This window comes from Scyliorhinus canicula, chromosome 3 (genome assembly GCF_902713615.1).
Source record: "Scyliorhinus canicula chromosome 3, sScyCan1.1, whole genome shotgun sequence".
NCBI lineage: Eukaryota > Metazoa > Chordata > Chondrichthyes > Carcharhiniformes > Scyliorhinidae > Scyliorhinus > Scyliorhinus canicula.
This window is the reverse complement of record NC_052148.1, coordinates 201,614,794-201,758,972: the sequence shown is the minus strand read 5'-3', so window position 1 is coordinate 201,758,972 and position 144,179 is coordinate 201,614,794. Positions and strand designations below refer to the sequence as shown.

The 144,179-nt window shown below is 48.5% G+C and overlaps 2 protein-coding genes across 2 annotated transcripts; one reads left to right on the top strand and one right to left on the bottom strand.

The window, feature by feature from the left end:
- Window positions 1-29,809: 29,809 nt before the first annotated feature.
- On the top strand, window positions 29,810-135,493 carry LOC119963224. The gene is made up of 6 exons (XM_038792000.1): window positions 29,810-29,930; window positions 60,352-60,888; window positions 107,972-108,008; window positions 114,146-114,231; window positions 115,970-116,027; window positions 133,444-135,493. Exons 1-6 carry the CDS (start codon window positions 29,837-29,839, stop codon window positions 133,457-133,459), a joined length of 828 nt encoding a protein of 275 aa, XP_038647928.1. The 5' UTR covers window positions 29,810-29,836; the 3' UTR covers window positions 133,460-135,493.
- Window positions 88,745-91,148, bottom strand: LOC119963223. Its single transcript, XM_038791999.1, has 2 exons — window positions 90,729-91,148; window positions 88,745-90,626 (listed from the first exon to the last, which is right to left on the bottom strand). The coding sequence occupies exons 1-2, from the start codon at window positions 91,098-91,100 to the stop codon at window positions 89,877-89,879; spliced, it is 1,122 nt and encodes a 373-aa protein (XP_038647927.1). The 5' UTR covers window positions 91,101-91,148; the 3' UTR covers window positions 88,745-89,876.
- Window positions 135,494-144,179: the final 8,686 nt, after the last annotated feature.

Here is a 144,179-nt window from a genome sequence, read left to right as displayed (position 1 = left end):
CTTTCAGAAAGAAAAAACGCTGAAATCTGTGATAAAATGGCGTCGGAGCACATTTTACAGTCTCTGGGGCACAAAGAACTAAAATCTGCATCTGCGCATGCGCAGGAAACGGAAGCCACGCATGCGTAGTTACAATCACCCGTTTATCGTTTTAAAAAGTTTGTGTTGCTGATCATCATGCGCATGCGCAAGCTACGCATGCGCAGTCTCAAAACGTTTTGGTCGCGGATCGTTATGCGCATGCGCAAGCCGCGCATGCGCAGTGGACACAAAACTGCACAGTAAAGGAAGGCCGATTTGCGCATGCGCAATTGATTCCTACGCATGACGTCACGAGCGTCATGACGTCTGAGCATCCGGACCACGCCTACTTAAAAGGGAAATGCCCGAAAATTGAAAACAAGATACTTAAAGCTGTAAAACCAAACTTTCTTGCCTCAGAAGACAAAAAAAAACACCTGAACTTAAACCAGCAGTTAAAAACAACTCGCACAACACCCTGAAAAAAGCAGTCTGCACCACCCAAAGTGAAGAGAACAAAAAGAAATCCGAAACAAAAAAAGATGATTTGTTTTTCGAAGAATACTACTCAGACATGGCTGAGTTATTCGGACATGCTGATCACAGCATCAGCGACACGGTCGCAAAGCTCAACACGAATCTACTCGTGGTAGATGAATCCAACACCATGGTGCCATGGCAGATCGTCGATACATTGGATGACAGCAATACCCAAGAAGAAGACGACGCCACACAGAGAGCACAGAAAGACTCCACAGAGAGAGCAATGAGAGGCTCCACAGTGAGAGTGATGAAAGACTCCAAAAGGGAAGCAAGCAAACACTCCCTCGCGAACACCATGCATGAACAAGACCATGAAGGTCAACCCGCCGTATCTGAGCAACCCCAAGCAGACTATGAAAGTCTACCAAGCTCACATAATCAAGAAGAAGACAATGTACATCTACCCACTGCATGCAAAAACAGTGACAAGGTGATCACACTCGACATACAGGAGGTACAGGATCACAGCGAGACTGACAGTTCTCAGCTTGTCTGTACAGAAGCACAGAGTAGGGCCACCCAAGAGTCCAGAGAGACCACATCAATAGAAACCATGCAGATTTTGACTCCAGAAGAGGAGCACCAAGAGTTCAGAGAGACCACGCCAATAGAAACCATGCAGATTTTAACTCCAGCAGAGGAGCACCAAGAGTCCAGTGAGATCACATCAACAGAAACCATGCAGATTTTGACTCCAGCAGAGGAGCGCCAAGAGTCCAGAGAGACCACGTCAATTGTAATCATGAAGATTTTGACTCCAGAAGAGGAGCACCAAGAGTCCAGAGAGACCGCGTCAAATGAAATCGCGAAGAATTTGACTCCAGAAGAGGAGCACCAAGAAAGCAAAGACGAGAAATCAAATCCACCACAAATGACTGATGTCACCAGCATCAATGCAACATCAGGTCATTCTCACCATTCTCGAGACGAAACGTTCAATGCAACAGATTCCACAAAGGACACTCGCACCAATAACTGTGACAATGACTCAAATTATCCACACGGGACACTCATTGAGCATAACAAGAAAAACAAAAGCCAAAAGAAGCACAGCAGAAACGAGAACAACAACAGCAAGAACAAAAGCAACATGAAGCGCGACAAGAACAACAAAAATCGCAAGAAGCACTGCAGAAACAAGAGCAACAACAGCACCAACAAAAACTACAAGCACAACGACAAAAGCTACAAGAAGAACAACAAAACCAACAAGAAGCATAACAAAGATAGCGACAACAACAAAGACAGAAACGACAAAAACAGCAACAAGAGCGGCAACGAAAACAACAAAGACAGGAACGACAGAAACAACAGCAATGAAACAACGACTTGTACAAAATGGTACAACTCTGCACATGAAGGACAACGCCACAGCACACTGCAAAGCAATGACAAGACTACAAACATGCCATGGGATGACAACGAATCGCACAAACTCACGTCTGCTCCAGAACAAGCAAGCACACCAGCTTTCAAGGCGATGACATACTAAATCGATATCACAAGCGCAGAAAAAAGTCCATGTCAGTCAACATCAGTGGTTCGACCATGCAAACATGGGATGACGTATTGGCTACTTAAAATAACAAGAACACTGACAACATTCACAACGGAGTTGCAATATCAATATCACCACGTCAACAACAACAAAAGAAACAACTCAGTGAACAAATTCATCAAGTTTGGACTCATAAATATTTTTATTAAGATTGGACTCATAAATATAAATTGGCTTTGTAAAATATGCAATAGCACCATCACTTGTATAGATACACATATCATAAGTAACTGTTTTGTACAATTTTCTTTAACGATGTACAGAAAATATGTAAAGAAAAAAGGGGGGATGTGGTGATTGTAGATCTGACTAGATGCAATACAACTGAGCAAGCACTAGAGGGAGCACGGGAGAGCTATAAATACACAGGGACAGGAAGTGAGGACACACTTCACAGAAGGCAGAACTGGTAGCAGGACGCAGACACACAGGCAGACAACATTTGAGGTAGCCATAAGTTAAGCTCTGAAGAGAGAACAAATTCACAATAAAGCATCTCCTCCACCTTTGAGACTACGAGCTTTATTAAGACACGAGGAACAACACAGGTAGCCCACCATGTTGTGGGAACTGCATTTACGTGCATTTGAATATCATGAATACTCATTAAATACTCAGCTCGGCGGAATCACATCCCCCTTCCAGGTCAAACAACCATGCTGGCAGCAAATTAGACCAGTGTGAATCACGACCGGATATGTGACATTGATAGAGTCTAGGGTCCAGTTGAATGCATATAACCAATCAGCAAAATATTAAGAGTAGCCCTGAATGTGGGAACTCAATCATTTCTCACATAATGATTTAACCATTGCATTCCATTGTACTCAATACTGAGAACAGAGTGTTTATTGTGTAATCAACTAATCAATTTTTAGTTAGACCTCCACCAAGCTATGAAATATGGCAAAGCGTGAGAAATGCATTAATAGTAACTCAGTACTTTCCTAAGGCTGAGCACGCAAATATTAAACTAGTTTTGATAGGCACCAATCAATCTCAAGTAATGTCCAATGTTTAATTAACAAATCATCTTCGAAGTAACAGACATTAATTTGAACAAACCAGGAGGGGTCCCAGCTAAAAATGAGAAGCCAATGAATACAAAGGAGGGATTAAGCCAGAGATAACAATTCTCTTAAAAATAGGACCTTGTGGTTCAGGTTTTTGTCTCTGAATTCTTGAATCATTCATCCTATTGTTTATGTTTAGTGACTTATTTTGTGCTTATGTTTTTACCACGTACTTGACATTTTTATGTATTGTTTGATATTTCATTTCAAAGTTTGTACTCGCCCGTTGGCCAAGTTTTATTCAGTTCTGCAGTTTTTATTCAAGTGTATACAAGTGAAGTGCCTGACAATAAAGTCATATATTTGAACCTCACCAACTGGACTACCCGTTCTTATTAGAAGAGAAAAATAAGAGTCCCATCAGACACGTACCTGGTGAATGGCACTTCACTCGTGACCTTGAGGTTTGCGAGCGTAGCGCTCACCAACCTTTCATAGTGCTGTGCTCACCCCTGCTCCAATGCAGTACCAAGACTGCTCAGGCAAGACCAGCTGAAAGGCAAAGGCTTGATTGGGGGGTGGAGGGGGATGAGAGATGAGACAAGGCGGAGGCAAAGGAAGGAACTCGAAGGAAAAGGCTTGCTGGGCGTGTGTGTGTTGATGTACCGTCAATTACCACGAGACGAGAATGGTGAAACAATCGAGGCTTTATTGCACAAGATGTTGTGCCTCCTGCAGCTGGAACCAGAATGGGAGCAGCGCAGGAGAGCATACACTTTTATACACCGCCTGCAGGGAGGAGCCAGCAGGCTGGGATTTACTGTTGTACCTGTAATACAGTAGCATTACCGTAATACATGCAATGTGTTACTTGTGGTGTTTACCACATAAAAGGCTTGCTGGACGTGTGTGTGTGTCGGGGGGGTGGGGTGGGGGAGGGGGGTTGCTGCTGGGGGGCTATGACTGGACCCTTGGGTGGAAAGGTGAACAGAGACAAATGACTGGAGGGCATGACTGCCCTATAGAAAAAAAATGGTTTGGACCAATGTTCCTATTTCCCAGTTAATACTGTTTTTTTTTCCTTTTGGGTGGGGAAAGGTAGACAGAGACGCTTGACTGGTAAAGATGATTGGGGAAGGATGCACAGAGACACAGGTATCATATATAATCCCTACAGTCCGGAAGGAGGCCATTCGGCCCGTTGAGTCCACACCAGCCTTCAGAAAGACCACCCCACCTAAGCCCATGTCCCCCGCCCTATCCCCATAACCTCACCTAACGTTTTGGACAATAAGGGGCAACTTATCATGGCCAAACTATCTAACCTGCACACCTTTGGACTGTGGGAGGAAACTGGAACACCCAAAGGAAATCCATGCAGTCATGGGGAGAACGTGCAGACTCCATAATTACAGTCACCCAAGGCTGGGATTGAACCCGGCTCCTTGGCGCTGTAAGGCAGCAATGCTAACCATTGTGCCACCATGTTGTCCCCTTTTTTTGGGTGTATCTTCACTCACACGTTTTTGCATTGAGGGGATGGGGCTTCAATGTCCAAACAGAACACTGTTACGCTGTCGTCCCCCCGACCCCAGGTCTGTCTCTAGGAGGCTGTCCCCATCTCATAGCCATCTACTGCATTGGGGCCGCCACAGAAAATTCCAGTCTGATTGGGAGAGAGGCCTTATTATATCCCATCATTGTTACAATTGTCCAATCACCATTGACCCCATTTCCTTAAAAATGGCCTGGAGGTGAGAGGATGCCAGCAAACTGGCATGCTGCTCTCCTATGGTGAATTTTATCCCAGGCAACCCGGGACCAAGATGCCCAACAAATGCAATCATTTAACAAAACCAAAACAGCTGAATATGAGTCAGAGGGAGTTATGATCAAACTCTATGTGCCTTGTTCAGATCACATGTTGACTTCAGCCACTGCTTGAAGTTCAAGGTGCTGAGAGACAATGGAGATGTTCAAGCATTGGAATCATGCAGGGAAGAACCATGAAGTTGAACTCCAGCACCAAGTGCTGGAACTATGAGGAAATCTAGGATTAACTGGGTTTACCCGACCCCATCCACTTAATGTACAAACGTTTGGTTCTGACAGAGGAGGGTTAGAGGGCAGCCCATTAACCTGTTGTCTTGGAGGCAGGGGTAGGGTAGTGCAGTACCTAATTTAAAAATGTTAGTGAGGCAGCATACCAATAATTTTAGCTGGATTTCTGACTTCTCCAGGCAAATCCCACCCAGATATGTCCCCCCCGATCCAGGTTTTTCCTTCCTCCTCTCCACATCTTGGCTGTGACCTGTGCCACAGACTTTTCCACGCTCCTGACAGCTTGCCAGTGTCTCAAGCTGGCTGGATGTGTTCAGCAAACAGACTTCAACAATTTAAATCAGGTCCAACCACTAAATTCTAGGAAATCCTTTCTTCTGTTGCTGGATTTGTTACGGACACCTGGTCAGGTCCCAACAGTGGTAAAGGTACTGCAGCTTTTTTATTTATTGTGCAGAAAGATCGATTCGCTCCAGGAGTGGTTGCGTAAGAAATAGGGCTTGGTTATTGTTATAAACAAAACTTTATTAAAATAAAAGAAAAACAATATTTAAACTTTTAAGCTTCAAACCTATCAAGAACACTTTGCATGTATCTTTAAACCCTAAGACAAGATTTCCTATTACCAACAAGTAAAATTAACATCCAGCTCTCAGCTCCACTAAGGCAGGTAGGCAACAATGATACTTGCATTTATAGAATATATTCTTACTGATAGAGTAGCTCCTTCAGACCCCTTTTTAAAAGCCAGTCTCTGCGGCAGCTTTTCATGGTCTCTCTCGGTGGCTTTCCAAATCCTTCTGCCCCCACCTGTTCGAATATGATTCTTTTCTCTCTCTGAACTTTGACCAGCCTTTCAAACAATGGTTCTGTTCCGGGGTGTCCAGACTTAAACTCATTATTGCTCAAATAACAGCAAATTACTGCAGATGCTGGAATCTCAAACCAAAAGAGAAAATGCTGGAAAATCTCAGCAGGTCTGGCAGCATCTGTAAGGAGAGAAGAGGGCTAATGTTTTGAGTCCAGGTGACCCTTTGTCAAAGCTAAAAGGCATAGAAAGTGGGAGATATTTATACTGTGGGGTGAGGGAATGTAAGATGAGTCATAGCCACAGAAACCAAGGGATAAGAGTGCCAATGGCTGTCACCAAAGAGAATAAAAGGTGCGAAAGGTCAAACAGCAGAGAAACTAAAATCAGAGGGTAAACTGCGACAGATGTAGATGTGGGGGAAGGGGGGACATGGGTGGGAGAGAGGTAAACAGAGAAGAAGGGGGAAGCAAAGAGGAAAGGGGGGATAAGATAGGGGAAAGAGAGGGGGAAAAGATATTTTAAAAAAGAAAGGCAAGAAAGAAATAAAATGTTGAAGACAGTTAAAATGAAATGGAATGAAAATGAAGGGGTCGAGGTGGGGTGGAGCTAATCATCTGAAGTTGTTGAATTTGATGTTCAGACCGGAAGGCTGTAGCGTGCCTAACTGGAAGATGAGATGTTGTTCCTCCAGTTTGCGTTGAGCTTCACTGGAACATTTGCAACAGGCCAAGGACAGACATGTGGCCATGGGAGCAGGGTCTTTTGTTAAAATGGCAAGCAACAGGAAGGTCAGGGTCCTGAATGCGCATAGACCAAAGGTGCTCAGCAAAGCGATCACCCAGTCTGTGTTTAGTCTCTCTGATATAGAGGAGACCACATTGGGAGCAGCAAATGCAAGAGACCAAATTGAAAGAGGTGAAAGTGAAATGCTGCTTAATCTGGAATGAGTTTTTGGGCCTGGGATGTTAAGCATGGAAGAGGTAAAGGGGCAGGTGTTACATCTTCTGCGATTGCATGGGAAGGTGCCATGGATGATGGGAAAGGTATTGGGTATGGTGGAGGAGTGGACTAGATTATCTCTGAGGGAACAGTCTCTGCGGAATGCTGACAGAGGGAGTGAAGGGAAGATGTGTTTGGTGGTGGCATCACACTGGAGTTTACGAAAATGGCGGAGGATCATGTTTGCAGACAGAGGCTGGTGGGATGAAATGTGAGAACGAGAGGTCTCTATTCTTGTTCTGAGAGGGAGGGGAGGGGTGAGGGTAGTGGCGCGGGAGATGGATCGCATGCTGTTAAGGTCCCTGTGTAGAAGTCAATATTTTTCCCGCTTCTGGGCTGTGATAGAAAGATTCAACAACGCTCGTTAAGAAAACAAAACAAAGCTTTATTTACGAATTACAGCTGCATGCACAAATGGCTGAAACTTGAAGTCAGAGAGCAGTCAGTAAAAACTGCTGTTTCCTTCTCAAGTCCGCGCTTTCACAGAGAATCCACTCAATATTTATACATTATCAGAATCAGGATTACGTGACGACAGCTTGGTCAGGAATTCGATCAGAAGTAAAAACATAAGCAATATCATAAAACATGCATCACCTTGCTGACCTTTCAGGACTCTGGGTCTCATACCATTATCTTGTCTTTTGATCGCATGTTTAAGAATCGGAGGAGACTTGTTCTGGCCCTATCTTGTCATATTTAGACTGCTTTGGGTTATGACGAGTTAGTCTTATCAGAATTTACAGAGCCCAGGCATTTCGGAACAACTTGACCTTCTCTGATCTTATTCATGCTTTAGGTCATGTGAAGTCAGTTTTTCTTTCATTGTACCCAGTAGTTGACCAGTTTTCCCATCATGCCATTATTTACATCGTACAACATCACACCTCTCAACAAGCTGCTCCTTTACCTGTCAACAACTGTAGATGAGAAATCACGGTTGAGGAAGAAGGAACACATTTTCGAAGCACCATTTTGGAAAGCGGCATCATCGGAACAAATGCAGCGGAGACGAAGGAGCTGAGAGAAAGGGATGGAGTCCTTACAGGGTCATCGATGTACCGGGAAAGGAGCCGGGTAGGCCTGAAACAAGGAATGTTCCACATACCCCATAAAAAGGCAGGCATAGCTGGCACCCATGCCAGTACCCATTGCTACACCTTTGATTTGGAGAAAGTGGGATGAGTTAAAGGAGAAGCTGTTGAGAGATGAAACAAGTTCAGCCAGGTGGAGGAGATTGGTGGTGGATGGGAATTGTCCAGGCCTATTTTCGAGAAAGAAGTGGAGAGCTCTCAGGCCACCCTTGTGTGGGATGGAGGTGTAGAGGGAATGCACATCCATAGTGAATAGGAGGCGGTTAGGGTCTGTGAACTGGAAGCTGTTAATATGACGCAGGGCATCAGAGGAATTCCTGATGTAGTTGGGGAGGGAATGGACGAGTGGAGTGAGGATGGAGTCAAGTTAAGAGGAAATAAGTTTGGTGGTGTAGGAGCATGCTATCTGACTTATGATTACCCACTCCCGTTTACACAATTAACCTCCAATTTACGGACTAAAAAGGCCATCAGACTCTGTAATGGGCTAATAACTGGTCAGATCAGAGTGTCCCGGAAGACAATGGATCTTGAGTGAACCACCCCAGCTGAACAGAGATAGCTGTTTATTCCCATTAAGTAGCCTCAGTCTGAATGGAACGATGCAACACAGGCCAGGTGTGGGCATATACCTCTGACTCAGTGCTAGTAGTTTTACCCTCAGTCTGTTAACCCCTAAATTGCCTACTACATTTCCGATCCCATTTCCTAACATCTCCCTATCGTAATAACCTTATTTTTATTTCAGTGGTTACCGTTCTTTTTGCCGAAATTGTTTAAGGGGGTGGATAGGTTGGTTTAGTCATTTGTCTGGGCAGGTAAGGTGGCTAGGATTATGAAGACGGTACTTCAGAGAGGGGGGGGCGGTTTGGGGGGTGGTGTTGGGCCTTCGGAATTTGGTGTACTAATACTGGGTGGCAAATGCGGAGGAGGAGTGGGGCTGGAGTAGGGAGACAGAGGCTTTTTGGGTGAGGATGGAGGTAGGTTCTTGTATGGGTCGGGTTTGTGGACACTGGCATCACTCCCGTTTGCCCTAGGTAGCAGAACTTTCGGTTCGGAGCGGTGTTGAGGTTGATGCCAACCCAAGGGAACCCTGTGTTTGAGCTTGAGGGGATGGATGCGAGATTTTTGGGCTGGGAGGAAAGTGAATGGAGATGAAGGACATGTTTTTTGAAGAGTGGTTTGCAAGTTTGGGGGAGTTGGTGGTGAAGTTTGGGTCCCCGTGTGGGGAGGGTTTTAGGTACATGCAGGTACAGGACTTTGCGGAAAAGGTCTTTTTTTTAAATAATATTTTATTGAGGTATTTGAAAATTTTTATAACAGTATCATAAGCGATGAGATCAACATGGTAAAATAAACATTTCCCCCCCCAGCCCAATCTTCATGCACCTCAACCATACAACAATAATCCCCCCTCCCCCCCCCCCTCCCTGCCCCCAGAATACTGCTTCTGCTGACATTTTAATTTTCCCCGAGAAAGTCGACAAATGGCTGCCACCTCCGGGTGAACCCAACCATTGACCCTCTTAAGACGAACTTTATCTTCTCGAGACTGAGAAGCCCAGCCATGTCACTAACCCAGGTCTCTACATTCAGGGGCTTTGAGTCCCTCCACATTAACAAGATCTGTCTCCGAGCTACCAGGGAGGCAAAGGCCAAGATGTCGGCCCCTTTCGCCCCCTGAACTCCCGGCTCTTCTGACACTCCAAAGATCGCCACCTCCGGACTCAGCGCCACCCGTGTTTTTAGCACCATGGACATTGCCTTCGCAAAACCCTCTTAGCTTTGGGCATGCCCAAAACATGCGGATATGATTTGCTTGGCTTCTTGCACACCTATCCATAACCCCGAAGAACTTACTCATCCTAGCCGCTGTCATGTGTGCCCGGTGGACTACCTTAAATTGTATCAGGCTAAGCCTGGCACATGATGAGGATGTATTAACCCTGCTTCGGGCATCCGCCCATAGACCTGCCTCTATCTCTCCTCCGAGCCCGTCCTCCCACTTGCCCTTAAGCTCCTCCGGAGTTTCCTCTACCTCCGAAAGCTCCTGGTAAATATCCGATACCTTCCCCTCTCCCACCCAGGTACTGGAAACTACTCTATCCTGTATTCCCCGTGGCGGCAGCAGAGGAAAGGCCGGCACCTGCTTTCTCAGGAAGTCTCACACCTGCAAATACATAAACCCATTCCCTGCTGGCAATTCAAATTTATCCTCCAAAGCTTTCAAGCTGGGGAAGCTCCCGTTGATAAATAGATCCCCCCATCCTTCTAATTCCTGCCCTTTGCCATCTCCGGAACCCAACATCCAGCCTACCCAGTGTTAGTATAAATCGGGGTCCAAATCGATGCTCCCTCCCCTCTCTTATATCTCCTCCATTGCCCCCAGATCCTCAGAGCCGCCACAACCACCGGACTTGTGGAGTATCGGGCCGGCGAGAACGGCAGAGGTGACATTACCAGTGCTCCCAAACTGGTGTCTTTACATGACGCCACGTCCATCTGCTCCCATGCCAACCCCTCCCCCACTACCCGCTTCCTCATCATGGTTATATGAGCCGCCCAATAGTAATTGCAGAAGTTCGGCAGCGCCAACCCACCCTCACCCCCGACTGCGCTCCAGCAACACTTTGGAAAAGATCTTTTCGACCTTTCCGGTGGTACCCTCCTCCGTATTGTTGGAGAAGATGTTGTTGGTAATCGGGTTGGAGGGTGGGGTTGCTTCAGTGATTTATGGTTGATTTTGGAGGAAGATATGGGGCGGAATTCTCTCTGCTCAGGGCCGGGCCTGAGAATCCCCGTGACCGGCGCGATTCGCACCATGCTGCCCCAAAGCCGGCACGCGATTCTCCGCACAGCGGCGAATCGGCGCTATTGGTGCCAACGTGGTTGGCGCGGCGCTGGTCGCGGGCCGCTCTATGCGGCCGGCCTGCTGATTCTCGGGCCGGGATGGGCCGAGCGGCTGTTGTGGAAACGCTGAGTCCCACCGGCGGCGTCCACACCTGCTCTCAGCCGGCAGGAACTAAGCGTTCAAGGGTCGGGTGGCGGCCTGTTTGGGGGGGAGTCCGACCCCGGCAGGGAGGCCTCCGATGCGGCCTGGCCCGCGATCGGGAGCCACCAATCGGCAGGCCGACCTCTCTGTCTCCCGGCCTCCTTTCTTACACACCAGCGCATGTTCTCCTGCGCCATGTTGGGTCAGGGTTGGCGCGGAGAAGGGAGACACCGCGCATGTGCAGAAATCGCTCCATGGGACTGCGCATGTGCGTTTTCGCGCTGGACCCACTGCGCATGCGCGCATCCCCCGGCGCCCATTCTACGGCTGGATCAGCAGCTGGAGCAGCGTGAACTGCTCCAGCACCCTGCTGGCCCCCTGTAGGGGCCAGAATTGCTGATCCTGGGGCCGTGTTGAAGCTGTCGAGAAACGCGATGGCGTTTCCGACGGCGTCAACACTTAGTCTCAGGATCAGAGAATCCCGCATATGGTGTCTCTGGAGGGGTTTCAGGTCAAGTGGGAGGAGGAGCTCGGGGTGGTGCTAGAGGAGGGGTTGTGGCGTGAGGTGCTGCGGAGGGTGAATGCCTCAACCTCGAGTGCGAGGCTGGGGTTGTTACAGCCAAACCCCCACCCAGGCCCTGCTATCAAAGCCCGAGTGGAACACCTGACTCCCCAACCCTTTCTGAGCCTCACCTGGTCCTTCGTCCTCAAATGTGTCTCTTGCAGTAGCATCACATGGGCTTTCAAGCTCTTCAAATGCGAGAAAGCTCTCGCTTGCTTCACGGTCCCCCAGCCATCGTGCATTTGCGAGCGAGGTGGCCCCTGCCAGAGCCCCACCCCCCACACAAAAAACTAAACCAACACCAAATCCCCCCACGCCCAATCCTTCCAAACTCCCCACCAATAGTTCCTCAGACCAAAAAACATCAAATCCCAGCCGACCATTACCAACCCCCAAACCATCCCTTCCCAACTACAACTTCAAGCATAAGTAAGAACAAAACGGAAAAAAAAAACGGGAAAAAAAGAAGAGAGGTTCACAAGAAAAAACAAAGAGGGGAACGATTAACACCACCAAAGTCTAAACTCATTTCAGTCCCAGTCCTTCAGCTTACACCAACGCCTCCCCCTCCTCCGCTGTCTCAAAGTAGAAGTCCTGAGAGTTATGTGTCACCCTCAGCTTCGCCGGAAAGACCTCCCCAAACCTCATGCTACTCTTATATAATGCTGCCTTTGGCCAGGCAAAGGCAGAACTACTCTCTAGCTCCGCCGTGAGATCCTGGTATATCCGAATACCAACGCCTTCCCACCTCACCTCTTGATTGAACTTCACCCATCACAGCTTCACCTTCTCCTGCACCTGATAACTGTGAAAGCAGACTATCGCATCCCTTGGTGGCTCATTCACCTTTGGTTTCGGCCGAGTGACTGGCGGCTCCTGTCCAACTCGTAGAGGGAGAAGTCCTCCCCTCCCCCATCAATTTAGCGATGGCCCTCCGGCCCTCCAGCCCCTCAGGCAGTCCCGTGATCCTTAGATTCTGCCTTTGTGACCTGTTCTCCAGGTCCTCCACCTTGGCTCTCAGCACTTTGTTACTGTTGTGGAAATGATAATAAAGCCAAATTCTTCGAGCTTCGATTGAGGAAATTTATTTGACACAAATATTTGCGGAGAGGGCCATGGTCTGGCTGCATAGCCATTCCACAGTACTCTGAGATGAGACTGAAGAAAACATATCTTTATGGTCTGAAACAATAGCTCCAGAAGCATACAGCCATGCCCACAATAAACAAACCTTGGAAAGTACGTAAGATGAAATACATAGGGCGTATGTTCTTGCCCTTGGCTAAAAATAAGTCGAGTACGCATTTTGTTGTCCTTTGGATGAACAATTTGTTATCATAATAAGGCCGAGTCCAAAATACTAAGCAGTATTTTGTTTACGTTACCTGACCTACTTATTTTCATTCAAAAGCAGTGTTAAAATATAGTCAAGCATTCCCAGCATGCTTTAGCAAGTGCCTTTCTTATAAAATATAGCCACACAGCTAGATAAAATGAATACCCTTAAGCGGGCAACTAATCCGCACACTAAAGTCCCTTCTACAATTACTCTCCATCACCCTCTACAGCTCCTATTAAGTGAACTGGTCGCTGTGCTGCGGCAATGCCTCCTCCACCCCCTTCAATACCTCACCTTGCTCCCATACCGCCATCGTCGCCTGAGCCAAATCTTCCTTTACCAGGGCGAGAGTCTCACCCGCCCACTCCTTGAGCAAGGTCATCATCTCTTTCCATTGCACATCAAAATGCAGAAAGAACAGCCGCTCCAACTCCTCCACCATCACTTTGGCCAGCTTATCGACTGCAATGGGTGCGGCCCCACGCAGCAAGCTTGCACCCGCCATCTTTCCTCCTACTGGACTCGCAACTGAACTCGCCAGCAGACCTTCGCTTGCCCCCTTCTCCCCCGATTCTTCTTCTGGAACTTCGACATCCTACAGCTTTATCACACTTTAGAACACCTAATCATCCAAAATTGTCCCCAAGAAGCTGAATATAAAAGGCCAAAAGCCAGAAGCTCCAGCAGGAGCCACCGAGCGTGCAACTTTCACCCTGCCTATCACCACCAGAGGTCTATCTTCATTTTTAATATCACTTTGTTAAGCAACATGACTAGAACAAAGCGACTAAAAAGTAAATTTGTATCTGACAGCAGGGAATTCTTCTTCATGTACAAAATAGACTTGCAGGAAGAGTCATTGAGACAAATCCATTGAATCTGAAGTAACAGCAGAATGATGAAATTGGCCACAGAGTGGGTGCAGTGGGGGAGGGAAGGAGGAGAATTCAGTCACCTTTCTGGGTGCAGGAACTTTGATGGACCGAATGATTGTCCTCAATGAATGTCTGCGCTGTAGATTCCATGATCTTTGATCATTCTATGATCAAAAGTAAATAAGAGCAGGAGTAGACCACACAGTCACTGAAGCCCGCCCTGCCATTAATAATAAAAATAGCTTATTGTCACAAGTAGGCTTCAATTAAGTTACTGTGAAAAGCCCCTAGTCGCCGCATTCCTGTTCCGGGAGGCCGGTACGGGAATTGAACCCGCGCTGCTGGCCTTGTTCTGCATTACAAGTTAGCTCTTTAACCCACTGTGCTAAACCAGCCCCTGCTGGTTCGATAAGATCATGGCTGATCTCAACTGCACTTATACACCCGATTCCCAAATCCCTTGATCTCAGTCTTAAATATACTTATGACTATATATCGCCAGTCCTCTGAGGTAGAGAAAAATTAAAGAGGCTTCTCCTCATGTCACTCCTAAATGATCGAACCCTTATCCTGAGTATATGCCCTCTATATGCCCTCTAGTTATAGACTGTCCAGCTGGGGAAACAGCCAATCAGCATCTACCCTGTAAAGTCTTCACAGAATGTTATTAGTTTCGATCAGATCACCTCACATTCTTCTAAACTCCAAAGGGCATAGTTCCAATTTACTCAATCTCATCTCGTAGGACATTCCTTACATTCCAAGAATCAATCTTGTGAACTTTCATTGAGGTAGTATGGATATCAAAACTATACCCAGTATTCCAGCTGTGGCCTCACCAAAGCCCTGTACAATTGTAGCCAGACTTATTTATTATTGTACTCCAACCCCCTTACAATAAAGGCCAAAGTGCTATTTGCCTTCCCACGTGCTTGCTGTACCTACATGATAACCTTTTTGTCCATGGACAACATGTAATTTTCTATTTTCATATAGAAATAAATAATTTCATATTTGTAGTCATTTGGCAGTGTCGAACTTGAGTATTGCTGAGAAAAGAGACACGCTGTTGAAGTTTTTTTCTTGTACTCATTAGAACAGTTCGCAAGGATATTATTAGTAAAAGGGAGCAACAGGTTATATTGCATGAGGAGAGAGTGCTGATAGGTTGGCAAGTGGATTCTGATTGGTGAGGCTTTGACATGGAGAACGCACCAGGGAACAGTTAACTGTCAAGCTTTTATTTAAATTCAAACCAGGCAATTTGACTGATTGATCACGGCATTGCCCTGGCGAATGAACCAGGGAATGGGTGCCCCCCTCCCCCCCCCACCAAAGCTTTTGATGAGTTGTAAAAGGCAATGTGTGGACAAGGTCCTTCGCTCTGCAGAGGCCCTGTGTGTAAATATATGTCAACTGCCAAGCTTTTGTCCAAATTCAAACCAATTCTGCAATTTCATATTTTCCCATACTATACGCCATCGGCCACCCTCTTGCCCTCTCGCTTAACATATTCATCAATAATAATGACAGGTTTATATGGCACCTTTTAATGTAACAAAACAGCCCAAGGCACTTCACAGAAGCATTAAAAACCAAAATATAACACTGAGCTACATTTCGGAGATATTTGTTCAAAAGCTTGGTCAAAGAGCTAAGTTTTAACACGTGGCTTAAAGCAGGAAAATTAAGCAAAGGGGCAGAGAGATTTAGGGACAGAAATCCAGAGCTTAGGGCCTTGCTAGCTGAAGGTGCCGCCATCAATTCTGGAGTGATTAAAATCAGGGATGCTCGAGAGGCCAGAATTAGATGAGTGCTGATATCTGGGAGGGTTGTGCGGCTGGAGGAGATTGCTGGGGTGAGGACAGAGAGGAACTGAAAATAAGGATGAGAATTTTTAAATGTGTTGACTGGTTGCCTGCGTAGTTGAGTGAGCACAGGAGTGATTGGTCAATGGGACTTGATGCGGAATGGGACACTGGCAACAGAGCTTTAAATTATCTGAAGTTTATACAGGGTAGAATGTGGGATAGGAGTGTGTTGGATAGTTATGTCTAGAGGTAACAAAGGCACAAATAAGGGTTTGAGTAACAGATAAACTGAATCAGGGTTGAAGTTGAGCAATGTTACACAACTGGAAATAGGTGGTCTTCGTGATGACTTGATATGTGACTGGAAGATCAACTCGGGGTCAAATATAACACTAAGGTTGCAAACAGACTGGTTTAATCTCAAAGTATTGCCAGAGAGGGGGATGGCGTCGGTAATTAGGGAATGGGGCTTGAAGCCGGGTCTAAAAACAAAAGCTTTGGTTTCCCAAATTTTAATTGGAATAGCTTTCAGTTCATCCCGTACTGGATATCAGCTGAGCAGGCTGACAATTTAGCAACAGCGAAGGGGTTGAACAAGGTGGTGGTGAGTTTTTGTCAGTGTGCATGTGGAAACTAATGCTGTGCTTCCGAATGGTGTCACCAGGGGGCAGCATGTTGATGAGAAATTGCAGGGAGCCAAGGGTAGATCTTGAGGAACACCAGATGTAACTGCGTGAGAACAAGAAGCAAAGCCAGTGCAAGTGATAGTCTGGCTACAATTATGTTGATCAGAATGGAACAAGGCGAAAAAAATCCCATCCAGTGGGATGACAACAGAGAGGCATTGGAGGATGGTGTGGTCAACAATGTTGAAGTCTACAGAACGAGGAATGATAATTTACCTTGGTCACACTCACATAGGATGTCATTTGTGACTTTGATAAGAGCCGTTTGAGCACTGTGTGGCGGAGGGTGGCGTGCAGGGATAGAGGGGGAGTGGGGGTACCCATATGGCCAGTGTCACTCTGCAGAAACAGGGCCAAGTTGGGTGGCCTGGGGTGTGCAGCAAGATGGCTGCGGTAATGGCGGTCCGTGAGTGGACACTGCCTCAGTCCCGTGGGGGGTCACCCCGGCCACTTGGCCTGTTTCCACCCACGGTCCCACCCTGCCCCCGGCCAGTGTCTGGCCCGGCAGCCCACAGTCGCTCCTCTCCATCTCCTACCCCCTCTCTCTCTCTCTCTCTCCTCCATCAGCTGCCACGCCGATTTCCCGATTTTTAAAACACAAGTAAACCGCTCCGTCGGGAACTCGGCCAATCGGAGGCAGGGCATCGCGGAGATTCTAGAGAATACTGGGTCAGGCCCGCTAATGAATTGCAAACGGTGTTTACTGTACATGCGTTCCGGTATGCGATGACGCCACTGTGGAGGTGATGGAGAATCGTCATTTGGCGGCAAATCGGTGATAGCGCGATTTTGGCGTCGGAACTTATTCTCCGTCCAATCGCGTTTCGCGATTTCGGCGTTGGCAAATGAAGAGTCCTGCCCAAGAACTGCCAGGGAGAATAGCCAGGAGAATGAGAATAATCCTAGTGGGAACCAGAGCATCAAAGTCCTGGACCTCTTTGCCTGCAGCTCCTTGCAAAGATCTCTTGGGACATCTCTAGCATTTCATAATCTGCAGTCCACAAGTGCAGCTTTTGAGGTGACCAATGCCATGTTTGCCAGAACTGCTACTGATATCCACTCGCCCTGCCCTCCACATAAGCATTCTTCCAGTTAGTAACCCTTCCAATTCAGTGACAGCCACTCCTCAGCTTCTACATCTGTCACACCATTTACCTCCAGGCTGATGTCTAGTTGGCAGATGATGTATTCTGGCCAATATTTATCCCTCAATCAACATCACAAAAACAGATTAACTGCTCATTTTCACATTGCTGTTCGTGGGAGTTCGCCTTGAGCAGATTAGCTGCAGCGTTCTCCTATCTTACAACAGAAACTGAACTTCAGAAGTACTTAGTCACTGGCTATAAGGTGCTTTGGTTATGAAAGGCACTATATATAAATGTAAACATTTCTTTCTTTTAATGAAGATAACTGGTGAAGGAGATTTGAAATGAAGGCTAGGATTCCCCAGCCCTGCCAGCAGTGGCGATGGGCGTATCTGACCTGGTGATTGATGTGCATGAGATGGTGGTTTCCCAGAGTGAGCAATCTCCTCTGAGTCCCCCACCCACTCCAGCTGCTGTGTCACGCTTGGAAGACCTGTGTGAAATGTAAGACATGAATTAGAACTGACAAAGAGAAAGGGTAAAGAGTCATAATTGTGCTGATGAATCATATTTCATATACAGGTGAGAGAGCATGTCAACAAGATTGAATGTTATGGGCCAATTGGGAATGTAACATCCAATTCTCTCACCAATTATCTGGGAGACACACATCTTTCCATCTCCTATGGACAAGCACTCCATAACTCAGCAGATTTCCAATGGACCCTCCTCTGCAGTAGTCATAGTAGGCGTAGTGCTATGATAGGAGGGTCACCCTTGATTTTTCTGCCTCTCCCTGGACTTGTGTGCAGTCTGATCCCGCAAGGAGAGCAGGAAAAGAATGGTGAATTGGAGAAATGGATTGCGTCATGAAGGTGTATTTATTTTAAATAATGATTTCTAAGCCAATGGCTCGAAACTTGGACTTGAATTTTTAAGAACAGAGGGTGGAATTTTCTGCTTTTTCACAAAGTGTCATTTTTGGGCGGGAGAAACGATGAGTAATCCACCAGCTCCACTGAAGACTTTTCAAGTCATATTTTTCAAAATTTAGCTGAGAAAAATGTCGAAGGCGGCTCCGGCCCACCAGCAACCTCACCTTCAAGAGATCAGGGCGCCTTCTTTAAAGAACCCCCAAGCTAACAGAAATCAAACCAAAGTAAACATCTCTCCCAAAGCACACAGAGACCCCCTGACTTGCAGAAGGGGAACCCTCTCCCACGCACATGGGAACCATAGAATTCCTACAGTGTAGAAGAACACCATTCGGCCCATTGAGTCTGCACCAACCCTCTGAAAGAGCGCCCTACCGAGGTCCACTCTCCTGCTCTATCCTCATAACCCTATCTAACCTACACACCCTTGGATACGAAGGGGCAATTTATCACAGCCAGTCCACCTAACCTGCACATCTTTGGACTCAGAAGAAACCCTTGCAGATTGGGGGGAAAGTGCAAGCTCCACTCAGACAGTCGTAATTCAACCCAGTTCCCTGGCGCTGTGAGCCAGCAGTGCCAATCACTTGGCCAATGTGTCGCCATCCTCCCTTGGACACAGGGAACTCCCTCCACCATGCATATTGGAATCCCCTCCCAACAGACGGGGGAAACCCCTCATGGGTCTCCCCATAGGAAACCTCCCCCGGCTCTGCCCCACTCATGTTTTGGGGGAGTACCACGGGTCAGTGCCAGGGTACTTTCCAGGCATAACATTCTCACCCATGAGGGCTGTACTTATATATTTGCTTGTCATGCTAGGGAAATATTAGGAAATTGGGTCCAGAAATGGAACCCAAATGTAACAGACAGTTTAGGGGTTAAACAGACTGAGGGGAACAAAACCTGCTAGCGCAGGGTCAGAGGAATACGCCCACACCTGGCCGAAATACATTGTCTCAGTCAGACTTAAACCCGTTAGTGGGAATAGACAGGATGACCCAATTCCATTGTGCTTCGGGACACTCCTATTTGACCAGCTATTAGCCCATTACAGAGTCTGATGGCCTATTTGTCCGTCAATGGGAGGTTAGTTGCATATCAATAGCATGGCTCTGTTGTATAAACAGGGGTGGGCAATAAAACACCAAAAATAACAATTGATTGATTCAAGCCTTGAAACCCCAGCAGAGAATCTTTGTTTGAGGGGCTGGGCAGAGTTTAGAGAGAAAGAGAGAAATTATGCTGTTCTGAACAGTTACAGAGGAAACTGACCAAGAGATGTCATGAAAGTTGCTAGACAGAAGGCTTGGGAAATTGAACAAAGTCATGAAAGTTGCCACCAAGGCAGGCTTTGGAAAAGTGTGATGAATAAATGTCAAACAGAAGAAAAATTGCTTTGTTAATTGCAAGTATTGCCTTCGCTTGTTTGTGAAAGTGGAACAAGAGCTGCATGTTCATGTAAAGTGTTGTTTAATGGGAACCGGTGTGTTAAGGTTAAGAAATTGCATGTAGTCTCTTAGTGTTCAAGCTGAAGTAAAAGTTTAAATATTGTTTTATTTTCTTTTGTTTTAATAAAGTTTGTTCATAAGATAACCAAGTCCTATTTCTCTCCTGAAACAAATTAATCTTTCTGTACTGCATTAAAACTTAAAACATTTATGGCACCTGGTCTAGTCTCTTAGCCACTGTTGAGAACTGACCAGGTGTCCATAACAGTGCCTCCAGCAGGGGCCACTCACAAATGTCCTGATGGTATCTTGGGAAAGAGGAATGTATACAGCTGGAAGGTGCCTTGGTCTGAGGAGAAGATTGGGGAAGTCAGAGTGAAGGTGTTGGTGCTTAAACTAGTATGTCACACCTCTCCTGCCCTGATGAAGGGTCATTGAACCTTGTGCTATTTCAAGGATTATGCCCACTGCGTGTGGATCTGTGTGTTAAAATTAAACCCCTTTGATTCCCCTTCACGGCTTGGCTGGAATTCTCCGTTTGGGAGACTGTTCCTGCTGGGACTGGACAGCGTGTGATTTGCATTCCCATTGGACGGTTCTATTCGGTAAGTGAGTCAGGACGTGTAAATGAGCCAACAGTCTTGAGAGCAATTCCCGGCCCAGCGGGTGTTTTAACCACTGGGGTCAGAAATAGCACCAAATAGCCTGACAGCTGGACCTGTTTGTAAACACTCCACTTGCCACAAAGATGGCTGACAAAAGACCTGCTTCCACCCCCCCCCCCCCCCCCCACCCCCCACCCCCCAAGTTGGGGAGTCCGAGTTGAACCCACAGCTCCATGTATGTGAGGAGAAGAGCAACACCTTCTTCCCCAGGGTGGGCCGCAGACTCAAGCCCGCCCTTCTGAAAGGGGCCTGGGAGGTAGTGGCAGAGGCAGTCAGTGTTGCCAACCTCACCAGGAGGAGACAGCTGGTCATCCTAAGGGATGGGTGTCACTGGTGAGGCCTCTGCCCAGAGAGGCAGAGAACCAGGGAGGGTTCCGAAGGCTACAGTGCAGGTGTCCTCTGGTTGGGGTGAGCTCTGCTGATCCCCTGCTTCCTCTGCAGATGACCAGTGCTTCTGAGGAGTGCCAACACCAGGTGGGCCATCGGTAACTCCCCCCCCCCGGGGGAGGCGGAGCATCAGAAGCCCTGGAAAATATTGGCCCAGGCTAGCAAATGATATGCCAATGCTATTTACTGTACGTGCGGAGTAGAATACATTGACGCCGCCGTCGAGGCACCGGAGCGTGGTATTCTGCGTGCGCCCGACGGCCGCCACGGTTTTGATTTCACGACCGATTCTCTGCCCAGTTGCCTTTCGTGATTCCGGTGATGGAGAATCCCCCCACCATTTCTCCTTCATAAAACCATCTCTCATCTGACTAAAAGTGCCCTGTTACCACATCCTTAACGCTAGATTCTGGCTGAATGGTGGGGATTTTGGAGGTTTACATCCGTGCATCCATTATCTCCACGACCACCTCATTTAGAACTCTAGATATTTAGTCCTGGAGATTTTTCAATGTTTAGTTCTGTTATGTTCTCTCATCTGCTGTGAAGACAATTAAAATGTACTTGTTTAATATCTCTGCTATCTCCTTACTCCCCATTATAATTTCATCTACCTCAGCCTCTAAGGAGCCATATCTACTTTCATTAATCTCATCCATTTTACGTACTTTCAGAAGCTCTTCCTCATTTTAACCATCTTTAGTCCTGTGATTTTGGAGTAAGAAGAGGAATCAGGATTTTCTTCGTATCGGGAGTAGGATGGCGTTTAATGTGTATGGAAATGCGGATTATTGATCCCTATCCCTTGTTATTACAGTATGTGGCGGTGATTTTGGGGAAGGCCAGTCTTGAACAGTTGCTCCTTTTCTGCCATCTCCCAAAGTGTGAGAGAAACAATTGGAAACATCTGTAGGCGATCCAAGTTAAATGACACCATCCTGCGCCAGCTCAGGAACTAAAACCTCTTTTTTAAAAATCGGGTCAAAAGTAAAAGCAGACTAAACCTTGATGGTGTCAGCGGCTTAGTGAAATTTCAGGAAGCTATTGTGCAAGGATGGCGTCTGTTTCTAAACTGTGCTCTATGCTGCATCAGGAGGTTGGCGTGCACAGGTCTCTGACATACAATCATACCATTTACATTGGTGCTCCTTTTTCACTCCTCAATTCGTTCTTGCGTTCATGATTATACGGCCACACTCAGCTGGCGTGGTGGTAATGTGACTGGGCTAGTGACCCAGCCGCCTAGGCTATTGGTCTGGGGACAAAAGTTCAGATCACACCATGGCAAATGGTGGAATTTAAATTCAATTAATAAATTTGGAATTAAAAGCTAGTCTCTAATGGTGAAACTATCACTGATTGTTAACAAAAGGGTTCCCTAATGCCCTTTCGGGAAGGAAACCTTCCCTCCTCTCATGGTCTGCATGCAGCTCCACATCCACAACAATGTGGTTGACTCTGAAATGGCCGAGCAAATCATTCAGCTCAAGGGCAGTTAGGAATGGGTTTTGATGGCCGCATCCTCTGTAAAACTATGAAATAAAGCCTCATTTTGGTTCCCAGATGCTAACCATATGCAGCCAACTTGTATCGGATTTTAAGTTTAAAGGGTTAGTATAAAACAAATGGTTAACCTTGGCTTTGTTCTCTCTTTCTCTCTCTCTCTGTGGCTTGTCTTGGTGCCACTCACTGATGGGGACAGGGTTGCAGTGAGGACAATATCATCTTGAAGGGTCCAGGAGTGTGGTTCAGGTGGAAGTGGGGAGTTTGGGGGTGGACATTTTTAGCGTGGTGGGGCAGTACAACTCAGGGTGACTATTTAACCTGGTAGCATTGGATGATCGGGGAATCTTCAACTTATTGGCATTCCCTGTTCCCCCCCCCCCCCCCCCCCCCCCCCCCCCCCCACCCGCAGATACATGGATAGCAGACTATAGCCAGCTCTGCTCGCTATCTATCTGGCCACTGCAGCTGTTGCAGATGCGCAGAGGCTAGCGTGCCAGGGCCAGCCCAGGGACGACCCTGCACAAGAGGAGACTGCCCTAGAAGAGTAAGGCCCAGCCAGTGAGGCTCAAGTGCCGACCGTCCAACAGGCCGAGAAGGAGGTGCGGAAGGATGCGCCACGTCAGGCCAGGTTTATACCATTGGCACCTGACCTTTGAGGAGCTACTGGACCATGTGTGCCAATGACTGGTAGTGTACCTGGCACCATGGGGGTATGGAGGAGGATACCTGCTCCCTGTGGCCGTCAAGGTGATGGTCGCATTGAACTTTTATGCCTCTGATTCATTCCAGGGCTCGAGCGGGGACCTGTTTGGGATCTCACAAACATTTCCACACAGGGGCATCCGCACTGTTACAGGTCCCTATGCGCCTGGGCATTGGATTACATCACCTTCAACCTGGGCCAGGCCAAACAAGATGCCAGGGCAGCAGGATTTGCCACCATTGCTGGCGTGCCCCAGGTCCAGGAGGCGATCAAAGGCATGCATGTCGTCCTCCGAGCACCGGCCCCAGAAGGGGTGCCTTCACCAATAGGAACGAGTTCAAGTCCCTGAATGTGTGTGACCACCAGCTTCACATAGATCATAGAATTTACAGTGCAGAAGGAGTCCATTCGGCCCATCTAGTCTGCACCGGCCCTTGGAAAGAGCACCACACCTCCACCCAATGCCTGTAACCCAGTAACCCCACCTAATCTTTTTGTACACTAAGGGCAATTTAGCATGGCCAATCTAACCTGCACATCTTTGGACTGTGGGAGGAAACCGGAGCACCCGGAGGAAACTCACACAGACATGGGGAGAACATGCAGACTCCGCACGGATAGTGACCCAAGCCGGGAATCGAACCTGGGGCCCTGATGCTGTGAAGAAACAATGTTAACCACTGTGCTACCGTGCTGCCCTCATCTGTGCCTGATATGCAGACATCGTGCAGGACATACACCCTGGCCGACTCGTCGGTTCCCAGCACCCTAGAGGTGATTCCTCAGGTGAGGGGCTGGCGAATGGGTGACAAAGCTTACCCGCTAAGGTCATGGCTAATGATGCCTGTGTGGAGGCCCCAGACCGAGGCAGAGAACCGTTGACTCAGCATCATTAAGTGGAGCATCAATCTGCCCAAGACGTGCTTCCGATGCCTGGACTGCTGTGGTGGGGCATTCCAATATAGTCCCCTGAAGGCCTCAAGCATGATGGTGGCCTGCTGCATCCTTCATAACCGTGCAGCAGCGGGATGACATGTTGGAGGTGGAGGAAGAACGGCAGGCTTCATCCGACAATGAGGATGAGGATGGTGTCCAGGGGGATCTGGGTGTAGAGCCGGAGGCTGGGCAACATGTGATCCAGGGCCGCCTCATTCTGGACAACCTCATCACCTCCCGAATTACTAACTAGAGGGCCTGGCCACCAGCAGCTCCTCTGCCCTGTCCCATCTTTCCCCCCCTCACCCACCCATGTACTTCACCCCCCCCCCCTCACTCTACACCAGATCCAACTTCCACTGAACCTGTCACCCCTCCCCTCTCCCTCAATCCTTCACTCCATCTTCAGCCTAGCAATCCACTCCTTCCCACTAACACAGCTCCCCCTCCTTTCTGAGGCTTGTATCAGCATCACCACAGGGTGTTGGCCCTGGGTTGGCAGTATCAGCTGGTCCTGTTTGCAGGACGGAGGATGATGGCGTCTCACTGTGGGATCAGCTCTGTTGCTCCTTAGTGTCTGACAAAGTCCGACTCCTATCTTCAGGATACCATTCCACTGTCTGCCCAGGTGATCCCTGCATGTGTGCTCGCCATTCCGTCTCACAGGCCCATATTTCTTGGATGGGAGTGTGGGTGGGGTTACTGGAGATGGTGAATGGTTAGGGGTCACTCACTGGGGATACTGTAATACAAAGTGGGCTCACACTGCTTTCCTCATGCCCTGCCACTTTTCTCTGAGGGTGTAACCACGTGGGACGTTCATGTGTCATGGACGCCCTGCCTCGCCCCACGCTCCAGCGAGTGAACTATGTCCCTCACTGCCTTGGTCACGCCCCTCTGTGCCTGTGACATGTCCCTCTTTGACTGACCCAGGTCAGTCAGCTGTTCAATCCTCTTGATGCCCCCAGCCATGACCTTTTGTGAATGGGCCAAGCGCTGCAGCAATGTCCATGTGTGCCCGGGACATGTCCGTCTGTGACTGGGCTCTCCTGCCCTGCACCTCAACCGTGGACAGCACAGTGTGACCAAGCCTTGAACATCCTGACATATGGCCTTGACATCTTGCCCCAGGCCTTCCACTGCAGACACCACCTTTCATCGTTGGCTGGGGGGGGGGGGGGGGGGGGGGGGGACACACATTGTCGGCACCATCTCCTGCGGCTGAAGGCAGCTGAACTCCTCCAGCTGTACTTGCAGCTGCTGGAAGGTTTCCGACAGTCCTTCCTGTAGATTCTGGCTCTGCAGTTACAGCAGTGATGGGATCACCTTTTCCAGAAGCGTAACACCTGTCTGGGCGACAGCAGTTCCCCAGGATTGGGCAACCCTCCGACCGTCCGCTCCCTGGGGAGTTCCTGCCTCCACCTGATGTGCTGCAGCATGTGTGTGTGATGCTCACCAGAGGGTGACCCAGGAGTCTGATCACTAACATTACCCACCGAGGTGATGGTCCTGCGATGGTGGATGGTGCAGGTGAAAGGTGACCCCTGATAGCGTGGCCTCGTCTAATGATGAGCCTGGAGACAAAAGGCAAGGGGTGAGATGTTAGGAAGGACTGGTCTGTGGGAGAGGGGTGACTCACTTGCTAAAGGGACCCGTGTTGCATTGAACTCTCACTTGTTTGACGCATGCCAACCTCCATCGCAGTCATTGCACTCTCCTTGATCTCCACCCCCTAGTTGGAAGGCCTCTCCTCTGAAGGGCTGTGGACCCAAATGTTAGGAATGCTGCCTCCCGTTCTCTATTACTCCTGGTGATTATAGGCCGTCTTATTCTTGTGAACACAGAAAGGACATATTGAGACGCTCGGAGGCGAGTTCTATGGGGGGGGTTTGTAGCTGGTGGCATGTGTGTGCAAAGCTCCTGGTGAAAGAGGACAATACATGTGTTGGGGTTTGGTGGAGGTTGCGTTGTAAGAGAGATGCAGGCAGGTGAGTTGTTGGCCTCTAGGGGATTGGGGGCTGATGTGAGGGATGGGTGCCAAGGGCACAGAGATGGTGACTCACCCAAACTGCTCGAAGGAGGTCGCTCATCATCTTCCTGCATTGCGTGCCAGTCCTCCGCAGTTCTGAACAGCACATGGGATGGGGTGGCTGAGTGCTCCAGCTTGTCAGGCTTTTGAACACAAATTCCAACCCCAGCAAATCAGACATCTGTGGAACCAGAAATCACGAGGGCAGAATGCTGACCCATTTGGATTGTCTCCATTTCACCCGGCTGGCGCTCCTAGCGGGTGTGCAAATTTCCAGTGATTCAAATCCAGCAAGAGAACATGGGGCGAGATTCTCCGTTAGCCGACGGCAAAATCGGGAAAGGCGACTGGGAGGAGAATCAGTTCCAACGCCAAAAATCACGGCAGGTGCCAATTTGACGCCAAATCGCAATGCTTCGCCACCTCAACAGTGGCGTCAATGCGGTCCGCAATGCACGTACAATAAACACCGTTTGTATATCATTAGCAGGCCCGAACCGGTATTCTCCGGGGCCTCCGCAATTCTCCTCCAATGGGCTGAGTTCCCGACGGCGCAGTTCACTTGTACTTTTAAAAATCGTGAAACCGGCGTGGCGGCTGCTGAGGGAGAGAGGGGGGATATGGAAAGTGTCCAACATCCCCATAGTTTGCTGACAGTTGTGCCGCTGGCCAGGGAGCTTCTGTCAGGGCCGGGGAAGCAGCAGGGGGTGGCCTTGAGGTGGATGAGCGCAGAACACCATTGCCACAGCCGGCAAGGCAGCCATGCAGCTGCACACACCGCCCACTGTGAACTCAGGGTCATGGGTCGTATAGGTCCCTCCCCCTTTGGTGCCCTCTGGGCCCCAAACGACCCATCAGCTGTATGGGCGTGCTCCAGCACCACCAATGTCATCTTGCTGGCTGGGATGAATGTACGTTGGTATTGTAATGTGTATGTGCGGCTGCAGCTTGTCAGCCTCCCGAGTGTCAATCACGGACGCGGCGAATCCCCCACCATTTGGAATCGATTGTGTTCCACGCGGCACCGGTTGTAGCCCCTCAATACTGACGGAATCAGGCCAGGTGTGGAGCCAGTTTTTCTTTTGTGAAAATCCACAAATTCAGCATTGGTGTGTACAGAAATGGAGAATCCCACCCCATGGTTTTATTTTCCCCGAACAACTGTGGAGAACATTGTGGCAGCACAGAGGAGTGATAGGAATTCTGCTTCTTTACCCTCCACCCACACCCCACCCTCCCACCTCGGTTTGTGTTGTGGTGAATAGGGAGGTTTAAGGATATCACAAGAGGAACTCTTCACCTCTCTCAGCAGCACTTGTCAAAAACTCCTTCATTCCCCACCCCACAATTCACCAAGTAATCTATTCCCGCCACACACCAACACCATCACCATTGCGCATGATAACACTTACACGATAATCAAATCCTCTGAGCCGCCCTGCCTCACTTCACATTCCACACACTTGGCTTTACTTCCTCACCCTCATTCCATTTCCTTGTTTCTCCATAAACATAATCCCGAGACAGCAACACATAAACTCTCAGCCTCTTTCTGCAAGAGAAGGCAGCATGGTAGCATTGTGGATAGCACAATTGCATCACAGTTCCAGGGTCCCAGGTTCGATTCCGGCTTGGGTCACTGTCTGTGCGGAATCTGCACATCCTCCCCGTGGGTTTCCTACGAGTGCTTCGGTTTCCTCTCACAGTCCAAAGATGTGCAGGTTAGGTGGATTGGCCATGATAAAATTGCCCTCAGTGTCCAAAATTGCCCTTAGTGTTAGGTGGGGTTACTGGGTTATGGGGATAGGGTGGAGGTGTTGACCTTGGGTAGGGTGTTCTTTCCAAGAGCCGGTACAGACTCGATGGGCCGAGTGGCCTCTTTCTGCACTGTAAATTCTATGAAAGGTGGCCCATAATGAGGAACTAACCAAGTTGGGGGAGGAATGTCCAATGATATAGCCTTCACTGAGGCAGAGGAAGAAGCCTTGGCAAGCAGTAGCCCAAGTAGAACTACAAATGCCAGGGAAGGGCATGCTGCTGTTTTATCTCAGAAAAGTCTTTGCATAATATCTGTCGCCCTTCAATAAACCTGGCAAGTATTCAGCAGGCTTTATAACTTCTAAAAACGGTGTAGTGATAATATCATTAGACTAGTAATCCAGATGCCCAGGCTAATGCCCTGGGGTCACAAGTTCAAATCCCACCATGGCAGCTGGTAAACTTTGATTACTTGAATTAAAACAATATGCAGGGGTTATGGGGCAAAGGCAGGAGAATAGTATTGACCCATGATGCTGAGCTGGAGAGTCAGTGCTGACTCAATGGGCCAAACGGCCTCCTCTGTGCCATAAATATTCGGTGAAATATCTGGCCTAACACTGCAATCTAAATTCCTTTTCACTTTTCCCTTGGTCCTTCTCAGCCTTCTGCAGATTCAGCACCAGGCATCCCATCTTTCCCAGACACTGGCCCAAACCTCAGCCTTCTGTGTTTGCCTATGCAGGGTTTTTTTTTAATAAATTTAGATTACCCAATTATTTTTTCCAATTAAGGGGCAATTTAGCGTGACCAATCCACCTACTTTGCACATTTTTGGGTTGTGGGGGTGAAACCCACGCAAACACGGGGAGAATGTGCAAACTCCACACGGACAGTGACCCAGAGCCGGGATCGAACCTGGGACCTCAGCGCCGTGAGGCGGTTGTGCTAACCACTAGGCCACCGTGCTGCCTCGCCTATGCAGGGTTGCGGAGGGATTTGCACATGGACCCAGTAAAAGTGAATATCAGTAGGCACCAGTGGCATGGGCAGCCATGGTGCCTGCTGTGCAGGGCACAGATGAGGGTTCCAAAGGTTCATCTATGATAAGAAACCAGCTGACATTAAAATTGTCCCACTGATGTCTGTTATTTCTCTTCCTGAACCTAGTGGTGTGCAAGGCAGACTTTCCACCTGTTCCCCTAGCAAGGTTTTTCCTGGAACAAATCATTCGTAATTACTCCCTTAGTCGTGGTGCGTCAGTTTTGCATCTCTCTGCTTTTTTAAAACTATGTTTCGGAGAAATCCCCTTGCCCCAAACAACTGTACTTTCTGCGTTTCTTAATTTAGATAACTACAAGTAATAATAGCAATCAAACTAATATAACACAAAGGACAGAATCTAATGACATTCAAATGAGAATTGAATTACATCTTCACACTGTGGTCCATGGGAACGTGGCTAATTTTAAACATGATTTTTGGCTGAACAATAATCTCAACAGTTTATATATTAATCTCCACTTCCTGGTGGATCTCGGGTTGGGGATTTATCAACCAACACCTGGAAGAAAGATCAATATCTGTGACCTTCTCACATGGCAGGAAGGATTGGATTTAATTAGCTAGCAGAATATTCTTCATCCTGTATTAGAAGCTTATCAAAACAGTACACAGCATAACGTTTCTTATGATAAAATAATCACATCCTGTGTTCACAGACTGGAACCGATAACAAAGATATATGCCCTCTGGGGGTTGGAGAAGCTGGGCCATTTAAAAAAGATTTCATCATAAAACCTGCAGGAAAAGGTTTTATGGATTAAAATAAGGAATAAACCACCTTCAGAAATAATCAACCTGGCACAGCAGCTATCTCAGGTTGCATTGCATCACTTCCTAAACAGATCATTCAAAACCGGCTCCTGAAGAAATATTGAGAGTCAGAAACACTTACAGGAAACAGGAAATGGTGACGCTCTTTGAGCAAGAGAGGAAATCAGAGTACAATAAATGTGTATGCACACCCTCTGTAAAGGTAACATGAACCAGTGGAATTCAAGACTGTGTTGGATTCTGTCGGTGACCTTTTTACTTTCCGGCAACTGTAAGTGTCAATGTCAAATGTTGTTATGTTGAACTTGGCTGAAAAGCAAGCCTCTGGCTTACTTCTGTGAATAGTTACACCCAGATGTCTGAGAATTGACAGCAACGTGCTTTAATGTTTAAGTACACTGTAGCACAAGTATATCTCTTTCAGGTTTATCAATGGGACCTAGCGTTCGGTGTACATTTTCTCTTGACAGATCAATTGGTTGGACACAAATTTCCACAGCTATTGGAACATTTCTGTACATTCAAATTTATCTGCGCAATCGGTCCGTACCCACTTGTGAAATCCACTAAATGGTCAGATGAAGAATTGTAAAAAAAACCGAACACTCTAACATGGATTGCTTGCACATATTGCAAAGGCAATTCATTTTAATTTAAAATGTAACCCTATTTTGGTATGTGTAACTCTAATCATACTCTTGTCAATCATAAATGGAAAGTAACATATCCTAAAGTTGACTGTCCTACTATTATACCTAATTGTGAAGAAATTGCATATTTAAAACATTCCAATTCATTTGTTTATTGTTGAACCTCCCTTCAGTATAATCTCCATAAATTACTGAGGAGCTGTTCTATCATCGTTTGCTGAATGTTGCTTTATAAACCACCTGCCTTTCACTATCGACCACACCTTGTAGGCAGAATAGCTGTGCCATGAGGTTGCCAGAATTCTGCCCCAATCCTGCACATGGGTTAGTGGAACCTGGAGAAGACAGGAGAAAGTTTTCAAAAATAAACCTTATTTTTCAGTGATGACTGCTGCAGCTGTAATGAATTCTGAATGGGGCTGGTGTGACTCCTAGAATCTAAAACAAGTGTTAGGCCCCTTATGTAAATTTAAGGAACCAAATGCTGATAAATGGGTGGCATAGTAGCACTGTTGCTTGACAGTGTCAGGGTCCCAGGTTCGATTCCCGGCTTGGGTCGTTGTCTGTGCGGAGTCTGCACGTTCTCCCCGTGTAGATTTCCTCCGGGTGCTCCGGTTTCCTCCCACAAGTCCCGAAAGACGTGCTGTTAGGTGAATTGGACATTCTGAATTCTCCCTCAGTGTACCCAAACAGGCGCCGGAATGTGGCGACTATCTTGCCTCGTAACTGATCATAGAATTTACAGTGCAGAAGGAGGCCATTCGGCCCATCGAGTCTGCACCGGCTCTTGGAAAGAGCACCCTACCCAAGGTCAACACCTCCACCCTATCCCCATAACCCAGTAACCCCACCCAACACTAAGGGCAATTTTGGACACTAAGGGCAATTTATCATGGTAATCCACCTAACCTGCACATTTTTGTGACTGTGGGAGGAAACCGGAGCACCCGGAGGAAACCCACGCACACACGGGGAGGATGTGCAGACTCCACACAGACAGTGACCCAAGCCGGAATCGAACCTGGGACCCTGGAGCTGTGAAGCGATTGTGCTATCCACAATGCTACCGTGCTGCCCTGCTAGGGGCTTTTCACAGTAACTTCATTGCAGTGTTCATGTAAGCCTCCCTGTTTATTATTATTATAAGAGGTGTCTAACCTAAAAAACGGATGATCCAATTTTGCAGGGTGTGATCCCCAGAATTGGGACTTGTTTATGCCTAATTTACAAAACCATGCTGGGCAAAGTTCATTTTCTATATTCCTGAGAAACATTGGGGATCCTGGTAATAAGAAAAAGGGAGAAAATAATTTTTAGTAACAAACGAAAACTTGAATTTCCAGAATAAAAACAGAAAATGCTGGATAAAGTCAGCAGGTCTGGCAGCATCTGTGGAGAGAGAAACCAAATTAATGTTTTGAGTCTAAATGACCCCTCTACAAAAACTTGGTGATGAAGGGTACGAGTAAAACTGATCTTGTTTCCCTTAAAATGGAAATCCGGTATTACTGGGGTCAGTATTATTGATTGTTACTGGGATTTGAAAGTTTTGATCCGATTATTCCTTTTGGAAGCCTTTTTCACAATTACTGGATGACTCAAAGCGCTTTCCAGCCAATTAAAGCATTTTGTGAAGTATACTCGGTGTTGTAATGGAGGAAACATGGCAGCCAATAAGCATGGACACAAACAGCAATGTGGTAAACTGATTGAATATCTATTTTAGTGATGTTGTTTGAGGGATATATATTGGGCCGAATACCCTGCTTTTCTTTAAAATAGCGCCTTGGAATCTCTCACATCCACACAGGTAGGTAGATAGGGCCCCATCCAAAATACGGCACCTTCGACAGAGCAGCTCTCCCTCAGCGCCACAGTGGAATATCAGCCTTGTTTTTTTTGTATTGACGACCTGGAGTGGGACTTGAAAGCAGACTTTGTGGCTCAAAGGAGACCTCCTGAGTAAACAGACGCCATTGTATGAATTTTATCTGTGACAATGGTAACATATAGCTGCGTTTCAAGGGAGGACGAGGAATGGGGAATCCAACAGGGTCGCATCAGCTCAAACATGATGGCCGATCATGGCATGGTCTTTGTTGTGTTATGCTGCTTCATGTAGCATAAGCTGCTTCCTTGATGTATGCTTTGACAAAGGAAGCTCCAGACTATGAAATGAGTTCAACTTGTTTATTGAACTATTAACACAGTTCTTATATGAGTTCGACTCTCTGCTAATCTAACTGCAGTAACTCAGTCTATCTTTACCAGCCTGCTCTAAGCCACGTGCTGGGTGTGATGCTGTTGATCAACCTTGACGTACTCTCTAGATGTCTGTCTGTGGAAAGAGACAGAGCATGTGTGCCCTGTCCTTTTATATGGGTTGTGAAGTGCCCCCTTGTGGTAATGCCACCTCTGGGTGTCCTGATTACCTATCGGTTGTGTCCTGTTGTCATGACCCATTGGCTGTATGTCTGCATGTCATGACATCTCTGGTGCTCCCGCTAGTGGTTACTTAGTTGTAGTGTATTTACATTAACCCTTTGTGTATTTACAGTGATGCATATCACCACATCCCCCCTTTTTTCATGTTACATATTTTCTGTACTTGGTTAAAGAAAATTGAACAAAATAGGTAGATAAGTGATGACATGTACAAGTCATGATGACAGTGATGATTATACAATACCAAATAATGAGTCCAAAGTTCATGAATCTATATGGTCGAGTCGCTTTCTTGTTTTGTTAGTGAAGTATCGATGTTGATGTTGTCACTTCCTTGTGAACGCCATCAGTGTCCCTGTGCTTTAGGAACCAAGAAGTCATCAGGTGGTGTTCAAATGGTCAAATCAGTTCGATGTCTGATTTTGACTCTTTTTTCCCCCAATGCTTGTGGTAGCGATTCTGTATGTCATCTTTCCAGTCTGACCTGGACTGTTGACTGTGTTTGCAGTATTGATGCCGTATGTCAGCTGCCTTGAAAGCTGGTCTGCTTGTTTGTAGTGTAGCAAACATGAATTTGTAAGATGCATTATCATGCCATGGTATGCCTGCACACTTGCCATTGTCTTAGCTGTGCAATCACAGTGTCCTGCATTTGCAGAGGTGTACCATGTCGTACCAGTCGTTGTTGGTTTTGTTGTGCTTGTTGTTAGCGTTGGTGCCTTTGGTATGCTTCTTGTTGTTGTCTGTGTTGTTGTTTATGTAGGTTCTGTTGTTGTGTTTGTTGCGCTCAATGACCATTCCAAGTGGAGAATTCGAGTCCTTCACAAAGTTACTTGCGTCGGTGTACTTTATGGCATCTGCTGTTTCATTGAGCGTTTCGTCTTTGATTCCTCGGCCCTACCCGTCTGGAGTCATGTCCGGTTCACTGGAATCACCTTTGGCTTGTTGATGCTCCCCGTCTGGAGTCCGTTCTGGTTCACCTGAATCATCTTTGGTTTCTTTTATTTCAAACAAACAATTTTATTGAGGTATTTTAGGCATATAGAAAAAGTGGCATTGTACAGTACAAAAACAAAAAGAAGTCAAGACACAAATTACAAATTAAACATAGTGCAAACCACAGCTCTGTTCATGCACGGACCTGCCTCAATATCCCCCCTACTCTACTTTACCCTAGCCCCCCCCCCCCCCCCGCTGACACTTCGCTTACTCCTCTGCGAAGAAGTCAATAAATGGCTGCCACCTTCGGCGAACCCTAGTAGCGAACCTCTCAAGGCGAACTTGACTTTCTCTAGGCCAAGATAGCTCGCCATGTCCGATAGCCATACCTCAGCCCTCGGGGGCTTTGAGTCCCTCCATGCTAACAGTATTCGTCACCAGGCTGCCAAGGAAGAAAAGGCCAGAACGTTGGCCTCCCTCTCTTTCTGGACTCCCAGGTCCTCCGAGACCCCAAAGATTGCCACCACCGGGCTCATTACCACCCCAGTTTTCAATACCCGAGACATGACATCTGCGAATCCCTGCCAATACCCCGAGTTTAGGGCACAACCAGAACATGTGTACATGGTTAGCCGGCCCTCCGGCGCATCTAGCACACTTGTCCTCCAGCCCGAAGAATCTGCTCATCCGGGCCACCGTCATGTGGGCCCAGTGCATGACCTTAAACTGGATCAGCTGAGCCTGGCACATGTTGCGGTCATGTTTACTCTGCTCAGGGCTTCTGCCCAAATACCGTCCTCCAGCTCCCCCCTGAGCTCCTCCTCCCATTTCAGCTTCAGGTCCTCGGTCTGCGTATCCTCAGCTCCCAGTAGTTCCTTGTAGACGTCTGAGACTCTACACTCTCCCACCTCTCCCCTAGAAACTACCCTGCCTTGCCTCCCCTTCGGTGGGAGAAGTGGGAAGGACGGCACCAGTCTGAGTACAAAATCCCTCACCTGCAAGTATCTAAAGTCATTCCCTCTCGCCAGCCCAAACCTCTCCTCCAGCTCGGAAAGCTCCCTTCCAGGAACAGATCCCCCATCCTCACACCCTCCTCCACAGTCAATACCCCCCCCCCGTCCATGTTCCCCAGGGCAAATCGGTGGTTGCCGCAGATTGGGGTCCACACCGATGCTCTTACCTCCCCTACATGCCTCCTCCACTGGCCCCAGATCCGAAGAGCCGCCACCACTATCGGGCTGGTGGAGTACCGTGCCGGCGGAAGCGGCAGAGGCACCATGACCAGGGCTGCCAAGCTAGTGCCCCTGCACGAAGCAGCCTCCCAAACCGACCCCGCACCCACCATCCATTTCCTTATTATCACTATGTTGGCCACCCAGTAATAGTTGCTGAAGTTTGGCAACGCCAGCCCCCCTTCTCCTCTGTTCCTTTCAAGCATCATCCTCTTCACCCGCGGGGACTTCCCTACCCAGACAAATCCTAGAATAATTTTATTTAGCCTCTTAAAGAAGGACCGCGGGATAAAGATGGGGAGACACTGAAAAACAAACAAGAAGCATGGGAGAATCATCATCTTAACAGTCTGCACCCTCCCCGCCATCTTTGGTTTCTTGATGGTCCTCGTCTGAAGTCAAAATGTTCAAGATTTTATTTTCTTGTGGACAGGCTCGAGTGGATGAGGCTTGAATTGACGTGGTCTCACTGGACGCACTAGGAGTCTCACTTGGGTTGTCGAGTGCCTCTGTGCATATGAGCTGAGATCTGTCAGTCTCACTGTGATGTTGCACATCTTGTATGGGAATTGTGATGCCTTCGTCACTTGTCTCACATACAGTGGGGAGACCTGCAGTGTCTTCTTGTTGGTTAGATGAGCTGGGTAGACTGTCAGAGTCTTCTTCTGGTGGCTCAGGTAATCTGGGTAGACTGTCATAGTCTCAGTTGTTCACGTGTGCATGGCAGACATGCATCGTCTGCTGCTGGTTGCTCAGATAGACGTTCATGGTCTTGTTCATGCATGGACTGCGCTTTGGAGTCTTGAGTTGCTCCCATTGTGGAGTCTGTCAAGGAGATCGGTGAGGAGGCTTGTATCACTCTCTCTGTGGAGTCTGGCATTGTTCCCTGTGTGGAGTTGTGCAGTGATTTCGTTGTGGAGTCGATCTGTGGGCTATCAACAGAGTTGTGCAGTGGTCTCGCTATGGAGTCTTTCATCACTCTCTGTGTGGAGTCGGGGACTCTTCGTGGTGCGTGGACCACTTTTCGTGTGGCATCAGGCCGCTCTCTGTGGACTTAGTCTTCTTCATGGATATTTGACAGGTTGCTGTCATCCAATGTATTGATGATCTGCCATGGCATCGATAAACCAATTACCTTATTTTGTTTTGGTATTGTCATTGCGCTCTTGGTGTCCAAGGAAGAAATCATTGTCTGAGTAGTAGTCTTCATGGGCCAAATCATCTCTTTGGGCAGTGCTAATTGCTTGTTGCAGGGTTCTGCGGAGGTTGATTTCAACTACTGGTCGAAGTTCAGGCATTGTTCTGTCTTTCTAGGTGAAAGAATGGTGTTTTGCGGCTTTAAAACTCTTCTTTTTAATTTTCGGGCATTTCCCCTTTAAGTTGGTGTGGTCCAGGGCCTCTGACATCATGACGCTTGTGACGTAAAGCGTAGGAATGAACTGCGTATGCGCAAATTGCTTTTCCGTTACTGTGCACTCTTTTCGTAACTGCCCATACGCGAGAAGGAGGATTTTACCTGGGCATCTTGTGGACAGAGTGCTGTCTATTAGCAGCAAAAGCTGATGATTCTGAAACCATGTGATCCCTGGCCGTCCTGGAATTAAATCAGCATGTGTTTCCCGATCATATCATTGGGCGGCAACTTTATTATTTAAGCGAGGCCCCTACTCCTCGAGTAGAAAACCTCCCTGTGCTTGATTTCAGGCAAAGTAAGATGGTGGTGGTGAGGGCAGGAATCACATAATCTTTACGGTGCAGAAAGAGGCCATTTGGCCCATCGAGCCTTCACTGGCTCTCTGAAAGAGCATTCTACTCACTCCCCTGCCGTATCCGCATTACCTTGCAATTGTTTTCTTTTCAGATGGTATTACAATTCCCTTTTGAAAACGTCAATTGAACCTGCCTCCACCACCCTCTCGGGAAGTTTGTTCCAGATTCCAACCACCCTCTGGGTGAAAATAATTTCCCTCACATCACTTCTACTCCTTTTACCCATTATTTTGTATCTGTGTCCTCTAGTTCTTGATGTACTCCCGAGAGGGAACACATTAGAAACGTGGCATTTATCGCCTCACCAACTTGACCCTCTCTACGTACAGTTCACGACAGATCTGGGCATCCTGGGATAAAATAAACCCTTTGTTTTCTATGTTGAGTTTGTAGTTCAGGTGTATTGCTTTTGAAAGACTAGAGGGATCTTCATTTTGCCTTTGGCCTATACTGTAACAACAACTTCCATTTTTACAGTGTCAGTTCAGTAAAAGAGCATTCCAAGGTGCCTCATAAAGGACAGATAGATCACCGGGCAACAGTAAAAGAATCATAGAATCATACAATGCAGAAGAGGCACTTTGGCCCATCAAGCCTGTACAGGACAGAAAAAAAACGACTCTAATCTATACTTATCTCACTTGGCCCATAGCCTTGAATGTTATGACATTTCAAGTGCATGAGCACTTGAAACACTTTTAAAGATCGTGAGGTTTCCTGCCTCAACTACCCTCCCAGGCAGCGCATTCCAGATTCCCACAACCCTCTGGGTGAAAACACTTTCCTCAAATCCCCTCTAAATCTCCTGCCCTCACCTTAAAATTATACCTCCCATTACTGACCCTTCAACTAAGGGGAACAGCTGTTTTCTACCCACCCACCCTGTCCCCTCATAATCTGATACACCTCAGCCTTCTCTCTCCAAAGAAAACAATCCGAGCCTATCCAGCCTCTCTCCACAGCTAAAATGCTCCATCCCAGGCAACATCCTGGTGAATCTCCCCTGCATCTCCTCCAGTGCAATCGCATACTTCTGATAGGGAAGTGACCAGAACTGCACCCAGGACTCCAGCTGTGGCCTAACCAAAGAGTTAGATGACCAAAATGTTTCAGGAGCAAGAGCGAAGTAGCTAAATGGAAAGTGTTTGAAAGGGAGTTCCAAATATGTTCAAGTAGCTGGAGATTGCAAAATTGAACAGAGCCTGAAACTACAGGAAAAGCGCAGTGTGTAATTAAGCCATGTCTGCTGTTTCCGATGTAGGCAGTATGCAAATTTCTGCAACTTGCTAAATCGCATGATAGCTGCATGTAGCCCACGCTAAACACTGCTGAATTGCTGCACACCACAGCAGACAGTCCAGGTTTCTGCAATGCCAGCACCACTTAATGTGAGCCTGCAATTCTTGACTGCACCTCTTATAAAGTGAGGAAAGGTTTTGTGAGGGCCACAAAGAATTAGCACACGTTTGTAGAATAGAAAGAAATAACAACATTTATTTACAATTACCCATATATGCTGCTGCTGCTGCAGCTGCAGCAGCAGCAGCAGCAGCAGCAGCAGCAGCAGCAGCAGCAGCAGCAGCAGCAGCAGCAGCAGCAGCAGCAGCAGCAGCAGCAGCAGCAGCAGCAGCAGCAGCAGCAACTCCCTTGCTGCTCACTCCTCTCCAGCTGGCTCCATATGGGCCAGCTCTATTTACGCAGGGACTCTGCTAATGATTTCTCCGCCTCCCTCACTGGGAAAACTCATATTCCCAAAGAATTGTGTGATTGCCATTAGTCCCCAGCCAGTGGTAAGCAGGCAGGTTATAACAAAGGGGTTGGACATTCTGGCTGCAGCATGGGCTGGAATTGTTTGCAGAAGAGAGTAAGAGCAAGAAGAACTTTGAATTATGGCAAATCAGGACAGAGAATGTGTTGCAAGGAATTCTGGCACTGTGCTGGATGTCTGCTGGAGGAGGTGGACAAGGGGTCATGCAGTCTTCCCAACACACAGTAAGGTGGCAGTGGCAATAGAGAGCTATGGTAGTCAATGCCAGATTGGTCCAGTCTCGAGGAATTGAATGCAGTGCCACAAGAAGTTCAACAACCTCACACAAGTCGTCGAGGTAAGTGAATGTATTTAAAAATTCTATATCCCACCCATTGCCCACCGCTGCATTATTTAATCTCTATCAATCATGGCGCATATTGATATAGGCCCAGTAATACTAAAAGGAGTAAAACTGGAGATGTTAAGATTCAAAACAGAGGTAAAAAAAACCAACATAAGTGTACTTTACCTGAATGCTCGTAGTATTCGGAATAAAGTAAATGAGTTGATGGCGCAAATCATCGTGAATGACTATGATTTAGTGGCCATTACTGAAACATGGTTAAAGGATGGTCACGATTGGGAGTTAAATATCCGAGGGTATCAAACTATTCGGAAGGACAGAGTGGATGGTAAGGGAGGTGGTGTAGTTATTTAAGGATGACATCTGGGCAATAGTTAGGGATGATATCGGTGCTATGGAGGATAAGGTTGAATCCATTTGGGTGGAAATCAGGAATAGTAAGGCAAAAAAGTCACTGATAGGAGTAGTCTATCGGCCACCAAATAGTAACGTTATGGTGGGGCAGGCAATAAACAAAGAGATAACTGATGCATGTAGAAATGGTACAGCAGTTATCATGGGGGATTTTAATCTACATGTCGATTGGTTTAACCAGGTCGGTCAAGGCAACCTTGAGGAGGAGTTTATAGAATATATCCGCGATAGTTTCCTAGAACAGTATGTAATGGAACCTACGAGGGAACAAGCGGTCCTAGATCTTGTCCTGTGTAATGAGACAGGATTGATTCATGATCTCATAGTTAGGGATCCTCTCGGAAGGAGCGATCACAATATGGTGGAATTTAAAATACAGATGGAGGGTGAGAAAGTAAAATCAAATACTAGTGTTTTGTGTTTAAACAAAGGAGATTACAAGGGGATGAGAGAAGAACTAGCTAAGGTAGACTGGGAGCTAAGACTTTATGGTGGAACAGTTGAGGAACAGTGGAGAACCTTCCAAGCGATTTTTCACAGTGCTCAGCAAAGGTTTATACCAACAAAAAGGAAGGACGGTAGAAAGAGGGAAAATCGACCGTGGATATCTAAGGAAATAAGGGAGAGTATCAAATTGAAGGAAAGAGCATATAAAGTGGCAAAGATTGCTGGGAGATTAGAGGACTGGGAAATCTTTAGGGGGCAACAGAAAGCTACTAAAAAAGCTATAAAGAAGAGTAAGATAGAGTATGAGAGTAAACTTGCTCAGAATATAAAAACAGACAGTAAAAGTTTTTACAAAACAAAAAAGAGTGGCTAAGGTAAATATTGGTCCTTTAGAGGATGAGAAGTGAGTTTTAATAATGGGAGATGAGGAAATGGCTGAGGAACTGAACAGGTTTTTTGGGTCGGTCTTCACAGTGGAAGACATAAATAACATGCCAGTGACTGATAGAAATTAGGTTATGACAGGTGATGACCTTGAGAGGATTGTTATCACTAAGGAGGTAGTGATGGGCAAGCTAATGGGGTTAAAGGTAGACAAGTCTCCTGGCCCTGATGGAATGCATCCCAGAGTGCTAAAAGAGATGGCTAGGGAAATTGCAGATGCACGAGTGATGATTTACCAAAATTCACTAGACTCTGAGATGGTCCCGGTGGATTGGAAATTAGCAAACGTGACACCACTGTTTAAAAAGGGAGGTAGGCAGAGAGCAGGAAATTATAGGCCAGTGAGCTTAACTTCGGTAGTAGGGAAGATGCTGGAATCTATCATTAAGGAAGAAATAGAGAGGCTTCTGGATAGAAATTGTCCCATTGGGCAGACGCAGCATGGGTTCATAAAGGGCAGGTCGTGCCTAACTAATTTAGTGGAATTTTTTGAGGACATTACCAGTGCAGTGGATAACGGGGAGCCAATGGATGTGGTATATCTGGATTTCCAGAAAGCTTTTGACAAGGTGCCACACAAAAGGCTGCTGCATAAGATAAAAATACATGGCATTAAGGGTAAAGTAGTAGCATGGATAGAGGATAGGTTAATTAATAGAAAGCAAAGAGTGGGGATTAATGGGTGCTACTCTGGTTGGTGATCAGTAGATAGTGGTGTCCCTCAGGGATCCGTGTTGGGCCCACAATTGTTCACAATCTACATAGATGATTTGGAGTTGGGGACCAAGGGCAATGTGTCCAAGTTTGCAGATGACACTAAGATGAGTGGTAAAGCGAAAAGTGCAGAGGATACTGGAAGTCTGCAGAGGGATTTGGATAGGTTAAGTGAATGGGCTAGGGTCTGGCAATGGAAAACAATGTTGTCAAATGTGAGGTTATCCATTTTGGTAGGAATAACAGCAAACGGGATTATTATTTAAACAATAAAATATTAAAGCATGCTGCTGTGCAGAGAGACCTGGGTGTGCTCGTGCATGAGTCACAGAAAGTTGGTTTACAGGTGCAACAGATGATTAAGAAGGCAAATGGAATTTTGTCCTTCATTGCTAGAGGGATGGAGTTTAAGACTAGGGAGGTTATGCTGCAATTGTATAAGGTGTTAGTGAGGCCACACCTGGAGTATTGTGTTCAGTTTTGGTCTCCTTACTTGAGAAAGGACGTACTGGCACTGGAGGGTGTGTGCAGAGGAGATTCACGAGGTTAATCCCAGAGCTGAAGGGGTTGGATTACGAGGAAAGGTTGAGTAGACTGGGACTGTACTCGTTGGAATTTAGAAGGATGAGGGGGGGATCTTATCGAAACATTTAAAATTATGAAGGGAATAGATAGGATAGATGCGGGCAGGTTGTTTCCACTGGCGGGTGAAAGCAGAACTAGGGGGCATAGCCTCAAAATAAGGGGAAGTAGATTTAGGACTGAGTTTAGGAGGAACTTCTTCACCCAAAGGGTTGTGAATCTATGGAATTCCTTGCCCGGTGAAGCAGTTGAGGCTCCTTCATTAAATGTTTTTAAGGTAAAGATAGATAGTTTTTTGAAGAAAAAAGGGATTAAGGGTTATGGTGTTCGGGCCGGAAAGTGGAGCTGAGTCCACAAAAGATCAGCCATGATCTCATTGAGTGGTGGAGCAGGCTCGAGGGGCCAGATGGCCTACTCCTGCTCTTAGTTCTTATGTTCTTATATTCTTATATCTCACATACATAACTTCACCTTACTCTCACATACTTAGCACTGTTGCCAACTGTACACTCACATCTCTCAGCTTGCATGCACTGCCTGGTTTTGAACCATGACAGGACATGGCGGTGTATAATTAGAGACAGCAGTACCCAAACAGGTGGATGCAGGCACAGCTTGATGCCCTCACCCTGATAGAGGAAATTGTGGTGGCCATATGCTTCAGAGAAGGAGTCAACAATGACATGGAGCTGAGCGTGCACGCAGGTGCTGAAGCTCAACCACTGGCAATGGAGTTGTGGTGAAGTGCATCACTGTAAATACACAAGGGGTTAATGTAAATACATGTAGACTAGCTAGACACTAGAGGGAGCACCAGAGACATCACATACGCACACTCAACCAATACATCAGTTAGATAGGACACAACCAATGGGCATTCACGATACACACAGAGGTGACACGACCACAGGAGGGCATTACACCAACCCATATATAAAGGACACAGCACACATGATCTGCCTCTTTCCAGTGGAGACAGTCAGTGAGTAGAGACACAGGGTTGATTCGATATCATTCCCACCACATGGATTGTAGCAGTCTGGTTAGTCAGTCTGAGTAGCTATAGTAGGATTAACAGTAGTGTCGAACCCGAGTTATAGAAGTGTATAAAGTTTAATAAACGTGTTGCAGTTATCTCCACGTCTGAACCTTCCTTTGTCAAGTGCACCACAAGGAAGCTGCTTATGCTACACCTAGAGCATAACAAGACAGGAGTGATTTGGGTTTTGCATTGAGGGCAGTGTAGGTTCACCTGTTTCCTGTTCTGTAGATTATCTCTACACCTGTGGGTAACTTGCTGGAAAGTGAAGACAATTTGTGCAATGAACAGTTTTGTTCAACCCCAGTCTTTGTGGAGAGAAGGTTTGTCGTGGTTCCGTTTGTGCGGTTCACAGCTGGCGGGTGCCATTTAACGAGACAAAAACAGAGTCCCGTTTTGGATGTGTTTTTCTTGAAGTTGCCGCACAATGAAGATCATGGCCGGAATTCTACGTTTGGGAGAGGTTCCCGACGGGACCGGATAGTGTGGGTTTGTTTTTCCTTTGGGGCGGGCTGCTATTTGGTAAATGAGTCAGGATATGTAAATTGGCCAGCACTCTGCCAGCACGAAGTGAGAGAAATTCCTGGCCCAGCGGACATTGTAACCATTGGGGCTAGAATTAGCGCCAAACAGCCTGACAGCTGGAGCTATTTTTAGCGCTCCACTTACTACACACACACACTGCAGCCATGAAGATGTCTCAGAGAAAACCTTCACCACTCTCCCCCCCCCCCCCCCCCCCACCCCAAGGTGAGAAGTGGAGGAACATCCTCTTCCCCAGGGTGGGCAGCTTACCCTCCTGAACAGCGCCCGGGAGGTGGTGGCAGAGGCAGTCAGTACTGCCAGCCTCACCAGGAGGAGACAGCTGCATGATAGGTTCTGGGACGTTTGGAACACTACTGCACTCTGAGAGAAGGTCAACTCTTGATGTACCTCAGGTACCTTATCTACTGTGTGAGGCATCACCCTCCCTCTTTCTGGGCCAATTTGGTATTTTTTCTGGTCAGCATTTAAATTTGGCATAAAGGTACTGGCCAGGACAATCAATGGCTTCCTCGCTGCCTTTGGCTTTGGAACTACTTGTTCTTCGGAACTCTTCTGCCTTCAAGTGGAGGTGCTACACTCCCTTGTGGCTTTTCAAGTTGGACAGGCATCTCACTCCCTACCTGCTTCTTGGGTTGGGAACTCTCTTCGGCCCTAGAAAGAAGGATTCTGCTAGCCAGATTTCAGGAATGTCCTTATCTTTTTCCTTTGTGTGCTTAATAATCTGCCTTCCTTCAGGCTCTTTGGCTATGTGGGGCATCTCCCTCACTATTTCTCTTCCTGCTCTAGGACTTATCTGATCTCTATTTCATTCTGAGATGCTGAGGGATATTTCTGATTCTAGGGGCCTTTTCGAGGCCTCTTTTACTTTTACTGGCCTTCCGCCTTACTACCTATGGGAAGCTGGTGCACGTGGTCTATGAGGGCTGTTCCATCCTTTGGGCCTCTGGCCCGTCTCCATCTTCTCTTCTGCAGTTTTCTGCTGCTTGGTCTTGGTTTCTTTCAATTTTACCGGCCTAATCCCAGGCTTTTTAAATCCAGGTAACTTTCCCAGAGCCACCTCATCCCTGATGGATTCTTCCGCCCCTGCAGGGTCTCAGAACACTTTTCAGCCTTCTGCCACATTGCAGAACTTTGCTGAAAGCATTTGGGTTGATCATTCTCTCTGGACTGTTCTGGCTTCCAGGCGGCATGGTGCTCGGCTCCTCACCAAGTAATCTCCCAGAATACAGCCAATTCCTTCGGTCTCCTTTCCACCTCCTTTTGGAATTCCTTCTCTGCTTCTTGAGCTTTTAATTTCATCTCTGTCACTTTTTGCTGGTGAGCCTGTTCTCTTGCGTCCTCTTTTCTGGATTGGCCGAAGGATTAGAAATGTTTTCATCCAGAAATAAAAGTTTGGAAGTCATTCCCTCAAATGATGGTTGAGGCAGAAATTTTCCATGTGTTTAAAAAGTTCTTGGATTGTACTTGTAGACGTTTAGTCTTGAGGTAATCAAAGGATAGCCAAGGGGCTGACTTCTCCGCTCCCCGGTGCTCGATTGCATTCGGCGACGGGACGGCAAATCCGTTTTGGTGCCAAAATCGGGAGCAGCGCCGGTTTTTGAATTCTCCCCCCTCTGAAGAGCGGAGGACGCCGCCTCGATTATCCACCACCTCAGGCCATTACCTGAGGCCTGCCCCGCGATGCTCCGCCCCCAACTAACCGAGTTCCCGACCCCGTGGGTTACGTGTGCTTACACCGTTCGTGAATTTTGCGTGGTGGCTGCGGACTCAATCCGGGGCTGCCACAGTCGGGGGAGGGCCGATCGGTGGGCGGGGGGGGGGGGGGCTTCATTCGGGTCTGGGGACACGGTGGGCAGGCGGTCCGAGGCGCGCGAGCGGCCGATAGGGTGCACTTCTTTGCCGGTCCAGGTCCGCGGGCTGAGTCCGCCATGGAGCACGGCGCGGCCGTTGCAGCCCTCTGGACTAGAAGTGTTGGGGGCCATATTGACATTGACAGCAGGAGCTATGAGCTCCACGCTGCCTCCCTGCTAGCCCCCAGCAAAACGAGGAATCGGTGGCCGTTTTACACCTGTCTTCCTGGTGTAAAGTTTTCACGCCGGCGCGGGGACATAGTCTCCAAAACGGAGAATCTAGCCCAAGGTTTTTACTGATCGTGGGCGAACCAGATCCGGAGGTGGGTAATTTTTTTTGAGTTGTCAGCAGCTTTTGGGTTTATATCTGCAGGGCTTGAAGCACAGCCCCTGGTAGAATAGGACATACAGGTTGTGCTCTGTCTGCTTCAGCCTGAGCAATTGCTGGGAAGGGATTGATCTGGGGCCAAGGGTCTAATATTTTTGGCAGGAGTTCAATTTTCCAAAAGTGCAACTGGGGAAACCTTTGTCTCATCCTTAATGTTAGGCTGTTTGAGAAACAGAAGCACTTAGAGAATTAAAGATGGTGATGAAGAATTAATGCTTTCCTGACCTGTCTCCCACCTTGCACCATCCATTACCTTCAGATCATTTTTTGACCATACTTTAAGTCCCTTTCATCCATCAGCCCTGTTTTTGTGACCTGTACTGCCTCATGGTCCTGCCATGCCTTGATTTTATTATTCCCACCCACGTTTTCAAATCCCTCCATGGCCTCACCTCCCTCACCCTGTCGTCTCTTCCACCTTTCTGTGTTTTGACAATTGTGGCCTCTTGCCATTCCTGATTTTTAGCATTCTCCCTTGGTGGTCAAACATCAGCTTCCTAAGTGCTGGAATTCCATTCCCAAGTATTTCCGTCTCTACAGCTCTCTTTCCCTTTGAAACCTACACATAAACCAAGCTGTTCTGATATCTTCTTCGATGTCAAATTCTATTTGACAATGTTTCCATAAAGTGTATTGGGAGGATTTACTACATTAATGATGTTATATAACTGAAAGTTGTTTTTGTTACCATAATATATCCATCATAAATGAGGGAACAGACCCCTCCAAATGTCACTGTGCCTTGTGGTGCAGTGGGTAGCACTCCTGACTCTGAGTTAGAAGCTCTGGTTTGAGTCCCACTCTGGACTTGATGGCCAAGCCAGATGCATTGATAATGCGGTCAAACAGGTTGAGTGTGTCAACCTGGAAATCCTTCCAACACGCCAATGGCTGGCGGTAACAGCGGGAGAGCCTCCTAGTCAACCATGCTTGATGTGGCGTGGAGCCCCCTCAAGCTATAAGCCTCTGGCAACAAACTAGCGCCCTGTTACAGGAATTTCTAGCTATAGAAACAGACAAAAGTCTGTACTCAATTTACAAAGCACAATTGGCCTCGCAGCTCCCCACCTCTGTAATCTTAGTCAGCTCAATGTTCATTTGGTTGTAAGAAATACTAATGAACTAATTTTAATAAGAGCAGGGGTGTTTGTCTTGGTGTTTTGGCAATACCTACCCCATGACCAACATGACTGAAACAGATGATCTGGTCATTACCTTATTGCTCTTTGTGGGATCTTGCTGTGTAAAGCCTGGTTGCCGTATTTCCTACAAAACAACAGTGACTGCACTTCAAACGTACTTCAATGGTTGTACTGCAATTTGGGTTGGCCTGAGATCACAAAAGATGGCAAACACCTTCAAGCTTTACATTCCACTTCACTTGTGTCAGCAAACTAGCCCCCAGCAATCTTGAGGACAGACTACTCAAATGGCTGTCCAATTGCTCTGGGAGCAGAAGCTGTGGCACATACTGCGATCAAGAATTTCTGATGTTCCATGCAATGTTGGCAAAGGGGCGCGATTCTCCGCAAATGCGGCGAGTCGTAAAGGCTGCCGTGAAACCGGCCGTGTTTCACGGCAGCCTCCGCGCCCCCTCCCAGGACCCAATTCTCCCCCCCAGGCGGGGCTAGCAGCGGGGCCCCGTGAAGCACGGCATCGCGGGCTTAGCGACCGTCGCTAAGTCCACGCGCCAAGCGTCACGCCGGCTGACGCGCACGATGACGTTAGCCGCGCATGCGCGGGTTGGACGGCTCCAACTCACGCATGCGCGGATGACGTCATCACGCAGACGCGTCAAACCCGTTCATGCGCGGGCCGTCATGCCCCTCAGCCGCCCTGTGGACTGATCCTGCGGGGCGGCGGAAGAACAAATAGTGCGCGGGTATCAGACCCGCTGCCCGCGATCGGTGCCCACCGATCGCAGGCCCATGCCACCCTTGACACGGTCGTGGTGTGGCCGTGCCAATCGGTGCCATGGTTGTCCGGGACGGCACTTTGCGGCCGTTTTCACGAACAGTGAGAGCAGGTGTGTTTGCGTTTCTGAAAACGGCCGTAAAGGCCTGGGAACTCGGCCCATCGGCCAGGGGAGAATCGCTGTTCGCCGTAAAAAACGGCGAGCAGCGATTCGTGCCGTGGGGTGGCCGTGGGGCGGGGGGGGGGGGGGGGGGAATAGCGGGAGGGCGTGAAAATTGTCGGGAAGGCCCTCCCGCTATTCTCCGACCCGTCGTGGGCAGCGGAGAATCGCGCCCCCTACTCTTGGAGCAAAGTATTAGTATCATATAGGAGCAGGAACTGGGCTCAATAGTGAAAGTAGCCTGAGGAAGTAGAGAACCCATTCATGAGTTGGGGGAGAGGAATAGCTCAAGAATTCACAGCAAGAGTAAGCCATTCGGTCCCTCTAGCCTACTCCGCAATTTGATAAGATCATGGTTGATCTGAATTGCCGAACCTGTGTCGGGGCGGCGTCGCGCGTATCGCGCGCTGCCCGGCGATTCTCCAACCCGGCCGCGGGGTGAGAGAATCCTGCCCGTGAACAATGGAAGATGGCATTCTGAATGGGAATGGGGCTTTGACCTGGAAACCAGTGCAGTGGCTCTTAAATATTTTTTGAATGAAGGGATGGATTCTCATTAATCATGGCCGACTCTCATTTAAATGATGATATTCAAAATACATACAATATAAAAGTGTTGTAGATAAAATGTTTTGGTAATGCTTTTAAGAAAACAAATATAATTTAAATAAAAGCTTGGCAGTTAAATGTTCCCTGGTACATTCTCCATAGCAACATCTCTACCAATCAGAGTTCACTCGCCAACCTCTTCTCCTGCCGAATAATTTGTTGTTCTCTTTGAAATTTGGCATTCTTGCATCTGGCCTGATCAGTGCATGATGAAGTTTTGACAACATGCCATTTTCAGCAATACTCAAATTCTGTACTACCAAGCGACAATAACAGATTGACATTAATGCTGCTGTCAGTGTTACTCCATGCACATTCCCCTTGTCGGTAAGGCAACTAGCCACACTATACATGTGATGACAGCACTCCCACCTCAGCTTGCACTTTCACATTATTCCGAAGATCCACTGGAAAGTGCCCATGGATTCCGGTTTGAGAACCATTGAACTAGAGAACAGTGCTTCTCAGAACTTTAGAGGTGGGAGTGGAGGATAAATATGCCTCGGTGAAAGAGAGGGAAATGTGGAAGAAGAGTATTTCTCGATAGTGCAGAACTTGAATATTGCTGCAAAGAGAGACATGTTACTGAAGCTTTTCATCTTGCACTCATCAGGAGAAATGCAGGAATGCTCAACTTCAGAAAATCCTAACAATTTAGATTCCATAAGAAAAAGTGTTTCGATTATTTGAAAATGGTAAACTTTCCAGGACAATCCTGAAAGGTTAGCAAACCTAAATTACTGAGCGAAACATAATAATAATAATCTTTATTGTCACAAGTAGGGTTACATTAACACTGCAATGTAGTTACTGTGAAAAGCCCCTAGTCGCCACATTCTGCGGCCTGTTCGGGTACACAGAGGGAGAATTCAGAATGTCCAAATTACCCAACAGCACGCCTTTCGGGACTTGGGGGAGGAAACCGAAGCACTCGGAGGAAACTCACAGGGGGGCTGGATTCTCCGATTTGAAGACTAAGTGCTGACGCTGGCATGAGAACAGTTGTGTTTTACGCCTGAAAAAATGGTGCAAAAGCTACACCGATCCTCCATCTGGTGCGGGGCTAGCAGGCACGCAGCGTTTAGCCCCCCTGGCTTTACCTACGGATACGGCCGGGGAACTGCCGAGTCCGTGGATACGCATGTGCATGGCAAAGGCCTGCAGTGGCTGCACTGCGCAACATGACGGCGGCTGCACGCAAACCCGGCCTGCCAAAAATACCCCCCTCCCACCCTGTAATCAGCCTTGCCACCCCTGGGACACCCCCCACCAGTGCCCCAACCCCAACCAAAACCCCATCTGCCCGCAGAACAACTCCCCCACCCCAACTATGGCGGCGCTGGACTCCAGCAGTCGCCACGCCGGGTTCACGGAAAAAAATAGCACACGTGTCCCACGCCGTTGGGAACTCAGTCCATCAGGGCCGGAGGATCGGGGACGGCCTCAGATGAAGTCCTGAGGCCGTCCCAACGGCGTGGGAGTACGTCGTTTTCAAGGGGGCAGAGCATTGCAAAAGCGGCGCTGTCCCAATTATAGCAGAAATAGGTATTCTCCGGCCAATCGCCGAATGCGATTTTGGCATTGACAACCGGAGAATCCCCCCCAGACTCTGCACAGACAGTGACCCTAGCCGGGAATCTTACCTGGGTCCTGGTGCTGTGAAGCAGCAGTGCTAACCTCTGTGCTACCGCAAATGCACTATCCATTGCAGAAAGGTTCCACATTTGGCCCTTAATCTTAATTGAGGTAGTGGTGGAATTGTTAAATTTGATTGAGTGTTGTCCAGATAAGAAAAGGATAATGGGTGAGGAATTCTTGTACCTGCTGGACAAGTATGTGGGAGGCATTATTCCAGTTCTTAAACAGTTTTGCTTTTTCAATCACAAAACTGTTTTTCCTTTTCAACTACCCCTAATAATGCTTTGAGCAGGTGAGAAGGGATGAACTGGCACCCTCTATTCTTCCGCCTCGGTTGGTCACAAGCTTCTTTTTCATGAGGACGCGTCCTTTCCAATTCAGAATGTTTTGAATAATTTAAGCAATGAGCAATAAGGAGCCAATCAAACAACGTTTTCTGGAGTCTAAAAGAAAGAGCAAATTTATTAATCACTGAACCCGAGGAAAAAAACGAAAATGTGGCATTAAATATTCGACGTTCATACAATCATTTGGTCGCACACATGCACACACGCACGTAGACACATGCACACTACACGCACATGTGTGCGCACACTCACAGTTAGAGTCTAATAGAAAAAAGGCAAAAGAATATATGATTAAGTGTCCTTTGATTGCAGAACGGTGGCGCAGTGGTTAGCACTGCTGCCTCATGCCGCCGAGGATCCAGGTTAGATCCCGGCTCAGGGTCACAGTCCGTGTGGAGTTTGCACATTCTCCCAGTGTCTGCATGGGTCTCACCTCCTCAATCCAAAAGATGTGCAGGCTAGGTGGATTGACCACTCTAAATTGCCCCTTAATTGGAAAAAAAGAATTGGAAACTATAAATTTATTATTAAAACAGTGTACTTTGATTGTCCTTGAGGCATGAATTTTAAATATCATGGCCAATTTAGGTAAGTTGATTTCTTGGATGCGATCAGACGTAGACGATGTTGCATTTTTTTACGAGATCTCAGTTCCCTGGTAGGTTTCTGGTATAGTTGGTTTCTTGAACCGGGCAGCCCATTTATTCCAAAAGAGAGAGGGAGAGAGATCATCCATCAGCTTGTTTCCACAGATTTCTTTGACACTGTCTGTGTCACTTGCATTATCTCTCTCTAGTGGCTAGCAGCGTTACCTTGAAATACTTTGCCTATAGTGTATTCCCAAGCGGTCTTGTGTGTGCCGACATGCAGCAATCATTTTTCATAGCCTCAAAATAAGGGGAAGTAGATTTAGGACTGAGCTTAGGAGGAACTTCTTCACCCAAAGGGTTGTTAATCTATGGAATTCCTTGCCCAGTGAAGCAGTTGAGGCTCCTACATTAAATGTTTTTAAGATAAAGATAGATAGTTTTTTGAAGAATAAAGGGATTAAGGGTTATGGTGTTCAGGCCGGAAAGTGGAGCTGAGTCCACAAAAGATCAGCCATGATCTCATTGAAGGGCGGAGCAGGTTTGAGGGGCCAGGTGGCCTACTCCTGCTCCTAGTTCTTATGTTCAATATACAGTGGGCGGGATTCTGTGATCCTGAAGCTAAGTTTTGACGCTGTCAAAAACGCCGTCGCGTTTCTCGACGGCGTCAACACGGCCTCAGGATCAGCAATTCTGGCCCCTACAGGGGGCCAGCACGACACTGGAGCAGTTCATGCCGCTCCAGCTGCTGCTCCTGATGTCAACTGGGCGCCGCAGGATACACGCATGCGCAGTGGCACTGGTGCCAATGCGCGCATGCGCTGGCCCCGACGCAACATGGCTACAGGGGCTGGCACAGAAGAAAGGAGGCCCCCAGCCAGAGAGGCCGGCCCGCCGATCGGTGGGCCCCGCTCGCGGGCCAGGCCACATCGGGTGCCTCCCTCGGGGTCGGAACTCTCCCCCCGACCCTTCCACGCCGATTTCCCGCCGGTTGAGAGAAGGTGTGGACGGCGCCGGCAGGACTCGGCTTTTTTATGACAGCCGCTCGGCCCATCCTGGGCCAAGAATCGGCGGGGGTCCGGGTAGAGTGGCCCCCGACCGGCGCCGCGCCAACCATGCCAGCGCCAATAGCGGCCATTCTCTGCTCTGCGGGGTGGCGTAGCGTGATTCGCACCGGTCGCGTGGATTGTCCAGCCCGGCCCCGGACTGAGAGAATCCCGCCCAGTATTTTGCATTTTTGATTTCTCTTCCTTAGGCAAGGGTTTCAATGGGTGCCGAGATGATAGGAAATGTCTCTCTCTTCACGTAACTCTGAGGGTGATTGGTTGGCAATCATCTTCATCTTGGGAATGTGGCCTTGAATTATTAGCAGTTGAATCTATCTCAGTTCAAATTGCAAAATTTCCAATCCATTGAAAGTTTAAAATCAGAATTTCCAAAATAAAGGGACATAGCCTCATAACAATAGTCATTCAGTAATTTCTCCAGGACATGTGCTTGTTGTACAAAGATAGAATTGAATGTGCCATGACTCCACACACAGCACATCAGAGGCAGGGAGGTCATTTATAGACAGTTACAAACTTTCTGCAGACAGACCATTCTGGCCTTAAAAAGGATTCTTAATTGCTCACCAGGACTAATTTTACATTGGAATTAGAAAAGTATCATCTTAGTTCAAAATAAAAGAGATTTTGAGGAATCTTTGATGGAGAAAGAAAGGTTTGCTGCAGTGGACTCAATTCAGTAATTTGCCAATTTATTTTGCAGCTAAATACATTTCTCCATTGTTTCAACATGAGAAATGGTGGTTAGCAAAATAGAAAAGATTAAATTCATCATCATGTTTTATGGAGCAACCATGAGCAGTGTTAATATCTGGTGTGAGTGCACACTGAAAAAGGGGAAATGTTGACACAAAAAACGAGATGTTATGTTCCTGTTTTCTTTCTTACGCGCTTCCCATTGAATTTCCAACGGCTACTGAGACAAAAATAAGAGCAAAGTTGTGGTGGCTCGAGGCAATACTGTATTAGCTTCTCATTAAACAAAAGGTGTTTATTGAGAACAAGGATAACTATATACAGGCATAGGGGTCACTGAAACACGCATCATTCCCCAACTCCCGTGTCCACACTGCTCGGGCCTCTGCTCCCAGGGCTCCATGTTTTGTCCCCATTGGTTAGGGTCACGCACTCACGCACAGTAGGCCTCGGGCCAGTCACGTGGATGACCCCTTAAAGGGGCCTTGTACCACATCCTCCCACCATAAGTCCCTCAGTAACATATATAAAACATGGGTCATTTGCAGTCAACTATGTGCAAGGAAAAATTGAGACAATAAAAAGAGGGAGTCCATAACAGCCCATCACAGGGTTAATCTATCAGGATATTTCTTAGGCCTGGTAGACCAGCTCAGTCCCTTAAGTGGCTCCTCCACCAATGAGGTAGTGTCATTGTTAGCAGCAGGAGGTTGCTTCAAGGATTCGACCAGTACTTAGAGGGTGCCCTCATATCCAGCTCCCTCGGGGTGGCCGGTGGGCCTTCTATGGAACTTCCCAATTCTCTCAGGTCCAGCTCTGCCGTGATAATGACAGCTGGATCCACCTGTTCAGCCATTGATGGTGGCCTCTCGGCTCCGTACATGGTCTATGTGCTTTCACACTCGTCTGCCTTGTAAGTCCACCACGTATGAGTCTGGACCAAACTTTGTCACAATTCTGCCAAGTAACCACAGTGGGTCCAATGCGAAGTTCTGTACATGTATCAGGTCGGCAATTTTAAATGACCCATTTCCTTTTACTGAATCACGAAGCTTCTTCTGGGAGGCCCACTGCGCTTCCACAATCCCTGTCAAATTGGGGAACACAAGATCTAACTGGCTCTGGAAGTGATGACCCTAGAGGAGCAGTGCTGGTGTCACTCCAGTGGTGGTATGGGGTTATACACGAGAAGGAAGTTGGCTAACTTCAAGTGTGATGTGGCGATGCCGGCGTTGGACTGGGGTGAGCACAGTAAGAAGTCTTACAACACCAGGTTAAAATCCAACAGGTTTGTTTCAAACACTAGCTTTCCACAAAGCTTGGACGGGATTCTCCCGACTTACGAAAAATCGGAGAATAGCGGGCGGCGTAAATTTTTACGGACACGCTGTACCGACGCCCTCCCACTATTCCCCTCCGCCCCCCCCCCATGCCCGCCTCCCGACACGAATCGCTGCCCGCCGTTTTTTTACGGCGAGCAGCGATTCACTCCTGGCCGATGGGCCGATTTCCAAGGCCTTTACGGCCATTTTTACAAGCGTAAAACACACCTGCTCTCACCGTTCGTAAAAACGGCCGTAAAGTCCCGTTCTCGGGAACCATGGCACCGATTGGCACGGACGTACCACGGTGCCCACCGATCGCGGGCAGCGGGTACTTACCCTGCGCACTCTTTCTCCCTCCGCCGCCCCGCTGGATCCATTCGCGGGGCGTCTGAGGGGCATACCGGCCCGTGCATGCGCGGGTTTCACGCATATGCGTGATGACGTCATCTGCGCATACATGGGTTGGAGTCATCCAATCCGCGCATGCGCGGCTGACGTCATCTGACGCGTCAGCTGTCGCTAACTTTGGCTAGCGGGCTTAACGAAATTCGTTAAGCCGCAATGCCGGAGTTCACGGCCGCGCGATGCTAGCCCCGACCGGGGAGATGAATCGGTTCCCGGTCGGGGAGGGGGGGGGGGGGGGGGGGGCGGAGGCTGGCGTCAAACGGGCCCGTTTTTGACGCCAGCTTCCCGATTTTTCATAATTCGGGAGAATTGCGCCCCTTGTGTTTGAAACAAACCTGTTGGACTTTAACCTGGTGTTGTAAGACTTCCTACTGAACTTCAAGTGTAACAGTCTGTTAGACTGTTTCCTTATTGCAGACTTGATCTGAACTTCTCTCTCTGCTAATCTGTTTAAGGCTGTGTGGTAGGGGGCTGTTCAAATGTGGTGGATGCTGTTTGTTTTGAAAAAGTGCTGAAATTCCTCACCGTTAAACGCTATGCCATTGTTGGACACCAATACCTCGGGAGGGCCATGCATAGCGAAGAAGCGATGCAAGGTGTCGGTGTCAATAGTGGCTGCTGGCATGGTCGTCCCCGCATCCTGAACATCCAACCACGTGGAGTGGGCATCCACTAGTATCAGGAACATTCTTCCAGGGTAAGGGCTTACAAAATCAATATTAAACCTCGTCCATGGAAGACCAGGCCATGGGTGCAGGTGGACTGTGTGGCAGCAAGGATTGCTGTGTCTGGCAGAAATCACACTGGTGCATTAGGCCCTCGGTATCCCTATTGATGCCGGGCCACCATATGTAGCTCCTGGCCGGCATTTTCATCTTAGTCTGGCCATGGTGTGCACTGTGCAACTCTTGCAGCACTGGCTCTCTTGCTGGGGGTGGCACCGCCAACCGGGACCCCCAGAGCAAAACTCTGTCCTCACAACTGAATTCATCTTTTCTGATGAGGTAAGGTCTGAACTGATCCGGGTGGTCCTGGTGCCACCCAGTCAGGATTATTGCTTCACTTTGGAGACCATGATGTGGAGATGCTGGTGTTGGACTGGGGTGAGCACAGTAAGAAGTCTTACAACATCAGGTTAAAGTCCAAAAGGTTTGTTTCGAATCACTAGCTTTTGGAGCACTGCTCCTTCCTCGGGTGAATGAAGAGGTGGGTTCCAGAAACATATATATAGACAAAGTCAATGATGCAAGATGATACTTTGAATGCGAGTCTTTGCAGGTAATTAAGTCTTTACAGGTCCAGACAGTGCGACTGGAGAGAGGGATAATCACAGGTTGAAGAGGATGAATTGTCTCAAACCAGGACTCATCTGGCCTGAGCCTGTGAAACCCTACCAACTGTCCTGGCTGGACTCCCTTTGTCCCTGTTGACATGGGTGCGTGCCTTGTAACCATACCGCTCCATAGTTGGTTTACCTCACCCTCTTGTACGTATTGAGGCTTTCAGCACATTCGGTTGCCTGGGCTATTTCAATTGCATTGTCTAGGGTAATCTTTGTCTCAGCCAGCAGTTTCCTCTGCACATTGATGTCATTGATGCTGCATGTTAAGCGGCTGCGCAGCATGCCATTCAACGGAGTGCCAAATTTGCAATGCTCAACCATTTGGTGGTGTTTGGCAATGAAAGCCGAGGTCGACACTCCTGGTTCCCTGGCAGCTGAATTAAACCTGTATCGCTGCAATATGATGGAGAGGGTTGAAATGCTCCTTCTCAAACTTTACCAATAAATCAAACTATTTTGTGTCGGGGACCTCCAGGACGTTACATTTCCTATGAGATTGTAGGATTGGGGCCCATAAACCATCAATAAAATAACCTTCTGTTTATCCTCCCCCGTGATTTTGTTGGCAATAAAGAAATATCGGAGTCGCTCAATATATTGGCTCCAGTCTTCGGCCCCCTGATCGAACGGGTCGATTTTCCCAATCGTTGGCATGGATCTCTTTTTTTTTAATCGCTACTTTTGACTTAATCCCTTCCTCCACGAATTCTGAGACTAGCGATGACTTATGATCATTGTTTGATTTAAGCTCGTCGCCATGGGGGTGACTCGAAAGCTTCTTGTTTCACCAAAAGGGGTTTATTGAGAGCAAGGACAATTATATATATATGCACAGAGGTCGCTGACACAGGTCTTCACTCTATGACTCTGGGGTCCACAATTCCCGAACCCTGCTTCTAGGGCCCCATGCTTTTTCTCATTTGGTCGGGGCTCACGCACTCAAGCACGAGAAGCCCCAAGCCGATCACGCCGATGGCGAGGGATTGTCTCTTAAAGGGGCCGCGATGCCACAAAAGCACTGCAGATGCTGGAGATCTTAACTGAAAACAGAAAGTGCTGGAAAAACTCAGCAGGTCTGGCAGTGTCTGTGGAACAAGAAACAGAGGTTTCTGTTTATTGGGTGCGTGCAATTACTGTAATATGTACTTCCGGTCGCTGCTGGCCATGAAACACGATTTCATGCTGGCTAACCAATTACCAGGTGATGTGTTATATGAGTTGGTTTAACACTGACTGCAACTGGATGCAGTAAGACGAGAAACAGGCTTCCGACACAGGAGATGGTTCAACACTGTTTTATTGAACCTGCTGATTGCTGTACATAATCTGCTGTGGGTTGACACTCTATTAATCTACACTGATAACCTCTGTCTGGCTTGACCAGACTAGCTCTGTCACATGGAGATGGTGCTCACTGCACTGTGCACCCTGACTATCTCGGTAGCTGTATCCAGTGAGAAGAGGCAGAGTCTTGATGCCTCGTGTGTTTTATAGTGGTGGTGTCCCCTGCAGTGTCCTGTTTGGTGATTGGTTGTTCTGTGTCCTGTGTGTTTATTGGTTATTCTGTGTGTCAGTCACTGCCTGTCTGTATCTTATTATATACATGAGTGGATATTATGACACCGGGTACCAGCGTGAAAGGCGTGCTGGGAAAGGCTCAGTGCTGTTGGAAAGACTGGGCACCGGGAAAGTGGAGGGTGCGGGCTGGCACTTCTATTGGGCTCCATCAAGGCAGACAGTTGCTGCAGGGCTGTCTCAGGAAGCTGTTGCTCGTTCTGGGTGAGTGTGCTTAACACTCAATTTGGTTCTGTTTCGTTACTTAGCTCTGGAGTCGCCAGGTATCGTTAAGATACCGCCACAAGTTTCAAGGTCAAGTTCAAAGCAATAAAACCATACACCAATTAGTAAGTTCAAACAAATGAGTTTATTATAATACAATTATAAACTACTTATGCACATGCTAAGATGACTAAACTATTCCTACCACTAAATAGACCAATACTTATCTGAATAAGGAACTGCCGGATCAGGGGACAATAGCCTCTTGCTCTGCACTGGGTCCGCAGACTTCAGGTTGGTACGGGTTAAAAGGGGCCAGGAGTGTCTATCTCTGGTAGCGATCGTTGTGAGACACCTACTTGCTGGCGGCTGCTGTCCGAACCTCTCCTCTCTCTCAGTCAAGGTCTTCTTCGGTAAAGGCTGGTCGAGAGGGCTGGTCAAGAGAGGAGGGCTGATCAACAAGAACAAACTGAGTTTGGGACCTGTCTTTTATAAGTCCCAGGGCTTCGCGCCCTTTTGGGCGGACCCTCTATCTGCTGGAGATCGATTGGGTCTCTTCCCAATCGATTTGTTTGAATCCCCCCAATACTGAGGCTGTCCCTCGGCTACTGGGCGGGCCTTCAGGTGCTTTGTCTTCGAACCCCGCTGGTGCCGGGGTGTCTGGCTTCCCATACAATGTTGCAATCACTTCTCTATTTGTGTCCATTGTCCCTGGGATCGTTCCATTACTATGTTAACTGTCCCGGAGATTGCCTCATTAGTATGCGGAATGTTCGTTTCGGTGCTGTCTGCTCTCTTAGCAGACAGAATACACATTGGCTTGGTGCAGCCTGCTTGTGCTGCAAACTTTGTCCATTTTAACCTGCAAGCTTTACGTTCCTCCATTTTGTATTGAGGGAATGGCCAACTTCGATGGCTACAAAGCTACAGACCTGCACAAATAAAGTCCAACAAACTGTGTCTATGCAGCACAGCCAAACATCTAACAGCAGTATTCAGCACCCAGACATTTATTTATCAAATTGCACTCCAGATATTACATTCTGCCAGGATCAAGATTGAAGTGAAAACGTAAAGGCCGCCTGGCCGATTGACCTGTCCGCCAACCGTAACGGTGGACGGGCCATGTAAAATCACTTTATTAGACTCCTTAATTGGACGTCTTCTCGCGTGATTTTACACGCTGTCATGTCGGGCACATGCTCCCTCAAACCACATCAAATACGGGCCAATGTTTCGAGTCCAGTATGACTCTTCTTCACTGGGATTGATGGATTATTGTTAGGTCAGGATATTAAGGATTACAGAACCAAGGTGGGTCAATGGAATTAAGGCACAGATCAACCACAATCTAATTGAATGGCAGAACGTGCATGGAAGGTTTAATGGTTCACTCTTGTACCTATGTTACTATATTCCTATAAGCCTCTGCTTCCTTCCCACTGGGCAGCTTAATTAATGATCGTTATTTGCTGCTTCGATTTTTTGAAGCACATTCACAGTACGCGAGGTATATCACCAACAGTGACAACTCAGAACATTCGTCTTATTACCACGTCTGCTGTGTGTAGAGTTCATCGTCACGGAAAATCTGAAATGCTGCTAAAGAGAGAATTAATGCCCTGTTGTCACTACATTTCCCATTTAAAAATAATTATTCAGAGATCCACTATGCTGAATACCACCACCAACTAATTTAAAGATTCTAAATGATTTGGGGAAAAGCAGATGTGTTCTCTACTTTCCCCTTGTGGTAATCTCTACCACCAGAAAATTGCCAGTAGACTGCATTCTCATTGTTGCAGTTATGGGAATGTTCTCCTTAACAATCTCATGGAGGAGCAGCCTTGCTAATATCGCAGTTCTGTCAAAATGATAAATGAACAACTTTTGAAAGAATCTTATTTTATTCATTTTAAATAAACTAACACACATTTCCTCTGATGTGGGCGGCTGCCTGTCACTTACCTGTTTCTGCATTTCTGAAGCCTTTTGCAGGCAGCCTATGGTACAGCGACAAACATCAATACTGCTCATGTAAATCCACATACTTCTAAAGTGAGACAGGATCAACTTGGGGGAGCGGTGAGGGTGGGTGGTAACGATTGTTAACAGTTCCTCCTCCAGAGGGAGAAGAGTATATTTTATTCATATTTTATTGATGTGCTTTAAAAATAGCAGTTATTGCTCCTGGACAAAATATTTGTTAAATTCTGACTTCAGTTATGTGGAGAGATTGGAGAAGCTGGCGATGTTCTCCTGAGAAGGAGATTGCACAGGAATGTTTATTTTGAGGGGGTTTCATAGTGTAGACAGGCAGAACATGATCCTCGTGGCAGAATGGTCAATAGCTGGAGGAAAAAGATTTAAGATAATTGGCAAAAGAATTGGGGGGGGAGGATGAGGAGAATTTTTTTGCGCAGTAAATTGTCATAGTCTAGAATTCACTGCCTGAAAATAGGGTGGAAACAGATTCATTCATAATTTATTATTATTGTCCAAAAGATGTACAGGTAGGTGGATTAACCATGATTTTTTAAAAAATGCCTTTCAGTGTACAAGACTATGCAGGTTACGTGGGGTGATGGGGATAGGGCAGGACAATGGACCTAGCTGGGATGCTGTTTCAGAGGGTCAGTGCAAACCTGATGGGCCGAACGGCCTCCTTCTGCACTGTAGGGAGTCTATGATTCTGTGAATAACTTTCGACAGGGAATTGGATAAGCACTTGGAAAATAAAATTTTGCAGGGGCTATGGGGAAAGAACAGGAGAGTGGAACTAATTGGTTAGCTCTTACAAAAGAGTATGATGGGTCAATGACCTCATTCTCTGCTGTCTGGCTCTATTTTCATAATTTATTATTAAACAGATTCAAAACTAAGAACAAACATTGGCATTTTGGAGATGATACTCCGCCAATGTTAGGATAGGGGGAGGGGTTTGCTGCCATTAACTCCACTAAATTTCACAAGGTTAGGGGGCGGTTCCTATTTTTGTATGGGAATAGTGAGCACCTGCACTATGAGGGGTGTATCTAAGAGGGGTATATCCAAGGTTTCAGGAATGATTCGGATTTTGCCCACCCACTCTCCACAACCCCACCCCCCTCCCCCAATAGTTTTGAAGTGGGAAGATAAAAAGAGAATGGCAAAACAAGTCTCACATTCTTTGGAGGAGTTGAGACTTGCATTAGGTTCCTACATAAAGCAAACTAAATTGGCTTTTAATGCTCTGATTCATTTCAACAGGTTATTCAACACAAAAAAATGAAACAACCACATCAATGATTCATGCAACCCAGTCAGCTCACACTGAAAATGGCCCATTTATTCCATTATCTACGGCAATCACACATCATGATCTCTGTACCAACAACTGCCTCACATTGCGAGAAAGTAAACAAGCGTCACCAACAATTTCCCCAAATACGCCAGCAACAAAGATTCTAGACGATGGCCATATAGAAAATGCTACAAGTATCAATGCCACCAATGAATACCTGAGGAACAGAGTGGAGAATTCCCAAAATACGCCGGCAACAAAGATTCTGGATGATGTCCACAAAGAAAATGCTATAAGTATCAATGCCACCAATGAGCACCTGAGGAACAGATCGAAGAATCCTACATACCTGTGGATCTCTTCACCAGCTCCGAACACTATTTCAAAGGCACCCTCGGGGAACAACAAAGTCATTTGGATGATTGTGCTTCCAATTCTGGGTCTTGTCCTAATTGGTTTACTGATTGCCTTCCTGATAAATCATACTCACGGGAAAAAACAACGTAAGCAACAATGTTTTGTTCCATTGATTTGCGTAAACAAGTTTAGTACAAAATAGTGTTGTATTTAAAAGAAGCATTAACAGAAAGGCAACCAAATAGTTGACCTGTACACAATGAAGTGCTGTTGAGGAGTGTTGTTCTGAGTTTGGCAAAAGGCGCAATGGAAAGAGCTGATTTTACTGTTCTTTGATGTTGATGGAAAGTAAACCTAGGCAGCGAGAACAGGCAACTGATCTGACCCCATCAGTTCCGAGGCCAGCGGGTTTGGTTAAAATTACCCCCAAGTTGTGGAGCAGGGGAGATGCAACTTTACTCCCATCGCTCCCTTCACATGCTCCACCTGCAAGCAATTTCAGGGGAGACCCATTCAATGAACAAACAAAACAATCACATTTTGATTTACCTATTTGTTTGAACAAGCTTTTTTTAAATTGAAGTCTTGATACATTATGCACACGCTAGTTTTTCCTTTTTAGCTACAGTGCCCGAGGAGCACACAACCAAACCCAAATTTTAACCAGGAGGCAATGATGAGTGAGGGGCCAATAGTATGAGGTTCACCAAGGTACAGGCCATTTTAATTTTTGGGGTTCATTTAAATGTTCCAGAGCCACTTTCTACGCAAAACCAGCATCAATGGTGAGCTCAGCGAGTGGATGCAGCAAAAGGCTTTGGCTCAGAACCTGTTGTAATGGCCCCTGGATTTGGATGTATGGCAGGAGGTATTTGATCACAGCCTGGGAAGGGAAGCCTTGGGCTCCAAATTGACTGTGGGACCCAAAATGATGCCCTACCAAAGCAAATAAAAATAATACATTGCTCACTTTTGTGGCCCTCTTCTGGGCCTGCAACTTTATGCCTGATATTTCTAATGAGGCCGGCACTGGACACCAACATAGCTCTTGTTAAAATGTGCTGAAGTCTGAATGACATCAACAGATCTTGACTGTTGAATTCCAACGAGTCCTCACTTGCCTGAAGCAAGGCATTTTCTGGTTGGCCAGTAAATGCTTTTTAAAATGGCATGTGCACAAGGTCAGCAAGGATCAGGTGAGTAGACCTCCACGAGGATTTTAGCCCCAGCACATCCTACTCTTGTCGGGCTCAAAGGGTTAAAATCAGGGGTATATAACGTTCAATAATAGTTGAAAGACTAACGTGTTGTAATGGGAACTGTTGTTAAGATTTTGTTTTTCAAATCTCTGAGGATGCAGTTGTTTATACCCAGTCAGAGAGTATACAACACTCATTAAATATTACACAATTCACAATTCTTTAGAGCAGTCAGAAGAAAATAATGCATTACGGAAAGTTCTCAAAGGGATTGAGAATGAAATATCTAACAAGCTCTTCATGAAGAGGCACCTGGAGCAATCAATCTGTCCCAGATCATCATTTATTAAGAAAGGTTTTAACTAACAATTAAAAAAAAAATTTTTTAAATAAATTTAGCGTATCCAATTATTTTTTTCCAATTAAGGGGCAATTCAGCGTGGCCAATCTGAACATCTTTGGGTTGTGGGGGTGAAACCCACGCAGGCACAGGGAGAACATGCAAACTCCACACAGACAGTGACCCAGGGCTGGGATTCGAACCCGAGTCTTCAGCACCGTAGGCAGCAATGCTAACCACTGTGCCACCGTGCTGCCCATGGTTTTAACTAACAATATCCACAGTTCGCCAAATGCAGCTTTTTGATCTTGAATGCTGAAAATAATTCTCTCCAGTTTTCAATCTATATCTCTTTCCCGTCCTACAATCCGATGACATGAAAACTCTTGAAGATTCAAAGGACTCACTTCTGAGCAACCAGTAGACCAAGAACTGTATTTGGTCATTATATTCTCCAGCCCCTAAGAAGACACAATTCCATGTATAAATGGGACTATAAATTTTAGAAACCATTCGTTAAAAAGTCAATGAAGTGAATTCTCTGCCGATGGGATTCTCCGTTCTGCCAACAGCGGACCCTCGCCCGCAGGTGAGGGTGGCGTGGGGTGGCTACAATGGGAAATCCCATTGACCGGTGGCTGGAACAGAGAATCCCAATGCCAGTGGCGGCACACTGCCAAGAAACACGGCTGGAGAGCCGGAGAATTCATCCCAATGACTGATCTGAATAGGCCCTAAATCCTGCAACTATCTTGCAGCATATAAAAAGTGTGCTCCTAATTGCTTTAAAAACTGCAGTGCTAGTTATTCCCAAGCTTGTTATCCTCTCCCTATGTTTAACAGAAACAATTTTTACAGAATTACATAGAATCGATACCATAGATACAGGTCACTTAGTTTAACCAGTCCATGCCAGCATTTAGGTTCCACTCGAGCATTCTCCCACCTTTCTTCATCTCACTCCAACACCACAACCCTTATTTCATTCTCCCTCCTATGTTTAACATCCTGATGCACTATCAATTACCACAAAGACAAGAGTAGTGGAATAATCGAGGCTTTATTGAGCAAAGATGTTGTGCCTCCTGTAGCTGGAACCAGAATGGCTGCTGTATGGGGAGCACACACATTTATACGCCGCCTACTGGGCGGAGCCAGCAGGCAGCGATTTACCCATGTACCTCTCTTATACGTGTCTTACCGTAATACATATAATCCGGCTAGTGGTGACTACCACATTCAACCCCTGTTAAAAAAAGAGTCCGGCGGGGTGGTGGAAAAAAAATTACAAGTTCAGTCTGTCAGGGGCCTTGACCCTCCTCTGTGATTGCCTCAGTCCTGGTGGTGATGTGGACGCCGACTTGGTCACCTGTGACTCCGGGGGTGTGTTGTCCTCCTCTTCGTCACCCCTGAGTGCAACCAGTGGGAGGACGGATCCTCCTGGGGCGGGGGCTGCGATGAAGTTCGCTTCGGGGGAGGGCGAGAGGCGCAGGGGTAAATGAGTCAACCGGGGGGGGACGGTGTCGGGTCGGGGGCCGTGGGTGGGGATCCAGCGGGTGCCAGGTCCCAGAGGGAGACTGTGTTCTGGCACCCGTAGGCGTACTGCGGGTTGACGTGTAGGAGGTGGACCCTTTCGACCAAAAGGTCTGACTTATTGGTCCGCACATGCTTGCGAAGGAGGACGGGTCCAGGAACTGTCAGCCATGTTGGGAGCGAGACCCCGGAGGTGGACTTCCTGAGGAAGGAAAAGTGACGTTCATGTGGGGTCTTGTTAGTCGCAATGCTGAAGAGTGATCAGATGGAGTGGAGCGTATCGTGGAGGACCTCCTGCCAGCGGGAGACCCGGAGACTTTTAGACCTCAGGGCCAGCAGGATGGCCTTCCAGACTGTCCTGTTCTCCCTCTCCACCTGCACGTTTCTCCGGGGGTTGTAGGTTGTAGCCCTGGGGGTCCTGCTCGAAGCGATGCCCTTGCTGAGCAGGAACTGATGCAGCTCATCGCTCATGAAAGAGGATCCCCGATCACTGTGGACATTGGTGGGGAAGCCGAACAGAGTGAAGGTGCTGTGCAGGGCTTTAATGACCGTGACAGCAGTCATATCGGGGCATGGGATGGTGAAAGGGAATCAGGAGTACTCATCAATCACGTTCAGGAAGTATGTGTTGCGGTCGGTGGAGAGGAGGGGCCCTTTGAAGTTCATGCTGAGGCGTTCAAAGGGGCGGGAGGCCTTCACCAGGTGCGCTCTGTCTGGCCGGTAGAAGTGCGGCTTGCACTCTGCGCAGACCTGACAGTCTCTGGTGACAGCCCTGACCTCCTCAATGGAGTAGGGCAGGTTGCGGGCCTTGATGAAATGGAAGATCTGGGAGACCACCAGGTGGCAGAGGTCATAGTGGAGAGCCCGGAGTCGGTTCACTTGTGCGCTGGCACACGTACCGCGGGATAGGGCATCAATCGTTGAGCTTCCCCGGGCGATACAAAATCTCGTAATTATAGGTGGAGAGCTCGATCCTCCACCTCAAGACCTTGTCGTTTTTGATCTTGCCCCGCTGTGTGTTATTGAACATGAAGGCAACCCACCATTGGTCAGTGAGGAGAGTGAATCCCCTGCCGGCCAGGTAATACCTCCAATGTCACGCAGCTTCCACAGAGGCTTGGGCCTCCTTTTCGACAGAGAAGTGCCGAATTTCGGAGGCATGGAGGGTGCGGGAAAAGAATGCCATGGGTCTGCCCGCCTGGTTGAGGATGGCGGCCAGAGCTACGTCCGATGCATCGCTCTTGACCTGAAAGGGGAGGGACTCATCGACCCCGTGTATCGTGGCCTTGGCGATGTCTGCCTTGATGCGGTTGAAGGCCTGGCGGGCCTCAGCCGTCAGGGGAAAAACTGTGGACTGAATGAGTGGGCGGGCCTTGTCCGCATAATTAGGGACCCACTGGGCGTAATAGGAGAAAAACTCCAGGCATCGTTTCAGGGCCTTGGGGAAGTGGGGGAGGCGAGTTCCATGAGGGGCCACATGTGGTCTGGGTCGGGCCGTAGAACTCCATTTTCCACGACATAGCCAAGGATGGCTAAGCGGTTGGTGCGGAACACACATTTCTCCTTATTGCATGTGAGATTAAGGAGTTTGATGGTATGGAGGAATTTTAGGAGGTTAGCATCGTGGTCCTGCTGATCGTGGCCGCAGATGGTGACGTTATCTAGGTACGGGAATGTGGCCCGCAGCCCGTACCTGTCCACCATTCAGTCCATCTCCCGTTGGAAGACCGAGACCCCAATAGTTTTTTTAAAAAATAATTTTTATTGAAATTTTTAGAAAATACAAAATATAAACATCTTAACTCTATTAACATACAACCGCGGTAACACCCCATGAACAATACCCCCCCCCCCCCCCAGCTTCAAGAGCAACTTCAAACAAAAGGAGGGAACCAAAACAAAGAGAAAGAAAGAAAAAAGGAAAAGAAACAAAAAAGAGAGAGAGATAGCACCATCCACAAGTCCATGTGCACAGTTCTCCCTCCCCCCAATCCTTCCCCCCCCCCCCCCCCCCCCCCCGGTTGCTGCTGCTGTCGGCCTATTTCCCTACCGTTCCGCCAGGAAGTCCAGAAACGCCTGCCACCACCTGAAAAACCCTTGTACTGATCCCCTCAGGGCAAATTTCACCCTCTCCAATTTAATGAACCCCGCCATATCCGAGATCCAGGCCTCCACGCTTGGGGGCCTCGCATCCTTCCATTGGAGCAAGATCCTCCGCCGGGCTACTAGGGACGTAAAGGCCAGGACACGGCCTCTATCGCCTCCTGCACTCCCGGCTCCACTGCAACCCCAAAAATTGTGAGTCCCCAGCCTGGTTCAACCCTGGGTCCCACCACCCTCGACACCGTCTTTGCTACTCCCTTCCAAAACTCCCCCAGCGCTGGGCACGCCCAAAACATATGGGCGTGGTTCGCTGGGCTCCCTGAGCACCTAGCACACCTGTCCTCACCCCCGAAAAACCTACTCATCCTTGTCCCAGTCATGTGGGCCCTATGCAGCACCTTGAACTGTATGAGGCTAAGCCTCGCACAGGAAGAGGAGGAATTCACTCTCCCCAGGGCATCCGCCCACGTCCCCTCCTCAATCTCCTCCCCCCCGCTCCTCTTCCCATTTCCTCTTCAGTTCCTCCACCGGGGCCTCGTCTACCTCCTGCATTACCCGGTATATGTCCGAGATCCTCCCTCCTCCAACCCACACCCCCAAGAGCACCCTATCCCGCACCCCTCGTGGGGGCAGCAAGGGGAACCCCTCTACCTGCTGCCTGGCAAACGCTCTCACCTGGATGTACCTAAACATGTTCCCCAGAAGGAGCCCAAACTTCCCCTCTAACTCCCCCAAGCTCGCGAACATCCCCACCCACGAACAGGTCCCTCAACCTCCTGACCCCTGCCCTGTGCCAGCCCAGAAATCCGGCATCGATGCTCCCTGGGACGAACCGATGGTTCCCCCGTATCGGGGCCTCCATCGAGCCCCCCATTTCTCCCCTGTGCAGTCTCCATTGCCCCCAAATTTTGAGGGAAGCCGCCACCACCGGGCTCGTGGTATACCTCGTTGGAGGGAGCGGCAACGGCGCCGTTACTAGCTCTTCCAGGCTCGTGCCCACACAAGACGGCGCCTCCATCCTCTTCCACGCTGCCCCCTCCTCGTCCATTACCCACTTACGCGCCATCGCTGCATTGGCCGCCCAGTAGTACCCGCAGAGGTTGGGCAACGCCAGCCCCCCCCCTGTCCCTGCATCGTTCCAGGAACACTCTTCGAACCCTCGGAGTCCCATGCGCCCACACAAATCTCGTGATACTGCTGTTGACCCTCCTCAAAAAGGCCTTCGGGATAAGGATGGGTAGGCACTGGAACAGGAACAAAAACCTCGGGAGCACCGTCATCTTGACGGACTGCACCCTCCCCGCCAGTGACGGCGGTAACATATCCCATCTCTTAAACTCCTCCTCCATCTGCTCCACCAATCTTGTGAGGTTGAGCTTGTGCAGGGCCCCCCAGCTCCCCGCCATCTGGACCCCTAGGTACCTGAAGCTCTTCCCTGCCTGCTTCAATGGGAGCCTACCAATCCCCTCCTCTTGATCCCCCGGATGCACCACAAACACCTCACTCTTGCCCAGGTTCAGCTTATACCCCGAGAAACCCCCGAATTCCCTAAGAATCCTCATCACCTCCGGCATCCCCCCCCACCGGGTCCGCCACATACAGCAACAGGTCGTCCACATACAGCGACACTCGATGCTCCTCCCCACCCCGCACCAGGCCCCTCCAGTTCCCTGACTCCATCAATGCCATGGCCAGGGGCTCAATCGCCAACGCGAAGAGCAAGGGGGACAGGGGGCACCCCTGTCCCGTCCCCCGATGCAGCCAAAAGTACTCCGACCTCCTCCTATTTGTGGCTACACTCGCCATCGGGGCCTCGTAGAGCAGCCTCACCCATCGGATAAACCCCTCCCCAAACCCAAACCTCTCCAACACCTCCCACAAATACTCCCACTCAACCCTATCGAATGCCTTCTCCGCGTCTAATGCCACCACTATCTCCGCCTCCCCTTCCACAGCGGGCATCATAATGACGTTGAGGAGCCTTCGCACGTTTGTGTTCAGCTGCCTTCCCTTCACAAACCCCGTCTGGTCCTCATGTATGACCCCAGGCACACAATCCTCTATTCTAGTGGCCAGGATCTTTGCCAGCAGCTTAGCATCGGCGTTCAGCAGCGAAATCGGCCCATATGATCCACACTGCAGAGGGTCCTTGTCCCGCTTCAGGATCAAGGAAATCCGCGTCCGTGACATAGTTGGGGGCAGAGCCCCCCCCTCCCTTGCCTCGTTAAAGGTCCGGACCAACAGGGGGCCCAGCAGGTCCAAATACTTTTTATAGAATTCAGCCGGAAACCCGTCCGGCCCCGGCGCCTTCCCCGACTGCATGCTCCATATCCCTTTGACCACCTCCTCCAGCTCGATCGGCGCCCCTAGTCCCTCCACCTGCTCCTCTTCCACCCTCGGGAATCGCAACTTGTCCAAGAAGCGCCCCATTCCACCCCCCTCCACCGGGTACAGTTCCCCATAGAAGTCCCTTAAGACCCCATTGACATCTACCCCCCTCCGCACCACCTTCCCAGCCTTATCCGTCACTCCCCCAATCTCCCTGGCTGCATCTCGCTTCCGGAGCTGGTGCGCCAGCATCCTGCTCGCCTTCTCCCCGTGTTCATACACCGCCCCCTGTGCTTTCCTCCACTGGGCTTCCGCCTTTCTGGTCGTCAGTAGGTCAAATCTGGCCTGAAGGCTACGCCTCTCCCCCAGCAATCCCTCCTCTGGGGCCTCCGGCCGAGACCCCATTAGTGATGTCGAAGGGAACCTTAACGAAGTGATAGAGGTGGCCATCTGCTTTGAACGCAGTGTATTGGCGGTCCTCCAGGCGGTTGGGGAGCGGGTGGTAGGCGGACTTCAGATCCACTGTGGAAAAGACCCGATACTGCGCAATCGGATTGACCATGTCATATATGCGTGGGAGGGGGTACACGTCGAGCTGTGTGTACCGATTGATGGTTTGACTGTAATCAGTGACCATCCTGTGCTTCTCCCCAGTCTTTACGACTACCACTTGAGCTCTCCAGGGGCTGTTGCTGGCCTCAATGACCCCCTCCCGCAGAAGTTGTTGGACCTCCAATCTGATGAAGGTCCTGTCCTGGGCACTGTACCGTCTGCTCCTGGTGGCGACGGGTTTGCAATCCAGGGTGAGGTTCGCAAACAAGGAAGGTGGATCGACCTTAAGGGTCGTGAGGCCGCAGACGTTGAGGGTGGGTACGGGTCTGCCGAATTTTAAAGTTAAGCTTTGGAGGTGGCACTGGAAGTCCAGGCCGAGTAACAGGGCAGCGCAGAGGTGGGGGAGGACGTAGAGCCGGAAGCTGCTAAACTCTACGCCTTGGACGGTGAGGGTCGCGATGCAGTACCCCCGGATTTCCACGGAATGGGATCCGGAGGCCAGGGAGATTTTCTGGGTAATGGGGTGTACCGCGAGGGAGCAGCGCCTTACTGTCATGGGGTAGATGAAGCTCTCTTGCTCCCGGAGTCAAAAAGGCAAGTTATCTCGTGCCCAGCGATTTTCACCATCGTCGTCGCGGTCCCGGGGTTGCGGGGCCGGGACTGATCCAGGGTGATCTAGGTGAGCTGCGGCAGATGCTGGGAGGTCCCGGACCGGTCAGCGGTGGTGGAGGTAGCGACAGGCGATGAACGGCCAGACGAGCAGGCGTCCTGCAACGCCGGCCAAAATGGCGCCGAAGATGGCAGCGGCCACGAGGCGCACATGGCGGGCAACATCAAAAATGGCGGCGCCCGCGTGGCCTGCGGAGAAGAAGATGGCGGCACTCACGGGCCGCATGTGGCTTGCGAGGAGGGAAATGGCGGCGCCCCTGGGTCACACGTGGAGGGTGTAGGAATGCCGGGCCTGGAAACAGCGGTCACCGACCGGGCCTGGCAAACAGAAACAAAGTGTCCCTTCTTTCCACATCCGTTGAAGGTGGCACTCCGCGCCGGGCAGCTCTGCCGGGGGTATTTGTTCTGCCGCAGAAATAGCACTTGGGCCCCCCAGGGTTGGCTGGCTGCCACGCGGCGCAGGCTTGCGGTGAGCTGGAGTCGGCAGCTGGTGGGCCCCACGATGCCATGTCGGGGGCGTATGACTGGATGTCACAGGAGGCCACTTCTAATGACTTCGCGAGCTGCCTAGTTCCCGCAAGATCAAGCGTACCCCCTTCCAGTAGGTGCTGGCGAACGTACGCAGACCTCATGCCCGTAACAAATGCGTCTCGGATTAAAAGTTCTGTGTGCTGGACTGCCGAAACTGCCCGGCAGTCACAGTTCCTCCCCAGGATGTGCAGGGCACGCCAGAAATTTCTAGGGACTCACCGGAGAGTTGCTGTCTCGTTGACAGGAGGTGCCTGACGTATAGTTGGTCGACTGGCCGAACGTAATGTCCCTTCAGGAGCTCCATCGCTTCGGAGTAAGTGGGCGCATCCCGGATGAGAGGAAAAATGTCAGGGCTCAGCCGTGAATAAAGGACTTGGAGCTTCTGCACGTCCGAGGGTTCCTCAGCGGATGTTCGGAGGTAGCTTTCAAAGCAAGCTAGCCAGTGGTCAAAGGCGGATGTAGCGCTGGCTGCTTGAGGGCCCACCTGCAGGCGATCAGGCTTGATGCGAAGACCCGTCTTTTTAAAAATTTTTGCTCAACAAATTGATGCACTATCAATTACCACAAAGATGAGAGTAGTGGAATAATCGAAGCTTTATTGAGCAAAGATGTTGTGCCTCCTGTAGCTGCTACCAGAATGGCTGCAGCACCGGCGGGCACACACATTTATACGCCACCTACTGGGTGGAGCCAGCAGGCAGGGGTTTACCCATGTACCACTATTATACGTATCTTACCGTAATACATATAATACTGCTAGTGGTGACTACCACACATGCTTCCCCTTAAATGCAACAATTCTATTTGCTCCCATGGTAACAAGAGTCCACATTCCCACCAATCTCTTGGTAATCTTCTGAATTCTCCAATCGATTTCTTGGTAGCTACCGTATATTGCTACCCTCTAGCTTTGCCCTGCCCCTTCTTGAGTTGAATTAGTACAGTACCATTGGTTCCATTACGATTAATGTTCTCACCTCACAGTGCCCACTTCCAAAGCATTTTTCTCTTAAATGTTCCGAATGTCATTGGAGAATTGATAATGACCAGTTTAAAAAGCAGACACCCAGCAATGCTCCTAGTCTCAATTGAGATTTGAATTCTGTCTTCATTCAGACACGAATTTACTGAGCATGAAGGAATTGGGCCAACACTGAGCATTTAGTAAAGTAGAAAGCCAATAGAGTAGAGAAGGTTCAGCGAGAGTTCTGACTTTGATTAAATTTTTCCAATGCTGACCAACAAAGAGGGTTCATCCCATCAGCCCGGGCTTGATTTATAACCCAGGTCAGATACCAGTCTAGTCACTCACTGTTATGTCCCTCTTTTTAAAAATAGAACACAAAGATCACTAACTTATTCCACAAATTAGGTATTATAAATTCATCAGTTTGCATTAATCATCTCCCAACGTATTCATACATAGTTACTTGTAACCATGACTACCTCAGAGTATGGAAATTGTTCACGAAACAAGTAAAGAAATTAACTGTGCCTAGATTACCAATATGAAACAGCAGGCAGGAAATGAGGCCTTCATTGCGGGAGGAATTGAGTACAGGGATAGGGATGCTTTACAGCAATTGGACAGGGCATTGGTGAGGCCACACCTGGAGTATTGTGTGCAGTTTTGGTATCCTTACCTGAGGAAGGATGTTCTTGCTATGGAGGGGGTGCAGAGAAGGCTACCAGGCTGATTCCGGGGATGAGACTGTCATATGAGGAGAGTCGGTTAGGATGATCATAGATTTCATAGAATTTACAGTGCAGAAGGAGGCCATTGGGCCCATCGAGTCTGCACCGGCCCATGGAAAGAGCACGCCGCTCAAACACACACTTCTTCCACCCCATCCCCTTAACCCGATGTGGTGATATGATCTGCATACTCGTCTGCCATTGGGCCAGAACGTCGGCTTACCATTGGCCCTGGTCGGTCATGTGCCTCTCGACCGATTGGCCGAGAGGCTGAGTTAACCATGCCTCTATTAACGAGGTATAAATGCTCAGACGCCTGACGATCGTCCCTTTCCACTGTAGACGATCGCAGAGCTGTGTTCTAGTCAATTAAAGCCAGACTTTGGTAAATCACTCGCCTCGCGTACAATCGATGGTACATCACCCAGTCACCCCAATTAACCTTTTTGGACACTAAGGGCAATTTATCATGGCCAATCCACATAACCCACACATATTTGGACTGTGGGAGGAAACCGGAGCACCCGTAGGAAACCCACGCACACACGGGAGAACGTGCAGACTCCGCACAGACAGTGACCCAAGCCGGGAATCGAACCTGGGACCCTGGAGCTGTGAAGCAACTGTGCTAACCACCATGCTACCGTGCTGCCCAATGATTATGATATTCATTGGAGTTTAGAAGAGTGAGAGGAGATCTCATAGAAGCTTACAAAATTCTAACAGGATTCTAGAGGGTAGATTCAGAAATAATTCAGAAAGGGATTAAGGAATTTGGGGGGAGGAAGGTGGGATCAGGGTATTCAACTTGATGATCAGCAATGATTATAATGAATGGTGGAGGAGGCTCGAAGGGCTGAATGGCCTCCTCCGGTTTCTATTTTCTATGTTTCTATGAAACTGCAAGGATATTAAGGTTTTTTCCAATGTTCCCAAGTAAATGGCTTAGCATCTTACTATTTAAACCATTTGAGCATAAAACATTTTGTTTACCTACAGGGCTGACATAAGAACATAAGAACATAAGAATATAAGAACTAGGAGCAGGAGTAGGCCATCTGGCCCCTCGAACCTGCTCCGCCATTCAATGAGATCATGGCTGATCTTTTGTGGACTCAGCTCCGCTTTCCGGCCCGAACACCATAACCCTTAATCCCTTTACTCTTCAAAAAACTATCTATCTTTACCTTGAAAACATGTAATGAAGGAGCCTCAACTGCTTCACTGGGCAAGGAATTCCATAGATTCACAACCCTTTGGGTGAAGAAGTTCCTCCTAAACTCAGTCCTAAATCTACTTCCCCTTATTTTGAGGCTATGTCCCCTAGTTCTGCTGTCACCCGCCAGTGGAAACAACCTGCCCGCATCTATCCTATCTATTCCCTTCATAATTTTAAATGTTTCTATAAGATCCCCCCTCATCCTTCTAAATTCCAATGAGTACAGTCCCAGTCTCCTCATAATCCAACCCCTTCAGCTCTGGGATTAACCTAGTGAATCTCCTCTGCACACCCTCCAGCGCCAGTACGTCCTTTCTCAAGTAAGGAGACCAAAACTGAACACAATACTCCAGGTGTGGCCGCACTAACACCTTATACAATTGCAACATAACCTCCCTAGTCTTAAACTCCATCCCTCTAGCAATGAAGGACAAAATTCCATTTGCCTTCTTAATCACCTGTTGCACTTGTAAACCAACCTTCTGTGACTCATACACTAGCACACCCAAGTCTCTCTGAACAACGGCATGCTTTAATATTTTATCGTTTAAATAATAATCCCGTTTGCTGTTATTCCTACCAAAATGGATAACCTCACATTTGTCAACATTGTATTCCATCTGCCAGACCCTAGCCCATTCACTTAACCTATCAAAATCCCTCTGCAGACTTCCAGTATCCTCTGCACTTTTCGCTTTACCACTCATCTTAGTGTCATCTGCAAACTTGGACACTTTGCCCTTGGTCCCCAACTCCAAATCATCTATGTAAATTGTGAACAATTGTGGGTCCAACACGGATCCCTGAGGGACACCACTAGCTACTGATTGCCAACCAGAGAAACACCCATTTATCCCAACTCTTTGCTTTCTATTAATTAACCAATCCTCTATCCATGCTACTACTTTACCCTTAATGCCATGCATCTTTATCTTATGCAGCAACCTTTTGTGTGGCACCTTGTCAAAGGCTTTCTGGAAATCCAGATATACCACATCCATCGGCTCCCCGTTATCTACTGCACTGGTAATGTCCTCAAAAAATTCCACTAAATTAGTTAGGCATGACCTGCCCTTTACGAACCCATGCTGTGTCTGCCCAATGGGACAATTTCTATCCAGATGCCTCGCAATTTCTTCCTTGATGATAGATTCCAGCATCTTCCCTACTACCGAAGTTAAGCTCACTGGCCTATAATTTCCTGCTTTCTGCCTACCTCCTTTTTTAAACAGTGGCGTCACCTTTGCTAATTTCCAATCCACCGGGACCACCCCAGAGTCTAGTGAATTTCGGTAAATTATCACTAGTGCATTTGCAATTTCCCTAGCCATCTCTTTTAGCACTCTGGGATGCATTCCATCAGGGCCAGGAGACTTGTCTACCTTTAGCCCCATTAGCTTGCCCATCACTCCCTCCTTAGTGATAACAATACTCTCAAGGTCCTCGCCTGTCATAGCCTCATTTCTATCAGTCGCTGGCATGTTATTTGTGTCTTCCACTGTGAAGACCGACCCAAAAAACATGTTCAGTTCCTCAGCCATTTCCTCATTTCCCATTATTAAATCTCTCTTATCATCCTCTAAAGGACCAATATTTACCTTAGCCACTCTTTTCTGTCTTATATATTTGTAAAAACTTTTACTGTCGGTTTTTATATTCTGAGTAAGTTTACTCTCATACTCTATCTTACTCTTCTTTATAGCTTTTTTAGTAGCTTTCTGTTGCCCCCTAAAGATTTCCCAGTCCTCTAATCTCCCAGCAATCTTTGCCACTTTACTATATGCTTTTTCCTTCAATTTGATACTCTCCCTTATTTCCTTAGATATCCACGGTCGATTTTCCCTCTTTCTACCGTCCTTCCTTTTTGTTGGTATAAACCTTTGCTGAGCACTGTGAAAAATCGCTTGGAAGGTTCTCCACTGTTCCTCATAGGATCCTTATTTGAAGATGGGCACTTCAAGGGTAATTTTATGAATCACGTTGCTGTCAGAAAGCTTTGCCAACCTGAAACATGTATCAGGAATACATTGTTTTCATTTTTAAAATAAATTTAGAGTACTCAATTCATTTTTTCCAATTAAGGGGCAATTTAGCATGGCCAATCCACCTACCCTGCACATCTTTGGGTTGTGGGGGCGAAACCCACACAAACACGGGATCGAACCTGTGACCTCAGTGCCGTGAGGCAGCAGTGCTAACCACTGTGCCACCTTGCTGCCCATCAGGAATTGGGTGGTTGGTGTCGAGGCAGAGTGGCTTTGATTTTCATTCTATTGAAAGGAATTTTCCACCAATTTTCTTCCTTCCGTATTCGAAGGCACTCATTCATGCTAGCATATAATTCTGCAACTATCTGTTGTCCTTTTATCCATCACACAAATGGGTGAGCAGACAGACAGTGCTGGCAGCTTCCTCAACTGTAGGGTTAGAAATTGCAGCTGAGATTTATCTGACATCATCACAAAGACCCTGATTACAACCTTCTAGCATGCAACAAAGACAGGAAAGGTCAGAGGTTAAAATAAGAGCAGTGTACTCACACTTATCTTGGCATTGGGCTCCTGTTTGTTGCCAATTTAACTCGCATGTTCCAAGAGCTGTTGGAGAGGATCTCTGCAGATAAGCAAGGGCTAATACATCTGCGAAACGTAGGAATCTTTTATTTTATACAAATAAGACACCCACCGTGCTTTTAATATGTAGTTTTTGCTGGCACAGGCAGTCCCAGAGCAAGCTGGCAGCTAACACAATGGGGGCCAGGAGGAGCTGGCGTGTCCCCAGCAGTCCGTTTACTTCAACAGCCAGAATCAAACAGGTTTTGCACTGTCACAATGCTATTAAACATAACTATGTGGATTACTTTTCAATTTGTTTTTCAGAAATAAACACTTCACTGTATTGACTGCAGTTCCAAACATTTCACAATCAGAAACATTCTTGGGGGAGGAGTGGGAGTGAGATGTGGGACAGATAATTTGCACCAGCATTAAAGAAATACGTTGTCAAATTTGCTCTATGGGACACAGAACCGAAAAATACTCTTATGATTCAATTGTGTTAAGGAACAAAATGTGCATTAATTTCAGTTTCAATAAGCCAGAGTCCATGTAAGAACTCAATTTTAATTGATGAGACTCCCAGACATGACGTAACTAGTTTACATTTTGATTTCATTACTTTTTCAGTTAACCTTTCTCTTTCTATAGGTGACAACTATGTCCCATTCAAAGAATGGAAAAATAATATCAATCCTAAAACAAATCTCTGAGGGTTCAGGTTCAAGTTTCGCTTCAGGAGTTAAGCATAAAAATCAGACTTTCCGACAGCAGAAGGCTTCACCTTCATCCAACAGGTTGCATTGGAGGAGTGAGTACGTGGTCCAAAGGGACACAAAACCATTTCCTCCATTTTTGTCAGCAGCAAACAAGATAAGAGAAAATGGTGGGTCGCGCAGGTCGGCCATCATGGGTTGCGAATGTCGGCCGGGTTGGGTCCCGATGGTTGGCCGGTTGGTAAAAATGGGTCCCCGAAAGAAAAGTTTGAAGAACACTGGTCTATGGCTTCTGAATAGGTGGCAGCAGCCACAACCACAGCGGGTAACCCGGGAGCCAATGCCACAACTGGGAGTGCGCCTCGAAGAGGCCAGGAACTTCCGGTTGTGTCAGAATGAAGACGTTGTGCAGATTGCCCGGGTATCGGGCGCAGCTGTGCATGATGTGCATTTCATGGTCGCACACCAGCTACATGTTCATCGAAGGGAACCCCTATTGGTTTGTGAAGACCGGCGTTTCATCTGCAGGTGTTCATAGGGTGACATGCCTCTGTCCCGGGGCATATCGATGATGGCACTTAACCCTGCTGCCCAGGCATCCTGGTGGGCTTGGTCCGCATTGAAATTGATGTATTGTGACGACCTGGCATATAGTGCCTCCGTGGTGGCATGGATGCACCTGTGCAGCTAGGTTTTGAGATCCCGGACAGGTCCCCACTTGGCGCCTGGAAGGACCCCGTGGTGTAAACGTTCAGGGTAACCATCACCTTAATGGTCACTGGCAGCGGGTCCCCTCCCCAAATCACCCGCGGTGCCTGGTGCGCCATGATCTGGTAGATATGTCACAAGGTTCCCTGCTCAGCCTGAGGGGCACCCATATGGCCGATATCACCCTGCTGAATCATGGGCCACGCTGGGTGTTCAGTGGGGTGTGCAGCAAGATGGCTGTCTTGCAGGCAGTGGCAATGATGGTCCATGCCTGCACATCGCCTCGGTCACATGGGGTGGCCCTCCAGTCCCACGGTCTGCCTCCTGGTCACTCCCTATCAAAAACCTATCAGCCTATCAAATACCTCACTGCCAATTTTTAACCCATCGGTGTCTCGTCTATCTCCTTTTTCATGTGACTTGGACACCATTGAAGTTAAAAACTCACCACTATTCTTAGAATTCCCCCTATACCAAAAAAGGGTTGCTATTCTAAATGGTGAACAGGGATTCTCACTCTCCGATGCAGGCTTCGGTGGATGCTATTCAGGTCAAACTATATTTTCAAGTTATCCCCCGGTATAACCCATACCTTCACCAAAGAATTTTACCTACTTATCCCTTAGTAGCATTGATATCCTGGGTCCTGCATTGCTAAGTAAGTAAAGTAGGCTAATAACCACTGTTTCAGGTTAAAACTTTTAAGTTATTTTATTATTATATATTTTTTCTTTTAAAAAGATGCACTCACTGTCTTTGCAGAAAAGTAAAAAGATCTTGCTTCTGGATCCTTCTGGTTGGTTGAAGGGACCTTCAGGCCCAACTTGACAATCAATCTTCTTTTTAAAATCTGGTCTTCTTTAGCTGTCGCTGGTGAGCTCGGTTGCTGTGTCCTATCTTTCCCGTGTACCGAGCTGTGAGAGCTGGCTCTGCTGGCTGTCCCCTTTCTTCAGGTTTATATTCTTTTTCTAACAGTTATTAAGTTTTTATGACTTTATTGTAAAGTAACTTATTTCACTTTGATTGTAAAAAGTATCTTTGATCTAAACATTCTAATACAACTAAGTATTCATTTTGACATAACCTCACCTCTTGGGCAGCACGGTAGCATTGTGGATAGCACAAATGCTTCACAGCTCCAGGGTCCCAGGTTCGATTCTGGCTTGGGTCACTGTCTGTGCGGAGTCTGCACATCCTCCCTGTGTGTGCGTGGGTTTCCTCCGGGTGCTCCGGTTTCCTCCCACAGTCCAAAGATGTGCAGGTTAGGTGGATTGGCCATGCTAAATTGCCCTTAGTGTCCAAAATTGCCCTTAGTGTTGGGTGGGGTTGCTGGGTTGTGGGGATAGGGTGGAGGTGTTGACCTTGGGTGGGGTGCTCTTTCCAAGAGCCGGTGCAGACTCGATGGGCCGAATGGCCCCCTTCTGCACTGTAAATTTTGTGACATTGTGTATGTGTGACTCTCAGGTCTCTGATTACATTGTTTCCTTTGTGATGTTCAAAGTCCCTTTGTGATATTCAAAAATGCTTTGGTTTCAATAAGGGTGTGAATTTTGGTTTGGTTCATGTCATTTCTATAGTTTTATTTTCTAATTGTGTCCTCAGCTCATAATTTTGACTTTGATTTTGACTTTAAATTATGTTTCTCGTAGACTGATAGTCTCCAATTTTCTTTTAATTTACTTGATATCGGCAGAACTTCACACTTAGAATTGTCACCAAATTCAACTGAACCTCATCCTTTCCTTTCCAGCTGTTTACTAAGAGAGTTAATTTCAGTGAAGGTGTGAAACATTGCTTTTAGCTGTATGCTAAAATCCACTTGGTTAGGACTTGAAAGACCTGCCCGTTTTAAACATTCGTCACCTAATTCAACTGAAACTTTCTTCCATGCTTTTCCAGATGCTTACTAAGGTAGTTACTTTCAATGAAGGTGTGAACCATTGTTTCTGGCTTCATACAAAAATCCTGTGTGTTTGTTTGGGAGAAGGAATCTGCATTTTACAATCCTGCTCTTTGCAGCTGCTATTAACCCTTCGTGGGATATTTCTCTGTATCCTCTCATGTTTCTCTCAGACCAGATATTGCCAGACTTCCATTTTCAAATGACACATCTTTCCATATTTTTAAATACAGCATGTTCTGTGGTAAAGACAGATACTCATTCAATACCATTCAGCCTCCCTTCATGTCTAAACACCTTTTCAGTTCCATAATCAGCTCCATCCTCCTTTTACCACCCTGTCACTTTTTATATTCCAATTGAAGTATTTTGTATTCATTTACCGGCTAACTGGCAGTCTCCACCCACAGGATTTTGCTTCTCTTATTTGTTTTCTCGCTTCTGCTCCAAGCCTCCCATATTCAGGCTAAATCTCAATTGTGTGGTCCACCTGATATCTGTCATACACACCCGTTTCTGTTCCTCTATATTCAACCCCAGATGGCCTCAGAGAAGACAGTACTGTGTTCGGAATGTTCTCTGGGACTAAGGCTGTGAGTGGTGCAGTCACAGAGGCTAAGGCCCCAAACAGTGTAGTGACAGAGGCTGAGGCTGTGAGTGGCTCTGTAATGGGATGGGGGATGGGAGCTGTGCAGCCACAGAGGCCGTGGCCCTGAGCCGAGTGGTGACAGAGGCTGAGGCAGTGAGCGGAGCATTCACAACGTCTGAGTCTGTGAGGGGAGCAGTGACAGTGGGTGAGACTTTGAGCAGAGCGAGCACTGAAACAGAGGCCATGTGGGAGCGGACACTGTGGTTGAGGCTGTGAGCGGAGTGTTCTATTCACAGGGCCTGAGGCCTTGAGTCTTGCTCCCTCGCTCTCACTCTCTCTCTCTCTCTCTTTCTCACTCTCATTTTTCTCTCTCTGTGAGTCTGTGATTGGAGCTGGAAGAAACATTCACATCAATCATCACAACACAACGAGGCGTGTGGGGTTAAATCTGTAAAAATTAAATTTAATATCAACACTCCTAATACAAGCTCGACTCGATCAATTAATTAATTAAGTAAAAACAAAAAAGTAAACCTAATTAAAAAGTAAACTTAATTAAATACGTAACGTTAAAATTTCTGTTCTACATAATGTATATCTATGAAATCAGTAAACATTTAAAATTAGTCTATATACAACTATATCTCGATCAAGAAATTAGATGAAATACAAGTTCAATTTGAGGAAACAATCCATTGAGGTGGAGCGTCTTCATTCGGTGATTGTGGTGAGTGGGCTCTGAAGCATCGGACCTGGTCTCTGATGATGTTAGTCTCCATCTCGCTGCTGTTACCACCCGTTTATCCGCGCTGCTGGTCTCACGCTCGCTGCTGCCGCTCCGTTATCTATTCCTGCTGATCGAGCAATCACTGCTCTCGCCCTCTTTATGCTTCTTGCTGGTCTCCTCAACATTCAGGGAACAGGAAAAACAAAAACAAAGAAGAATTAGATAAACTCTGGGAAAGAATAATAAACAATCTAGAATAAAAACAATTGGTGCCAATTTCAGGGCACTGAGAATAAATCTTTGCAGGATTAATTTGAACCAATTATTGGCAGCAAAACTGTAACAGAACGGCAGTCTGAGAGGATTAGCAGGGCTCCGGAATAGTCCTCGTAGCTCCAGCTGCCGATACGGGGCCCTGCACTTCCGGCCGCGGGCCCACGCCTGCGCGCTGCGGCGGCCTGCGGCGGCAGTCCCTCGCAACATGGTGGACCCACACCGCAGACTGGCTCCGACAATATAGGTGCACCCGGGATCACGTGCACCCGCCGATCGATGGCCCCCAATCGCAAGCCTGTCCGTCCTGGAGGCCCCGCCCCCTCCCCCGTGACGGATCGCCCTATCCCCCACTGTGTCCACAGCTGCCACTCTGAGCTCCCGCCAGGTGGAACCATGAGTGAACTACGCCTGTTATGGGCCAGCTTTTCCTGTGAGCACAGAGAGAGGACATTGTGAGCTGCACCCTTCATGCCTTGCCGGCTGCGGGGTATGCGGGGGCTGGGGCGGGGACAGGCATGGGCACCACTACTGATGATGGGTAGGGTGCACAGGTGGGTGCTCCGGTGTGTTGGGGCACAGGTGTGGTTTTGTGCTGGGGGGCACGGTGCCAACCGCAGGGCTGTGGGGGGTAAGGGGGTCAGCCGGGGAGCAGTGCCAGGGGGCGGATGCTAAATCACCCCTGCGACCATGGAGTTCATTGAGCATCTTGCGGCACTGGGTGCCAATCTTTCTGGCGAATCAGCTGGCAGACAGCCAGTTGCCCTGTGAAGCCCGTGGGGCATCATTAATTGGCCTAATTAATGTTAGATACCGTTGAGGGTCCCGCTGGATCGTCCGTCATGAAACACCCGCCAATTCCCGCTCCCTCCCACATTTAGAACAAATTCCATTAGATCATGCCCTACAACGGTGCAAATAAGGAGGAAAAGATTAGAAGAAAAGAGAAAGTTAGCCAGAAATTTAAAAACCTTCAGTATCGGCTTCGACAGATATTTGAAAACTAAAAGCGTGAACAAAGTGAGCTTCTGTCCTCCAGAAAATGGTTCCAATCCGATCAGCCATGATCTTATTGAATGATGGAACACGCTGGAGGGGCTCAATGGCCTCCTGCTGTTCCTAATGTGTCCATATGTCTGTATGATGTTAGGCTGCCTGGCCTCCTAGAGCACTGTTTACTGATCCTGAATAACAGTCTACCATTTGCAAACTTCCAATCTGATAGGACAGTTCCCAAATCCAAGGAACTTTGGAAAATCATAGCTCATGCATCCTGATAATTTATCAACCTTTGTACAACCAGTCTGTCAAATATCTCCTCCAACAATTTTAAGCTCATCTAGTGTCTTGAGAGCCTCCTCTTCCACGATGGCTTCAACAGCATCTTCTTCCTTGTTCAAGACCGAAGCAAAGCACCCATTTAGTATCTCAGCCATGTACCTTCTCGTGCATTAATCCCCTAATTGATACAAATCAGCTCCACTCTACCTCTTCTTATTCACATCCCATAGACGGTCTTTGGATTCCATGGGAATTTAGCTGCCAGCTTCTTCTCATAGTTTCGCTTTACCGTTCTTATTTCTATTATCAATTCCTCTCTGAATTTTCTTCATTCAGCTTGTTTCTCACCTGATTATTTAGCTGACGTTAGTCACCTTATTTCTGCTTCATCTTGCACTTCAGTTCTCTGATCATCCTGGGAGCTCTGGGAGCAAGGCACAAGATTGGACTGCAGGCCGGGGGTTGGTGGGGGTGATCGTGTGAGTGGGGGTGGGATTTGTTGAGCATGGGGGCGGTGTTGTGTGAAGAGCTGGGTGAGGGTGGTGTGGGGTTTGTTTTGGGGTGAGGGTGGGGTAAAGAGTCATCAGAGAACATTGTTGTTCATGCTTGCCCCCCGGGGGAGGAGGAGGTGCCACCAGGAGGAGGCACCTGGACAGATTCCGCCACTGTTCAGGGTCTGGCACCGTCACAACATGGCGCACAATCGATTCTAATGAGAAACGGTACTGGACCCGTCGGATTAGCAATTGACACTCAGGAGGTTGACAAGTTGCAGCTGCAAATAAACACTTCACTCCTCACAGACACCACCCTAGCCAACAAGATGGCAGCAAGATGCACGGCTCCATGTTTCACGAACGCACAGCTCAATACCCACCTGGAAGCCATGGAGGAGGGACAGGTGACTCTTTACCCCACCCTCACCCCAAAACAAACCCCACACCACCCTCACCCAGCCCTTCACACAACACCACCCCCACCCTCAACAAATCCCACCCCCACTCACACGATCACCCCCACCACCCCCCGGCCCGCGGTCCAATCTTGTGCCTTGCAGGAGCTACTGGAGATGGAGTGGGTGCATCCGGTGTCCCACCCCCAACCAGTGCCACAGCCGGAGCCCCCCATGAACTGAGCAGCGAAGAGCGCAGCTTGGATGGCCGCCTTCCACCCGAGACTCAGGAGACCCCGGAGCTGAGTCGGAGGGTCACACTAATTTACCATCGCAGCTGTCTCCAATAACCTCCATCATCCCAGAGACACTCACCTCGGTGGGCACTTTAATGAAGAGACTCCTGGGCCACTCTTCGGTCCGCACCACACAGCTGTTCCGGAACCAGCTCATATGCCAATCCCATGACGGACGCCAGGACATGGAGATCACTACGGACAATCATTATGTTGGTGCCCGGAACGAAAGGAGCATGTCACTCATTACATTGAGGATTGCCTCATTTGTGCCCAGAATATTCCTGACGGTGATGCCAGGAGGGGACATATAGGACACACCTGTCCTGTGGAGGGTTCCTGGATGAATTACCATGTGGATTACATCGGCCCACTCCCATCATGCAGAAATGGATTTAAGGATGTACTAGTTCTCATTGCCACCTTCACGAAGCAGTTCCCACCCCCAACGCAACCGCCCCACAACCACTCACACTCCCCAGTCCCCCTATTGGACATGGGGCCACGCTGGACCACGTTTGGTCAAAGTAGCCAAATGATTTAGGTTCCAGGACACGGTAACCCTGAACCCAATGAACACAAGCAACCGACAGTTGCGGGTCTGGCGACCAGGGGAGGTAGATGATTTCATGGATGAACCTCCCATGGGGGTATTGCAAGAACAACTGCAGAGCGCAGTGTTCTGAGGTGTGTGGAGCACAAACATTCTGAGGTACCCAGATGATGACAATCGGACGCCTCCCAATAAACATGGTACACAATTTCTGATGGAACCTGCCTCATCATCTGTGCTCTACGCACATTACTCTTCTTTGTTTGTGCGTTGTTTCACCCTCGTCTCCCTATTCCTTCTTCTCCCTGCATGTTATTTGCAATTCAAACTGTCCCTCACCTCTCACTGATCAGACTGTGAGAGCACCTTTGTCATCAGCACTAACGCTGAGCCATCTTTACGCCCACGGATAACAGACTACCAATTGATACTACATTGTGTGCCCGCCACACAACTCCACGAATGTCCCCCACTACCGGATCTAAAAAAATTAATCAACTTCACTTCCAGTTTCCACTCCTCCATCACTTTCACCTGGTCCATCTCAGACACTTCCCTTCCTCTCCTTGATCTTTCTGTCTCCATTTCCGGCAATAGACTATCTATTAATATCCACTACAAGCCCACTGACTCCTACAGCTACCTGGACTACAGCTCTTCGCACGCTACACCCTGTAAGGACTCCATCCCTTTCTCTCAGCTCCTTCACCTCTTGTCGCATTTGTTCCGATTATGCCATTTTCCAAAATGGTGCTTCGAAAATGTGTTCCTTCTTCCTCAACCATGATTTCCCACCTACAGTTGTGGACAGGACCCTCAACAGTGTGTGGTCCATCTCCCAAGCCACTACCCTCGGCCCCTCCCCTCCCTCCCTTAATAAGGATAGAGTCCCCCTCGTTCTCACATTTCACCCCACCAGCCTCCATATGCACAGCATAATCCTCCACCATTTTCACCAACTCCAGTGTGATGCCATCACCAAACACATCTTCCCTTCACTCCCTCTGTTAGCATTCCGCAGAGACCATTCCCTCCTGGATAATCTAGTCCACTCCTCCACCATACCCAGTACCTCTCCCATCACCCATGGCACCTTCCCATGCAATTGTAGAAGGTATAACACCTGCCCCTTTACCTCTTCCATGCTTAACATCCCAACTCAAAACACTCATTCCACGTTACACAGCGTTTCACTTCCAATTTGGTCTATTGCATTCGCTGCTCCCAATGTGGTCTCCTCTATATCGGAGAGACCAAACACAGACTGGGTGATCGCTTTGCTGAGCATCTTCGGTCTGTGCTCATTCAGGACCCTGACCTTCCCGTTGCTTGCCATTTTAACACAAGACCCTGCTCCCATGGCCACATGTCTGACCTTGGCCTGCTGCAATGTTCCACTGAAGCTCAATGCAAACTGGAGGAACAACATCTCATCTTCCAGTTAGGCACACTACAGCCTTCCGGCCTGAACATCGAATTCAACAACTTCAGATGATCAGCCCCACCTCGACCCATTTGTTTTCATCCCATTTCATTTTAAGTTTCTTTTACCATTTCTTTTATTCTTGTTTTACTTTATTTATATTTACCCCCCCCCAATCTTATCCACCTTTCCTTACCTTTTCTCCCCTTTGCTTCCCCCTTCCCCTCCCCCGACATCTACATCTGTCACAGTTTACCCTCTGATGTTTGTTTCTTTGCTGTTTAACCTTTCACACCTTTTGTTCTCTCTGGGGACTGGCATTAGCACTCTTTCCCCTTGGTTTCTGTGGACGTTAGCACCTGGTTTCCCTTGGTTTCTGTGGCTATGACTCATCTTTCATTCTCACTCCACAGTATAAATATTTTCCACTTTCCCTGTCTTTTAGCTTTGACAAAGAGTCACCTGTGCTCAAAATGTTAGCTCTTTCCTCTTCCCACAGATGCTGGCAGACCTGCTGAGATTTTCCAGCATTTTCTCTTTGGTCCCGGGGTCTCATACTTGTTTAGCATTGAGTATCCAGGTTGTCTTGTGTATGACGTTTGTAGAACTGTAAATTCCTAAGGCCAACCTGTTCTTCAGTTTGTACTGACAAGTATTTCTCCACTTTTGTATTAGGTTGACGATATTTTCCCACCTCTACATTAGACTGCCAATTGTATCTCACAGTACGGACACTTCCATTTTTCTAACCATATTATGTCTGTTATGTAATGTATATTTGTCTGTGTTACTCATGTACTATGTCGTAGGGAGTTGTGCATGTAGAGTTAGGGGGCGCGATTCTCCGACCCCATGCCGGGTGGGAGAATTGCGGGAGTGCCGGGAGAATCACGCCACGCCGCCCTGGCATCCGCACGCGATTCTCCCACCCACCCACCCACCCCCCCCCCCCCCCCCCCCCCCCCCAAAACGCGTGTCGCGATTAACGACAGGCCGCTCGGAGAATTGCCGCACCAGTCGAGCGGCGATTCTCTGGCCCGGATGGGCCGAACGGCCTGCCGAACCCGACCGGTTCACGCCGGCGCCAACCACACCTGGTCGCTGCCGGCGTGAACAGCGCGTGACCGCTGCATGTGGGGCAGGTGAGGGGCGGAGGGAGAATCGAGCACCAGGGGGGTGCTCAGGAGGGGTCTGGCCCGCGATCGGTGCCCACCGATCGTCGTGCCGGCATCTCTGAAAGACGCACTCCTTTCCCTCCGCCGCCCCGCAAGATCAATCCTCCATGTCTTGCGGGGCAGCGGAGTGGAAGACGGCAACCGCGCATGCGCAGGTGACATCATTCAGGCGGCCCCGGCCGCGTCATTCAGGCGGCGCCGCTTTGACGCAAGCGTCAAGGCCCGGCGCACGAGATTGACGCGCCACCGCTCCTAGCCCCCTGGGGGGGGGGGGGGGGGGGGGAATAGGGGGCGAGGAGCGGCCTCCGACGCCCGAGTGAAACACTCCGGTTTTCACTCCGGCGTCGGCACTTTGACTCCCTTCGGGAGAATTTCGCCCAGAGTCTTGCCTGACGGACAGGTGACTGGGGATGCAGGGAAGGTATTGCTCCGAGTGTGTGATCCACCACGCTTCGCCTTAAGGATCAAGAGGAGGGATCTGTGTCCTTCTGAAATGGCCGTCCGCAAAGAGTGATGGGACATTGGCACCACATGGACACAGCAGGCTGTAGCTTGTAAATATACAAAGGCAGCAGCACGGACGATGCCTCGGGACATAGCGGATAAACGCAGGAGGGGGCCATTTGGCATCTGGAATATGCTCTGCCATTCGTGCTCTCGCCGCCGACGGCAACAGCGGTGGTCACCAGCCAAGGAGAGAAACATCCACGCAATCCACAGAGGGACCAGAGCCGGGGACGGACGACCAGCAACAGACATCCAGCACTGCCAGACAATGGGTTCCAGATAAGGCCATATGTGCCCTGTACTTGCCAGTCACCTGGATGTGGAGTTATTCTTGTGTTTAATTTAGAGTGGACTTGTATTTGTGTGTTCAGTTTGTGTGCGTGTAATAAACTATTACCGTATTAAACAACTTGTATGGTCATTTGTCAACCGTTTACGGGTTAAAGACACACACTGTGGTTTAGAAGGTACAACAGGGGTGAGGGGAGAAGGGTGAGGGGGGTGTGGGTCGAGGGTGGGTGTGGGAGTTGTGTCCACACATGTGTCATGGGGATGCGCAACTACGCAGGGTCTCACTTGCTCACCCACGGCCGACCTCCACCTTGGTGACCTTCCTTTCCCCTGGGCTGCCCTCTGCTCGGGTATGCTGAGGGGCCGCAGGTCTGGTGGTCCCCCTCCATCAAAAGGGCAGCACGGTAGCATGGTGGTTAGCATAAATGCTTCACAGCTCCAGGGTCCCAGGTTCGATTCCCGGCTGGGTCACTGTCTGTGCGGAGTCTGCACGTCCTCCCCGTGTGTGCGTGGGTTTCCTCCGGGTCCTCCGGTTTCCTCCCACAGTCCAAAGATGTGCCGGTTAGGTGGATTGGCCATGCTAAATTGCCCATAGTGTCCTAAAAAAAAGTAAGGTTAATGGGGGGGGGGGGGGGGTGTTGTTGGGTTACGGGTATAGGGTGGATACGTGGGTTTGAGTAGGGTGATCATTGCTCGGCGCAACATAGAGGGCCAAAGGGCCTGTACTGTGCTGTACTGTTCTATGTTCTATCTCCCACTCCCACCGGTTGTTTGCAGCCTTCTCCTGGGGAGAGGGTGAAACACATACAACGACACTGTTAGATGTTCCGACGTATGCAGCCCAGGGGTTGGGTAGGCGATGGCCTCAGTGGCCAGGGCACCCGGCCATTGTGGTTGGCATGGGTGCTGACATGTGGGATGTGGGGCAGTGTGGGGGGCGGCCGTACCCCAGGGAGGGGCAGGGTTACAGGTGTGTGGGACGCGGGTCTCCCGACTCACCCTGGCTGCCCTGAGTCTATTCCGGCACTGCTGGCCAGTCCGGACAGCGTTGCCCATGGCGCTAACTGCGTCTGCCACCTGTGCCCAGGCATGGCGAACGGTGGCGCCTCGTGGCCTTCCTCCCGGGCCGGGGTACAGGGTCCACCTTCTCTCCTCCATGGCATCCCTGAGACTCTCCAGCTCAGCATCCCTGAACTGTGGCACAGTAAAACACCGCTATTCCCACGCCGGCTCAGAACTTCGTCTCAGAAATGGACAATCCAGCTCCATATTTTCGGTTGACATGCAATTCTCTGGCCAATTGTATTTCCTGATTTGGCGTCAATCGATGGAGAATCCCACCCAATATATTTAGTTCTCTCATCAAAATCATTAATATATAATGTGAACAGTAGGGGTCCTAGCACAGATTCCTGTGGAGGGTTGGAAATAGGCCCATTTAATCCAGCGCTTTGCTTCTTGTCTGCTAACCAGCTTTCTATCTATCTCAAGACATTACCCACAGTCTCATGTGCTTTAACTTCACATAGTATTCTGCTATGTGAGACCTTGTCAAAAGCTTTCTGAAAGGTAAATAAACCATATCCACCGGTTCTCCCTGGTCAATTCTACTGGTTACATCTTCAAAGACTTGTAGTAGGTTTGTCACGCATGATTTCTCTTTTGTAAATCCAAGTTGACGTTATCTGATTATATCACTGCTTACCAAATACCATGCTATGAAATCCTTGATAATGGACTGTAGCAAGTTCCCTACTACCGACATTAGGCTCACCGGTCCATAGTTCCCTGTTTTCTCTCTACCTCCCTTTTTGAATACCAGGGTTATATCGGCTCCCCTCCAATCTGTAGGAACCGTTCCAGAATCCAAAGAATTTTGCTAAATGACCATGTATAGATCTATTTCTAGGGCCACTTCCTTAAGTACTCTGAGATTAAGAGGCCATGCAGAATTATCCACCTTCAATCCCATTAAATTCCCCCAAACCATTTCTTTACTAATATTAATTTCCTTCAGTTCTTCATTGAAACTGGTGTTCCTCTGAACTTAATGTACATTATTCATGCCTTCCTTTGTAAGGACAGAAGCAAAGTACTAATTTAGCTCCCCATGAAGAATTCCCCATTAGACTCATGTAAATATGAGTTGCCATCTTGACGCCGCACTCACCCGCTTCCCGGTAGTCACCAACCGCACCAGCGAGGCCTACACCTGGTGCCAATTATTACTGGTCTCCACAAGCAGAGACCAGTCATGATGGCTATCGGCTGTCTCGTAGTCCACTGGAGCATCCAGATTGGATAGGGCAATACCTGGCACTCCACCTGGCACTAAGATACCCTGGCAGTGCCAAATTGGCACTGTCAGTGTGCCAGGGACACTGCCTGGGTACCAGACTGGAAATGACAGGGTGCCCAGGTGCCAGGTTGTCACTGCCAAAGTTCAGGGCCTGAGCAGGGCCATGCCCATGAAAAGGGGTCATGGGATGTTATGAAAGGTGGGGTGTGAAGGGGGTATGAAGACCCTCAAAAAGGTTGGGGTGGTGAAGGGGAGGGTAATGAAAAGGGGGGAGCTTGAAAAGGGGCATAGTGGGGCCTGAAAAGTGGGGTCCCTCAGCGACCCCTCACGGGATGTCCTCATTTCAGGTGGAGGGTGCGGGTGGTGGGCAATGCCACTATCAGCGGGGTGTGGCATTGCCCATCGGTGGGGGAGTGGTGGCAGACCCTCAAACTCACATCAACACCTGTGCACCCTTTCAGAATGGCGGCCTAATCCAGGAGCCAGTCTCGCTGCCGAGTTCAGTTTTCCACTGATGAAAAAATTGAGGCCTTGACCGGGGAGAAACTCGCTAAGGCCAAAAAAAGACCAATTAAGTCTGGGTGAATACCAATCTCGATCTCACACAAAAAGCCAACAGGAAAAACCTCACCAAACTTGCCAAGATTCCATACTCAGGCAACATTCCTCAAATACAATAAATTTACAATAGTCATAAAAGTGCTCGAAAAGAAGAGAGATAAATTCACGATAACTTCCCTGTTTGGCTTTTCCCCGTTCCAGTCTGAGCCTCTGATGAGTTTAATTTTTCGGTCCTCGGCCCAGTCGCCTGCGGATCTTCTCTTCAATTTCGGCTTTCCAGCTTCTGACGCGAACTGTCGAGCGTTCAACGATGTTCCTGGTGTTTGAAGCGACTTGACTTTTTTGCAGTTCTTTCTTCACTTGAGCTGATTTGTCAGCCAGCCACGACTGCATTCTCTCAACAGAATGTTCCAGTAATGGTCTCAGATTTGAGGGAGTGGCTGCTGAACACTGCTCACTCTCAGTGTTGCTTGGGAACTGCCTGTGTAACTGTCCGGTAGAATTGCAGGTGTCTGAGTCCAACGGCAATTCCAGGTCGATGTTGACGTCCATTCCTGTAGCTGTGGTATTGTCCGTTATGGCTCTCTCGGTGTTGCTCAGCAGTGAGTCATTCTCACTGCTGCTGGAGAATTGCACAAATAAAAATCCGGTGGACTTAAAGCTCCAAGTGTCCGACGAGGATTCTAGATCGCTGCTGTCCATTTCATCATCATCTGGGAAATTTGTAAATGCTCCAGCTGGGGTATTGTCCACAGTGGCTGCCTCAGTGTTGCTGAGCAGTGAGGCTTGGTCCTCTGGATAATCATCGATGGCAACAGAGGAGACTTCACCGGCAGATCTGTCTTCATCATTACTATTGCCATTGACGCTATTTTCCTGTTCAATTTGGCAATCAATATCATCAAGGTTAACAGCTGGAGTAAGTGATTCAATCATTGGTTCAGGTGAGCTGCTTGTCCACTCAATCATCTGACAGTCACTCACAATTTGGCAATCAATGTCATCAAGGTTAACAGCTGGAGTAAGTGATTCAATCATTGGTTCAGGTGAGCTGCTTGTCCAGTCAATCATCTGACAGTCTTTCACACCTTCACTGGTCTCCAGGGAAACTCCCAGATCGTGCTGGTCATTCTGTACGCTGGTGACCAGGATCGCCCTCCTCCACAGCAGCTGACCGTTGATCTCTGACATGAGGGCCTGGAGGTTCAGCTCCTCTTCATCCTCAGCGTCTGACTGTTCGGTTCCAACTTCGGTCTCCTGAACAGACACAACGGCAACTGAAGTATTTTGTCCATTGACACGTTGTGCCTGATCTCCACTGGGGATATTTTCTTCAATTCCGACAGTTCTCACTTCATCAGTCCTTGCGATCGAAACGTAACGAACTGCTCCATGTATTTTTCCAGTTGCCCAACAATATACAATCCACGTAGTCACGATCATTGTTCAGAGTGCCTGGATATAATGTTCACTCTTAGCAATCGTTTTCCGTCTGAGCAGTTGGCAGGTAGAACACCAAATCAATGGTAAACATTCTGTCAACAGCTAGTTAAACTGGGTAACTATGGAAACGGGTGATGCGGGATAACGTAAACAAACATGGTGGGTACCGTGACAACACGGAACTCTGTCACAACAGCATCATACCCGACAGTGTGATGTCACAGGGACCCACAATTCCCCAATTTCGACAATCAATTCAGGAAGCAAAGAACAAGGGGCAGAGTTCTCTGTTTGAGAGACTGAGTGTAGACACCAGGACTGAATGGGAGGTGTTCCACGGTCCTGAAGGGGGCGTGACTGCCGGAGTCACTCAGGACATGCTAATGTGGCAGCACTCACACCACGTGGTACTAGTGCAATTCCAATGCACGCTGCTGTGTGACTCATTGGAGCCGGGAACTGCATTCCAGAGCCTGGCAAGCTGCTGCTGCATATAATCGCTCTGCTCCCCACACACTGTCATTGCTGCCAAGATGTTGGCCCATGGATAGAGGGCCCGAGGTCCACGGACACAGAGCTCGAGCTATTGCTGGATGCCATGGAGGAGAGGTGAGACACCCAGTACCCCAGGGTGGGAAGGAGGCTGCCACCCACCAAAATCAACCAGGTCTGGGCGGACGTGGCAGAGGTAGTGGGCCCCACTGGGAAGACTGGAGAGCAGTGCCATTATAAGCTGCATGACCTCCTCAGAGCAGCCCAGTTGAATAACTAGTTCTGGCACCACCCTTGTCCCACACACCCCACCCCACACTCAGCACCGACTCACTCCCCCCCCCCCCCCCCCCCCACCCCCGTTTGCAGACCCCACCAGGCAGACAAGTAGGCAGTGCTGGGTGAGGATGGGCAAATCCCCAGGCCAGCCAGGGTGAGTCACCAGCTCCATGCCCCTGGTACAGCCCTCGCTCCACCCTCCCGAGCCCCACCTGGCAGCAAACCGTGCGCACCCCACCCTGCACCACATGTCAACACTGTCCAAACTGCCTGCCGTGGCTGGGTACACACAGGCCACTAGCAGCGGACCTCTTGTGCTGCCACAGCCGGCAGAAGGAGGGGAAGGCTGGAGGGGGCCTGCCGGAGCTCAGGCCCTCGCTGTCGCTGGTCAGCGGGGTGGGAAGGCGGGCAGTCGCAGAAGCAGAGGTCAGCATGGGACAACAAAGTAAGCTCCCAATGCGTTGCCCCAATGATTGGACTCCCCGGACAGACTCTCTTCCACCTTCTTCCGTCAGGAAAAAGATACTGAAGTTTGAGGTTATGTACCATCCGACTCAAGAACAACTTCTTCCCGGCTGCCATCAGCCTTTTGAATGGACCTACCTTGTATTACGTTGATATTTTCTCTACACCCTAGCTATGACTGTAACATGATATTCTGCAATCTTTCCTTCCTTCCCTCTGTACTGTATGCGTTGTTTGTATAGCAAGAAACAATACTTTTCACTGTATAATAATACATGGGACAATAATAAATCAACTCAAATCAAATCAAATTACTTTATTGAAGAGGCTCCTGGGGCACTATCTGGTGTGCATGACACACATGCTACGGTATATCAGGTGGTGGTCGGCACTGTTATATACCTATATACTTCGGATAGCATGTTATATATTTCTTTTTGAAGCGGCCGAGTTGATGAAATGACCAATAGTCTTCTTGTAAAAGATGAACTATTTAATGAGTAATATGAACAATAATTGTGAGTCCTTTGCACTCAGTACTCAACTAGTAAAATAAATAAAGTACAGGACAGATAACTGACTAACTATACAATGTAATTATAAAATATTTATAACTTCTCTCTCTCTCTAGCTATTCTATGTCTTGTCTGTTCACTATCCTGGATCACAGTCACTCAGAAAGTGTGGGAAAGTCGTTCTTATGTCATATGATATTGAGATATCTAGTGTGGGGAAATGACTGTACTGCATTTGCATACATTGATCATGTATATTGATATACAGAGATCACTACATCCCCCTTTTTTTCTTTAACATTTTCTTGAAATATTAAAAAGAAAATTTGCATAGGAAATGCAGTGTAAACAATGAAAAAGTCCACAAATTCAGACGATTGGGTCTTCTTCTCCTTGTCAATCTTCTTTACGTCAAAGATGATGAAGTTTTAATGTCTTTATTGATCATCAAATTTGAATGCATTTGCTGTTCAATTTGTTTTGAAATTGTCTGGTTTAAATCAAGATCATGAAAAATCTTTGCAGTATCTGTGACTTGAAGTAGATCTCTTCTATTCTCAGAACGTTTCCATCTGATGTTCTTATCAGATAAGATCTTGGAGAAAATTGCCTAATTATGCGAGCAATGTTAAACCAACCTCCTTCAGGAAGTCTTAATCTAACAGTATAATCCTCAGATAGAATAGACAATTCTTTCGAATGTAGATCAAAATATCTTTTCTGACTCATTTTCTGTTGTTGTATTCTCTTCACAATACAATGTTGTTCAGGATCAGGAAAATGTAACTGAGGTAAAGTTGTCCTCAACATTCTGTTGTATAACATTTGAGATGGAGATAATCCTGTTGACAGAGGTGATGTTCTGTAATTGAGTAAAGCTATATAAAAATCAGATTGCGAATCTTTTGATTTGCTAAGTAGCTGTTTCATAATGTGAACACCTTTCTCTGCTTTTCCATTTGACCGTGGAAAATGATGGCTTGAAGTAACATGTTGAAAATTGTACTTCAATGAGAAATCTTGCCATTCATGACTTGAGAAAAAGGATCATTGTCAGACATAATGATACGAGGAATAACATGCCTGGCAAATATTTCCTTACATGCCTTTATGACATTCTTGGATGTGATGTTGTTCAATTTCACTAGTTCAGGAAAATTGGAAAAATAGCCAATGTCTACGAGATAGTCCTGACCAAATAAGTGAAAAAGATCAGCACCCACCTTGATCCATGGTGATGTTACTAGATCATGTGGTTGCATTGGTTCTTTGCACTGATGATTTTGATGTGACTGACATGTTGAACATGATGATATCATGTTCGAGATATCATTGTTGATACCTAGCCAATAGATAGGCTGTCTGGCACGGCGGAAATGACCCTCATGAAGTCTTGAAAGCATTTCAGACCTCATGCTTTGTGGAATCACAATGCGATCTTGTCTCAGCAGTATACCGTCTACAATAGTCAGTTCTGACTGAATGGGTTGATATTGAGGACAATTACCTTTAGGCCATCCTTGTTGAAGATGTTGTATGACTTTCATTAAAGTTGCATCTTTCAGTGTTTCAATGCAAATTTGATTAAATTTGACATCAGAGACAGGAAGTAACTCTCTGAATAGTTGCAATTTTAAATCAACATCATTGATCAATTCTTCTTGTAGAGCAGGGGTGTCAAACTCAAATACACCGTGGGCCAAAATTAAAAAATCGGGACAAGTCGAGGGCCGGACTGGTTCAATGTTTTTTTGCAAAACGTATTGAAATGAACTTATTGAACCTGGAACTAATAAAGCTTAGGTTATTTCCTATAAAAACAACATTAAATATTAAATAAATAAAAAAATTAGTTGCATTTATTTCTTATTGCTTTATCTGGAGCTTTTCCAGAGTAATTTCTAATGAAAACATTTTTCCACAGGCCAACACTTTGTGATTCACACTATACCTGAATAAACTCGGCATCCGCCATATCATACGCCATAGGCGCTTCAATTGCTGGGGCCAGCTTTAATATTAATTAGATATTATTAGGGCAGCACGGTGGCCTAGTGGTTAGCACAACCGCCTCATGGCGCTGAGGTCCCAGGTTCGATCCCGGCTCTGGGTCACTGTCCATGTGGAGTTTTCACGTTCTCCCCGTGTCTGCGTGGGTTTCGCCCCCACAACCCAAAAATGTGCAGAGTAGGTGGATTGGCCACGCTAAATTGCCCCTTAATTGGAAAAAATAATTGGCTAATCTAAATTTTAAAAAAAAAGTAATTAGATATTATCTCGCGGGCCAAAGATAATTCCACCGCTGGCCAAATCCTTGAGTTTGACATATATGTTGTAGAGTTTCAGTGTTGACTGAACAGGATAAAGTATCAACAATTACTAATTCTTTACCTGGTGTGTATTTCAGTATGAAATCATATCTTCTTAATTCCATCATCAGATGTTGAAGTCTGGGAGTCATGGCATTCAAGTTTTGTTCAATAATGTTGTCATGTGAGAGTATCTTTAAGAAATGGGTGTTATAAATGGGTGTGTGTATAAATATCTGTAGTGAGAGTACCTTTAAGAAATGGGTGTTTATAAATAGGTGTGTGTATAAATATCTGTAGTGAGAGTACCTTTAAGAAATGGGTATTTATTACTGCAGTGAAGTCAGAGAGTGGGTGGAGCTGGGCTGTCTGTCAGCTTTTTACTTTCGCTTTAGGTTTTTTGCTACAGGGTGAGTTTGGTTTGATTTTAGTTTTGGAGAAGCTGAAATCACAGCAGGATGTGTGTGTATCTCTGCAAGCTGATGAATGTCCATTTGCTGATTCCAACGTGGTATCTGCTCTCAATAGCGAATTTAAACCTGACCTTTGTGTTAAAAGGGTCTTTTGTCTTCTGAATATTGTTTAGGAATTTATTAAGGATGACTTAGTGTTGTATTCTTTGGGGGTTGTATTTGGATTGAAGGTTGCTAATATGTTCACTGTATGTTTTTAAAAGGTTAACTTGAGTTCATAGAATAAACATTGTTTTGCTTTTAAAAGATACTTTTGCATTTCTGCTGTACCACACCTGTAGAGTGGGCCATGTGCTCCCCATACCACAATCTATTAAAAGTTGTGGGTCAGGTGAACTCCATGATACACTTTGGGGTTCTCTAAACCCTGGACCATAACAATGTGTATTAGTGGGCGATGGTCAGTTTCTACTGTGAATTTGGGTAGACCATAAACATAGTCATGGAATTTGGAAATCCCCATGACCAACCCTAGACACTCCTTTTCAATTTGGGCATACCTACACTCAGTGTTAGTCATGGATCTTGATGTATAGGCAATAGGAACCCAATTATTGAAACGGTCTTGTTAAGGTTAAACAGCACCTATGCCATATTTATTAGCACCGGTTGAAATTTTGGTAGGTTTTGTAGGATCAGAAAATGACAAGCATGGAGCTTGTATCAGTTGTTGTTTCAAATCAGTCCATTCTTCATTATGTTTTTCAGTCCAGATGAATTCTGTGTTCTTTCTTATCAGTTGGCGTAGAGCAGTTGCTCTGTTCGATAGATTTGAAATGAACCATATTCATGAATTCCTTTGCAAACTTTCCAAAAAAGTTTGATATGCTCTCAGGTGTTATTGACCAGACGATGATGGCGTCAACATAAACCCAAACTCCTTCTATGTTCTCGGTCATTTATTCCATTGTTCTTTGAAAAATTTCGGAAATGGATATGATTTCAAAAGGTATTCTATTAAAACAATACCTTCCGAAAGGATTATTAAAAGTACAGAGACGTTTACTGGAGTCTTCTAGTTGCATTTGCCAAAAAACCTTGAGACGCACCAAGCTTGGTAAATATTCCAGCATTGGCCATCTCTGCAGTAATATCTTCTTTCTTCGGTGTAGGATAATGTTCTCTCCTGATACTTCGATTGAGATCCATTGGATCCATACAGATTCTTATTTGACCTGTAGGGCTTTTTTACACAGACGAGGGAGCTAACCCAGTCAGCAGGTTGAGTAATCATTGAGATGATACCTTGAGCTTGCAGTCTTGACAATTTAGCCTTTAGTCTGTCTTTAAGAGGAGCAGGAACACGTCTAGGTGGATGGATTACCAATTTGGCATCCTTCTTCAGTTGAATTTTGTACTGAAAAGATAATGTGCCCATACCTTGAAATACATCAGGGTATTCCTGTAAGAGTTGCTGAATGTCATCTGTGAGTGCATTTGATTGACAGGTATTCAGGAAAATTCTTTGTATTAACTGCAAATCTTTGCATGCTTGAGCTCCAAGTAAAGATGAACGAGTATCATTGATTATCTCGAACCTTACTTGTTGTTGAATGTCCCTATTTGTGACACTCAGGTAACACGAACCATGCGAGAAAATGGAATTGCCATTGCAATCACACAATGAGCATTCTGGAGGTATAATCGGGCAGCATGGTAGCATGGTGGTTAGCACAATTGCTTCACAGCTCCAGGGTCCCAGGTTCGATTCCCGGCTTGGGTCACTGTGTGTGCGGAGTCTGCACGTTCTCCCCATGTGTGCGTTTGTTTCCTCCGGGTGCTCCGGTTTCCTCCCACATGATGTGCAGGTTAGGTAGATTGGTCATGCTAAATTGCCCTTAGTGTACAAAATTGCCCTTAGTGTTGGGTCGGGTTACTGGGGTGTGGGAATAGGGTGGAGGTGTGGGCTTGGGGAGAGTGCTCTTTCAAAGAGCCGGTGCAGGCTCGATGGGCCGAATGGCATCCTTCTGCACTGTAAATTCTAAATTCTAATTTCATGATGACTTTTTCTCTTGGATAGGTCCTTGGAATTCAAGAGATTCGCCAAGGTGCCGTTATCCAGTTTGAAAGTAGTTGGAATTGTGTTCATGTACACAGTAGTCATTCATTCATTGTTAACGATATTGACTCTTTGATCTTTTGTTGCTTGAAGATCTTGCTCATATTCTTAATGAGCTGACTTTGTTGCTTAAGATGATCCTTGTTGCTTGTAGATTATTCTTGATGGACGAATCAACTACACCAACGAAGAAAGTATTTTCTAATGAGAAAATATTATCATCTTCCGTGAAATCTTCCTGCGTGTTGATTTCTTCTGTTTTGTCCACAGCCCTCACTTTATATTTTTTGTGTGCAGGAGGAATGTAAATAGCGGCTGATTGACACTGTGAAGCACAATAGTTTAACTGCTGACACATTAAACAGCGTTTACCAAAAGCAGGGTAGTTTCCCCTTAAGTGGGTGTTGCCACACCTTTGACACATAATCATGTTGTCATAAGAATATAAGAACATAAGAACTAGGAGCAGGAGTAGACCATCTGGCCCCTCGAGCCTGCTCCGCCATTCAATGAGATCATGGCTGATCTTTTGTGTACTCAGCTCCACTTTCCGGCCTGAACACCATAACCCTTAATCCCTTTATTCTTCAAAAAACTATCTATCTTTACTTTAAAAACATGTAATGAAGGAGCCTCAACTGCTTCACTGGGCAAGGAATTCCATAGATTCACAACCCTTTGGGTGAAGAAGTTCCTCCTAAACTCAGGCCTAAATCTACTTCCCCTTATTTTGAGGCTATGTCCCTTAGTTCTGCTTTCACCCGCCAGTGGAAACAGCCTGCCCGCATCTATCCTATCTATTCCCTTCATAATTTTAAATGTTTCTATAAGATCCCCCCTCATCCTTCTAAATTCCAACGAGTACAGTCCCAGTCTACTCAACCTCTCCTCATAATCCAACCCCTTGAGCTCTGGGATTAACCTAGTGAATCTCCTCTGCACACCCTCCAGTGCCAGTATGTCCTTTCTCAAGTAAGGAGACCAAAACTGAACACAATACTCCAGGTGTGGCCTCACTAACACCTTATACAATTGCAACATAACCTCCCTAGTCTTAAACTCCATCCCTCTAGCAATGAAGGACAAAATTCCATTTGCCTTCTTAATCACCTGTTGCACCTGTAAACCAACTTTCTGTGACTCATGCACTAGCACACCCAGGTCTCTCTGAACAGCGGCATGCTTTAATATTTTATCGTTTAAATAATAATCCCGTTTGCTGTTATTCCTATCAAAATGGATAACCTCACATTTATCAACATTGTATTCCATCTGCCAGACCCCAGCCCATTCACTTCCAAATCCCTCTGCAGACTTCCAGTATCCTCTGCACTTTTCGCTTTACCACTCACCTTAGTGTCATCTGCAAACTTGGACACATTGCCCTTGGTCCCCAACTCCAAATCATCATGACATATTTGTGGGTAACGCGAATGCGCAGACTTCTTCGACGTCTCGCATTTCTTTGCGTAATGCGCATGCGCAGAGCTCAAAAATGCTTGCGAAGGGTAGCTTCCATTCCTCAGTCTTCTGCTTTGCGTGCGACACCATTTTCATTTTCTCTGCCTCGTGGTAGAGATTTGTGCTTTTTTCTTTGGGATAAAATGCTATATACTGACTGATGGTCTGTTCCACGGATATACATTTGTCAATCACGATTTGTAAAGTTAAATCATTTTGACGAATGAGTGCTTCTGTGACAGAGTCATCAAGTATGCCACAAACTATTGGGTCTCTGACAAGTGAATCATGTAGATCTGCATAGTTACATGTTTTAGCAAAGAGTTTGAGATCTGTGATGAAATTATTCAGCGGTTCACCAACTTATTGAACTCTTCTGTAAAATTTTAGTCGGTCTACAATCTAATTGGTCTGCATTTTACAATGTTCATCGAACTTCGCCATAACTATTTTTAAAAATAAATTTTGAGTATCCAATTATTTTTTTCCAATTCCCGCTCTTTCTCAGAGAGTGTGATCCAGGGCAGTGAACAGACAAGACATAGAATAGCTAGAGAGAGACAAGTTATAAATATTTTATAATTACATTGTATAGTTAGTCAGTTATCTGTATTGTATTTTATTTCTTTTCCTAGTTGAGTACTGAGTGCAAAGGACTCGCAACTATTGTTTATATTACTCATTAAATAGTTCATCTTTTACAAGAGGACTATTGGTCATTTCATCAACTCGGCTGCTTCAAAGAGAAATATATAACATGTTATCAGAAGTATATAGGTAATGTAACATTCTACCAGGAGTTATTTAAAATATAACATGTTATCGGAATGATTAAATCTTTTAAGAAAGACAAGTAAATATTTAGAATAGAAAAAAGGAAAAAAAATTGGAATCAATTATTCGACAATAGAAGTCATCGCAACATAGAAAACTTCAACAAAAACAACGTTTCACTGGACCAAGTTCAAGCACCAAGACATCTCAAGACTACTGGTAATTTAAATTTGAATTGGAAATTGTTCAAACAACAGTTTCAACTCTATGTAGAAGCTCGCGACTTAAGTGCTGCACCAGAAGCTAGAACAAAGAACAAAGAAAAGTACAGCACAGGAACAGGCCCTTCGGCCCTCCAAGCCTACGCTGACCATGCTGCCCATCTAAAGAAGAATTGCTTTACTTCTGTCCCTGGCAGGACAGCAAGCAATCAAAATCTTCAAATCATTTAATTTTAATGCTGGTGAAAGTAAAACAAAATATGCCACCGTCATTGTGCCTCCGCCCTTATCCTTGATGCCGATGAAGATGCAAAGGAAAAGTTCTATTCTGACCTTGTTGAAATCCTCACTGCCATCCTGAAAGAAGGAAAGTTCCTCCTCTGGGAGACTTTAATGCCAGTGTTGGCCGTGATTCGAAGGACTGAAGCAAAATCATTGGGAAAAACAAAGTGGGAAAATCAATGCAAATGTTATCCTCCAGTTGTCAAAGTGTGCTCAGCCTGGCCTCATTATAACAACTCCCCTTGTCCATCTGAAGGACAAATGCATAACTACATGGAAGCAGGCTAGATCAAAGCATTGTCACCTCCTGGATTATGTAATTGTTCGAGTCAAAGATGTCTGTATCATTCAATCCAAGTGGGGACTGATGCTTGCTGGATAGATCATTAATTTCTTCGATTTGCGATCATCCATCCAGCAACAAGACATCACAAGGTCGAACATTTCAAGAGGAAAAAGATGAATGTCTCAGCCTTACAGCTGAAGAAAGGAATTCCAGGCCCAGCTGATGACAGATCTGCAAGGTTTTTACACATCCAACTCAATTCCAGAACAGTGGGATCAAATACAGTCAGCTGCACTAGACTCCAGTACCCAGACCATTGGCTTTAAGCATCATCGCCAACAGAACTGGTTTGACAAAAACAAAATATATGCTCTCTTAGAACAAAAAAGAAACACTTTTAGAAGTAAAGTAAAATACAGCGGATGCTGAGAATCTGCAATAAAAACAAAAAAGCAGGTCTGGCAGCATTTCTGGAGTTCGCGGGTGGAATTTTCCAAAATGTGGGAAAGATGTATTTGCAGAGCAAAAGTTCAGTGCGATTCGCGTCAGGGTCGGTGCGATCCGGATCTCAACTTTGAGCCACTTCGTCAAATGTTTTTCCCCCATGCGAAAATCCACACTTTAGTCACCAGGCGCCTAATTCACTTGCCCCGGGGTTCAGCTAAGCACTGCAATAAATCCAAAGATGTGCAGGTAAGTTAGATTGGCCATGCAAAATGTCCCTTAGTGTCCAAAGATGTACAGGTTAGGTGGGGTTATGGGGTTACAGGGAGAGGGCGGGGAGTTGGCCTTGGTAGGTAGGTCTTTCAGAGGGTTGGTACACACTCAGTGAGCCAATTGACGTCCTCTACACTGTAGGAATTCTGGGCGTGGCAGGTCAGAGAATCGCCGCAACCGTGCCACGACGCCCCAACGCCAGCGCGCGATTCTCCGAGGTGTGGTGAATCGGCACCATTTGCGCCGGCGCGTTTGACGCAGCGTTGGCCGCGGGCCGCTGAGATCGGCGGGACCGCTGATTCTCCGGCCCAGATGCCGAGCAGCCGCGCGGAAAAAGCAGAGTCCCGCCGACGCCGTTCACCCCGGTCGCTGCCGGTGGGAACTCTGCGCAAAGGGTCGGGGGGCGGCTTGTGGGAGGGGTAGGGGGCTCCATCCCTGGGGGGGGGGCTCCGATGGGGTCTCGCCCATGATTGGGAGCCACTGATCGGCGGGCCGGCCTCTCCCCCCTGGGCCTACCTTGTTGTGCGGCCAGCCCCTGAACCCCCCATGCCATGTTGCGTACGTGCTGGCGCGCTGAAGAAGTCCCACGCGCATGTGCGGGTTGGTGCGGCCCAACTGCGCATGCACGGGATGGCGTGGTGCCCATTTGGCGCCGAGAAGGGTGGCTGGAGCGGCGTGAACCGCTCCAGCGCCGTGCTGGCCCCCCGTGGGGGACAGAATTTGTCGTCCCCGCACCCGTTTTGCGCCGTCGTGAAATGCAACGGCATTCACGACGTCGCGGACACTTAGTCCCGCGATCGGAGAATCGTCCCCATTATCGCTCTATTTTAAGCTTCTAAGGGGGTGCTGCATTTAAACAGTTCTTCAGCATTCACTCTCAGTCAAGCCAGGGGGATGGTCGCTCGCAGACTAGTGTGAAGGTAGAGGAGAGGAGCAGAATCATTTACCCACATGTTGCAGGAGGCCCCGAGCAACATGACCAGTCCTGCCTAGAAGGCATCGGCGGCAGCAGTTAGTGCCAGGAGGAAGGGGGTCCAATGTGACAAAAAGGTGAATGGTTCGTTGAGTGCCTCTTGTCTCCTCTTGGCATTCATCCCTTCTGTCTCCCCAATAATAACACCTCTAATCCATTTGCTGCCAACTTGCTGCCTCCCACCACCCAACCTCCCAGCATCATCCTCAAACCCTCCTGGCACTCCTCACCAAAACCCCTTTCTGCCGATGCGCATTTCCCATGAGTTCCAGTTGTCCTTGACCTCCGACACTCCACGCCCCCGGCTCACAATGTTTACTGCAGGAGGAGATAGCCTATAACAGGCATGAAAGAGAGAAAACAGATGCAGGCTTGCCCGAGTCAGTCCCTGTCCCAAGTGAGTTTTTCAGTGCTCAAACCCTTGACCTTGCCGTTAACTAAAACATGTCCCTTGCCTTTGAAGAACATCAACTGCTGAGCCCGGGCCTTCCCCAAGCAGCGCCCTCCTTTCAAGCCCTGACAGCACCTCAGAGGAGATCTTCGGGGAGGACATAGAAGATGCATCACAGCGATCACACGTACCATCCACCAACGCAGAGACAAGCACCTCAGTGGGCAATCTTAGCAACATACTGCCTCTGATGCACATCAGGTGGAGTAAAGAACATACCAGCGGTCAGGCAGGCAAAGGACTCAGCTGTGCCCCCGCCAGGTGCTATACATCTGAACAAATTCCTCCCTCAGCTGCAAGAGATGCAAAAGCCGAGCACAAGAGAAGGGGACATCAGTGACATTTCTGCAACTGAAAGGCTGATTGGAGGAGTCCAAAAGCCTTCAGCTGCACGAGATGGTGCCAACATTGCATGGCACCCAGGCCAACACTTCAAGGGTGGCATTCACAGAGGAAAGCCTTGAGAACAATGTCTGAGCCATGAGTGCAGATTCCATGGCATGGCTCAGTCTCTGGGACCATGGTTGAGGGCCTCGAGAGCATAGTTCAGACATAGAGGTCCATTACTGAGGGGCTCCAGAGCTTGGTCCAAACACAGACTACCATTTCTGATGCTTCAACACTATGGTTCAAACAATAGTTGGTTTCCAGGACTGGCAGCTCAAGATGATGCAGAGGCTTCTGGAGCTCATTCCAGATGCCCTACTCCATCCTGGTCCTCTTCCTCATCAGAGGAAGCATCATGTCCCTCGTCATCCTCCTCCAGCATGTTGCCCCGCTGATGTGCCATGCTGTGGAGGGAACAGCACACCATATCAATGCGGGAAACCCCCCCGGGGGCTGCACTGAATTGCACCCCAGAACGGCCGAGGTAATGGACGCACAACTTCAGGATGCCAATGCACTGCTCTGTAACTGACCGATGGCAGTGTGATCCACGTTATACGGGGTCTCCGCTTCGGCCTGAGGCCTCGCCATCTGCCAGGACCTCAACAGGTATCCCTTGTCCCCCACGAGTCACCCTGGACACCTGGGCTGGTCCTGAAAGACTCCAGGGATCTGCGAGCGCCCCAGGACGAAGCTGTCATGCACATTCTCAGGGAAGTATGCACAGACGTGCATAATGACCATGCGGTGGTCACAGACAAGTTGCACATTCAGGGAGTGGAACCTCTTGCGATTGACAAAGGGTGCTCCCTGATGCCACGGTGCTCTCAGGGCCACATTTGTCCCATCGATTGCCCCCTGGACCTGTGACAGTCCAGCAATGGAAGTAAATCCTGCTGCCGTGACATCTTGATGTGCCTTGTCAAGGTTAAAGTTGATGTACTCAGAGGCCTGGGCATACAGAGCAACCGTAACCTCTCTTGAAGGCTGATGATTCCGAGATCTTACATAGGCCACTGGTTAAAACCTGGAATGATCCCATGGCATTAGAAATCACGACTGCCGTGACCTTCACAGCCACATTGCTCAAGGGGTGCTATTGTGTGGCAGACGTTCTGCACTGTCTCTTTGTTGAGACGAGGGGACAATTTGCTGCCCAGGATACGCCCAGCGCCCCTCCTGCTACTCCTACAGAATAGCCGCTGAGGCCCTAAACAGGGTTTGTGATGGGTGTCGAATGAAGCCTGATGCTCCCGGCCTGCGGCACCAGATACAATCAGGTTTACGCCCTCACTGACATATTTAAGTGAGCATTTAAACTAATTTAAATATCCATTTCCGCGTTGATGTGTTGGGTAGGCTGGGTCTATGTGGACTGCGTTTCACGCAGTGTAGTGAGGGATAGACTTCCAACACTTGATGAAATGCAACACGATTTTATTTAACATCTAACTATTTTACATGCTTAATTGTGGGTTGACACTATGCTGACTTGACTGGAGACCTGAGGCTCGCCTGACCAGACTTACTGACTACCACATGGTATTTGCACTGGCTATGCTCACGAGCTTCGACTGTCTTAGAGGCTGGATCCCGAGAGGGCGGGAAAACTGGTGCCCTCTGGCTTTATAGTGGTCGTGTCCTGTCTGGTGATTGGCTGCTGTGTTCTGTGTGCTCACTGGTCATCCTGTGTGTCAATCACTGCCTGTCTGCACACCATCATATACCTGGATGTATATGATGACACCTCACCCCTTTTTTTTTCAAAGTGTGTGTTCAGATAATAAATAGTAAGGTGTATGTGTGTGAAGATGTGTATATGTACGTGTCTATATACAGAATATGCTAAAATTGACTTATATACATGGGAAGGTGTCGCTAGTGCAGATATAGAGCAGATGAAACAGTAAAAAAACAATATTTACAGGTGTCAAAACGATGAGGTAACAAAGTTGTGCAAACGTTCAGTCTATAAGTTTAGTCTCTGTGGCGGGTGATGAATTCTGGTTGACCGCCTGAAGGGTGGATCAGGGGCCGCCTGCACTTGCATGGGCGGGACTGCCGCCAATGCGGTGGTCGCAGAGGTCGACAGGATTGCTGGTAGATCGGTGACCTCGTGGAAGGGCGCATCTGGAGGCAGCAGTGTGTGAGGTGGGACTTCACGGTCGGGTGGCGGGCGTGGAAGTCTGCGCAGTGCCCGCCTGTTGCGTCGTAGGAAGGAGCCATCAGCCATGCGGACGAGGAACGATCTCGGGGCCACTTGCTTGACCACCACAGCTTTGGCGGATCAGACGCCGTCAGGCAGCTGTACACGAACTCGATCAGCTGGGACCAGCTCGGGGAATTCCATGGCGTGAGTGTCGTACGCTGATTTCTGATGGGCCTGAGACTTCTTCTGTATCTTCTGTCTGACCGGGAAGTTGTTAAGGTCTGGAATGTGCCACCGTCGGCAGGAGTAAGAAGTTGTCAAACAGCGCGGAGCATCAGAGCTCATCACAGACCGTGTGGTCATCACCCTCCGTCCCATTGGCCAGATCTGCTGCTACTGCCAAACCAAGGCCAGCACCCCGTAGTGAGGCAGATAGGAATTAAGGAGGGTGCTGTGAGGGGGTGAGGTGAGTGGCGCAATGGGGATGTTCATTGGTGGGGGTGGTCAGCGGGGGGGAGGGGGGGTGGTCAGTGGGGTGGGATGGGTTGTCCTGGTCGGTGAACCTGGAGGCAATTAGAGCATTGTGTACGCATTGACCCAGGCGCACACATTATGCAGCCTCCCATGCCTGCCCGGGCCACACCTCCTGCCCATCCCAGCCCTCCTCTACATTCTCCTCGCCAGCCGAGGACTGACGTTCATCCTCCACCTCCAGCACGTCGTCCATCTACTGGGCAATATTTTGGAGGACGCAGCAGGTCACCAAGATGTCAGAGACTCTACTCAAGCTGTACTGGAGGGCCCTTCAGAGTGGAACAGGTTTGTGAACAGCATCTTCAGGATGCCGAAGCATTGCTCAATCATGCCCTTGGTCGCTGCATGGGAGTTGTTGTAGCGGGTCTCCATGTCTGTCTATGGCAGTGTTCTTCAAAGTCGGGGGTGGCTCGCGGGCGGGTGTTGGGAAGGTCGCGGAGCCATTGTCCGCGGTGCTCCCGATTGCGCAAATCCTCGCTTGCATTCGGCCTTTCATAATGCCGCTGCAAGCGGCCAAGAACATGTTAAAAAAAAATTTGGCCGCATTGCGCATGCGCGCTGATAATCGGGAACGCATGCGCAGTGCGCCCGCTATTTTTTAAAACGGTTGCAGCTTTTTTGTTTCAAGCTCTGTAGTGGTTTTTATCCATTTATTAATTTATTTTATTCATTTTATTTTTTTACAAGTTCGGTGGGGGGGGGGGGGGCTTATTCATTTTTTTCAATTAGTTTACTCATTTTATTTTTTTTTATAAGTTCCGGGGTTGGGGTTTATTTGATAAAATTTTACAGGACAAAAAGTCAGAACTTTGGACAGATGGAGACTCCAGAGCTGAGGGAGTTCTGCACTATTGGACGCCCTGTTTTTCAGATAAGAAGTTAAATTAAGGCGTTTTCGGGGAGACATAAAAGATCCCATGACACTATTTTGATGAAGACCCGAGAGTGCTCCCAGGTGTCTTGGCCAACACTTAATAGAATCATAGAATCGCTCCAATGCAGAAGGAGGTTATTCAGTCCATCGGGTCTGTACTGAGTACCTGAACCTAGGCCCACTTCCCTGCCCTATCCCTGTAATCCCACCTAATCCTTGGACACTAAGGGGCAGCACAGTAGCATGGTGGGTAGCACAATTGCTTCACAGCTCTAGGGTCCCTGATTTGATTCCCGGCTCGGGTCACTATCTGTGCGGAGTCTACACGTTCTCCCCGTGTGTGCGTGGGTTTCCTCTGGGTGCTCCGGTTTCCTTTCACAGTCCAAAGATGTGCAGGTTAGGTGGACTGGCCATGCTAAATTGCCCTTAGTATCCAAAATTTCCCTCAGTGTCGGGTGGAGTTACTGGGTTATGGGGATAGGGTAGAGGTGTGGGCTTGGGTAGGATGCTCTTTCCAAGAGCCGGTGCAGACTCGATGGGCCGAATGGCCTCCTTCTGCACTGTATATTTTATGATTTAGCATGGCCAATCCACCTAACCTGCACTGGACTTTAACCTAACAGTCTTTTGACTGTGGGAGGAAACCAGAGCACCCGGAGGAAACCCACACAGATACGGGGAGAATGTGCAAACTCCACACAGACAGTCACTTGAGGCCGGAATTAAATCTGGGTCCCTGGCGCTGTGAGGCAGCAGTGTTAACCACTGTGCCACCCTTTTCTTAGTGTAACTTCACTCACTTGTTTTTCCTTTGGCGAATAGTGCGGAGATGGTGGAAGTCAACGGGTGGGATATTCCAACCCCGCCAACTGAATTTTGGCAGCTCTCCATATTCTCGTGTCCCACCCTTGTGGGACTGGAACATCCCCCCCCCCCCCGCACCCACACACCACTAAAACAGATTACCTGGTCATTATGACATTGGGGGTGGTGGATGCCTAGTTTCCTACATTCCAATAGTGACTACACTTCCAAAGTACCTCATTGGCTGTGAAGCACTTTGAGACGTCCGGTGGGCATGAAAATCGCTCTATGAACACAAGTAGTTTTTCTTCAGAATTGTGCTCGAAAATGTATTTTAACGAAACATGTACAAATGTTTTTTTTCAGAACTACACAATGAAGTTGACAGTGAAAATCCAGCCAGGTATGGGGTTTTAAACTTTCAACATTTTACATAAAGTGAAACCGTTCATTAAGCTGACAGGAGGCTTTTTTCAGAGACTAGTAACAAAAATATTCAAAGTATCAGTTTCACCTTGTTGTAAATGATTCTTTGATTCTGGTGTTTTCTGTTGCACAGTCACTGGTGGATGTATGCACACAAGTGGGCCCTTGTGCTGCTGTGGGACCTACCTTTCCTTTTGTGGTGAATGTATAAATACTGTTAATTCACCAGTATACTGTATTACGTTATACTATGTTATTAACCCTGTGGGCTCCATCTATGGGCCATTGTGTGGCTTCACCCACAGGGGGAGATGTTGGAGCATGTACGGGCTCCGCCCCTTGTAGGAAGTATAAGAGCAGCAGACCTGCGGGACCGCCTTCAGTATTGTACCAGTCGCAGGCAGGCAAAGTTGTAAGTTGATTAAAACCACTGTTCACTTCGACGCGTGTCTTCGAGGGAATTGATGGTGGCATCACCTTTCTATATTGTTGGATAATTACTGCCAATGAGGAATAGCAACCGATCCTTCACTGTCCCAGTCGGGAGAACCTACCAATAAAACAGGAGAGATAAAAATGCGTGCTGGATAAGTGCAAGTATTTCTGCCTTTCTCTCATGTTTACTTCCTTTCTTCACCCGCCAGGGTGGCTGTGGAGAGCATGTTTCCTCTTGTGGGAGAATCGAGAACTACAGGTCACTGTTTACAAATAAGGGGTCATCCATTTAAAAATGGAGATGAGGTGAAATTGTTTATCTCACCAAGTTGTGACTCTCGGCCTGAAAAAGCAGTGGGAGCAGAGATGGATAGATTTTTGGTAAGCAAGGGGGTGATAGGTTATTGAGGGTAGGAGAGATGCAGATTTGAGGTTGCTATCAGATCGTCCATGATCTTATTAAATAGCGGAGCAGGTTCGAGGGGCTGAATGGCCTACCCCTTGCTCCTTGTCTGTATGTCCATATGCTCATGTCAGATTCAGACTTCCTCCTACTTTTCAAAAACTTCTTAATGGTTCTGTCAGTGCTCCAGAAGTCAACTTCCTGAAATCCTTGAAGATTGAGAAAAAAATACTCTGCCTCATGTATTTTCCAGCAGGCCTAGCAATCCAGGGCAAGTTGCAATGCTGGTTAAACAGCATCTGGCCCTACCAGAGATTGCAGGCTCAATATGAGTTCACCTAATTGATTTTGAATTAAAAAAAAACATTTCTTATCTTCAGGAGTCCAGGCGGCAGCCCCTCACCTGGACCTGCTGCTGTGTATCATGTGCTCATTTAGGGTCCAGTAATCGTTTCCTGTTTCAGTATACCCATGTCCATCCAACCATGATGATGCGCGATCAATAACCACAGAAACGAATGAGTAGTCTGAATTGAAGGCTTTAATCCACAAGAAGTTCCCCCAGCAGTTTGAGTACAGAAAGAATGATGGCTGCTGGGAAACACGGGTTCTTATACTCCGCCTCATGGGGCGGAGCTACCTTCGTCTTGACCAATGAGAAAGCAACACTTGGGCCAATGAGCAGCGAGCCTTCTCCACCACTAGTAACTCACACTCCCAGGTACCGTAGTACCCCTAGTCATACTACCACACATGGACATCAAATTGAACTGGAAAAGCATGAACACTCAGTAGAAATGCCTGCTCTAAACCCCTGCTTTGTAGCTATTCCCATGCTGTCATTAGCCATGAAAGGGAAGGACAGAGGTTCCTCTTCTTACACGGTAAACCAGAAAATCCCAGAAATAGTCGAGACTGTGTAACCAAGTTTGTGTCAATTCTTGCTGGCTTCTATTGAGGCCTTGCTAAAGTTACAGGAGGGGTCAGGCAAAAGCTGAGAGGAATTGTTGGAACAACTGTTTTAGGGTGTGATTTTCTGGCCATTCACGGGGTCTTGTGGTCACACCGACGATGCACCCATGACGGCGAGGGGTGCGTTCAATGGGAAACTCCGTTGATAATGGTGGGACGAGAAGATCCCTCCACCGGCCTCGAGTGAAACCCCCCTCTATCGCTGCAGAACGCACCATGGAGGAGGAGGAAAATCCCCTCATGTAATTTGTTGCATATCACTTCCCTGGAGTTCATGTACATCCTACTTTCTTATGAGGCAGAGTCAAGTCTGCTATACTCCAGCTATGATTGAAATATATTGCGCAAGTGGTATTCAGTACTGAGCAGTCAGCAGTCTGAGTTACTCACACAAATTAATCAAGTGTATTGGAATCAAATGGCTGCTTTTAGTTGAAATCTAAACTATTTCTGCGTTTGACATGACAGTGCATGCATTAGACAGGTAACTGATGTGAGTATGTATCGCCTCCAGCCTCAAATAAATGTTTGGTTTTAACTGTCCATCAGGCTCCTGTGGACTGGTACAAAGATTTAGCCTGTGAACTTTGTTATTTTACACCCTGGACATTGATGCAGTTTAAATGTTTGCTTACCCTGAAGCTAAAATCTTTTGATCTGCTTCCTTTGATCTCTAACATCTGACTCAGGCAGAGCGGGGGAGGAGGGGTGGCAGGGGTAGTGTTTCAGGCCTTAGCTGGATACTGTTAAGATATCCATTGTCAGCCACAATGGTAGCCATGATGTGGAGATGCCGGCGTTGGACTGGGGTGAGCACAGTAAGAAGTCTTACAACACCAGGTTAAAGTCCAACAGGTTTGTTTCAAACACGAGCTTTCGGAGCACGGCTCCTTCTTCAGGTGAATTCATTCACCTGAAGAAGGAGCCGTGCTCCGAAAGCTCGTGTTTGAAACAAACCTGTTGGACTTTAACCTGGTGTTGTAAGACTTCTTACTGAGCCACAATGGTGACACTAATCAGCTGTCGTGTGGCTAGATATAAGACCACAACAGATGTACAGTTGTTATGGATGTTAAGTATTTGGGCTTTTGAAAGAGCGTCAGAGACTGCAGCTAGAATTAGGGCTCCTGTCCACAGGTAAGGCGGTGGGAGAGCTGAGATGGGGCGGTGTATGAATATGGGGGAAAAGCGAGCAGGATGCTGGCGCACCAGCTGAGGAAACATGAGGCGGCAAGAGAGATTGGGAAAATGAGGGATACAGGGGGGAAGGTGGTTCTGGATCCGGCAGGGGTGAATGATGTGTTTTGGGAGTAAATTGTATAAATTGGAACTCCCAGACAGGGAGGAGGCGATGAAGTGATTTTGGGGGGGGATGGAGTTCCCGCGGATAGATGAGGAGTTGGTGGAGGATTTGGGGGCCCCAATCGGGCTTGGGGAGGTTATAGACAGGTTGGGGGCGATGCAATCGGGCAAAGCCCCGGGACCAGACGGGTACCTGGTTGAGTTCGATAAAAAAATTTCCAGGCTGTTGGGGCCGCTTCTGGTAAAGGTTTTTAATGAGTCAAATGAGCTGGGAGTGCTCCCCCAACATTATCGCAGGCATCGATTTCTCTTATTTTGAAATGGGATAAGGATCCGGAGAACTGTGGGTTGTATAGACCAATCTTCCTGCTAAATGTGGATGCAAAATTGCTGGCAAAGATCTTGGCCACACGTATAGAGGATTGGGTAATAGGGGAGGACCAGACGGGATTTGTTAAGGGACGACACCTGACATCCAACATTAGGTGGCTCCTTAAAGTAATAATGATGCTGCGGAGGGCCGCGAGGTCGAGGTGGTGGTGGCCATGGATGCAGAAAAGGCCTTTGATCGGGTGGAGTAGAAATATCTATGGGAGGTCCTGGGAAGGTTTAGGATTTGTAAATTGGATCCGGTTGCTATATCAGGCACCTGGTGGCGAATATAAGGACAAACCAGGTTTGATCAGAATATTTTAGTCGGGAGAAGAGATAGGGGTGTCCACACTCCCCACCACTGTTTTCCCTGGCCGCAGAGCCTTTGGCAATGGCACTGCGAGATCGTGAGAGGGGGGGGGGGGGGGGGAGGGGGGGGGGGTGGAACATAGGGTCTCGCTCTCTGCGGACGATTTTCCCCTTTATATAACAGACCCGTTGGAGGGGATTGCAGGAATTCTGGGGATACTGGAGGAATTTGGCCAGTTCTCAGGGTATAATTGAATATGGGCAAGAGTGAGGTGTTTGCGATCCAGGCAAGGGGGAAGGAGAGGAGACTGAGGGAGATGCCGTTCAAGGTGGTGGGAGGGAGTTTTAGGTACCTGGGTACTCAAGTGGCAAGGGACTGGGATCAGCTTCACAAATTAAATTTGGGCAGGTTTAGAGCAAATAAAAGGGGACTTCCGAAGGTGGGACGTGTTCCCGCTGCCATTAGCGGGGAGGGTACAGACTGTGAAAATGACAGTCCTTCCGAGACTGCTGTTCGTATTTCAGTGTCTTCCAATTTTCGGCCCTAAGGCATTTGTTAGGAAGATGAAAGCGGCGATCTTGGGTTTTACATGGGCCGGGAAAGCCCCACGGTGAGGAAGGTCCTACCTGAGTGGGGGTATGGGGAGGGGGCTTGGCCCTTCCGAACTTTAGTAATTACTACTGGGCGGCCAATATATTGATGGTTAGGAAGTTTTTAGTGGGGTGGGGTCGGTGTGAGAGCGAATGGAGGCGGCATTGTGTAAGGGCACGAGTCTGGAGACTCTGTAACGGCACCTCTACCGTTCTCGCCGGTTCGGTACTCCACAAGTCCAGTGGTAGTGGAAACCCCGAGGGTGTGGGGGCAATGGAGGCAGCACATGAGAATGGAAAAGGCGTCGGTGTGATCATCAATCTGTGACAATCACCGGTTCGCTCCAGGGGGGCTGGACAGGAGGTTTAGGAGGTGGTAGCAGACAGGGATTGCGAGATTTTGGGGATCTCTTCATTGAGGAGGGTTTCCTGAGCCTGGAGGAGCTAGAGGAGGAGTTTGAGTTACTGGGTGGGAACGGATTTCAGTACCTGCAGGTACGGGTCTTTGTCCGTAGGTAGGTTCCAAGCTTTTCTCGCCTCCCTCTCAGGGGACTGCAGGATAAGGTGATGTCTAAAACAGGGGTTGGGGAGGGGAGGGTCTTGGAAATATATAAGGAATTGATGGAGTGGGAAGGGGTCCCAATTGGGGAAGTGAAGAGGAAGAGCTGGGAGGAGAGTTTGAAGTTGGGTTGTGGGAGAAGACCCTGAGGAGAGTCAATGCATCCTCATTGTGTGCCAGGCTTAGCCTGATCCAATTCAAGGTGGTCCACATGGCTTATATGACGGTGGCCCAGATGAGTAGGTTTTTTGAGGAGGTGGAGGACAGATGTTGGCAGTGTGAGGGAAGTCTGATGAATCATGTATACATGTTTTGGGCATGTCCAAAGCTGAGGGGATTTTGGCAGGGATTCGCAGATGTCATGTCAGAGGTCCTGGAAGGAAGGGTGACTCAGAGTCCAGAGGTGCAATATTTGGAGTGTCGGAAGATCCGGGAACCCGGCGGGAGAGAAAGGCTGATGTTTTGGCCTTTGCCTCCCTGGTGGGCCGGAGACAGATTTTGTTGAGATGGAGGGGCTCGGGGCCTCCAAAGTCGGGGGTGTGGGTCAGTGACTTGGCAGGATTTCTCAGGCTAGAGAAGATTAAGTCTGCCTTAAGAGGTTCAATACAGGGGTTCGCTCAGAGGTGGCAGCCGTTCATCAACAAACTGACCGTCAGCTGGCCGGGGGGGGGGGGGGGGGGGGGGAGGCGTGGAAGTGAAAAATAAGGGCAGGGAATCTAATACATGGGTAGCGAGGAGTTAGGGCGGGGGGAAGTTGGGTGGGAGGGAAGTTTGGTATGTCATTGTGGGGGGTTTGCGTGTGTTGGACCACTCTGTTGTTTAGAATGTTAAAATTCTAAATGCCTCAATAAAATGTTTTCTGAAAAAAGAAGAAACCATGCCTGAATAGTCCTGCCATATATATGCAAATTAGTGGACTTTCCTCGTCCTCTGGCCATTCAGCTGTCAGGTGGGGTGTGTATGGTAGTGGGGCTGAGTGGTGTGTATGTGTGTGTGTGTGATTTTGGAGCACATGTTGGGATTGTGCTCTGTGAATTTTCAGCCTTAATAATTTTGATCAACTGTGAGAATACGTACATGTGTTTTTTTTTAAAGAAATATTATGCAATGCTCTGATTCTTAAAAATATGAACAGTATTATTCACCACTAATAATTATTTTCCTTCATAAGCCCAATGTTTGAGGAAGACGTGGCTTCGGTGATGGAAGTTGAAATGGATGAACTTGACAGATGGATGGGCAGCATGAAAATGATGTGTAAGTGCGCAATTAGAAAATACATTTCTCAACACAGTCAACTTGTCCCATTTGAAACATTTCACAATGTTATCAATAAAGGAGATTGTAGGGCACTCGATGATGATGGAGGTCATGGTTTTGAATCTGGCCCAGGCTGAACCTGGCTTTATCTCTCCTCTTCTACCTCTCTCCGCACCTCCCCCTCTCTTTATCTCTCACTCTCCCCCCCCTCTCTCCCACTTCACACTATCCCTCTCTCCATAACTTCCTCTCATGCCCATCCCCCCCCCCCCCCCCCCCCCCCCCACCTCGTTATTTCCTTTGAACACATTTCCTTAAATTACACATTTTAGGTTCCAATGCAGAAATTTGGGCTAAGGTTTTCAGCAAGGCGGCAGGTCCAGGCAGAGAGACTGGATGTGGGTACCATTACTGATTGGGTATTTAGTGGCCAGCCACACTCCACCTCATGGCGGTTAGCCAATTATTTCAGGGGAGTCATGGGTGCTGACCAATTGAACAACAGAGGCAAGAGACAATGGAATGAAGCTTGCAACAGGTGATGTTGGGGCAGATCCTGGCACCATTTTTCCAAAGCTGCCAGCCTTACCGAGTCGACTCTCTGATTACTCTCTGCTCTGAAGGAGTCACTCTCTCTGATTACTCTCTGCTCAGAAGGAGTCTCTCTCTGATTACTCTCTGCTCTGACGGAGTCACTCTTTCTGATTACTCTCTGCTCTGAAGGAGTCACTCTCTCTGATTACTCTCTGCTCTGAAGGAGTCACTCTCTCTGATTACTCTCTGCTCTGACGGAGTCACTCTCTCTGATTACTCTCTGCTCTGACGGAGTCACTCTCTCTGATTACTCTCTGCTCTGACGGAGTCACTCTCTCTGAATACTCTCTGCTCAGAAGGAGTCTCTCTCTGATTACTCTCTGCTCTGAAGGAGTCTCTCTCTGATTACTCTCTGCTCGGAAGGAGTCACTCTCTCTGATTACTCTCTGCTCTGAAGGAGTCACTCACTCTGATTACTCTCTGCTCTGAAGGAATCACTCTCTGTGATTACTCTCTGCTCTGACGGAGAGACCAAAAGCAGGATTTGTGTGGCTGAAATTTTGATTTAGGATTTTCCCCCTCCCCCCTCCGATGGTGTCATTGGGTTCATGTCCAGGAAGGGTGCAAGCCTGATTTGCAAACATTATGACATCATTAGATATTTCCGACCTCAGTTTATCAACCCCCCCCCCCCCCGGTATTCCTCTTAAATGTGGTTGGGGGGGGGGCATGTCATGATGCTTGTGGGGAGGTGGGGGTGCCTCGATTCTGGTGTGGTGGAGGGCTACCCCAATGCTTGTGGGGGGGGATTTTCCATGTCTATGGAGGGGGTTGGGGGCAGTTTAATTTTTGACCCTTTAAAGATGGCACCCCAATCTTTGTGTAGCTGGTCTTGCCGGCTCTGATCAGGCCTCGCCCATCCTGAGTAACTGTGCAAACCATGTCCCTAGATTCTCTATGCCCTCAGTACCAGAGTGTCTGGAGTGAAAACTCAGCTGGAGCGATACACAAAGTTGTCTCACTGAAACGGACACTGACAAATTTTGTGGTGATTCTACCCGCTCAAAGTAAACTTCAGCCATTATTTGAGTTGTCTGAGAAGCCTCACAGGTGTACAAGTACCCCTATTCTCAGAGCCAAGCTCCATGTGAGATTCAATGTGTTGTGTTCCATTTCCTAATGCACTCCCACATCATTCCAGCTCAACAGGAGGGTTTACCAGATATCAGCGAGGACCAAGACCTGAACCCCAAGCCAAGGTACGTGACAGCGAGAAAGAAAGAGTGAGAGAGAAAACATTAAGTTTTGTCACTCAGAGGGAAAACAAGTCTATCTGTATGTAACCCTGTATAGTACAGCTTTGAATATTTAACAATCAAACACATCACACATAGATTTTTTAAAATTATACTTGTCACAGATTATTAAATGTATTCAATATTAACGCAAATCAAGTTTATAGTCGCGTGTATTTCACCACATGGCATACTGGAAAGACAGAATCACACATACTGTGGCATGTCCTGACAAGAAATAACAGGAAGTGGGCTAGAGTAAAGTGGCAGCACGGAGCTGTGTAAAACACCAGAGGCTACAATTAACTCAGGGAGACAGGGCTCCAGACAACAGAAAGATGATTCTTTGCACATTGACAATTGAGATTTAATTTGATATTGACAAGAACTAGATAGCACTGCCATATCTCGACATGTTGACACTTGGCTGCAGATGACATTCATCATCAATATTTGAAACATTCTGACATAATTGTTACAACTCCCACAAGGACCGTAGGGAAACAATCATTGATCTCCCTGTGGGACTTGTGGAATACGAGCTCCCTGGGTAAGGGGTGGAGGCCAACCACCTGAGGTTTGTTGATGCAGGGGATAAAAGCAGGTCCAACTCATGACCCGGTCAAACCTATCCTCCCAGTGAGTTTTACACAGTGACTGAGATGTGAGCTAAGCCTGTAATTGTAAATATGTCAATAAATTCATCTTCGTTCACGACAGCTTCCTTATGAATTATTATATTGGCGACGAGGATTTACGGAAGCCCCAGACTCATCCGTCGATATGCCTATACTCTGGAAGTTTATGCTGAGTGCAGTACCACAGTGATTAGCATTGCTGCTTCACAGCGCCAGGGACCCAGGTTCGATTCCTGGCTTAGGTGATAGTCTATGTGGAGTCTGCACGTTCTCCCCGTGTCTGCGTGGGTTTCCTCCGAGTTGCTCCGGTTTCCTCCCACAAGTCCCGAAAGACGTGCTGTTAGGTAATTTAAACATTCTGAATTCTCCCTCCGTGTACCCAAACAGGCGCCAGAATGTGGCGACTAGGGAATTTTCACAGTAACATCATTGCAGTAATGTAAACCTACTTGTGACACTAATTTTTTTTTTATAAATGTTTTTTATTGAGTTTTCATATTTTATATATGACAAATTACAAATTATTAGAGAGAAAAAAAGAAAACACAAAAATTTAACATGTATATTTACAGGTAAGCATCTTCATAACAACAATTGTGGCCGCCCCCTTTAGCCAGCATACATATTTTACATTCCCCAATATGGCCGAGGCACATGTTTATAGGCATTTATTAATAGTTTGGTTTTGGGCCTTAGCTTGCCATCAAACACCCATAACGAACCCGTAACCCCCCCCCCCCCCCCCCCCCCCCTCCCCCGGCTACCTTCCCCCGATTCCCGTCCATTTTCCCCTGATTCTTGGCCACCCGACTATTCTTCCTCTTGTACGTTGGCCACAAACAGGTCCCGGAACAATTGTATGAATGGCTCCCACGTTCTATGGAAGCCGTCGTCTGACCCTCGGATGGCAAATTTGATTTTCTCCATTTGGAGAGAGTCCGAGAGGTCGGACAGCCAGTCTGCAGCTCTGGGCTGTGCTGCTGACCGCCAGCCAAACAGGATTCTATGGCGGGCGATCAGGGAGGCAAAGGCAAGGGCGTCCGCCCTCCTCCCCAGGAATAGATCTGGCTGGTCTGAAACCCCGAAGACCGCCACTATCGGGCATGGCTCCACCCTCACCCCCACCACTTCGGACATAGCCTCGAAGAAGGCTGTCCAGAACTCCACAAGTCTGGGGCAAGACCAGAACATGTGGGCGTGGTTGGCCGGGCCTCTTTGGCACTGTTCACATCTGTCCTCCACCTCCGGGAAGAACCTACTCATACGGTTTCTCGTTAAGTGGGCTCTATGTACCACTTTTAGTTGTGTCAGGCTGAGCCTTGCGCACGTGGAGGTGGAGTTGACCCTATGCAGTGCTTCGCTCCAGAGTCCCCACCCTATCTCCATCCCCAGGTCGTCCTCCCATTTCCTTCTTGTTGCGTCCAGTACGGTGTCGTCCCTTTCTACCGGTCGGTCATACATGTCGCTACAGTTCCCTTTCTCTAGGATACTTGCGTCCAGTAGGTCTTCCAGTAGTGTCTGTCGTGGCGGTTGTGGGTACGTCCTTGTCTCCTTTCGTAGGAAGTTTTTGAGCTGCAGGTACCGTAGCTCGTTCCCCCCAGCTAGCTGAAATTTCTCAGTCAGTTCGTCCAGTGTTGCGATCCTGTCGTCCGTGTATAGGTCCCTGACTGTCAGTGTCCCCCCGTCCTGCCTCCACCTTTTGAAGGTGGCGTCAGTCAGTGCTGGTGTGAAGCTACGGTTGTTACAGATGGGAGCCTTGTCCGACATTTTGGTCAGGCCAAATTGCTGCCGCAGTTGGTTCCAGGATTGGAGGGTGGCTGTCACCACTGGGCTGCTGGAGTGTTTTTTGGGTGGGGATGGGAGGCTGCCGTGGCGAGGGCCCGGAGGGAGGTCCCCATGCAGGAGGCCTCCTCCGCACGCACCCACTCGGCTTCTGGCTCCTGGATCCAACCCCTTACTCGCTCGGCTGTTGCCGCCCAGTGGTAGAATTGTAGATTCAGGAGGGCTAGCACCCCCCTGGATTTTGTTTTTTGTAGGACCTTCTTTGGGATCCTAGCATTTTTACCCCCCCATACGAACGCCTTGTGACACTAATAAAGATTATTTAAAAAGTGTTGTTTTCCAGTAAATTGGATGCCTTCAATGCGGGCTGGAGGATTGGAATCAGTATGCAGAGTGCATGCGATACTTCTTCCAAGCAAATGGTATATTGGGGGAAGACCGACAAAAAGTTCTCCTTCTGACGAACTGCGGGGCCCAGACATCATCAAAGGTTTGACCTACCCGACAGCATCGGATTCCAGGTTGTTCGATGAACTTGTGACCATGGTTTCGGACCACTATGACCTCAAACCGATTGTGATTATGCAAATGTACCGGTTTAACACGGCACGGCAATGTGCTCCCCTGGTGAGTTGGTTAGGGACTTTTTAGCTCACTTGCGGCACTTGGCTGCGCACTGCAAGTTCAGGCCGTCCCTCTCAGAAATGGACAAACCCATGTGTCGTATCAATAATTCGACCACTCAGTGGAAGCTGTTCGCAGAAAATACGCATTGAACTCTCCTTCTCTCACAAACATGCGGAGAAGGGTGTACAGGAACGACAAGGATCCGTTGATTATGTTGTGCTTTGTTTGGGTCGCCCTTCTGTTCTGACTCCATATCAATCACGGGACGGTGCGTTTTCAGCCAGAATTCCTCCGGCAGAGCAGCCCTCCAGACAGGTTTATGGCAGAGTTCGGTTTGCGGGGGCTGCCGCTGCCTGGTGGGATACCTCACCCGAGGAGGATGGTGAGAGCCAGCCGCCATGCCGCCGTGCCGCCATTGTGGTCGAAGGTCTCGTGAGGGTCAGGGCCACTCGGAGCGGCACAGCGCGGGCTGCCCACGATGGCAGCGGCGGTCATCCCGGACGAGGGCTTTGCACGTGGACTCACAGGACAACGGTGATGATTGTTTGATTCTGTTGAACTGTGTTTCGACTCCAAGGGTCGTACCTATTCAGATTTCTTTACAGGTTAATGGACACCCAGTACCAATGGAGATGTATGTGGGGGCTACCATTTCCATTGTGGACCTCGACACCTTTCGACGGCTGTGTATGGGAATCATACCGCTGACCTTGCGAGATAACAAGGCTCGATTGGCCACCTAAAGGGGGGGGCCATTAAAAATTGTGGGCACTACTGTGATGCTGGTTACGGACAGCAGGTGGTCTGGCTGCCCCGAGGGCTTGTACATGGTCCAAATTTACTGGCAAGAGACTGGTTTTGGGTCCTTCGATTTGATTAGCAGCAAATCTTTCGAATTGAATCTGCCAATCTCTACGTTGTGTTGAATAAATATCCGGAGGTTTTTCAGGACAGTCTGGGCAGGCTGAAGGGTACCAAAGCCCACATCTATGTCGATCCTACTGCTCAGCCCCAGTACTTCCAGGTGAGGCCAGTTCCAAATGCATTACTTAAGGTGGGCGCAGAACTGCCAACGGTTGCAAGATCTAGGAGTCATCCGATCAGTATAGTTTGCGGAATGCGCTGTGCCTTGGTGCCAGTGTTGAAACCTGATAAAGCCGTCAGGCTGTGTGGGGACTTCAAGCTTACTGTAAACAGCTTTGTGATTGGACTGCTAACCGATGCCCCCCCTCAAGGATCTATATGCTCGACCGGCCGGGGGCTGATCATTTACAAAGCTCAATATGAGCCAAGCGTAACTACAGATGGAAATTGACCCAGAGACTAGAAAATCTGCCATGATGCATACACATCGTGGATTGGTTGAGTATACCCGCCTTCCATTTGGAGTTTCATCGGCCCTCACGATATTTCAGAGAGTGACGAAGAACATTTTACAGAGCTTTCCAAAAGTGGCCACCTATTTAGATGATGTTCTTATCACCGGTTACACAGAGCAGGAGCACATGACAAATCTCCAGGAGGTACTCTGCCGTTTTGCCAATGTGGGTGCCCAACTAAAACAAAGTAAGTGTGTTTTCCGTGCCAAGCAGTGATCTACCTTGAATACCGTGTGGATAATGATGGGCTGCACCCAGTCAAGGGTAAAGTCCGGGCTATAATGATGCCCCACCACGCGGAACAACACTGAACTCTGGTCCTTTTTGGACATTGTTAACTATTATGGCATGTTTATTGCAAACTTGGCTTCCTTATTGGCTCCTATTGGTCCCGTTGCATGTGTTGTTGTGAAAAGATCAGAAATGGTGCTGGGGCACATCTCAGGATGAGACATTCACAGTTGTAAAGAGGCACCTATCATCCAACCAACTCCTGACACACTATGACCAGGTTAGGCCCCTGATTTTGATGTGCAGTGCTTCCCCTTATGGCATTGGGGTGGTGATAGCCCATAAGTGGAGTGATGGTATGGAGCGCATTTGCCTTGAGGATCTTGGCAGGCGCCGATAACCGGTACTCACAAGTTGAGAAGAATGGTCTTGCTGTTATCTTTGGAATTCAGAACTTCCATCAACATGTGGGTGGTCGGCATTCCACTATCATAACAGACCACAGGCCATTACTCGGCCTATTCCAGGATGACAAGAGCATCCCACCGATTGTGTCAGTCAGGATCCAGCAGTGGGCACTCCTGCTTGCTGCTCACGTGTACACGTTTCAACACATTTTGGGTACCAGGATTGTCTACGTGGATGCCCTCAGCCAATTGTCAATGTCCGCGCGTGCCCGTCCCCACCTATGGCGGATGAGGTGATTGCGACCTTTAATTTTATGAACACCTTACTGATGGCGGCTGCTCAATACGTGCATGGACCCGGCATTGGCGAAGCTCCGCCTTATGCTTGTCGATGGCAGTAAAAAGAAGGCACTTCCACCATCACTGCGACCCTTCGCTCAGAAGTAGTCCAAGCGGAGCTTGGGGTAATATTGTGGGGTGCTGGGTTGGTCATTCCCCCTCAGGGACAGGAAGCCGTGTTACAGGATTTATATGCCGGCCATCCGGGGGTGTCAAAATGAAAATGTTGGCACAAAACTATGTTGGTGGTTGGGTAGCGATGGGAACATCGAGCGAATGGTACAAAACTTCTCAGCAGCCAGGAATTGCAGGATCTGCTGTTGTCAGCGCCTTTCCACCCATGGGAATGGCTGGGACATCATTGGATTCACTTCCACATGGATCTGCTGCACCATTCATGGCTCCATTTTTAATAATTGTGGAGGTCCATTCCAAGTGGCTGGTAGTATTCAGGATGGCTTCCACAACATACAGGGCTACTATTGAGAGGCTCAGGGTATCCGGGTATCCATAGACTTCCGGAGGTGCTGGTTACAGACAATGGAACTCCTTTTACCAGTGAAGAGTTTGCCGTTTGTTTGCAGCGCAATGGCATTCGGCACATCCGTAAAATGACATATCATCCTTTGTCTCATGGACTGACAGAGAGGGTGGTCCAAACTTTTAAACAAGGTTTGAATAGGCTGTTGATGGGCAGCACAATGACACAGTGGTAGCACTGCTGCCTCACGGCACCGAGGACCTGGGTTCGATCCTGGCCCTGGGTCACTGCCCATGTGGGGTTTGCACATTCTCTCCGTGTCTGCGTGGGTCTCACCCCCACAACCCAAGAGGATGTGCAGGGTAGGTGGATTGACCACGAATAAATTACCCCTTAATTGGAAAAAAAAGGAAAGGCTGTCAACCAGGTCAATGGACATGCGATTGGCTCGCTTCTTATTCAATTACCGTACGATGCTGCATGTGACCATTGGGATTGCTCCACCAGAACTCTTGATGGGGCAATGCTTCCAGACTCTTCCAAACCTTGGGGCAACAGTTGAGTGGCATCGGGGCTGCAGACGAATCACCGCATTCCAGGACGTTGGGGTGAACGTTCCATGCCAGGGACATCGTTTATGCCCGGAATTTTGGCAATGGCATGCTGGGAGTGGTACCGGGCAATGCTCCCAGGCCCCGTTGTGCCAGGCAGGCGGCACTAAATGACGGCTCATTCGGTGGAGTCAGTACATTTTCGGACCGTCTGCTCCCATGTTTTTACCGTGTAAGATACTGGCTCAGTCGTTCCACCACGGTCTCTGGTATCCACCAGGCATCGTCTCCGAAGTTCCGGACGTACACCGTGTCCCCGGTTGAAAACATCTGTCCTGTGTCGATCTGCTTCGGTACTGCCTCTGGAGATCTTGTCTTCATTCCACTGCTAACATCAGGAACATTCGGCTAAGACAGGTTCTCAGCCTTCGGCCCATCAGTAGTTCTGCCAGTGATCATAATGTGTGACATGGTACAGTACCTGAACAAAAAACATGCCAACCTTGTTTCCGCGGATCCCGTGGCCTGTTTCTTCACGTCCCTCTTGAATGTCTGTATCTCTTGTTCTGCTAGACCATTTGAGGAAGGGTGATATGGGGCAGTCCGGATGTGCTTCACCCTGTTTGACTTTGTGAAGTGGACAAACTCCTTGCTAGTAAACAAGGTACCGTTGTCCGTGACCAATACCTTCAGGATGCCAAGGGTACTGAACGAGAGGCGTAGTTTCTCGGTGGTAGCCTTCAAAGGCTTTTAATGGCATTTGATGGATGTCTAACAATTTGGAGTGGGTGTCCACTATCAGCAAGAACATCCTGCCTTGAAAGGGTCTGGTGAAGTCCACATGCAGGCGCACCCAAGGTCGGCCTGGCCATTCCAATGGGTGGAGGGGAGTGACTTGCGAGAGCTTCTGATATTACTGGCATGTGGCATATTGCTGGGCCAACTGCTCGATGTGGTCATCCAAACCTGGCCACCATACGTAGCTCCTGGTGATATTTTCATCTTCGACACCCCCAGGTGTGCTTTGTGTAGGTCTTGAAGGATAGACTTCCTGCCCTGACCAAGAATCAGAGCATGAGCTCCCCACAGGATGCCATCCTCCACGCTAAGCTCTTGCTTCTTGCTCTTGTAAACCCACAGTTCCACAGGCAGTTTCCCTTGCCGACTCTCATGCAAGACGATATGGCGTAAGTTAGCCAAGACCAGGTCCTTCTGTGTCCAATCCCGAACCTGTGCGGCGGGAACTTGGAAGGTATCCATAAAGTTTAAGGCCGATACAACCTCGTCAGTCACTGGCAGAGATGGGGGCCGTGTCAGCAATGGGAGTCGGCTCAAAGTGTCCCCGTTTGCAATCTGCATGCCCAGGCAATACTCAAACATGTACTCATACGCTGATAACAAGAGGATCCAACACTGTATCTAGGCAGATGCTATCGGCGGAATTGCCTTGTCCTCTTTAAACAACCCGAGTAATGGCTTGTGGTCCTTTACAATTGTAAAACATAGCCTGTAAATGTATTGGTGGGATTTCTTCACCGTACAAACAAATACCAGCCCTCCTTTCTCAATCTTAGCATAATTGTGCTCCATATCGGATAATGTCCTCGATGCATAGGCTATCGGTCTTTCTGTCCCATCATCCATATGGTGGGATAACACTGCCCCATTCCATATGGGAGGCATCAGAAGTGACCAAAAGAGACCCATAGTGGGTCAACAAGCCCGATGACAACAGTCACTGCTTCACCTTGGCGCCCGCTTCTTCTTGTGGCACTCTCCATGCCCAATCCTGGTGCTTTTTTAATAGTGCATAGTGCATACAACGGTACAAGGATGGTCGCCAAGTTAGAAATAAATTTCCCATAATAATTCACGAGGCCTAAGAACGACTGCAATTCGGTCACATTCTTAGGCGTGGAGGCTTGTTTGATTGCCCGTACCTTCTCACCTTCTCCTCCATCGGGTGTAAGCCATTCCTGTTGACTGGGTAGCCTAAGTGTGTGAACTCTCATACGTGCAAAATACATTTTTCCCTATTAAAGCAGGCACCTGCCTCAGAAACCCGGCAGAGGACTTCCTCTATGTTTTTCAGGTGCTCCTTTTCAGTGACTCCGCTGATCAGGACATCATCCAAATAAACTGTCACCCTTGGAGGATGCTCCCCATGACTCAGAAAAATAGGACAAGCCAATAACACCCCGAAGTAAGAAGTCTTACAACACCAGATTAAAGTCCAACATGTTTGTTTCAAACACTAGCTTTTGGAGCACTGCTCCTTCCTCAGGTGAATGACAGCTTTGCGAGGTCGCAGAGGCCTCCATGGGCATTAATGGCCACGAACCTTCTGGAAGCCATGTCTAGCTCCAATTGGAGGTATGTGTCACTCATGTCAAGTTTAGAAAAAGAGTGTCCTCCAGCCAGCTTTGTGTAGAGGTCCTCCATTTGGAGCATCAGGACCAAACGAGAGGTCTTGTTCACCGTTATCTTGTAATCCCTGCACGGGTGGACGATTTTATCTGGTTTCAGCACTGGAACTACTGGCGCTGACCACTGTGCAAATCGAACCAACCAAATGATTCCCAGGCTTTCCAACCGATTGAGCTCATCCTTCACCTTTGTCAGCATTGCGTAGGGAACTGGGCGGGCTTTGAAGTACCTCGGTTGGGCCTTGGGGTCTGCGTGAAGCTTGACTGCAGCATGGTTAATCTTACCAAGCTCATCCTGGAAGACATCTAGATACTTCCCCAGGACCTTGTAAAATCCCCCAGTGCCCATTCTGAAAACCAGCTGCCAGTCCAAATAGAGCCTCTGCAGCCAACCACAGCCCAGCAGACTAGGTCAGGTCCCCGTTGATGTGTTGGGTAGGCTGGGTCTATGTGGACTGCGTTTGATGCAGTGTAGCGAGAGACAGACTTCCAACACTTGATGAGATGCAACACGATTTTATTTAACATCTAACTATTTTACATTTTCAACTGTGGGTTGACGCTAGGCTGACTTGACTGGAGATCTGAGGCTAGCCTGACCAGACTTACTGACTACCACATGGTGTTTGCACTGGCTATGCTCACGAGCTCTGACTGACCCAGAGGCTGGATCCCGAGAGAGCGGGAAAACTGGTGCCCTCTGGCTTTATACTGGTTGTGTCCTGTCTGGTGATTGGCTGCTGTGTTCTGTGTGCTCACTGGTCATCCTGTGTGTCAATCACTGCCTGTCTGCACTCCATTATATACATGGATGTATATTATGACACCCGTGTTACTATCAAGGCAACCAGCCGGACTGCTGTCCTTTGGCGACTGGGGTCATTGTCAGTCCGCGATGACTATCGGTTCTCCGTGTACATTGCCAAACGTGCCTCAGTATCCCTCAAGTGCAAGCGCTGGATTCCCATCCTGGCCTTCTGGAATGTCTGCCATCCTATCACCAAGACCGCAGCCCCGTGACCAGACCCATTACAAGTAGGTGACCATTCACCTGGACGGTGACTTTGATGAGAGTAACCTGTGGCACGGTGATGTAGTTTAACTGCACGCACTCGGTTTCATCAGGCTGCGCTAGGTGAAAGGCCCTGACTCGAGGTAGGCGCATCCCTCTACCAGGGCAATGTGCTTGTTGGCTGACTTGGGGTTCCTGGTCCTCGTTGTTCCCTCTCGCCTCTATGAATCTTACTCCAGTGATTCAGGGGAGGCGTCTCCACTGGCTGCAGCTGCCCTCGGCCGACGGGCCTGGCCTTGACGTTGCTTCCGTAAGGGCTGGGACCCAGAAGATTTGTTCCTAGGGGGCATCCCTCGCTGAAATGGGGGGCACCCTATGCTATTTACCTCCATTTCTGACACACCATGGAGCTCCTGGTCTCCCTTCTCCACACTCTCCCTTGAGAGGGAGATCGCGATGGCTCTTTTCAGATCTAAAGACAGTTCAGTCAGCAATTCCTGCTGGGTCGTCATGTTGCTAACTCCGCACGCAAGGTGGTTCCTTTGCATTTCCGGTAGGGATGGTCCATAATCATAGTGCTCAGCCAGTTTGTGTAAGCATGCTGGAAACTCAGTGATAGACTCCCCCAGGGTTTCTCGGTCATATTGAACCAGTATCTTTGGAAAATGACCGACGGTTTGGGTTCATAGTGGTCTGTCGCAAGCGCCACCAATTCATCAAACATCTTGGAGTCTGGGGCTGCAGGGTAGGTTAAGCTCTTAATGGCATTAAAAGTGGGGGTCCCACAGGTGGTCAGAAGATACACCTTCTGGCGGTCTTGCCCAGCAATGGCATTCGCCATGAAAAAGGGTCGTATACGCTCAGCATACTGAGCCTAGTCTTCTATACTCACGTCAAAAGCGTCGAGCCTCGCGAAGAGTGGCATTTTTGAACCAGTACTAACCTTGCTCCCCCGTGGTGAGATGGAGCCATGGTCTGGATGTCCTGCAGTGCCATCTGTAGCTCTGTTTCATCCTCATCGCCAATATGGTTATTAATGAGGAGTCCCGAAAAGGTATGTTGCAGAAGTTTATTTCCTTCTCACAGTAAGAAAGTACATCGGCGAATAGCACCCCTCGTCCCAGCCTGGCCCATCCAAAGATGCCGGCTCCCTTCTGGACCAGCTTTTATCTCAGAGAATTAATGAGCCCCACTGTTGGGCCTCAGTGGGGGAGCTCATATTCCAAACGCCCCATGGGGAGATCGATCGCGTCGTCCCCGTGTGTCTTGTGGGGGTTATAGCAGTGTAGCACTGTATTTGGGTGATGCGTTTGCCTTGAAAGAATAGCTTCTGGATGTTTGGCATGAGTTCTGAGATCGAATCAGGGAGTGCTGCTAGGTGAGAGATGGAGCTGCTGGGAGTGTGGTGCATAAAGGGTGTGAGAGGTTGTTGGTACGCTGGGTAGGAGATGTCATGTGGAGATGCATTCACTGACCTTGACCACTCAAATGAGGTCATTAAACCTCTTGTAATCCTGCTGCCAGGTCCTCACAATCCCTCACCCTCCAACACACCCATTACCAATCCATGCTGCCTCATGTCCCCATCTATCCTCTATCATCCCTCAAGCCAAGCCCTGTCCTCGAACTCACCCCCAATGGCCCATCAATCCCCCTGTGCCAAGCCTCGAACTCACCCCAATGGCCCCTCAATCCCCCTGTGCCAAACTCTGTCCTTCCACTCACCCCCAATGGCCCCTCAATCCCCCTGTGCCAAGCCTCGAACTCACCCCAATGGCCCCTCAATCCCCCTGTGCCAAACTCTGTCCTTCCACTCACCCCCAATGGCCCCTCAATCCCCCTGTGCCAAGCCTCGAACTCACCCCCAATGGCCCCTCAATCCCCCTGTGCCAAGCCCTATCCTCGAACTCACCCCCAATGGCCCCTCAATCCCCCTGTGCCAAGCTCTGTCCTTCCACTCACCCCCAATGGCCCCTCAATCCCCCTGTGCCAAGCTCTGTCCTCAAACTCACCCCCAATGGCCCCTCAATCCCCCTGTGCCAAACTCTGTCCTTGAACTCACCCCAATGGCCCCTCAATCCCCCTGTGCCAAGCTCTGTCCTCAAACTCACCCCCAATGGCCCCTCAATCCCCCTGTGCCAAACCCTATCCTCGAACTCACCCCCAATGGCCCCTCAATCCCCCTGTGCCAAGCTCTGTCCTTGAACTCACCCCCAATGGCCCCTCAATCCCCCTGTGCCAAGCTCTGTCCTTCCACTCACCCCCAATGGCCCCTCAATCCCCCTGTGCCAAGCTCTGTCCTTGAACTCACCCCCAATGGCCCCTCAATCCCCCTGTGCCAAGCTCTGTCCTTCCACTCACCCCCAATGGCCCCTCAATCCCCCTGTGCCAAGCTATGTCCTTCCACTCACCCCCAATGGCCCCTCAATCCCCCTGTGCCAAGCTCTGTCCTTCCACTCACCCCCAATGGCCCCTCAATCCCCCTGTGCCAAGCCCTATCCTCGAACTCACCCCCAATGGCCCCTCAATCCCCCTGTGCCAAGCTCTGTCCTTCCACTCACCCCCAATGGCCCCTCAATCCCCCTGTGCCAAGCTCTGTCCTTGAACTCACCCCAATGGCCCCTCAATCCCCCTGTGCCAAGCTCTGTCCTTCCACTCACCCCCAATGGCCCCTCAATCCCCCTGTGCCAAGCTCTGTCCTTCCACTCACCCCCAATGGCCCCTCAATCCCCCTGTGCCAAGCTCTGTCCTTCCACTCACCCCAATGGCCCCTCAATCCCCCTGTGCCAAACCCTATCCTCGAACTCACCCCCAATGGCCCCTCAATCCCCCTGTGCCAAGCTCTGTCCTTCCACTCACCCCCAATGGCCCCTCAATCCCCCTGTGCCAAGTCCTATCCTCGAACTCACCCCAATGGCCCCTCAATCCCCCTGTGCCAAGCCCTATCCTCGAACTCACACCCAATGGCCCCTCAATCCCCCTGTGCCAAGCTCTGTCCTTCCACTCACCCCAATGGCCCCTCAATCCCCCTGTGCCAAGCTCTGTCCTCAAACTCACCCCCAATGGCCCCTCAATCCCCCTGTGCCAAGCTCTGTCCTTCCACTCACCCCCAATGGTCCCTCAATCCCCCTGTGCCAAGCCCTATCCTCGAACTCACCCCCAATGGCCCCTCAATCCCCCTGTGCCAAGCTCTGTCCTTCCACTCACCCCCAATGGCCCCTCAATCCCCCTGTGCCAAGCTCTGTCCTTCCACTCACCCCCAATGGCCCCTCAATCCCCCTGTGCCAAGCTCTGTCCTTCCACTCACCCCCAATGGCTTCTCAATCCCCCTGTGCCAAGCCCTATCCTCGAACTCACCCCCAATGGCCCCTCAATCCCCCTGTGCCAAGCTCTGTCCTTGAACTCACCCCCAATGGCCCCTCAATCCCCCTGTGCCAAGCTCTGTCCTTCCACTCACCCCCAATGGCCCCTCAATCCCCCTGTGCCAAGCTCTGTCCTTGAACTCACCCCCAATGGCCCCTCAATCCCCCTGTGCCAAGCTCTGTCCTTCCACTCACCCCCAATGGCCCCTCAATCCCCCTGTGCCAAGCTATGTCCTTCCACTCACCCCCAATGGCCCCTCAATCCCCCTGTGCCAAGCTCTGTCCTTCCACTCACCCCCAATGGCCCCTCAATCCCCCTGTGCCAAGCCCTATCCTCGAACTCACCCCCAATGGCCCCTCAATCCCCCTGTGCCAAGCTCTGTCCTTCCACTCACCCCCAATGGCCCCTCAATCCCCCTGTGCCAAGCTCTGTCCTTGAACTCACCCCAATGGCCCCTCAATCCCCCTGTGCCAAGCTCTGTCCTTCCACTCACCCCCAATGGCCCCTCAATCCCCCTGTGCCAAGCTCTGTCCTTCCACTCACCCCCAATGGCCCCTCAATCCCCCTGTGCCAAGCTATGTCCTTCCACTCACCCCCAATGGCCCCTCAATCCCCCTGTGCCAAGCTCTGTCCTTCCACTCACCCCCAATGGCCCCTCAATCCCCCTGTGCCAAGCCCTATCCTCGAACTCACCCCCAATGGCCCCTCAATCCCCCTGTGCCAAGCTCTGTCCTTCCACTCACCCCCAATGGCCCCTCAATCCCCCTGTGCCAAGCTCTGTCCTTGAACTCACCCCAATGGCCCCTCAATCCCCCTGTGCCAAGCTCTGTCCTTCCACTCACCCCCAATGGCCCCTCAATCCCCCTGTGCCAAGCTCTGTCCTTCCACTCACCCCCAATGGCCCCTCAATCCCCCTGTGCCAAGCTCTGTCCTTCCACTCACCCCAATGGCCCCTCAATCCCCCTGTGCCAAACCCTATCCTCGAACTCACCCCCAATGGCCCCTCAATCCCCCTGTGCCAAGCTCTGTCCTTCCACTCACCCCCAATGGCCCCTCAATCCCCCTGTGCCAAGCCCTATCCTCGAACTCACCCCAATGGCCCCTCAATCCCCCTGTGCCAAGCCCTATCCTCGAACTCACACCCAATGGCCCCTCAATCCCCCTGTGCCAAACCCTATCCTCGAACTCACCCCCAATGGCCCCTCAATCCCCCTGTGCCAAGCTCTGTCCTTCCACTCACCCCCAATGGCCCCTCAATCCCCCTGTGCCAAGCCCTATCCTCGAACTCACCCCAATGGCCCCTCAATCCCCCTGTGCCAAGCCCTATCCTCGAACTCACACCCAATGGCCCCTCAATCCCCCTGTGCCAAGCTCTGTCCTTCCACTCACCCCCAATGGCTTCTCAATCCCCCTGTGCCAAGCCCTATCCTCGAACTCACCCCCAATGGCTCCTCAATCCCCCTGTGCCAAGCTCTGTCCTTCCACTCACCCCCAATGGCCCCTTATGCTTCAAGAACCACCCAAATTAAGTTGGGCGCAAAGGGCTTGACATGTGAATCTCGCCGGCTATCAGCAAAATGTAAATTAGACTCATTAATGAAACACTTGTCAAAAATCCACTGAAATTAATTGGTGGGTCATGGATGAAGCAGGACTTACAGGGTTCTCCCTTTACTCCCAAAGACTGTCCTGCACAATCTGCCAATTTCGCCAGTTGACAGGTACACGGGGGACCCACAGCAGAAAAGGGAGGAGACAACAGAAATGCCAACACCACCTTGCCTCCATTTCCCTCATTTGCGGCAGCCCCCTCCCTGCGATTATCATCCCACCCAACACACCTGTCTCCAGTGATCCAGCATCAATCCTCTGGGTAGGCCTCAGAGTAGCCATGCTCTCGGTGAAGCTGCCTCTGATTGGCTGGCAGCTCCCAGGATGGAATTTCCACCCTCCGTTGATCCCATGGGATGTACAGTGCTCGCCAATTAAGTAACTACAAGAATTTAAAATGCCTCGGGCCTCACGGACAGAAGTGACGCACGGCTCCCACCAGTTCTCCAACCTATTTGAGGAGGGGGCCGCCATTGCAGGAACCAAATCCCAGGCCCAGTAAGAAAAGGTGATGTTTTCAACAGATAAGGTCCTCACATCACAAAACCAATCTCTGGGAATGTTCCCAATGCAGGTCCCACCCACCATTTGGAAAACAGATCGGAAATCTGTGCCATTCCAGTGGGGGACGCATGAAGAGAGCACTTAGTTAGGGCTGTACCTTGGAGATATTAATATAGTTGTGTGTTAACAACAAACAATTTATATTCAACCACAAAAGCCTCCAGACCACTCAGTGAGGCATCAAACAGCCTTACAACATGGTGGCAATTAATGAATGAACCAAGGAAACAGGCGAAGGATCCCCAAATCCCAAAGGATGCAAAAGTAAAGAATCTAAAGTCTGATCTGAATGATGTGCACCGGACACAGCTGGAGGTCGCCTGAACAAAATGCCATTGAAGAAGTGGAGGCTGAAGGACAGAGGAAAGGTCCATTGGCAGACCTGATCGAATATAGGGTCAAAGGACCTAGCCAGATCATAAAAAAGTGTGAGGAAAATTAACTAAAAGGCAGAACTAACCTTTTAAAAATAATCGAGCGGATCATGCCGATTGTTTAACTAGCACAACTGAAAGAATGCTGGAGCCAGATCTGGAGTTGGTGCCATAACCACATGACAGCCCACCATGAATGAATGGAATTTGATTTTTAAAACAGAACACAGAGCAAATCAAATCACCTTCAAATTACATTCCCAAGCTCACAGAAGCAAATCGCTAGCCAAAGCTGTGAGTCTAAAAGGTTCCATGCAGAATCGCCATTTTGAGCAAGCGACCTGATAGTGAGGTCCGTTGCTGGCCAACCCACTGCATTGCAATTCACCCCCCCCCCCCCCACCCACCGGCATCTCAATTCACACCCCCCCCCCCCCGCCCCTCCCCCCGGCATTTCAATTCAGCCCTTCCCCCCGGCATCTCAATTCAGCCCCCCCATCCGGCATCTCAATTCAGCCCCCCCATCCCCAGACTTTCTGGGTCCCCGCTCTCCCCAGTACGGGGGTGACCCGACCTGCCCCTCCCTCCTCACAGAGTTCCCTAAATAAAGAGACCCCCACAGAGACCCCTTAAATAAAGAGACCCCCCAGAGGCCCTGAATAAGAAGACCCCCACAGACCCACAAAATGACCCCCTAAAGACTCCCTAAATAAAGAGTCCCCCAGAGACCCCGAAATAAGGAGACCCCCCCTACAGACTCCAAAGTAAATAGGCCCCCCTAAGGGCCCCCTAAATAGAGAAACGCCCCACAGATCTCCAGAAAAGAGACCCCCGTCAGTAAGCCCCTCAGAAAGGAGACCCCTGTCAGGAAGCTCCCCATGAAAGAGACCCCCATCAGGAAGAGATCCCCCACAAAAGAGATCCCCCATCAGAAAGCCCCCCACAAAAGAGACCCCCGTCAGGAAGCCCCCACAAAAGAGATACCCCCCTCCCCAGGGTCGGCATGTGACGCAGTGGATAGCACTGGGACTGCGGCGCTGAGGACCCTGGTTCGAATCCCGGCCCTGGGTCACTGTCCGTGTGGAGTTTGTACATTCTCCCCGTGTCTGCGTGGGTTTCACCCCCACAACCCAAAGATGTGCAGTTTAGGTGGATTGGCCATGCTAAATTGCCCCTTAATTGGAAAAAAATTAATAAATTGGGTAGTCTAAATTTATTAAAAAAAAGAAAAGAGACGTCCATCAGGAAGCCACCCAGAAAAGAGACCCCTGTCAAGAAGCCCCTCAGAAAAGAGACGGGTGCCTGGCTCACTAAATGGATGCAACTGGGTAATTATGACATCAATGGTGCCACCAATTAGGGGGTCGGAGCATCGGAAACGGGCACCGATCCTGTTTTCTCCCCGATGCTGCATTCTCCGTCTCACTGGGACCTCCTCTACCAGCGGCGAAAGGCGGAGAATTTCACTGAATGTTGCAGTTATTTGCTCAAAGTTTTGAGAACGGTGGTGTGGGGATGAAAGAGAACATTATTTCTTTAAGATCAATGGAAACGTTTTTGTGTCTGATAACTCTGTTTTTTAAATTCTTTTATAGTGACCCTGAATTATGAAATCTTTCTACAAGTGAATTGACAAAGACCGATTTCTACTGTCTAACCGAACAGTTTATTTCCACAACAACATGTCTTTGATGGTTCTGTTTTTATAATGCTCCTGGATCAAGAATTCACAAATTTCTTCAACAGTGTTTATTGTTAGTTGGTTGACCAATATTTTTAATGAAAAGATGCACAGATAAAAGGATAAAAACTGCAAAAGTTGAAAATATGAAATTAAAAGAATAAAATGTGGAAAGGTCTAGAAGACCTATGAGCATATGAAAGATTGAACTTGTGAAGGGAATCTACCTCTAAACGTTGGTCTTTTTTTCCCTCTTCTGTTGCTGGCAGGGTTGTTTACTCTTAGAATGTTCTGTTTTTCTTTTACATGTAACTGTTTTCTGAAGATAGACTTGTCCATTATAAGCTTTACTCAGATTCTGTTTGGAAAATGTGGCCTGCGCAACAAGATAAAGGGTGATGAAGCAAGAAGTGAATCAAATGTCAGATGGAGGGTAACAAATAGCATATCGCATTCCAGCTAGTACTGTTCACTTGTTAATGCAGCGCTATTGGGCCTAAAAGTGTAGAGGCAGTAGGGACATGTGGAAGGAAATAATATTTCCATGATTCCATTCATTACAACAGTCTATAAAGATGCTCCACCTGAACCCCTGCTCTAACCCCACACACCCAGCTATATCTGCTTCAAGACCCCCAGAGGGGTTCAACAGCTGGCAATGCCATGCTAACAAAGGTTAAGGATGAATTTTGTAGGATCTAAGATTAGGTGGATATTCATATCGATTTCATATAGGTTTGTTCAAGAAATGGGCTCCTTAGAAAAAAATGGTCTCTGATTGCCATGTGCTTGCTTATGTTATACTCTTGTGAAATGTAACTTCAAAGCTCAAAACCACTCAAACCTTCTGGGAATGTTGGAGATCTAAAGAGATATGAGACCATGTACACAATTCACTAAAGCGTAATCGTCAGGTACAGGAACTAACTAATACGGTGAATTGAACATTAGCCTTTTTAAATATCAGGCTAGAATGTAAAAGGGAGAAAGATTTGCTAAATATTATGCAAAATCCTGGTTGGGCCACACCCGGAATAGTCTATACAGTTCTGTGCACCACACCCGAAGAAGAATATATACAAAGAGTGCAACATAAATTCATCTCAACGTTACCAAGGTTTTGAGGAGATTGCACAAACTAGCTTTGTATTTCCTGGAATATAGAATGGTAGGGGGCAATTTGATTGAAGTGTTTAGGATCTTGAAAGGAATTGATGGGGCAGGTGGAGGGAATTTTTTTCCACTAGTTGGATCAACTAGGAGAGGTGGACATTACCTCAAAGTTAGAACCAGAACATTGATATGAGAAGTTAGGTAGGGCTTCTTCACACAATGCCTAACCAGATTTTCTGTTCTGGCTAAGTTAATTTTTTTCACAATTTGATATGAAGTCCAGAAGCATAGGAGAGCTCCTCCCAACTCCAAGTACTCCTGAGGGGCAGTCCCCTTTCATCGTTCTTTCAACCTCTCCCCCTGGGACTTATCTGAGAGCTATTCCTGGCAAGACAAGCAATCCAAAATGTATTTTGTTGAAGTGAGTGAGCTGTCCCTCGTGGCAAAACAGGCGCCGGTAAACTCAACTCAGGTTATTGAAATGAAACTCGAGGTCATTGTCTGAATGGCATACCAATTTCTACCCCAGGGAATGTGAAATGCTGCAGGTAGGCCTAAGAATAGGAGGCAAAAATAATTCAAGCAAATCCTAGTGCTTATTGCATTTTGCACTGTTTGCTGTATTTATGGGTATATATTTTTTTGCAACAAACTGCCTTCATCCACTCATATACATGCCAGAGAAAAATGCACCCACACATTCTTTAGGTTAAGATAACAAGCAATTTTAAATTAGGTACATCTTTATTAAATGTAAGCATGTTTTTGATCCGTTATATGATATTACAATGCCAAAGCTTTTTGTATTTTTACACATTCAATAAATCTGATATTTCATTTTATAATAAAAATTGTTTCCATTCTTTAAACTGAGTAATCCCAAATAAATAATTCTTAAATATTCTTATTTTCTTCATTTGTGTGGCTTTATTTACGTTTGCATATCCTAATTCCACCATGGAAATATGTGCGCTTTAAATTGAACATTCAGATAACCTGATTTTTTGCAAATTCAGTAAAAGTTATAACTCCTACCTGTGTACAGCAATGCTTTTACAACAACAGAACAACACGGGAGACTGAACCCCACCATTGGAGGTGGTGGGAGTGCGGGAGTTAGTAGACCTGGTCCTAGAAGCTGAGTGGGTGCTTATGGAAGAGCGCTCCTGCAGAAGCACTTCGCTCCAGGCACAACCACTGTCATCCCCACTGAATACATACTCAACGTGCCCAGTGGTGACAACAACTCTCCGGTCGTGGAACCATCTGCGACAACATTTCGGGTTAACCAAAGTATGCGACAAGGCCATCTGCAACAACCACAGGTTCATGCCAGCGACTATGGACGCCACCTTCAAATGTTGGAGACAGGACCGGGGGGGGGGGGGACTGACAGTTAGGGACTTCTACACCGACAACAGATTGACAATGCTCGAGGAACTAACAGAGAAGTTCCATCTGACGGGGGGCGGGGCGGACACGCCAAACTAAGATATATGCAAGTCAAATACTTCTTACGATGGGAAACGAGGACATACCCACGGCCACAACAACAATCACTGCTAGAGGGCCTGCTGGATGTGGACATCCTAGGCAAGGGGAATTGCGGCGACAAGTATGGGTGACTACTAAGGAGGAATAACCCGACTGAACGAGACAAGAGACGAGTGGGAGGAGGACTTGGGGTTTGAAATAGGATGGGACCTCTCGAGAGAAGCACTACACAGAGTCATGTCCACCTGCACATGTGCAAGGCTAAGCCTAATTCAGCTAAAAGTGGTACATAGAGCCCGCTTAACCAGAACCCGAATGAGCAGGTTCTTCCTGGAGGTGGAGGATAGATGCGAACGGTGCCATGGAGGTCCGGTCAACCACACATACATTTTCTGGTCTTCTCCCAGACTTGTTGGATTTTGGACAGCCTTCTTCCAGGCAATGTCCAAGGTTGTGGGGATGAGGGTGAAGCCATGCCCGAAAGTGGCAGTCTTCAGAACAGCCAGATATATTCATGGGGAGGAGGGCCGATGCCCTTGCCTTTGCCTCCCTAATTGCCCACCGGAGAATCCTGGTCAGCAGCATCACCCGAAGTTGCAGACTGGCTGTCCGACCTATCGGAATTTCTCCAGATGGAGTGTGGTGAATTATAAACACTAATAATCCACACTGTATTGTACAACATGTGTTGAGCCTGTACCTTGTACTAGATCATGTGTGGTTGCGTGGCTCTACCCATAGGGGGAGATGAGGAGCTTGTACTGGGCTCCACCCTTGGCTCCGCCCATGGCTCCACCCATGGCTCCTCCCCTAACCGGAAGTATAAAGGTTGCTGTTGTGAGCCTGCCTGCCAGTTCATCTAGAGTTCATCTCGTTACAGGCAGGCTCTGTTGTAAGATGATTAAAACCACTGTTTGCTTCTAACCACGTGTCGCGTGAATTGATGGTCTCATCAATTTAATCGTCTTAAGAAACAGTAAGGAATGACCATGGAATCAGCCCTCAAACCTGATCGACTGGAACTCGACCCACAGGATGCAGAGGCGAAAGAAATCTTTTCACACTGGCTCCGATGTTTTAAGGCCTACCTGGCTGAAGCAAGCACTACAGAAACTACGGAGGAGCAGAATCTCAGCCTACTGCACGCAAGGGTGAGCCATCGTATATCTACTCAACTTAATTGTACCGGCTCATATAGAGAGGCCCTGGGCCTACTCGACAGAATGTACGTTAGGCCCGTCAATGAGGTCTACGCGCGCCACGTTTTTACTACTCGGCGCCAGCGCCCCACAGAATCGCTAGAAGAATTCCTAAGAGAGTTAAAAACCTTATCCCGGGACTGTAATTACCAAGCCGAACAGCATATAGAGCTCGCCATCAGAGATGTGTACGTGGCAGGATTCAGGTCAAACTATGTGCGCCAGCAGTTAAGACCATAAGACCATAAGACATAGGAGCGGAAGTAAGGCCATTCGGCCCATCGAGTCCACTCCACCATTCAATCATGGTTGATTTCAACTCCATTTACCCGCTCTCTCCCCATAGCCCTTAATTCCTCAAGAAATCAAGAATTTATCAATTTCTGTCTTAAAGACACTCAATGTCCTGGCCTCCACCGCCCTCTGTGGCAATGAATTCCACAGACCTACCAGTCTCTGGCTGAAGAAATTTCTCCTCATCTCTGTTCTAAAGTGACTCCCTTTTATTCTAAGGCTGTGCCCCCGCGTCCTAGTCTCCCCTGCTAATGGAAACAACTTCCCTACGTCCATCCTATCCAAGCCATTCATTATCTTGTAAGTTTCTATTAGATCACCCCTCAACCTCCTAAACTCCAATGAATATAATCCCACGATCCTCAGACGTTCATCGTATGTTAGGCCTACCATTCCTGGGATCATCCGTGTGAATCTCCGCTGGACCCGCTCCAGTGCCAGTATGTCCTTCCTGAGGTGTGGGGCCCAAAATTGCTCACAGTATTCTAAATGGGGCCTAACTAGTGCTTTATAAAGCCTCAGAAGTACATCCCTGCTTTTATATTCCAAGCCTCTTGAGATAAATGACAACATTACATTTGCTTTCTTAATTACGGACTCAACCTGCAAGTTTACCTTTAGAGAATCCTGGACTAGGACTCCCAAGTCCCTTTGCACTTTAGCATTATGAATTTTGTCACCGTTTAGAAAATAGTCCATGCCTCTATTCTTTTTTCCAAAGTGCAAGACCTCGCACTTGCCCACGTTGAATTTCATCAGCCACTTCTTGGACCATTCTCCTAAACTGTCTAAATCTTTCTGCAGCCTCCCCACCTCCTCAATACTACCTGCCCCTAGTTACTTGAAAAAGGGGCCCAGAATTTAGAGTACACGGTAGAATTGGCTACCACCATGGAGGTCTCGTTCCGCAGCCTCACCTCATTCCCCGCGGACCAAGCGACCCCATCCTGGGCCCTCGACCAGCGACTGCCCCAGGCCTGCGCCACACGGCCACCCACCCACTACGCAGCCCCAGTGTGCCATTTTTGCGGACAGCCCCAGCACCCACGGCAGTACTGCCCGGCCCGCAACGCGACCTGCAGCAACTGCAGTCGCAAAGGACACTAAGCCCGGGTCTGCCTGATGAAGAAATCCCCCTCTCCAAACTCTCCCGCAGCCCAAAGTACTCGCTTCCAAAACTCACAGGCCCGCAGGCCCCGAAATGCTGCAGCATGTATGCCGACTCCGCCCCCACCCGACATGTGCGACTCATGGGGGCGGCCATCTTGGCAATCCTCCTCCATGCGGCCGGCCATGTGCGACTCATGGGGGCGGCCATCTTGGCAATCCTCCTCCATGCGGCCGGCCATGTGCGACTCATGGGGGTGGCCATCTTGCGCTCCAACCTCTCCAAACTCACAACCCAGATCGAAGACTGCGACCTCAGCGGGCATTCATCACGGGGCCACTCCAGCACAGCTGATTGAGCTGCCGACTACCCACAACTCGGCGCGGTCACGTTGGACCAGTCGCGTCCGAAACACCTCCGCAACTCTATGATGACCGTTAAAATCAACGGGTACAGTACACCGTGCCTCTTCGACTCCGGGAGCACCGAGAGCTTCGTACACCCAGATCTGGTAAGATGCAGTTCGCTCCCTGTTTTTCCTGCATGGCGAACTATCTCCCTCGCTTCGGGCTCCCACTCTGTTCACCTACAAGGGCGCACCGTCGCGACCCTAACGATCCAAGGCGCTAGTTACTCTAATTTTCAACTATACGTCCTGCCCGAACTCTGCGCCCCACTCTTACTAGGACTCGACTTCCAGTGTAACCTCAAAAGTCTCACCCTCAGCTTCGGCGGACCCCTGCCCCCACTCACCATCTGCAGCCTAGCCACGCTGCGAATCTCCCCCCCCCCCCTCCACTCTTTGCCAATCTCACTCTGGACTGTAAACCCATAGCCACTCGCAGCAGGCGGTACAGCCTACAGGACAAGGTGTTTATCAGAACCGAGGTCCGGAGGCTCCTACTTGAGAGGATCATAGAGGCCAGGAACAGCCCCTGGAGAGCTCAGGTGGTGGTCGTCAAGACCAGGGAAAAATTCTGCATGGTCCTGGACTGTAGTCAGACCATTAATCGGTTTACTCTCCTCGATACGTACCCCTCCCCAGGATTGCAGACATGATGAATCAGATCGCCCAGTATCGTATTTTCTCCACGGTGGATCTGAAGTCTGCACACCACCAGCTCCCAATCCGCCCAGAGGACCGGCACTACACGGCGTTCGAGGCCGATGGCCGCCTCTTCCATTTCCTCCGGGTTCCCTTTGGCGTCATGAACGGGGTCTCGGTGTTCCAACGAGCAATGGACCGAATGGTGGACCAGTACGGGCTGCGGGCCACGTTTCCGTACTTGGATAACATCACCATCTGCGGCTATGACCAGCAGGACCACGATGCCAACCTCCATCGATTTCTCCAGACGGCCCAGAAACTCAACCTCACTTACAACATGGAGAAATGCGTTTTCCGCATGACCAGGCTAGCCATCCTCGGCTATGTCGTGGAAATCGGAGTCCTGGGCCCCGACCCAGACCGTATGCGCCCCCTCTTAGAACTCCCTCTCCCTCATTGTCCCAGGGCCCTCAAACGGTGCCTGGGATTCTTTTCATACTATGCCCAGTGGGTTCCTCAATATGCGGACAAAGCCCGCCCACTATTTAAGGCCACACTTTTCCCCCTGTCGGCTGAGGCTCGCCAGGCCCTCAACTGCATCAAGGAGGACATCGCCAAAGCGGCCATGCGGGCGGTGGATGAATCCGTCCCTTTTCAGGTTGAGAGCGATGCCTCAGAGGTCGCTCTTGCAGCCACACTAAATCAGGCAGGGAGACCAGTCGTATTTTTCTCCCGAACCCACTCCGCTTCAGAACTTCGACACTCCTCGGTCGAAAAGGAAGCACAAGCCATTGTGGAGGCTGTACGTCACTGGAGGCACTACCTCGCAGGTAGAAGGTTCACCCTCATCACCGACCAAAGATCGGTTGCCTTCATGTTTGACAACTCGCAAAGAGGCAAAATTAAAAATGATAAAATCCTGAGGTGGAGGATCGAACTCTCCACCTACAAATACGATATCATGTATCGACCGGGGAAGCTCAACGAACCCCCAGATGCCCTGTCCCGCGGCATGTGCGCCAGCACGCAGAGCGACCGCCTGAAAGCCATCCACAATGACCTCTGCCACCCGGGGGTCACCCGGCTCGCCCACTACGTCAAAGTCCGAAATCTACATTTCTCCACTGAGGAGGTAAAAGCCATCACTAGGGATTGCCCGATCTGTGCGGAGTGCAAACCGCACTTCTGTAGACCAGACAGGCCCACCTGGTCAAGGCTTCTCGGCCCTTTGAACGCCTTGCTATCGATTTCAAAGGGCCACTCCCCTCGAATAATCGAATGTGTACTTCCTGAATGTCATCAACGAGTTCTCCCGCTTCCCTTTTGCTATCCCGTGCCCCGATATGACCTCCCACACAGTCATTAGGGCCCTGCATAGTATCTTCACCCTGTTTGGTTTCCCCAGCTATGTACACAGCGACCGGGGTTTGTCCTTCATGAGCGACGAGCTGCGTCAGTACCTGCTCGACAAGGGCATCGCCTCGAGCAGGACTACCAGCTATAACCCCAGGGGGAACGGGCAGGTGGAGAGGGAGAACGCGACGGTCTGGAAGACCGTCCTACTGACCCTCCGGTCCGGGAATCTCCCGGTTTCCCATTGGCAGGAAGTCCTCCCGAAGTGCTCCACGCTATTAGGTCCCTCCGATGTACCGCCACCAATCAGACCCCTCACGAGCGGTTCTTTGTTTTTCCCAGGGGTACTACCACGGGGGCTTCGCTCCCAGCATGGTTGAAGACACCGGGCCCGGTACTCCTCCAGAAGCACGTCAGGGCACACAGAACTGACCCACTCGTAGAGAAAGTGCTTCTACTCCACTCAAACCCCCAATACGCCTTCATAGAGTTCCCTGACGGCCGTCAGGACACTGTATCCCTCCGGGACCTAGCGCCTGCAGGATCGAATCCCACCACTACCACCGCCGAGGTACCCCTCACACTACATCCCACCCAACCAGCCACGACCCATGCCCCCGCACCTACCGGGTCGCTACACATGTTCCGCGCGCCCGCACCCACAAGCTTCCAGCGCCCCCAGTCCCCAGTCGAACCAGACGGGTACGAAGCTCGGACAGAATCACCCCCGGAGTCCGCCATCGTACCTCAACCGACCGTGATCGTCCAGCCACCAGAAGGGGTTGCAACCCCGGTGCTCCGCCGATCACAACGGACAACTCGACCACCGGACAGGCTCAATCTGTAAACCATCACCCCCGCCGGACTTGATTTTTTTACAGGGGGTGAATGTGGTGAAGTATAAACACAAATAATCCACACTGTATTGTACAACATGTGTTGAGCCTGTACCTCGTATTAGATCACGTGTAGTTGCGCGACTCTACCCATAGGGGGAGATGAGGAGCTTGTACTGGGCTCCACCCTTGGCTCTGCCTATGGCTCCTCCCCCTAACCGGAAGTATAAAGGTTGCTGTTGTGAGCCTGTCTGCCAGTTCATCTAGAGTTCATCTCATCACAGGCAGGCTCTGTTGTAAGATGATTAAAACCACTGTTCGCTTCTAACCACGTGTCGCGTAAATTGATGGTCTCATCATGGAGCAAATTACGTTCACCCTCCGAGGGTCAGAAGAGGGCTTCCACAAAACATGAGAGTCATTCACTCAGTTGTTCCAAGACCTGTTTGCAGCCAACAGCCAATAAGCCAAAGGAAAGGGGAGGGTAATAACGATATAACAAGGAGAGGGTGGTGGGGAGAGGAAGGAAGGATGAAGGAATAAGGAAGCATGGAGCCCAAACATCCCCAGCAAATAACACGGCATCACACCAACCCAACCGGAGCAGGACACAAGAGCAGACGAGAGAAGAAGGCACGCCAGATGGCCAGAGGGGGAGGGGGTCAGGAAGAAAGGGGGGAGAAGGGAGCAGGGGACCCAGCCAGAACCAAACACCTACTGGAAAATGAAAAACAAAAAGCTGTAACCATTCAAAATAATGTAAGACAACCGATGTAAATAACAGAAGCCGACCGATGTATATGCATTTTTTCATTTTCTTTTGTTTTCAAATGTATGCCCACGCTTATCTTTGTTCTGTACATTACAAAAAAACCTCAATAAAATATTTTTAAAAAAGTAAACCTGGTCCTAACCCATTACCAATACATCTTTCAGATTTAACCACGGTGCGACTGACAACATTGAGTCATCTGCTCTGGGGAGGGGCAGCACGGTAGCATAGTGCTTAGCACAATTGCTTCACAGCTCCAGGGTCCCAGGTTCGACTCCCGGCTTGGGTCACTGTCTGTGCGGAGTTTGCACATTCTGCCCGTGTGGGCGTGGGTTTCCTCCGGGTGCTCCGGTTTCCTCCCACAGTCCAAAGATGTGCACATTAGGTGGATTGGCCGTGCTAAATTGCCCTTAGTTTCCAAAATTGTCCTTAGTGTTGGTGGGGTTACTGGGTTATGGGGATAGAGTAGAGGTGTGGACCTTGGGTAGGGTGCTCTTTCCAAGAGCCGGTGCAGACTCGATGGGCCGAATGGCCTCCTTCTGCACTGTACATTCTATGATCAGCGATTTTATTATTATGATGAGGCTCTGTTCTTCACATTATGGGATGATTTGAAGTTAACAGCTGCATTTCCCAGAGTTCAGGAAAACCCAGTCACTGAAGGGAGGGTGCAGCAGGTAGATGTTTTTTAGAGCACTGTTTGTGGGCCAGGAGGAAGTTCCTGGCAGCTCCTTAAGCAAACCTGCTGCAAACTAACTCCCCCTGCATTCCTCAGGCTGCCTCCCATGATCTAAAGACTTCCCTCGACCTTGACCATGCCCTGATAATTCCCTCCCTCCCCATCTACTCATAAATATGATGCCCGATCACTTCAATATTGTCTGTTTTGAGCTCTTGGAAAGGGAATTGACACCTTATTGCCTCCATTGCTGAGCTTCTCTGTCAGAAAAATTGATTAGAAATGTTTAAAATCATATTTTTAAAATTTGCAATGAAATCATCTCGAAGTATCTCACAGCAGAGTTACTCAGGTGGGGAAATCGTATCACTCAGTTGGTTGCAAAGAGGATCGATTTACAAATGTTCTGCTCAATAAAGTGGAAGGATGCAATATAATGTCTTGTCTCTAATTCCTCACAGAGTGGATCCCAAGCACAGTTAGATTGCCACAGGCCAACAGCAAGCAGAGTTCAAATGATTTTCAGGATGTATTTGTACTACAACAGTACCACTTGTTAAAAATTTATTCTGGGTGCTGGTTTCAGGGTAGGTTTGGGATTTGAGGTTGTTTGTTTGGGTTTCTGCGTTGTTCTTCTGATGTTTTATGTATATACGCAAAAAGCCATGAATAAAAATATATTTAAAAAAATTAATTCTCAGGATGCAGATGTCTCTGGCAATGCCAACATTTATTTCCCATTCACAATTTCCTT

Excerpts from the sequence above, each read along its gene's own strand:
- LOC119963224 (XM_038792000.1), top strand. The coding sequence starts at position 29,837 with ATGTGTATGCACACCCTCTGTAAAGGTAACATGAACCAGTGGAATTCA. Across the intron at positions 60,889-107,971 it reads TACTCACGGGAAAAAACAAC|AACTACACAATGAAGTTGAC; the intron begins GTAAGCAACAAT and ends GTTTTTTTTCAG. Across the intron at positions 114,232-115,969 it reads GGGCAGCATGAAAATGATGT|CTCAACAGGAGGGTTTACCA; the intron begins GTAAGTGCGCAA and ends ACATCATTCCAG.
- LOC119963223 (XM_038791999.1), bottom strand. The coding sequence starts at position 91,100 with ATGATCGTGACTACGTGGATTGTATATTGTTGGGCAACTGGAAAAATA. Across the intron at positions 90,627-90,728 it reads AAGGTGTGAAAGACTGTCAG|ATGATTGAGTGGACAAGCAG; the intron begins ATGATTGACTGG and ends AGTGACTGTCAG.